Source organism: Chanodichthys erythropterus, chromosome 9 (assembly GCF_024489055.1).
Source record: "Chanodichthys erythropterus isolate Z2021 chromosome 9, ASM2448905v1, whole genome shotgun sequence".
Taxonomy (NCBI): Eukaryota; Metazoa; Chordata; class Actinopteri; order Cypriniformes; family Xenocyprididae; genus Chanodichthys; species Chanodichthys erythropterus.
Window position 1 is genome coordinate 38,549,979 of NC_090229.1, and position 115,656 is coordinate 38,665,634.

The 115,656-nt window shown below is 38.9% G+C and overlaps 2 protein-coding genes across 5 annotated transcripts; both read right to left on the bottom strand.

The window, feature by feature from the left end:
• Positions 1-16,543: 16,543 nt before the first annotated feature.
• Positions 16,544-59,342, bottom strand: bsna (bassoon presynaptic cytomatrix protein a). Its single transcript, XM_067395542.1, has 11 exons — positions 59,182-59,342; positions 45,542-46,040; positions 40,108-41,205; positions 31,798-32,256; positions 24,733-31,428; positions 21,625-23,971; positions 20,388-21,151; positions 19,070-19,072; positions 18,194-18,287; positions 16,836-16,967; positions 16,544-16,584 (listed from the first exon to the last, which is right to left on the bottom strand). Exons 1-11 carry the CDS (start codon positions 59,340-59,342, stop codon positions 16,544-16,546), a joined length of 12,294 nt encoding a protein of 4,097 aa, XP_067251643.1.
• A 10,761-nt stretch (positions 59,343-70,103) lies between these two features.
• On the bottom strand, positions 70,104-106,406 carry LOC137027393 (DDB1- and CUL4-associated factor 1). 4 transcript variants are annotated; one of them, XM_067395547.1, is made up of 26 exons: positions 106,235-106,406; positions 105,493-105,619; positions 101,975-102,051; positions 101,811-101,884; positions 100,343-100,456; positions 100,127-100,264; positions 97,881-98,396; positions 97,242-97,343; positions 95,628-95,786; positions 95,376-95,555; positions 92,393-92,602; positions 91,259-91,428; positions 91,067-91,135; positions 90,196-90,320; positions 87,169-88,237; positions 85,125-85,343; positions 82,620-82,818; positions 79,860-79,942; positions 79,690-79,774; positions 79,270-79,503; positions 77,863-77,956; positions 74,884-74,988; positions 74,611-74,684; positions 74,290-74,382; positions 73,487-73,778; positions 70,104-71,221 (listed from the first exon to the last, which is right to left on the bottom strand). In XM_067395547.1, the coding sequence occupies exons 2-26, from the start codon at positions 105,612-105,614 to the stop codon at positions 71,166-71,168; spliced, it is 4,659 nt and encodes a 1,552-aa protein (XP_067251648.1). In that variant the 5' UTR covers positions 105,615-105,619; positions 106,235-106,406; the 3' UTR covers positions 70,104-71,165. The 4 variants fall into 4 exon arrangements, with proteins under 4 accessions (XP_067251648.1, XP_067251646.1, XP_067251650.1 ...); XM_067395545.1 differs by having other exon boundaries at positions 70,106-71,224; positions 106,235-106,405; XM_067395549.1 differs by lacking the exon at positions 91,067-91,135 and having other exon boundaries at positions 70,106-71,221; positions 106,235-106,405.
• Between the last annotated feature and the right edge of the window lie 9,250 nt (positions 106,407-115,656).

Genomic DNA, 115,656 nt, shown 5'->3' on the forward strand with positions numbered 1-115,656 from the left:
TTTAGAATTATAAAATTATATAGGTATTACGGTGAGTACAATAAAAAGCTGTTAAAACTGTTTATTTAACACATTTAAAGGGTTAGTTCACCCAAAAATTAAAATTCTGTCATTAATCACCCTCATGTCGTTCCACACCCGTAAGACCTTCGTTCATCTTCAGAACACAAATTAAGATATTTTTGATGAAATCCGATGGCTCAGTGAGTCCTGCATTGCCAGCAATGACATTTCTTCTCTCAAGATCCATTAATGTACTAAAAACGTATTTAAATTTTAAAACATATTGTGAGCACAGTGGTTCAATATTAATATTATAAAGCCACGTAAATATTTTTGGTGCACCAAAAAAATAAAATAACGACTTTTCAACCATATCTAGTGATGGGCGATTTCAAAACACTGCTTCAGAGCGTTACGAATCTTTTGTTTCTAATCAATGATTCGGATCTCTTATCAAACTGCTGAAATCAAGTGACTTCAGTGCTTCAATTCACTGATTCGATTTGTAAAGCTCCGAAGCTTCAAAATATTCTTGTGGCTTTATAATATTAATATTGAACCACTGTACTCACATGAACTGATTTAGGGTGCTTTCACACCTGCCACATTTAGTTCGGTTGAATCGTACCAGAGTTCGTTTGCCCCTTTGGTGCGGTTCGCTTGGGCAGGTGTGAAAGCAGCAATCGCACTCGGGTGCGCACCAAAAGCGGACCAAACAAGCGTACCGAGACCTGCTTGAAGAGGTGGTCTCGGTACGCTTTCAAACGAACTCTGGAGCGGTTCGCTTGAGATGTGAAAGCAATCGACCCAGTTAACGGACCAACGAACCAAATTATATCATTTCATAACGGAAAATATGATATAAAAATCAGTAATGTCTGATTCTGTGAGTGAGCACATTATTTACAATATCTGAAAGCCAACGATCGCCTCTGGTGTGAAATTACACTTCTCCGTGCAAGAATGCTGTCCCGACGAAGTCTCAATTCCCGCTCTGCTTCATTATAAAATTCAAATGGTCTCTCTCGACAGACACACGGACAACAGGTCGCCTACTAGACAGCGCTGGGAAATCCAGAGACGGATAGAGAGAGAAAGAGCGCGGGTTTGAATTTGCCGCAGCAAATATGAATTAACTGCGGGAGAGACGGCTACATTTATAAAGTGTTTGTGTGTGTCTGGACAGTTACAAATACAGCCACAATAAACTCATGGAGCGAACTTGTCAATCATTATTTTGATGGATGACGCAGAGAAAATTCTGACCAATAAGAGGACAGTTTTACTCCCATGTGACTTACCTTAACGCATTTTGGTACGCTTTGAAATTTTGCCATGTGAAAGCGAACCGAACCAAGAAAAAAAGCAACATTGTAACAAATTTAGTCCCTGTTTCGGAACAAAACAAGCGATCCATAGGTGTGAAAACACCCTTAAATATGTTTTTAGTACATTAATGGATCTTGAGAGAAGAAATGTCATTGCTGGCTATGCAGGCTTCACTGAGCCATCAGATTTCATCAAAAATATCTTAATTTGTGTTCTGAAGATAGAACAGCATGAGGGACAGTAATTAATGACATTATTTCATTTTTGGGTGAACTAACCCTTTAAGATCTTATGAAATAGCAAGGTCTTTTGTTAATTATTTTTTATTTGTATGTATATATATATATATATAGTTATATAACTTTGTATTATGAACTGAAGTCAGATCATACATTATTAATGCCTTTCTGTTGTCCTGCATCTGTTCAGTTTTCCGCGTATTGTGTAGTTTATAGTAACACTGCAAATTTAAACTGCGCCTCACCTCAGCGTATGTTGTCAGTCAGAAGCTGTTCTCTGTAGTCCTTGACCTGTAACTCAGATTCCCTATAAACAAATCAGCAAAAGGCATTTTCTGACATTTAAATGGATATCTGATCAGTGTTGGGGAAAGTTACTTTTAAATGTAATGCAGTATAATATTGTGTTACTCCATAAAAAGTATCTTACTGCATTACTTAGTTACTTTTTATGAGAAGTAATGAGTTATGTTACTTTTGCATTACTTTCTCACCTGACCTGGGTTTCTTGTTTTTGTTAATAACAGCAACAATAAAAAATGTAAAGGCCCTTTCACACCATAAGTGAAATGAATAAGCCTCAGGCTGAAGGAAATGCAAATTCACGTCTGTACAGTAGAGGAGCAAACAAACCTTTCAGTTGTGCTGCCATTCTGGATTAAAGAAGAACTGGATGCAGGAGAAGAAATTTAACACTCCTGTTTCACATTTTGGGAATAACCACACAACACCTCTGCGGCACTTGCATTACTTATGTGAAAAAGTAACTCAGATATATATAATGCAATACTTTAGTAGTTACTTGATAAAAGTAATCTGATTACGTAACTCAAGTTACTTGTAATGCATTATCCCAACACTGTATGTGATACATATCTCACTAAATGTTAAAACGCTTTGGTTATGTTGTGTTGTGTTGACAAATTATTACTTTGTAAAAGTTTGGATGGATTTTCCCAACTACCCGCATGCAAAAACTACTCGGTTCTTCACAAATCGCATAAATTACATGCATTTCGGCTTCAAAAACTTAATTATCAAATGTGAAAATGCATATATTTGTCTTTTGGAAGTTGCATTTGAAATCCAAATTGCTCAACAGTCCGACGCGTGTTGTGCTGTGAATACAGACAAAAATTTGCATATTATAGTGCCACCTTGAGGCATATTTAAAATAAAAAAATAAAAAATAAGGTACACAACCTCAAAGTCACTTTCTGTGCATCTTCCAAATTTCATGAAAATCAACCCTTCATTTCTTAAGATTGTAGATGTCGAAATGTGCCACACCCCAAAATTTAATTGGCTAATGTTTAAAAATATTGGGAATTTGGGACCCAGAGGTAATATCTGGTTCTGAGCAGCTTGGAAAAGTGGAGATAATGAACCAAATCACCAAATCTAAAAGAACAGACGTCAACACAGCATGCAAAAGAGTGTTTCTGAAGTTAAAGCGCCTGCTAAATCTGGCATGCTTCCTCTGAATGTCCTCTTGTCCTGCATGAATGTGTTGAATGTTTTCATTAATATGATTCTGGTCCAACAGAGGGAATGTTATGCTAGATTAGTTTAACCAGTGTTGTGTAATATAAGAATACAATTACCCTGCCTCACTGTTTGACGTATTTAGCTATTATGTATTACGTATAATGCTTTATTGTTTTGTTTATTTCCTGGAAAGGACAATGATGAAACTGTGACGTGTATTTTATTGAATTTGCGGTCAAATGGGATGAAACCGTTCTACATGTCACTCTTCAGGTGACTTATGCTCAAAGTAGAGAAGAAAGCATGTATTAGAGCAACATTATACATGTTATGAAGGATGTGAATGAGAAGTGAGCACATTTGGGAAGGTCACTGATTTATCTGAAGAACGTCTCCAGCACCAGAACTTGATTGAAAAACTTTTTGATATTTGTACTTTGACTTGTATATAGAGTATGTGTAGGATATTTCTATACTAGAGAAAGTATTGTAATCAATAAATTGACTTATATTTTCATAAAATCTACCTCCCAGGGCATTAATTTATTGCGTTGAGCAAGAACAGAATAATAAAAAGTCAAGTTACGCACCATAAAAAACCAGTATATGTTCAGGAATTCTTTATCATCAGGCAAAATCTGTTATTTAAATTGAATGTTTAGTTTGATTGAAATGCTACATACTCTTACAGGTGAACTGATGTGCCATGCACAAACTCAACAGATTTATGTTGACTTGACTAAGTTTGTTAGATTTATATTAACTGCTGAATATTTTTGGTTTGTCCCATTGACTCAATTTAATAAAATTCACTGAATTGTTTGAATGATCCAATATATTTAAAACGGACCCATAATGCCCAGTTTCACAAGATGTAATATAAGTCTCTGGTGTCTCCAGAATGTGTCTGTGAAGTTTCAGCTCTTCAGATCATTTATTATAGCTTGTCAAATTTGCCCCTATTTGGTTGTGAGCAAAAACACGCCGTTTTTGTGTGTGTCCCTTTAAATGCAAATGAGCTCCGCTTTCCAGAAGAGGGCGGGGCTTTAACAGCTCAACAACAAAGCTGGAGAATCTCACGCAGCCAAAATGAGGATCGTCACATTGTTCAAACCGGAGTCGACACTGATGGAGAGACTGTCATAGTAGTGAAAAGCACAGTTAAGATTCATGTGTTTTTTAAAATCCTCTTTTATTTTTTCCTGATTGTATCGGAGGGTCATTATTACTTTCATCACACAACATGACGTTACATCAAGCCTACTACAGGTATACACTGAAACAAACACAAAGTTTACAATGGATATATGGATATGCTCTCACAACAGTCAGTGTAACACTTATTTTATTTTTCGACCACCTTCAAACTGTTGTCTGTTGTTCTCTTTTTTTTCTAAAATACATGTTGATTTTAAATTTCCCCATCCACAAATTATATGGAAGCCATTTTCTCTTTTTTAAAGAGTTTTTTACAATCACAACAAGAATAGACCATAGACCAAAAATGTCTCAATACATTTTTTTTTTTACATTTCCAAACAGTCCACATGAGCCGACCACATACACAGTGTGATTTATTTGAATATTTATGTGTTTATTTGGTTTCTGTTTATGTCGTGATGCTCTTTTTTTTTAGACTTAATTTACACAAAACAACAGGTCATTTTACACCTTGCTTTGAATGTTTCGTGTGCAGAAGTATAGTACAATTTACATGTTTTACAGATATATTCATGTGTTTTTAACCGTGAAAATGGTTGCCAGTGCAACTGAGCAGCAAAGGGTCGGGACGGGGCGGGAGGGAAGGCCCATGCACTTCTCAGGCTATTTTAAACACAAATTTAGCTGATTGTTTCCCTTTTTTTCCAGAGTGACCTGTTTATTTCCTGTCATGTGTTTCTTTCTTTGTGCCTCTAATTTACTCCTACAAGAGTAACTGTTTTCTAACCCAGTAAAAAGGATTGCGCGAATGAGCGGATAAATAAATACCACAGGTAATGGCAGGTGATCTGGTTTCCCTGACATACATCACAGTCAAAAGCCCTAATGAATCAAAAACTTAGGGTGTTAGAATGAATGGCTTTCTTGGTATTGTAATTAAGCCCTTATAGCTATGCATATATCTCCCCTTGGTGCATTAAGTCTATATGCTTTCCTGAGGTGAAAAGGATCGAACACACACATGCACAATAATAAATAAAAATCTCTGAGACGCAAGACAGAATGATAGCTAATATAGTTCATATTGCAGGCAGTACAAACAGACTTCCGTTGGGTGTTTCTGTAGGTGCTGTACATATAACTGCTCTTTATACACTCTCTTATGCGCTGCCCATATACATACTAATCCATTTACATAATAGTCATTTGTTTTAATAAAATATGATTTATTAAATTTTTGTATAGTTATTTAAAACTTCTTTTTGAAAAAATAAATATATCCCAATATATCTAAACAAATATAACTTGTGATTTAACTGAACGGCTGTAGTCTGTGTTGTTGGGCTCCTTGACACTGTAAAAATAGTTTTTTCTTTTGTCAAATCAACTTAATGTGGTTCAGATAAGATCATATTTCGAGTTTCTGTTGATCAAACCAATCGCCTTCATTGTATTAATTCAAAAAAATTTAAGGCATCCAGGTAACGCTTTTTTAAGTTAACCCAACAATTCTTTTTTACAGTGTAAACTCAAGAGCCTTTCTGAACTCACAGATATTATGTATGATCACTCAAGATTTCCAACGGTCTGCACATAAAGTACCTTTTAAGATCAGATAACACGTGTTTTGTTTAATATTTCTCAATATAAACCTCCTTATATATTATAATTGTATTTAAGTATTGCACCAATAGGCAGCTAAGCATCATATGTCTTTCATCTAGCGGCAACGACCATCCGTTGATAGTGAGAAATGATTGATGTTCATGTTAATCGCTATGGCTAATTGGTTCCATTTCAGCAATGGGAAGCATGCCACAAATATGGGAAACACAATTTCCATTCAGATTGATTATTTACATTACAGTTTCTCTTATACAAACAAATCAGCCCCCTAATAACATTTGTGAAACTACACTATCTAGTTATTCTTGGATTAGGTGTATTATTTCGTTTCAATACTCTGACAACTTTTTTTTTTTCTCTCAGCTGAGAAAATCATTGCATAGAAGGTCTGAAATTAAAAGTCCTCTGACCAAATGTTTCATTTCTGGTTGTTGATCAGAATTTTTTTCTCTCTTTTTTTTTTTTTTGATCGAATGATAACAAATGTAGATGCATACATACACACATCCAAAATCATTCACACATACCATTAGAACATATAGCAATATCAAGATTTTTTTTTCTTCTTTTTTTTAGAACATGCAATCTCTACTTGCTTAAAAGCTCCAACATTCCACTAAACAGCTCTCTTATTTCTCCCACTAGTGTTTTTCTTAATTATTATTATTATTATTATTATTTAATAAAAAATCTTTTAAAACAAATCATGGCTTTGACACCTAATGTGTTATTGTAAGAGACTGGGCATCACTTTTTTAATGACTCAATAGACAGTGATCCTGAACCATACAGATATATTACAGGTTTACAGACTCTCCTGACCACTACTGTAAAAACATCGAACAATTGTGCTCTTTACTGACTGACCACCATCCACTATTGCTTTTGATCTATTCTTAAACTCATAAAAATAAACTCAACTAAAATATATATATTAAAAAAAAAAAAAATGAAACTGTAAACAAGTAACAATGGATTTAAAACAAAGAAACTTAATGCAATTATTTAAAAAATTCAAAAATATAAATAAACTTTTTCCATATACAAACAATGTGAAAAAAAAAAAAAAATAGAAATTGTGAATAGAAAAATATCTAGTAAGGCGACAATAGAACAACAAAACAAAAAGATAATGCACAATATTCCAACTCTCCAGTACCGTACAATTGTTGTAAAAATACCCCACCTGCAGCCTGAGGACAATTTCTGAACACTTTGGAAAGGATAATGAATAAAAAAGACCTGATCGGCCAGAACCTGACATTGTGATTTCTTACGGGATGATCGGAGTCTTATGTTTGGGCTTGTCCTAGAATTTCTTTCATCCTCTTCTTCTTATTCTCTCTGCTCGAGTAGAAACGCATTGTCGATCTCTCGTTGATATCGTGAACAGTGTAAGGTCTTGGATTACATGCATTCCGAGTCCGCTTTACACTTTTATAGCACATAGCAAGAGAAGGAAGGAAAAAATAGACAAAAACAAACAAACAGGTTTTTTTTCTTCCTCATTCTGGAATGTTGAGTTAAAGGACTTAGCATAGAGATGTGTGTTACAGTTACCATGTTCATGATTTTCCTTTCCTTTTTTTTTTTTTTTTTAGGAAAAACCTATGAAGTTTTTCTAAGTGTTCAAACGTTGCTATTTTTTCCATTCCTGAGAGGGGAGTGAAGAGCATTTCCCATGTGACGAGAGAAACACGGAATCACACTTCTCCGTAAGTAACTCGCTGCGCTTCTCGAGTGAGAACGTGTCTGCTTGTTTCCAGAGATTCACTGTAGGCATTATCAAGTCACACTGATCGACCTGCGTAGTTTACTGATATTGTGCGACTGGAGTCATCGCTCTCCGCTGTCTTCTTGTACTGTGTCCTGTAGGCCAGGAGGAGGAAGCTCTGTGGAGCTGCTCAGAGATGTTCAAATCTTTGGCCGTGCTGTTCGGATGGAACACAGATACAGAATTCCCAAATAATCTAAAGAAGAACAATATGGAGGCATTACAATCCAATAACAGACATTGAAATAGATGTGCCACTATAGCATAAACAAATGGAATTACAAAAATAACTAGAATATACATTTCCTGAAGAAAATGTGAATGGTGCATGCAGTGGCAAAATCGGAACTCGGTTGCTAGGGTGTTTCTAGGCAATTGCCAAGGTGTTCTGGGTGGTTGCTAGGCAGTTGCTAGGGTGTTCTGGGTGGTTGCTAGGCGGTTGCTAGGCAGTTGCTAAGGTACTTGGGGTGGTTGCTAAGGTGTTGCTAGGCGGTTGCTAGGGTGTTCTGGGTGGTTGCTAGGCGGTTGCTATGGTAAACTGGGTGGTTGCTAGGGTGTTGCTAGGCAGTTGCTAAGGTACTTGGGGTGGTTGCTAAGGTGTTGCTAGGCGGTTGCTAGGGTGTTCTTGGTGGTTGCTAGGCGGTCGCTATGGTAAACTGGGTGGTTGCTAGGGTGTTGCTAGGCAGTTGCTAAGGTACTTGGGGTGGTCACTACAGTGTTGCTAGGGTGTTCTGGACGGTTCCTAGGCGGTTGCTATGGTAACCTGGGTGGTTGCTATGGTGTTACTAGGTGGTTGGTAGTTGTCACAGATAGTTACTATGGAGTTTCTATAGAGTTCTTAGCATGTTCTCAGCCCACTTTAGCACTTAGCTAATCAGTATTAGCATGTAGCTATTCACTGCTAGCATGTGTAGCATGTTGGAAGTCCAGTTTGCTAGCATGAATCAAAAGAGCCAATGTCATGTCTCTACTATGTTCTGATGCAGAGATATAGATCTTGCAAAACGGTTGCTAGGGTACTCTTTGGTTGCTAGGGAGTGGCTTGGCAGCCTACTCCAAAGGCTGCTTGCCAGTATGAATGATATAAATCAACCCCATGCCTCTATGATATTCAGATTTGAAGATATCCCTCTATGCTTTGAGTTGCTAGGGTTCTCTAAATGGTTGCTAGGGCATGGCTATGAAGTGTTTAAGGTGATTTGTGATTGGCTGTTTGCTGCCCCGAGTCAGATGAGCCCAACCTCATGTTTCTATGACACTTCTATCCAAAGATAACCCTTTGATCTTTTTCAAAGGAAGTCTATGGAACGTGTTGCTATGGTGCTCTATATGGTTACTATACATTGTAATAACTGGTTGAAATACATTGTAAGTTGCAGCATTGGGACAAATGACTCTTATCTTTTTTCTTTTTTTTTTATTGCCAACAGGTTTCCCCATTCCCCATCAGACTCACATCAGTTTGGAGAAAGCACTACACAGTCACAGTGTTTGTACTCAACATATGGATGACTTACTTATGGCTGAATCTGCAAATTATCTAGGATAATTGGAAAAAAGACACTCGACAACTTTAAATGTTACGTTACAGACAGTTTATAGATGGCTTCTAAGTTCTGAGCATGGACCCAAGGGCCAATCTGCTGTTAAAGGCACAATATGTAAGACTTTTTTGGATTAAAATATCCAAAACCCACTAGAACAATGTTATATATGAAGAGTTTGGTTCCAAAACGCTATAAATCCATTTAGATTAATATGAGCAAAAATGTGTTTTCTTTACCAAGATGAAAACCACTATTTTCTGTTTCAAACTTTCACATAGCATGTAAAATGTGGTTATAAAAACATAAAAATTCAAATCTAGATTTTATTTTTAAAGGTTTATTATAAAAATGGATTATTTTTTTCCCATGCATCGCCTATCAATGACATCATACCAGAATTACCCTCTGTTTCCGGTTTTATTTTGAAGAAACCACGGACACATCAAAGACACATTATGTGTTTTATTAGACAGATGAGCAACTGTTTGGACACATTCACCGACAGAAAACGAATCATTGTTATATAGCTCAACACAGTAAGTCTTAGGGCCCTATAATACACCCGGCGCAATGCGACGCAAGGCGCAGCGCAAGTGTGTTTGCTAGTTTGCGTCCGGCGCCGTTCGCATTTTCCCGTTCAGCGCCACGTTCTCAAATTAGTAAATGCATTTGCGCCAGTTAGTGCGCCTGAAAATAGACTGCCCCATAGACCAACTCAAACCTGGTCTAAAGTCTAAAGTCAATTACGCAATATTTTTTACAGTGCGCGTTGACTTTGCTTATTACACACAGGGATGCTCATCACACAAACATGCCAAATATTAAAAACAAAAGGATTACAGTGTAAAAGAATATTATTGTGTAGGCTGCATAAATATAAAAATGTAATGATGAATAGTCATTGCGTGTATTAGAATTAGGCTAACTATTTTCAATTCAGCCTATTACTTCTTATAATGATGAACGAAATTGGCTAATTAATTGAACAATCGTGCCAATACACACACATATATATTAACTGACTCATCGCGCGGAGCTATTTGAAAGCCTGCATCCAACGCATCCAACGACTGAAAGATTGACTGGCCACTTAATTTCAGCAAAACATCACTCGTTGAACTCCTCAGTTGAATCGGTGTGTTTAATAAGTCAGTGTATTTTATAATGTTACGTATAATATATATATATATATAAAACTTCGCGCACGAGCAGGTCGTTTTTTTCACTTGAAATGTGTTCAGCTTTTTCGACACGCCCTGAGTGCACCTGCGCCGTGCGCTTTACACTTTGCGTTTAGATCTTAAAAATAGGGCCCTTATTGTTTAAACCTTGTTTTCTTGATTTACCACGAGTACCATGTTTTACCTTGACTAATATCGATCTATCTTACTGCAGTGTGCAACATTGCGGCCGCAGATCAAACGCACAGAGTAATGTTATAACATCATTTTCAACACACTCAAATATATCTAATATGATAAACAGAGCTGCGTTACCCCACACACTTTTGACCGGCGACTGCGGCATAATAAAAGTCAGATTTCTGCCCGAGTCTCGATTCTTTTCCACCGGCTGTAGACGTGAAGACAACATCTCCCATGATTCTGTGAAATCAAGGCGTAATAAAGCTACGCCTTTGTTTTGAATAAGCGACCTCTAGTGGTGAAAATTTACATATTGTGCCTTTAGTCTATAGTTTATGTAAAGCATAAATGGCCATTCAAAAATAGTCTGAAGAAACACAATCTATTCATCATATAAAGTGATCGTGTCTCTTCAGAAAATGTGGACTAAACCGCTCGATTCACTTGTGTTTTGAAGATGAACAAAAGTCTTACAGGTATGGAACGGCATGAGAGTGAGTAATTGATTTATTTATTTATTTTCATTTTTGGGTGAACTAACCCTTTAACACGTCTATGCCCTGAGTGTAGTTTAACATCTACACAACATTGGCTGGCTAAATTTGGTTCTAATTTTCAGATTTCTTCCCCACCAGGGGAAGTAGGAAAGAAAGAACTTCCTCTACTACCTTGGCTCACAAGTGGCTGAGCTGGCAAACACAGTTCTGGGCATCCAGGCCTTATTTGCAATGCCCTCTCTGCCAACCAAATGAAATGTGGATGAGGGAACATGGGCTTGTGTGTCCAGGGAGGAACTGGACACTTCATCTCTAGCGGACTACCCACTTAATCTAAGAGATAATAAAACTGCTCCACGTTGTTGCCAATCTATGTTTCCATCCCCTTTATATTTTAAAGCTACTTACAATTTGGCTTGCAGAGCAAATAGTGTTGTCTCCTTTGAATTATGACCCAGACCTTGAGTTGGTAGAGTCCTGTGATTCCAGTCCTGGTTGGCTTAAAAAAACAAAAACAAAACAAGAACAAATTCTATTCTTTAACTATTAACTATTGCAAGATGGTTTCTACAAAATAGTCTAAAACATTGCAATTTCACCATCTCTAACAAAAATATGACGCCTCAGTGGGAGGTGTTAGCGATATCTTCAAATTAATTGGCATGATTTTTTATGAGCTCCAGACATTCATCACACCAGAGGATCCCGTAGTGTCACCTACTGAAGCAGCATCTCGTTCCCTATTCAGGGAACCAGGTTTACATATCCAACACATTATACCGCACAATCCTAAGATAATATATGACATTTATCATCTACTTATCATAACCTTTTTTTTTCTTACCAGAGCAACCAGATAGCTTCTCTCCCTCTCACTTTCTTGTGTTGTCTTCTCTTTAAATTAAAACGTTATAGGGAAACTTCATAGGTTTTTCCAGTGCAAAATGTCCTCTGTCATTGTAGACACCCTAAAATAACACAGAAACAATTAGAATAATCACTGTGAAGCTAAAAGTATGTCACCTTGCTTATAATGAACCGTTCTCAATCAGTTGCTCTCTCTCTCTGACCCCACTGTAATTGATCATTCTTTTTATACAACAGTTCGTTCAGGTTCTCGAATCTGATTGGCTGCGAGGTCTTTCCAGCCATGTGTCATGAATGGGGCTCCTTCGGCTCGTCCTCCGGACCGCCGGAGGGAGCCATCACCTGAATATTGAACTTCTTTGATTCGTACTACAATTCCCATGGGCCCTCACTCCTGGGACTGATTGCACACACACCTGAACTCAATCACCCTCACGCTATATAACACTCTCACATGCATACATACCTCGCGAAGTCTTGATTTGCAGAGGTGATCATTTCTAAGCGTTTTTCCCTGTGTACTGCCTATTGTTACCGACTGGACTGTTTATCTCTGTTGAACCTTGCCGCCTGCCTTGTACTCTGCCTGTTATCTGGACTCTGATTGTAAAGCCGCCTGTCTCGACCCTTGCCTGTTCTTCGACTCTGTTTGCTCGACCCCTGTCTCGACCATTGCCTGTCCCTGTTTATGCTCTTGCCCAAAGTCCCACCTGTTTGTATACCTTTGTATACCCCATTCTGTCGACCCATCATTACACCATGAGATATTCTACCAGTATCGCCATAGTAATCATTTCCCCGTTTGTATCACTCCACTTTCAGCATTCTCACAGCAAGTGTCATGGCAGACAAGCAAACCCACCATTGTCGGTGAACACAATCCACCGTGCCATTCGCCGTTGCCGGCTAAAACTCTATAGGTCAAAAAAGAAGCCATATCTAAACATGATCCAGAAGTGCAGGCGTTTTCTCTGAGCCAAGGCTCATTTAAAATGGACTGTGGCAAAGTGAAAAACTGTTCTGTGGTCAGACGAATCAAAATTTGAAGTTCTTTTTGGAAAATTGGGACGCCATGTCATCCGGACTAAAGAGGACAAGTTCAACCCAAGTTGTTATCAGCGCTCAGTTCAGAAGCCTGCATCTCTGATGGTATGGGGTTGCATAAGTGCGTGTGGCATGGGCAGCTTACACATCTGGAAAGGCACCATCAATGCTGAAAGGTATATCCAAGTTCTAGAACAACATATGCTCCCATCCAGACGTCGTCTCTTTCAGGGAAGACCTTGCATTTTCCAACATGACAATGCCAGACCACATACTGCATCAATTACAACATCATGGCTGCGTAGAAGAAGGATCCGGGTACTGAAATGGCCAGCCTGCAGTCCAGATCTTTCACCCATAGAAAACATTTGGTGCATCATAAAGAGGAGATGCGACAAAGAAGACCTAAGACAGTTGAGCAACTAGAAGCCTGTATTAGACAAGAATGGGACAACATTCCTATTCCTAAACTTGAGCAACTTGGAGATGTGTTGATGCCATGAAATTTAAAAACTACTTATGTTTCCCTTAAAATTATACATTTTCTCAGTTTAAACATTTGATATGTCATCTATGTTGTATTCTGAATAAAATATTGAAATTTGAAACTTCCACATCATTGCATTCTGTTTTATTCACAATTTGAACAGGGTCCCAACTTTTTTGGAATCGGGTTTGTATTGTTTGTTCCAGAGCTAATAGCTATATTATGTTTCATAACTTTATATTTACATTGAATTTAAATCCTGTACTAACTAGAGCGCTGCTTTTGTACGTTTGACTAAACTGTTTGCTTGTGATTATTTTCTATTGTACAAACTTCTTATACTGTTATAATGGCTATTGTTGTTCATTTGAATATTAATGTTCAATAAATAATATTTTATATAAATAACATGGCGTATTGATTGAGAAAGTTTTCATTAGTGATTGTGATTTCGACTTCAGCGAAAGTTGCATTAATATGCCAGTAGATGACAGCAATGAATGAGTCATTCTCAAAGTCTTTTATATTGAAAGGAAAGTTGTAAACCAGGATGTTGTTTTTACTTTAAACAAGATCTTACAAGACACAAATGCATCGACTAGTGCTGTCATAGGAAATCCCCTTAAATGTAGTATAAAGACAAAGATATTGCTTTCCAGCAGACATTCACATTGATTTTGACTGTCAAATCTCAAGTTGACAGTTTAACAGTTGAGCCCAAGCCTCCGTTACTAATTCTAAAACTTCAGAACTAGTTATAAAGGAACGTTCAGTCACTTCATTGAAGCTTATTGTATTATGTTGTATTTGTATTAAGTATTATGAGAGAGAGATTGACTTAAAGCGAGCATATTACCTGCATCTGATATTCTTCATGTCAATCTTAATCAATTTGAATGACTCACTCATAAAAATCTTTGCCACCATCTAATGGCTTATTTATGTAACTTTCACTGAAGTTGAAATCAATCACTAACTGACCCATTCTTAATACCAAATACAGTATGTTACTTTTATAAAATAGTATTTATTGAACATTAATATTTAAATGAAAAACAATAGCCATTATAACAGAATAAGAAGTTTGTACAATAGGAAATAAACACAAGCAAACAGTTCAGTCAAACGTACAAAAGCACAGGACGCATAGTATAGGATTTAAGTCCAGTTTATGTAAATATAAAGTTATGAAACTTAATATAGCCCTTAAGCCAAATCTGTTAGCTCTGGAACAAGTAATAGATTAAAGGATTAGTCCACTTTTAAACAAACTTTTCCTGATAATTTACTCACCCCCATGTCATCCAAGATGTTCATGTCTTTCTTTCGTCTGTCAAAAAGGAGGAGGAAAACATTCCAGGATTTTTCTCCATATAGTGAATTTCAATGGCTACCAACAGGCTGAAGGTCCAAATTGCAGTTTCAGTGAATGAATGTCCTATGCCTTCCCTATTCTACTTATGGAAAAAAAACGAAACTGGCGCAGCGTTCGTTACGTAAGTAGAATAGGGAAGGCGTAGAACATTCAGCGTAAGCGTTTTGAAGAATGTGGAAATGGGAAGTACGTTCAAGGCGATATTTTGTGTTTATAAAGCATAAACGGTTGTATTTTTTAGAAAATGACCGATCGTTTCTCTAGCTCTTGTGCGGTCTTCTGGGTCTTTTGAGACCCCAAACGACGTTTGCTCAAATAAAAAAAAAATTCCCTTTGTCCAAATGGCATGAGACTTTGTAGAGTGGTTAACACTTTTAAGATCTACAAATAAAAAAAAATGGAATGATATCTTGTTTTTATGTTAGTGTAAAAAAAAAAAAAGTTACGCTTGTGGTCTTTGGGGTCTCTGGGGACCCCAGGCAACAAAATGTAATTTTGTAACAATATAATATATTTTTTAAAAACCAATGTAATTTTACTCTGTTTATTAATATTTTTACTCAACATTTGTGCAGTTTTTGGAGGATTTGTGATATCTTTTAAATTTATATAAATAAATTAAAAATATTTTTTAAAATAGGTTTTATGCATAAACTGCTTTTTATGTAAAATTCACTTTATAAAAGGCCCAGATTTCTAACATGTGGATAACATGGATCATTTTATATGGTTTAGTGTAAGATTTTTGCCCAACTCCAGAGACCCTGAGGACCACGAGTGTAGCCCCCAAACGAAGACCGCACAAGGGCTAGATAAGACCCTTATTCCTTGTCTGGTATCGTTTAAAGCTCTTTGAAGCTGAAACTGAAACTAATTTTGACCTTCAACCGTCTGGAGTCCATTGAAGTCCACTATAAGGAGAATAATCCTGGAATGTTTTCATTTCTTTTCGACTGAAGAAAGTAAGACATGAACATCTTGGATGACATAGGGATGAGTAAATTACCAGGAAAAGTTTATTTAAAAGTGAACTAATACTTTAATAAGACCAAAGATTGCCTGTTTGATATACCCAAAATGAATTATACCTCATGTTTAACCACTATCTACATAAGAGCCAGCGGCAAATTCCCGAAGGACTGGCCGAGATGAAGCTGTTCTCTGCGGGTACACGAGTGCTGAACAGCCTGGAGCTCACATTCAAATAGTCACTATGTTTACATATAAATAGCATATCTGAGGTCTACACAACTACATTCTTGCCTAAAAACTATTAAAACTACATTCCGTGACAAAATAACGCAGGTTTCTGTAAAAATATGGTGGGTTTGCTCGTCCGCCATGACACTCACTGTGAGAATGCTGACAGCAGAGTGATACAAAGTGTGAAACGGTTACTGTGGCGATACTGGTAGAATATTACATGGCTGGAAAGACCTCTCGGCCAATCAGATTTGAGAACCAGAACAAACTGTTGTATAAAGAGCGATATCGCACGGCTACTTGTGTGATATTGCTCATTTAATTTGTTATAGTTAATAGTTCTTAATAAGGCTACATTCAGTAAATATTGTTGATTATAAGCAACTATCTCATTAGTTAATCTTGTTTCCATATTAGTTAGTAGAAGTGTTAATGTAAATTACTAATTTGTCCTGCATAGTTACCTATTAATGATGGACCATTATTCTGTGTGACCTCTAAAGAGAAAAGCAGTTGCACCCACCTTTAAATGTACTTCCTCACCACAAGGAGGTGAACTTCTTGCCAAATCCAGAGATGGCTGTGCCAGTCACAGAAAAAAATTAAAGTAAAATAGAACATGAAAATAAAAGGAGAAAACCAATAGATTAATATAGATTATAAAAAAATATTGTGTATGTACATATGATTACATGCCTTTTTGCAAATGAAAAATAATTCAGAAAAAACATTGGTTAATAAGACTCCTTGACTAACCCATGTGTTACTTAAACTATGCCTTTAATAATAACTGACTAAAAGTACTAGTTACATCTTGGAAACTCTGCTCACCTTCTCCTAGTTTGCCAGCCTGTTCTGCAGCTCCTCCAGGCAAAATTTTAGACAGCATGCTATCTCCATCTACACCCGTCTGACCTGCGGCTGCACTGCCAATTCCTCCAGGCCTCGGAGGAGCCTTGGAGCCTAGAGAATTATGGGAACATTGTCAACAGACTCATATATCCCACTTCATTTAGGTATGGATATGGATGGAAAATCTTGGTAGTAATCCAAGATAATTTAATGATCAGTCAGTAACCACTCATTAATCATCAAGAGCACATTTATTACACTTTATATTATGAAGAAGTGGTTGAGTAGACATCACTTGAATTATTGCCTTGTTCATTGTGTAACTGTCATGAAGTACCACTCACAAAGATGTCACTGCCAAAATTAAAAATTTCAATTGGTCAATGTTGCAAATTCACCAAACTTGCACTCAACTTGAAATTCTCTGCCACCGGAAGTCCATTAGGAGAAATTCCTTATCACAAGGATTCTCATTGGCATGACATGTCAAATTTTTCCCGTAAAAAGAATGACATTTTTGCACAACTTGCTGTCTCTTTATTTTTGCCACTTTTGCAGTGTTTCCTTTCATGCATGCATGCTTTTTACTGCTCTTACTAAATATCAAGTGTTTTCAAATATGATTACATATCATTATAGGGCATTTTCTTCAAAGTATACACTGTCATTACATGGCTGTATTGCCAATATTTACAGATCAAAATCCGGATTACTAAATATACACTCATTCTTCACTAATTTATTTGGTGTAACGTGTTTTCCCCCACAAAAGCCGATGGTATTTCAGTGGTATAGGTACAATGTTATTTTTGGCCAGGCTTGCATGTAAGAAATTCTCCTGCTGCATGAATAAGCATACATAAATCCTGTAGCAGATCTAGACAGGTGGCGCTGGGGGAGGTGGAGGGTTTCAGAGGAAACTCTGGACCTGCTTACATCAAAAACTATTCAAAGGTTGAGCAAGTAAGCTTCAGAATCAGCAGAGGACAATCAGCTTGTGCCGTGTAGTAAATTATGTGTTTGCTAACAGATTGCATGTAAAGGACCGATCAGCCTGTGACATCTAGAGTTTCATGACTGAACTAGATATTTACTTCATTGTTACTTATAGGTGTCTTAATCACTGAAGATGTAAAAATCATCATACTTGTATATCTCTAGTATTTAGTGAGAGCACTGAGCAGCACGGCTAACATTACAACAAAAGAAATCCACACTAAATAAATAACAGCACAATACAAATATGACATGCATATGTAATTTGTTAGAATTTCAAAAGCAAAAAAAATGCTGTCCTTCGATTGTGATTGTTGTGAATCTAGGCCGAGCACAATTACCTATCCCGGTAAGTGGAGGTTGAGCTATTTTGGCAGGCTGACTGGGGACTGCTTTAGCTCCAATAGCAGTGACAGGGGTAGGCTCTGGTTTAGTCTATTGGAGACAAGAGATACATGTTTATAAAATACACTTATTCATACAGTATATTTAAACTGTTTGTTACTTATATTTTAAGTTAAAGTTTAGTCCAATTGATATGTAATTATGCTTTATTTTTGAAATAAAAAAAAATACATATTTAATGTGAAATTAAACAAAATCAATATTATGATTTAACCTTCATGATTTAAAATATATGTTAACTGTTTAAAAGAAAACTATAACTCACTCTTTCAATCTATAACTTAAGCAGGCACTAAAGAAAGGGGAGTTTTGTAACAGAACAGAGTATAGAACAGAGATGGTGAATACAGGAAATTTGTTAGGCATTCATTCGAACATATAGACAAAAGATTATGTAACTATGCATATGTAACTAATAGAATGGCATTAGAAGAAAAAGTAGGTTTGCACTTCCTAGAAAAGAAAAAAATGCCAGCACTTGCAAGGCAGCAACATAATAGAATTGGTTTAGTTTTGCATAAAGGAAATGCAGCATTGGAGCCACTTAGACGTTGTTATGCATTGCATTGACCTAAGATTTGAAAAAGTTCTATTTCTTAAGTGAAATTACCATGGATAAACAGATAGGATGGGATTTTAAGTTATGATGTTTCTGTATTACAGGCTCAGAAGAACAAGGCCTATCCAGAATATTTGAGGACTATCAGTGCTGCCTTGCAAGACCTGTAATAAACCAGGTACAGGTAAAACAGATAAAAAGAACAAGGTCCATCTCATCTGGCCACAGTGATCTAACTTCTGTTAGCTTACACTGGCTCTTAAATGAATAGTCCCCCTGGTATCTAAAATCTGCTGTTAATTTACTTTAGTAGAACACTAAACATGAACACATTGTCCTTGGTAATTAATAAATTGCAAGTCAACGGGTGCTGTCATGTTAAGAGTCAAAAAAAGAAGATGCAGGCAACTCAAAATAAATCCCGTTGGCTCCTGACAGTAAATTGAGGTCTTATGAAGCAAAATGATCAGTCTGTGCAAGAAACTGAAAATTATTTACAACATTACTACCTGTAATCCATAGCCTCGGGTCCTTTGTGCATTCAGAAGAGTCTGAAGCTCAAGATTTTTCGTGCATAGCGTATAGACGACAGCAAAATGGTATTTCAGTGCTCTACTCATGACAACAGAGACTCTCTACCTCTGCTATCATACCATGGCACTGATAACATGAGCACCACCACATTTCAACAGCCCTCTGTCTCTCCAAGGCCTGTGGTTAAGGTGCTGCCACTGCTTCCTCCAGCTCTCTCAGTTTTTGATTGGTATATTTGGGTATGAACAAAACCTGTTTTACATCAGAATCATCAACCACCATAATACCAGCTTCTTTTAAACTGCTTTACTTGCTGGTGTTAAACTGCTGGTGAAGACATTTGGTCTGCACACGCGTCCTCCCTTTCTTTTGTAAACAGTAATGGTGTCATTTCATGCGCGATTTTTCCTCTGCGCATGCGTCAGTAGACAATGGAGCATTGAAATGCTATTTTGCTATCGTGCATGCACTATGCGAGATAAAGCTTGAGGCTATGGATTACAGGTAAGAATGTTGTAAATAATGTTCAGTTTCTTGCACAGACTGATGGTTTTGATTCATAAGACTGTATATAGACCATTCATAAGAATATATCATCAGGAGCCACAGGGCTTAATTTTGTGTTGCCTGTTCCGCGTTTTTTACTTTCAGAGTGATGGCATTTGTTGACCTGCACCAAAAAACATGGGTTTACAAAAAAAAAATCATCTTTAGTGTTCTACTGAAGAAAGAAAGTCACCTACATCTTGAATGACCTGAGGATGAGTAAATTAACAGCAATTTTATTTTTGGTGGACTATAGCTTTAATGAACTTTAAAACTCTAAAAAACCTACAATACTTACTAATATGGCTCAGTCTAACCATAGACTTAAAGAACTTTAAAATATTCTGTGGCATATTCCTGCAAGCTTTCATAAATCTAATCCATAATGTTCATTAAGACTAAAGATTATAAACATCACAGGAACATGCTGAGTAGGATACTCCACTTTTAAATTAAATTAAATTACTTTATATCTCAAAATATTTACTTACTGCAGCTGGGGAGGTCTGTGCTACTGAGGTGGGTTGTCGAGCCATTGGACCAGTCTGGCCGGGTTTAGCTTGCAGTTGTTGGGCTTGTACTAACTGTGGTTGCGCTGTACCTGTGGCAGATATCTGTGACCCCGGCCTGGCAGCTGGTGTCTGTGCCTGCTGCTGAAGCTGTGTTCGCTGACCTTGCTGCCCATCAACAGGTGGCTGGGAGACAGCTTGCCTGCTTGAACTTGAAGGTCCACCTGGTCCCTTCTGTCCAGGCCCAAGGGATCCTTGCTGCCTGGATGAGGAGGGGTGGTCCTGTTGCTTCCTGCTGGAGGACCCTTGGTGGTGGGAGGACTGTTTTCCAGAGCGGGAGTTATGGTGGTGGCCTGAGGTGTCACGGGAATAATCTGAGGAGTGGTAGCCCTGAGAACGAGAGTCCCCCCTCCTCCCTGAAGATGACAAGGAGCGGGAGTCATGCCGCATGGATGGATCCTTTGAGGAACGTGATGATCGAGAGGAACGAGGCTCATCTGAGTGGCGTGAGGAGTGCCTACCAGAACTTCCACTGCCATGATGGCGGTGCTCTCTCGAGGAAATATGGCGGGTTTGACCATAATCATCTTGTGCCCAAATATCTTCTGGTGGCTCATCATAATCATGGTATGTGTGCTTGACATGGCCTCGCCTCCCAGAATGACCACTGCTGCCATAGTGACGGGAACCACGAACATCACGGGGCTTCTCAAACCAGTCTGTCTCCTCTTGACCAAGATGGTATGCTTTGGAAACCAAAAGCAGATCACAATCAATCTCGATGTCTGATGGTGAAAGAGGATTGCACACTGAGGCCATGCAAAAGAAAAAGAAGAACAAAAATAGCCAGGCTTAAATGAAAAGCATGCAATATATTTAAAATCAACACACAACATAAAAACAATATAAGAAATAAGAGATTTTTTTTTTCATTAAAAGGTTTGGAAGTCAAAACCATTCAATATCACACACAAATGAAGCACACTGGAAAAGAACAAGAGTGGGCAAAAACAAAGAGACCACACAACAACTCATGCAGTTTTTGGAACTGAGCACAACACAGAGAGTCAGTTTTATTGAAAGCTGCATGTTGCCTGAAGACAAAACATGGGCATGCACTTGATTTTCACTTCTTTACTTCAGCTATTCACTGTCTTTCTCTGGGTGGGTGGGGGATGTTTAAAGTGGGCAGTAACGCTGGCATTCAGCTCCCAATTACCTTCGCTGTCAGAAACAGCACAATGCATATCGTCAATTATATACATATCATCTGGTTTGTAGACATGGGTCCGGGGCAGGTCTCGAATATGGTCCTGCACATCGGGTAGAGAGTGACTTGAACCATATGAATTTGATGGATAGCTGAAAGCCCTCCCAACACCCATGAGCTTTGTCATGAGGTGGGAGTTCTCCTTTTCTGAATATTGAGACTGCAAAGTGGGGCGCACACTGTGGCCATAGTTGCTGTGGTATGACCGATCTATACGGTCCCGTTCATATGACCTGCTTCTGTAGCTCCTCTCACAGGGAGAGATTTTGTCCATGCCATAGCCAGTTGAACGGGACCTGCCATTGCCATAGAGACGTTCATCATTATAGTAGCCCCGTTGTGGACTGTAAGTACTCCGTAGACCATAGATGCCATCCTGAAGTTTATGGTAATGGGAACCTGAGCCATAACCACTGGTTGCAGAGGTGCTCATGGTGTAGGAGGCCAGATCTGCCTCCACATCATGAGCTTCCTCAATTGGGGAAAACTTGGATATCTTCTGCTCAATGCCTTGTTTGCGATGTTTGCTCCTCTTGGAGGACATGACGGCTGAAGGGCACAGGTTCTTTGAGGAGTGCCTTTGCGCTGCCCATGTAGGTGTTGAGTGACTGCAGTCATCATAGTAATATGATGATCCCCCACCCATGCTACTGCTTCCCACTACCCGGCCATGCGTATTTGCCCCTTGTGCTTGGTAGTTGCAGGTGCTCTTACCCCTGCCATGATGCTGGTCGTACAGATCTGCATCACGTTCATCCTCTGGTCTGCCAAAAGAGCTCCCCCCTCGAGTGTGAAGTCCGTCACTCCCATATCGTCCATGACCCTCAGTGCGATGTGAGTCTGAACTAGTGCCCATGCCTTCTTTGGTGAGTTCACATATGTCATCGATCATGACATAGTTCCTAGGGACATTCTGATCTAGGTTGGAGGATCCATATAGGCCTTCACTGGAGTACATAGAGGGGCTGTCCATTGAATGCACATGGTCAGATAGTGTTGTCTGCCCATATGTATTGGTAGGAATGGTATTATATTGCCCATAGGAACTGGCTGTAGTTACCGTATATCCATAAGTATTTGCAATAGTTGTTGTGTACGGCCCATAACTACTGGATGAAACTGTTGTGTATGGCCCATAACCAGAGGCTGCGGAGGTTGTTAAAGACCCACCATATGTATTTGAAACAGAAGAGGAGTAGGGACCATAAGTGCTTGCCATAGTTGTGCTGTATTGGCCATAAGATGAACCCAAACCAGGCTGGCTGTAACTGATATCTTGGGCAGTGGTTGCTACTACAACTGTAGGATTACTTATAACCTCATAATTAGTGGGCATCTTGTGTTCAAGGTCAGCAAGTGATGTCTGTCTTGGCTTTTGGTGAAAAGTGAGAGTGTCTGTCTGTGGCTGATAATTGCTTGCTTGACTGACCGGATAGGGGGGTGCCTGGCTTGGGTATGGTGTACTGTGGGTTGGATAAGGGACTGGACCAGTAGGTGGTAGGGTAGGCTGAAACCCTGGTTGACTTGGCTGTGCTGGAGGTGCCATTGAAGTGTCTGTTGGATATGGAGGCTGGCTCGGTGGGAAGAGTTGGGAGGGAAATGTCCCTTGGACCTGATAAGATAGGGTTGGATAAGTCTGCAAGGGGGTGGGTTGGGGGAGAGCTTGAGCTTGGGAGACTGACGGATAGGGAGGTTGGTTGAAACCTGTGCTCTGTGGGGTAGGTGCCGGTGGGTGACTTTGGGGGTACTGGTACGACATGAAAGATGATGTGGGGGGAAACTGGGCAGCAGTGTTCAGCTCACAAGTAAATTGGCTGAGTGGTGCCGTGCTAGGTCTGGTCATTAGCCCATTGCTCTCAAAGGATGAGGCCGCAGCTGTCAGGCGAAGATTGTTGAGCTCAGAATCCGACATATAGTCTCGCGAATCACCCATGCAGCGCAGGTATGTTAGCTCCCTCCTGTCTCTCTCCTTAGCCAAAGTTTCTTTTCGCTGTGTGATGCCCAACTCCAGGTATCTAAGTTTGGCGTCAATTTCCTTTTCCTCCTCCTCCAACTCAGCCTGCTGCTTACGTAGTTTTGTAGATTCCTGTTCAACAGCCTTCAGCTCATGGGTCAAGTCCTTAAGTAGACTGGCCTTTGCAGCTAAACGAGAACTCCCTTTCAGAGATGGCAGAGAGGGCACAAGTATGTGGGATAGGTTAGGTGTGACCATAGGCAGTTGTGTCTCATCTGGTGGAGGGCTTGGCAAGGTCCTCTTCACCTTCCTTAGGAGGGAGCTCTGCTGCAAGGCTGCCAGCTGCAGAGACACAGGGTCCGGGAAGAGTGAAATAGCCAGGACCATGAAATACAGAGTACAACACAATGTTATATATTAGAGTACTACACATAACTACTAGCATAGCTCAAACTACTGGTTTAATGTGATATAAAACTGTAAGAGTGCACATTCCTGCCCACTTTATAAAGATTCTTATTGTAATCAATATTGATTCTGACCAAACACATTATCATGCCTTTTTGGCCTTATATACAACAATACATTGTATTGCTGCTGTAATAATTAGAGTTTCTCTTACGTCTGTGGCACAAGCAGGCAAAAAAGGTCCCAGAAACTGATTGAAAGGTAATTTACTCCACTCAAGAATGCAAAAAAGTGAATGTGAAAACATATTTTGAATTTACTTTCTGAATACTGCACATACTGTACTGTAAGCGGAAAACTAAAAAAACAACAACACCATAACAAACAACAACAAACTACATTGAATCAATATGACACCAGCAAAAAAAAAAAATCCAGGGGATATCCAAGGTATATGCAAACTGGCCATTTTTTTAGCATCTCATTCTTGCAGACATATATAATTAGTATCATACTGCAACCTCATGGCAAAGACCACTTCAATAATTACATTTTCTGTATATATATAAATATATAATATAGAAAACAGCAGAAACAAGACCACCTGTGTTATACTAATTTTTCACAAGTTCATTTTGTCTTTTATACAAAGCAAGTGCAAGTTTACAATCAAAGAGATACTAAATTACCCATACCTGACTCTGAAGGGCTTGCTGCTGATAAAGTGAAATCCTAGCCTTGGTATTTTCATCTGTAGTTGGACTGAGAGGCTTAGGGTCTGACATAGATCTCTGAATATTCTTCATTGGGCGGGGAAGGGCCTGATGTCTCTGTGATGGCTCGGCAATACAGGACTTCTGCTGCGGGGTGACATGTGCTTTATTCAGCCTCTCACTAGAAGAGAATGATGTTTCTATGATGCGTTGTGGTGAAGAAAGAGGAGAAACAGGGGAATACAGCACCTGTGGAGATTTAGGTTGTTGCCGGATCAAGCTGGACAGAGACTCATTATGCAGGTGATGCTGCTGGTAACCAAACTCCAAAGGATCTGGCCTCCGTCTCCCAAACTTCACAGCGCTCTGCTGACCTGGGGAGAGTGGATCAGCTGAACCAACTAACTGGATACTGGTGGGGCTGACAGTGGTAGCAATGCTTATCTGTGGAATAACTATGCTTTGAGACTGAGTCTCAGGGTCAGTTTGGCAAGCTAAGCTTTGACCCTTCTGTGTTCTCTCAGGACCAGAAATATAGTGGACAATTTCAACCTTGCTGGGGTCTGGGATGGTGACATGTATGCTTGGGGATACTCTAACTAGCTGCTCAGTCTCTGTTTGGCTAGAACAGTCTCGAATGGTCTGGGTGGCAATGCTGGAGGATGCTGTCTTAGCAGTTGAAGAGGTAAATGGAGGTGCTTCGGACTTGTGGTCTACACCAGATTCAGCAGAATGTCTTGAGTAACGGGAACGTCTGCGTCTAACTGGCTGTTCCCACTCTGCCTTGTCTTCGTCATCATCTGTCTGAACACTGCAGTCCACACTGCGCCTAGTCCGTCGTCTTCTTGATACCATATACCTCTCTTCTCCATCTTCATCATCTGTTTGCACACTGCAGTCTACAAGCCTTTGGGGCAAAGGGAACATTGTCACTTCTCCCTCATTTCCATCGTGCAGTCGAGGCATGGATCTTTGTTTACGCATGGACCAGACTTCTGTCTGATCTTCACTATTTCTCAAGCATATTTCTGATGTAGAACTCGGTAGGGATCTTAAGAAAACCTGAACATCATTATACAACATATCTGAGGCTGATTCCTGTGGCTGAATAATTCTGCCACCTTGATCACTGAGGATTTGAGTATTTGAACTGGCTGCAGCCACAGCTGTTGCAGTCTTCTGTCTCTTTTGTTCCTCAAGCTGCTGCTGTAACTGTTGTTGCAAAGATTGTATCTGGTCAAGCTGCTGTTTTTGTTGAGCTAGTTGCTCTCTCTGCAGGACCAACTGGCTTTCTCTCTCAGCTTGCTGCTGCTGCAAAACTTGTTGCTTTATATTCTGCAATTCCTGAATCTCTCGCTGTACTAGCATCTGCTCTTTTTCTCTGTGTCTTTGCAACTCTGCACGCTCCCGCTCAAGCTCTTCCTGGAGCCTTAGCTGTCGCAATTTTTCCAGTTCCACTCTCTCTCTCTCAATTTGCAAAAGCTGTTCCTGCTGTTGATGCAGTCTTTCCTCTGTTTCTTTTTCTTGAGTTGGAGCAAGACTTCTGATAGCAGTAGCAGGAGTTCTGCCCCCTTGAGATGATGGGGGTGGTTGTGTTTTGGGAGCAATAGGATGACCCTTCACTGGAGAATAGGATTGAGCAGATGATTTAGATTGTGGTTGTTGGTGTTGTATAGGAGGCTGGGCAGTGGCCTTGGCCTGAAGGTGGTGCTGAGATAGATTCATTGGTTGCAGCTGGATCTCAGGTTGGCTCATTGCCAAGGCCACTGGTGTTGAAATAGGTGCCGATGTGATAGGACCAGCAGGTACAGAAGAGGACTGACTTGGTTGTGTAACAGTTCCAGCTACTGTAAAGCTTACTGGAGAATTGCCAAGGTACAATGGGGTATCTTGGACTGTCGTGATAGCTAGAGACTCAGGTACTATTGTAGATGTTGTAACAGGGAGAGGATTAGGTGTAGGACATTGGAAAGGTGACTGCCCAGTCCTTGGAACTAGTGGCAATCTAGTTAGGCTTGCCAGAGGTACTGGTGTCATATTTGGTGTAGGATAAGGTCTGTATACCCCTCTTAATAAAGGACGTAGCACTGAAGCTGGCTGGGTTGTAATTGGAACTGTGGATGCAATTGGTGTGTTTATAGTTGAATAGATCATGCCATCAGCTGATCTAATAGCTGATGGATACATAGCTCGAAGACTGGCTTGTCTTGCATTTATGAGATCAGTTAGAGCTTGACTATGGGAAAGAGGCTTTCCATCTTGGCTGTACTTGAAACCAAATCTGGGACTTTGGTGCAGATTAATTCTACTAGGTGGACCACTGCTTCTTTCGGTGCCCAGCTGTAATATGTCAGGGTTACTACTATATCTGTCTATGGAGTTAAGAGCTGCACACATGCGACTTATCTCCCTGGCAGTTGTGGCACTGTACTGGGCAAGATTAGACTCTGCAAAATCACCTGAGTAATATCCATAATCTGGGCCAATATTGGTCAGGGAGCTGTACCTTCTAATTGGTAGATCTGCAACATCACCTTGACGAAGATCTGTGTAGGAGCCATATTGAAGCCCCATTCCTAGGTACCCTCCGTCATAGCCATCCTTTACTGTATCTGTGAATAATTCTCCAGAGGCATGAAAATGGGAATCAAGCTTTGCTGAATATGATGACAACCCTGCCTCTGCAAGGTTAGTTTCAGACATGGATGGTTGAAGGCGTCCAGGGAGGGGCAATGTATATGATTTAATTGTGTAATCTTGGTATGTCTGTCCATCTTGCCGTAAATCAGTTTGCTGATAGAGCTGTGGTAAAGTGGAAGGTGTTCTTGATGATAGCTTAGAAGTATCATCTGTGACTGGTTTTTGAGAGAATGGACCACCCACACAGCTGCCACCAAAGGGCAGGTTATAAACCATGTCACAGCATGTCACTTGATTTTCTGATTTTATTTGTCCAGTTAAATTCATTGCATCCTGGCCTTCCTCTGATTTGATGAGTTGTGTGATAGTAGCTCCTTGTGCAGCACCATCTATCTGGACCATCATCATATGAGGCTTGACATTTGTTAGATTCATGATTCCTGTCTCTGCTTGCTTTCCCCTTAACTCAAGTGGACCTCCAACACTATAAACCTCAGATGTCATAGCCGGTGAGATGACATTAACCTCTGTGGCAGTGCTTGTCTGAGTGACAAGCACATCCTTTTTGATTAGAGGTAGTTGGCTAGATAAGTTCAACTTAGCAAAAGAGGCAGCTTGTTGTTGTTGAAGCTGATGATGTTGCTGAAGCTGCTGCTCAAGAAGTTGTTGTTGCTGTTGAAGCTTCTGCTGCTGTTTAAGTAACTGCTGTTGCTGGATACTCAGGTCTTCCAGCTTTGCATCAATCTTTGGTATAGATGGATCAATTGGTGGTGGCTTGTTTGGTGCCAGGCAAACTACTGTTCCCATATCTTTGCCCAAATCAACTCTGTTTTCAAGAGGATCACAATACAGCACAGGGTGCTTAGGCTGGGACATGAACATAGATGCAGCAACAGTAACACTGATAGTTGTAGCTGTTGGTGTTACTAAATGCAGCTGCTCCTGTGTATTCAGGTTCATTATTAAGGGCTGAATAGTTGTGGATTGACGAATGGGGCTTCCTTCTACAGACCCAGAATATTTTCGAGATTCTGTGGCTAAGGAAGTCAAATCCATTCCTTGGTCAGTCATGATAAATGGTGTTGGCTTTATGCCAGTTCGTAGATCTACTACACTTCCACTCTGTAACCTTTGTCCTTGCTCAATTCTTGAAGTACCAGGAACTGTGGAAATGCGACAAAGGGAAATGTTTTCCATTGACATTGATCCACGTGTGTACATGCTAGCAGTGGTGACCATGCTAGTTCCAACACTAACTTTTTCAGCTCTATAGTTCTTGTAGAAACCATGCTGTGGTGATAGTGATGGTGGGGTATCAGGAGGGCTGACAGGAGGTGAGTATGCATCAAATGTTGATTGGCGACTAAACCTTGTCGGTGAAGACAAAGGAGATGTAGCTGTGTTCACGGTAACTGGCTTTGGTGGGCTAGTGGGCTCAAGCTCTTCTGTCCTAACCATAAAATAGGTATCTTGAGAGGACTGCTGTCTAAAAAGGCATGGTGAAACAACCCCATGTGAAGTCTGAGTGCCCTGTGCCATAAATGGAGAGGTGTGACAAGCATTCCCAGATGAAGCTAACATTGAAGGGATAACTGTCTGAGTAGAAAGCTCAGCTGTTCTCCTAGCGAGAGATCGTGTTGGACTATGAAGAGGAGATGAAGTGGGAGAAACCGGTGGACTCCTTTCATGGTAAGTATAACACCTAACTGAACTTGGGCCAGATTCATTTATAGTTTCTGAGGATGTTGAATTATCCCTCATTTGGACTCCTTTGCTGATTGGTATTTTCCTTGCAGCACTTTCTCTTTGGTTGTAAGCCTGAGTGATTGCAGCTATTTTGTGGGACACATTTGAAACACTAGCAGTGGTTGTGGTAGTCTGCCGACCATATACATTGGGCTGTGTGGTTGACACTGTTTGACTGGCACTTGTTTGAGAGACAGTGACTGTTTCCCTGGCATACACTCCATAAGCAGCAATAGTTGTGGCAGCAACTGCTGGTGTAATACCATTTTTACCAGTTTGATTTCTAAGTCTGTCTTTGGGCCCATCTTTTGAGAAATGCTGAGTTACTCTAACATCAGGTATCCGCCCTCCTGTCCCAGTTTCAGAAAATGATACTGGTGCTGAGAGCTGGGTGGGGCTTGTGCCAGGAGTCAGTAAAGCATTGCTTTGTTCCAGCAACTTAGCAAAGGCTGAGCCTGTATCTAGTAACTGCTTTTCTGAGTAGGACACATCCATCTCTACTTGGTCATCAAGCTGCTTTGAAATGTTTTGTGAGGTCTGGCGGATCTCTTCATAGATATCAACCGTCTCCTCATTCTGATAGTGAATATCATCTTGATCAGTATAATCATATTCATCCTCAATATCTTGTCTGTTTCTAATGTCTGACTCTTGATAGGTGTTTGTGCTGTACTGTTGCAAAATCAGACCTGAGCCCGATTGCTGCTGTGTCTGCTGCTTTTGTAGTTTCTGCAACATCTCTGCTTTCCTCATCATTTCTTCATATACTTCTTCTGCACTTTTTAATTGTTTGCCACTAGAGGAAGTGGTTACAGCAGCTGTAGATGATGTAGTTTGTGGTTTTTCAGTAGGAGAATAAAGTGACATAAAAGTTGGTAGGTTGTACTCACTACCAGATTTGTACAGCTTTGATGAAATGTCAAAGCCCTCGCCATCTGAGTCAGCTGAAGGAGAGTATTCGGAGCAGGAGGACCGGTGTAGTTCCTCCATCTCGGCTGCCTGTCTTAGCTCCTCTGTTGGAGAAGCATCCTCAATGGGGGATAGATTGCTGGGGGGAGTCTTGGATCGTTCTCTGCGTCTTTGTGCTCTTAGCTCTTCTTTGTCACGTTTTGTTTTCCGGACAGTGCTTCGTATTCTCTGTTGCTCCACTTCTCTCATCTTTTCCTGCTCCCTTAGGAGTTCTTCTTCTTCCCTCAATTCGTCTTCTTCTGAAGAATCCTCAATTGTGGGTAAAAGAGGGCCATGGGAGCGATGCCTGGCCTTTCTCTGCTGCTTCGCCTCCTCCAGACGCTGCCTGCGACTAGGACTACTGTCACTGTCATCTTCCATAGAGGATATGGAAGTAGGGGATATCCCCGAGGTGTAGCTAGAGGTGGTTGGTGGGAGGGTGGAGGAATATTCCCCTCTTGACCTTTCTTCTGGAGAACCAGTGAGGCTTTCCATCTCCAGCTCAGGCTCTCTGTCAAGACTCAGGTCATTGTCATTGTTTAATTCTATGTCTCGACTATAACTGCTGGTGTTGTTTAATTCTATGGTCTTGAATCTGCGTAACCCTCCTTGCGAGGCCATGAGGTCCTCTTCAGCTGATCCTTTGTATATATCACTTGTTGTTTTACTCTCCTCCTCAAAGCTACTGGAGTGATAAGTGAGACGGCGCTTTTCTTTTCCTGAGTCACTGATGTGCTTTTGTGTCTTTTTTAGCTTTTTGTAGCCATAGCCTTCATCCTCATCATCGTCCTCTTCTTCCATTTCCTCTTCTTCATCCTCCTCCTCATTCTCCTCATCTGCACTCATCTCCATAATTTGCCTCCTCATAAACTCCTCATCAGTAATCTCTTCAGATTCGACATTTCTTTTTTTATGGCCACTGCTCTCTGCTACAGCAGGAATTGCTCTAAACTCTCCCTCAGTTGGATCTTCCTCCTCTTCCATAATGCCTTCAAGGTCCTCATCTGAGTCATATTCCTCTGGACTGATTGATATTGAGCGAGATTTCCTGATGTCACCATGTTGCTGCTTTCCTCGCTTTTTGTCCTGTGCTCTTTCTCCTTCAGATGAAAATTTAGACTCTAGAAGGGGTCGCATGGAGCTCTCCAGCTTATTCAGCTCAGATGGACTTGGTGGTGTGTGGTGCCCAGTCAGACCTCTCTCATTCATCTTCAGCTCTTCCTCCTGGATAAGTCCAGTAATTTCACTATGTGAACTGGAGATCCCATCAGAGGAATAGCCAGTATCACTCAAGCTCTGTGGGCTCCTTGATAAATCATGATTGCTGTTTGTCTTGCTGTTTTCCTGGGAGACCAAAAAACACATAAATACAAAAGATACACTTAGACATACAAATGCTAGTGCACAACATAAATTCAGTCTACTCCTTCTTTATGAGTGATACTCTATCAATCAGTACACTGAGCCCTCTCTTTATAAATCTAAAAATCTTCTTTTATGAGCATTGTTTATTGAAAATCTAACAATACTATGCAACAAGCAATGAAAAGTTCACTTTGCAATTTCATTTTGGCCTCTTTTTGGAAGTAATTTTAAGGTTAAAAATATTGAAGATTAATGATTTAACAAAAACATTTCTTGCACCTCTTATATATTAAAAATAAAAAAATAATTTCAAAATTATGGATACATTACTATGACCCAATGGCTTACCTCATAGTGTCTGGTAATACTTTGTAGTTCTTTCTTTTCATCTTTAGTAGGTGTTTGAATTGACTCTGTTGTTCCTCTCTTCTGAGTTGGTTTATTGTCCCTATCATCAAGGTCAGGCCCCTTATCTAGTTTGGGTGCAATTTCCTTCCTCACTTCTTCACAAGTAAATGCAGTAGTGGTAGACACAGGAGGTTTTGTAGCTGTAGTAGGCTGTGCAGATGATTTTAGATCACTTGCTGGTCTAGCTAAGGGAGAAGAGAAACCACTCTGTTGAGAAACTGGAGCTTTCTGTTTTGGTGACATTGCCTGAAGTCCTTGCTGCTGCTTGCTGGAAAGTTGCTGATGCCGAGGTGAACCCGCTGGTTGACGGCTGGGAGATGAAGGTAGAACTGGAAGAGGGTCAAGTCCACCAGACATCAGTCTCTGAGTCTGACAGTTCAGACAGAGCCATTCTTTCTTCTGCAAAACAACAGGGAAGTTTAAGTTCAATACAGAGAATCACAAATTGATCTTAGAATGTACTTTATTTTGAAATAGGTACACAAAGTAACAAATATAAAAAAGTAATAAAAAACAAAGAGCAATGTTGCTAACAACATATTGAGTGAATTAATTAGTGAGTAAATTATTGAGTGACTATTTAAAAAAACAAAAAAAATTTGCTGCTTTAAAGTCACGATGACAGAGGTAGCAACAGAACTTTACTTTCATATTGTGACATACATTCAAGTGTAATGGATTATCAAAAAAGAAAAACATGTAGAGTGGGGACTTTGTCTCTATCGGCTGTTGATTTGATTTTGAGATGTGTGTCTCACTAAAAAAGTGAACTAAATGATTGAGAAGCTTTCTCACTCCTCATTCTTCGCCTCCTCACGCCTCCTGCAGTAAGGTAATTGAAATGCCCTTCGAGATGGCTAAATTTGATCGGTTTCCGGGTCATGGGCTGGAGGATGGAGGAGCGAGGAAATGAGGAAGCATCAATTTGAGTATTGAGAAGCACCCCTGTAGTTTTCAAATAAGCCTGAAAGACTTGATGAGCTGGTTTAGGAGTGTTTAATTAGGATTGAAGCTAAACTCTGCAGGGCCGTGGCCCTCCAGGAATTGAGTTTGACACCCCGGTCTATTGTTTTGTGGTGCAAATGCCCCATTCAGTCCCAGTCTCCCCTGCAAACATTCACACCTCTCCAGCCGGGATATGGCTCTAATTATTATTCTTTTGTCTTTATTATATTTACAGATGCCTTTCCATTCACACTGTTTTAATCCCTCATTTCTTTGAGCAGACTTCTCACTTCACATTTTTTGACTTTGTATCAAAACCTTCTTAAAAAAGAAACATTCCAATGATCTTTACTTTTCAAAATTAGTCATTACACATAATCATTCCTGGTAACAGGTGCATAAGGGTTAGCTAGCACATTACCTTAGCACAGCATAAAAACATGACAATTTATGAGTTTGAAACCATGATTTTGCACCAAACTCAAATATTTGAAATAACCTACTGCGATCCAATATGGCTTCTTATCACAAAATGAGGCAGAAAATATATTATTTTAGTATTCTGGGTAACACTTTAGAATGCTGATCCGTCATAATGAATAACTACACAGAAACAAATGAGTAACACAATATTAACATTCTTATTATTAACTATTAACTAATATGAAACCCTAATTAACAAATTAGTACACTCTGGTTAAAAACAACCATTGCTGAAACAACCCAGCTTGTTGGGTTTCATACATTAACCCATTAGCTGGATTGTTCTTTGAAATATTGCTGGGTCAATCAACCTGATATTGAAGTTTTTTCATTTTAAATAAAAATCTCTCTCTCTCTCTCTCTCTCTCTCTCTCTCTCTCTCTATATATATATATATATATATATATATATATATATATATATATATATATATATATATATATATATATATATATATATATATACACGTTTTAGGATTTGCCAAGAGCAGCCTCTGGGAATCTGTGAGAAGAGAACTGGTATCAGTAGGCTGTTGCAAAGTTGGCAAAGTTGCATCAGAAACAGGTTTACCTTATGCCATCTCATCTGTCAGACATTTATATTTCAACCCGCCAAACGCATAGCACTACCACCGTTCGCTCTGAGTGTATATCCGTGTATGCTGTTTTTTGTAGAAGGCTAGTGTTCCAAGCATATGTTAGCTGTACATGTACGTGAGACTACAGATGTTTTCATATTTGTACAGTAATAATATGATAGGAATAGAATGTAATATAAATCTTAATTTCATTTAGGAAGATTCCCCTCAGGAAGTTTAATCTCAGAGAAGAACACAAAATAACTTTTGACAAATTATATCAAGTAAAATATCCAGTTTTAGCCGGTTTGGCATAGAATATCCGATATTGGGCTACATTGACCCAGCGCTGTGAGGGGATTCATCATTTGTATTGACAGTAAAAATGACTAAAGATGAAAACTACCCAGCACCCAGCACCTAGGTAAAAATATTATATGGCACAGTATTCTAAAATGAAAAGCATAGTAACCCACTAGTAATGATTTAAGTGTTACCAAATGTGACAGTAGGAATTATTGTCCAAAACCTTACAAAAACCTCAAAAGCTTACAATGACTTAATTTATTACTAAAGAGTTATCATGCTGTTCACTTTCGAATTCTGAGCCACACAATTAGTAATTCATTAAGTCATTAGTAAGTCATTACTAGTGGGTTACCATGATCTTCACTTTAGAATTAATTATACATTATTTGCATTAATTATGAGCTTGTATAGTAGTTCTTAGTCCTCTGGTAGGTATGAAAAAAATAGTAGTTATTGATTAGCTACTAGTGAACTATGCTAGTACTGTGCTTTTACTTACTACTTCAGAGTTTCTTGTTAGTTAATATGTTAATATTGCGCTACTCATTTGGCTGAACTGTAAAAGAGCCGGTTCTTATTGCTGAGCTGAGCCGAATCATCTGGCTCACTATAAAGAGCAGGAATTCCCATCACTACAGTGTTAGAATGACAGGTTAGTCACAAGGATTAGAGACAGAAACTGAGAATCCCAGATGGCATCACTTTTCTAGCATTTTTCTGTTTGTCCAGATGAATTATTGTTATTGTCCTTAGTAAATATTGCTTCTTGTTGTAATCCGTGTCACCACAACAATTTTAAACATACTCTGAAGATTAGGGAAACCAGCACTGCACAAACCTGAGCCGTACCAAAATTGGCAGGAATGCCGCTGGCACAGTGAAATCAGCTGGTATGTGACCTTTCTCACGCCCCAAACACACACACACACACACACACAGGGTGACGGTTGTAGCTTATGTGGGTGAACACATCCTTCATTAGGTCAGATTTTTGTTACCTTCTCACAGCAATAGCCTGTCTAGTTCACCAAATACAAATCCGATTCCAAAAAGGTTGGGACACTGTACAAATTGTGAATAAAAAAGGAATGCAATAATTTACAAATCTCATAAACTTTTATTTTATTCACAATAGAATATAGATAACATATCAAATGTTGAAAGTGAAACATTTTGAAATGTCATGCCAAATATTGGCTCATTTTGGATTTCACGAGAGCTACACATTCCAAAAAAGTTGGGACAGGTAGCAATAAGAGGCCGGAAAAGTTAAATGTACATATAAGGAACATTTGGAGGACCGATTTGGAACTTATTAGGTCAATTGGCAACATGATTGGGTATAAAAAGAGCCTCTCAGAGTGGCAGTGTCTCTCAGAAGTCAAGATGGGCAGAGGATCACCAATTCCCCCAATGCTGCGGTGAAATAGTGGAGCAATATCAGAAAGGAGTTTCTCAGAGAAAAACTGCAAAGAGTTTGAAGTTATCATCATCTACAGTGCATAATATCATCCAAAGATTCAGAGAATCTGGAACAATCTCTGTGCGTAAGGGTCAAGGCCGGAAAACCATACTGGATGCCCGTGATCTTCAGGCCCTTAGACGGCACTGCATCACATACAGGAATGCTACTGTAATGGAAATCACAACATGGGCTCGGGAATACTTCCACAAAACATTGTCGGTGAACACAATCCACTGTCCCATTCGCCGTTGCCGGCTAAAACTCTATAGGTCAAAAAAGAAGCCATATCTAAACATGATCCAGAAGCGCAGGCGTTTTATCTGGGCCAAGACTCATTTAAAATGGACTGTGGCAAAGTGGAAAACTGTTCTGTGGTCAGACGAATCAAATATTTGAGGTTCTTTTTGGAAAACTAGAACTCCATGTCATCCGGACTAAAGAGGACAAGTTCAACCCAAGTTGTTATCAGCGCTCAGTTCAGAAGCCTGCATCTCTGATGGTATGGGGTTGCATGAGTGCGTGTGGCATGGGCAGCTTACACATCTGGAAAGGCACCATCAATGCTGAAAGGTATATCCAAGTTCTAGAACAACATATGCTCCCATCCAGACGTCGTCTCTTTCAGGAAGACCTTGCATTTTCCAACATGACAATGCCAGACCACATACTGCATCAATTACAACATCACGGCTGTGTAGAAGAAGGATCCGGGTACTGAAATGGCCAGCCTGCAGTCCAGATCTTTCACCCATAGAAAACATTTGGTGCATCATAAAGAGGAGATGCGACAAAGAAGACCTAAGACAGTTGAGCAACTAGAAGCCTGTATTAGACAAGAATGGGACAACATTCCTATTCCTAAACTTGAGCAACTTGTCTCCTCAGTCCCCAGACGTTTGCAGACTGTTATAAAAAGAAGAGGGGATGCCCCACAGTGGTAAACATGGCCTTGTCCCAACTTTTTGGAGATGTGTTGATGCCATGAAATTTACTTATTTTTCCCTTAAAATGATATTTGATATGTCATCTATGTTGTATTCTGAATAAAATATTGAAATTTTAAACTTCCACGTCATTGCATTATGTTTTTATTCACAATTTGTGCAGTGTCCCAACTTTTTTGGAATCGGGTTTGCAAAATTAGGGTGCCCACTTTGACTTTCCCTCAGATTTTGTGCTTATAATGAGGGAAATTCCTCCAAACAGTTTATCAGTTCAAATCAGTAATTCGAAACACAATTTCACAAACGTCACGTGTAATACACTTTAAAAAATCTTGGGTTATTTTTTCTACCCAAGTTATAACCAATATATATATACATATACACATTAAACTCAAAAACTATACTACACTCCAAATACTTTACTCCAAATTTGAGGTTGATATCTCAAAAAATGAACTTTCAGTAAGATTTTGTTTGGGAGCAGTACCAAATTTTCACCATTAGATGCCAGCAAAACTCCACTGGTGCACACAGTGGTTGGATTTGTGATTTGCAGTTTTTCTCTCTCAAATATTACACACAAACACACGCACACACACTTTTTTTTTTTTAAATACACACATACAAACCACACTCTGACATCCATACCGATACAACCACATAATTATAGCTGCATAATTTATCCAATAGGCTCTATAATATGTAGAAGCAGAAAACAGGAATAAAGCAGGAATAAAGTATTTTCTTTATAGGTCAAAACTGAGAAAATGGCACCATCTGGTAAATAATAGTAAAAAATTATAATTTTGAAGCCTTGCCAGCAGAATAAAAGTCAAAGGCTGCATCATTTTATAGTTAAATGGCCCTGGGATTACAAATTGTAGTTTTATGGGTTTCAAAGGGGACATTTCTGTCCAAATGGTCCTGAGATGAACTATTTTGTATACCAGGTGTAAAATAGATTTATTAAAGAAAATGGGGGTGAAATAGTAAAATTCCAATAAAAATACATACTTGTGCCAAAATTTATGCAGTTGGCATTAACACAGGCAAAAAGATCGAAAAACAAAACTGAAAAAAAAAAGAAAAAAAAGGGTAAAGACGGGTAAACCTGCTGCTGTCTGACATTAATCTTCAACACAGACTCAGTGGAAAAACATACCTGTTGCAACATATTTGCAAAGTGCAAAAAACTCCCAATTCATACAAATCACTGCAGATTCCAACAGAAATGAACACTAGAGGCAATAAAACAGCAAGCACTTTTAATCCTTTTCATACAAAATTATGATTACAGGAGCAAATTGTGGGCTTATTTTTATGCGGCGCCATGCACAATATTATATTATGACCTCAAAACACTTTTTACCATAGTGCATGATTTGTAAACGAATACATTTTGGAGTTTGCATCACATAACCAACTGCATATCTTTGGCTTTTCTGCTGCTACAAGCTAAAATGATATGGTTGCTTCAGCAATTGCGTTTTTATGTCACATTTACTTTTGTTAACACGATTAGGTTTAGGGTTTAGTGTAGGTGTACATTATTTTAAAACACGATAGAGCATTAACGTTTTTGCGCAAATGTACGAATGTTCTTACGAATGTAAGAAAACACTGCCAGATTCATGCTTATCTGTTTTGGATAAAACTGAACACGCTTTTAGCACCACTCACTGGACATTACACTTTGAAATTGTCGCAAAACATGCACGACACAGCGTAATATAATTTTGCAGCAATTTTGCCACAGGTACATTTTTCTAAAGGGTTGTTCATCTTAATTAAAGGTGCTGTAAGTATTATTTGAACAATGCTGTTGGACATTGTTGACATTTGAAATCAGTCCAAATGAACACAGCCCTCTCTTCATTGCTCCACCTCCAAAACTCACACTCCAGTCCTAACCATCCTGCTCCGAGTCGATCTCGAACCCCGGCCTGATCGCCGCTTGCATGCGAAGCAAATGCATTACCAATGACGCTAAACACCACATTCTCTAGTAGTCGTCAGTGTGCAGTAGTTTAACAGCAAAACTCTTCCTACCTGGCCTCTGTTACACATGCAGTGCTAGTGGATGTCTGTTTATCACAGCTGACGTGCAACAAAATGCTACAGACCATCAATGACACTCAAGCCCAGTGTTACTCACATGAGTAGCGGGATCAAAGCAGCCTCCGCGTCTGTTTTCAGGCCTTCCCGCTTAGCTCTCTCCAGCGCTGGAAAGCTTTTCTAATATAAACGCGGGCCTTAAAGCGCTTGCCCCAGTCTCAAACCTTCATTCCAGTGATATTCTTTTGAGCTCTTTTGTATTGTGTCCCATTTCTCGTTCTGCAGTTTTTTTTCTTATTTTCAAATCTCCCTCTTGCTCGTACTCTCTCCTCAACCGTCATACGCCCCCTAATGCTGATTGGTTAGACGTTTGTTGTTGGTATCGGCCTGACTAACTTCTGTACTGAGTACACCTTTAAAGAACAAAAGACAATGAGAAGATCACTCTCTGCTCTCGACTGAGTAACTTTAATTGTAAGGATTAATTAATCTGTATTTAATGTTTACAATGAAGACTATCTAGTGTTATTTTACATTTGATTACTTTATTCAACTTCTATAGTATTCATGTACCTGAATACTACTGTTACATTTACCTGAAAAGCTTAAAGCTTAAATCAAACTTGCCTGTACTGTAAGCCTTGACTAAGTCATTTCAGAACTACAAAACCAACATTTGAGATGCTGCGATGTGATTGGTCCACTGGTTAGTCCAGCTATCCAATCACAACATCTGCTGAGCCAAAGTCACATCAGTTTATTGTTGCATATCAAAGGATTTATTTAGTAAATGAGTTTCCATTGTTATGCGCATGTCTTCTTATCAGATAAAAATGTTTTCTCCTCAATCAAGCACATATGTTTTTATGCACATTTTATAAATTTATGCACATCTTGGCATTTCCATCTAGCATTTGTTTATTCAATATCCCAAAATGCACATACAGATAGGTGGATGGAAACATAGCTATTGACGTGACGTGTAAATGAGTGATCAAAAATCAATCATGCAAATCAGTGGTAAGGATATTTTCACACACACTGTTGGGACTGACACCCATATCATTTCGTTGCTCATATGGACAGATGATTAACAGACACAAACTGTTTATAGCTGGGCTCTTTCGCATCATTACACTAGAATATGACACATGCATTATCAGTGCCAGCTTATAAACCTGCAGCGCTTTGGAAAGTACTTCAATATTGTTAACAATGGCCATGCAGAAGAAAACAAGTCTGGGCCTCTCCCCGTGAACTCTCCACACATCACAATTCCCACCGCACACATTACTGCCAGGAGAAAAATGAAAACTGCTTTCTTTCATTTATATCAAAAAAATGTAATGGTATGTATGGTGATTTTCTGAAAGGGATACTGTTGGCACTCAATGTGGAAAAAAGAAGGATTTAAGAAATAAGAAGTAATGAGAGAGAAGAAATTACATTAGAAGATGTGTGTAGCTCCTTACCTCCACCAGATGTGGTGTTGGATTGAAACCACAAAGATTGCACACCTCTGTATGACACTGGGTGCACGACCTGTAGTTTGGTGGTTCTGTTGTTCCGACATTGAACGCAGTCTTGCATAGCGGGCAGGTGACGTCTGGTTTCTGGCTGACTGGCGCTGGAGCTGGAGGAGTTGGCTGTTTTAGTGGTGATTGTTGTGGTGTTGTTTGATGTGGTGTCGGCGGCTGCTGTTGTTTCGGCCCTTTCTGATGTTGCACTGGTGACTGCTGTTGCAGAGGCTGCTTCTGCAGAGGGGCTCCAGGACCTTTCGGGAATGCTACTCCTCCTGGGCCTGTTTTGGTGGTGCCAGGTGGCCCTGCTGTAGATTTAGCACTAGCTCCAGCAGTAGCATCACTAAAGATCACCTTTGTGCCCTGGGCACTCTGGTTACGGGCAGGTGAGGGCTGTTGTGAGGATCCAGGAAGAGGATCAACAGAAATAAGGGTGCTTGCCTGGTTTAGGAGAGACGCCCCAAAACCAAACAACTTAGTTAGACCATCTTGAGGTGCCTCATGAGAGGGTGGGTGATGGGCTGGGGAGTTTCCGGCACTCCGGGTCTTATCGGGTTGACCTCCAAGCCGCACTGGAGAGCCACGCCCCAGATCGGACTGGGATTGTGCCTTTGCTAAGCCAGGTAAAGGCACTGCCCCTGGATGAGGAATCCGAGACACTTTTTCTGGACTTTTTGGTCCAAAAACCTCCCCTCGCTGCCTTTGGGTATCCTTGAACCCTGACTGGGAACCTGAATGTGGTTGCTCTTTTTGTGTCTGGAGACCTGTTTGTGGCCCACTGTGAAGTCCAGTCTGGTTAGGTCCGGCAGGACCAGTCTGTCTCTGGGTCCCAGAGAAAGCTTGAGTCTGAGGCTGGATTTTCGTCTGTGTCTGTGTTTGGGATTGTATCTGCGGTGTGGGCTGAGCGGAGGGCTGGGTCTTGGGTATGGGGTCAGCCTTAGGTTGATGAGAGGGAGAATGTATCTGCTGCTGACTCTTGGAGCGTGGTGTGGTCATGTTTATTCCCAAAGCCCGCTGCATCTGGCAGTTTAAACAGAGCCACTCCTTGACCTGTTGAAGACACACATATTAGTGTATTGCTCAGAGAAAGATATAGACTCCGTTCAAACATTTGGGATCACTTTTTTCCTCAAATTACTATAGTTGACCAAAGCCATATTAAAGTCACAATGAAATCAAAATGGGCAATTCTTGTTTTTTTTATGGAATATTGCAGTGTTTATTAGGGGCCAAACACCGAAGGGGAACCGCTTGTGGGAAAGTTATGAAATTTGGCACACAGATTGAAGACAGTCTGAACATTAACCACAGTGATTTTGGAGTCCCTGTCTCAATCCCTCTAGCGCCACCAGCTGTCCAAATTTGCACTCCCATTTATGCTGATAACTTTTGAACCGCAAGGGCTAGAAACAATTTTGCCATAATCAGATGAACCTCCTGTCCACCATTTTGTTTTTCTTTAAAAACCTTTTCGAACCCCTCCTGGACTGTTTGTCAGGTTTTTTTTACCAAATTCAAGTCAGATCATCTTACCATACCAGCAAAAAAAGTTATTGATTTCGTATCGACCGATGAAACCGTTTTCATATACCACATACTGCATACTGCTTATTGTTGCAGTTAGTCTGATGCCAGCATGGCATGATTTATTATGCCTTCTTTGTGCTTGGCCCCTTAATTGCTGCTTGCAGCTATATTTATAAATGTTAATATAATTGTTTTATAGTTATGTGTCTCATAATCTTGAATTAGAACAACGTCCCTCCCTCTTTTAGTGACTTCTCTTCTCTGATGATGAGGGCGGGGCAACCTGTCACTCACATGAGATCCACCAATAGCAAATCACAACCATCCAATCAATTCCCCATGGACAAAATCAAGCCCCGCCCTACATTTGTTCTTGTTCCAGAAGCAGTTTCACTCATATATACATCATAATAGGGAAGAAAAGAAGAGCACAACTTCTGTTCCATCCCAAATTTAAATGCCTAAGAATTGAAAAAGACATGTTTTATATAGCTCTTTATAATTCAAACATGCTGAAAGATATGCTGCATTCTTCAAAACCTTCTCACTGTGCAGACCTTTTGCATTATAGCAGTGAATATTCAGGTGATGTTTCATCTCATTTCTGCAGCACTTCCCATAGGTGTGGTTGACTTGCAGGGCACTTCTCACTGACTATGATCAAAAAGCTCAACCCCTCAAACTTAGATTGATCTGTCTATAGCAGTCTTTTCTAATCACTTACCACCTAATATTTAAATTCTACCCTGTCCATATTTGTCAGTGTTAGTGGTGGATCAAGTATGCTAAGCTTGTATTTAAGTTATTTTTTTACTGCATTTGAGAATCAAAAGTATAGTAAATGCAGTGATTTATGATGACTACAGTTTATTGTTTTGTTGCTATTTGATACATTCCTGCAAATGTATAAAAATGGGTTATAGAGCATTAAGATTTATACAAAATGCTTAATTAAGTAACTAAAAAATAAAAGCAAAAATAAGAAACTAGTTTTATTTTTTTTTTTTACTCATTTAAAATTCTTAATTATAAATAATATGTAAGGATTTTTCAGTTAAATTTGATGGAATTTTACTATTAATTGAAATGTGTAAATCTAAAAAAAAAAAATAATAAATAAAAAACAAGCTTAATATTTTATCTGTCATTTTATCTGTCACCACAACACTTCTCAAAGACGAATAGCCATATTCCTGGTCAATTCAAATTAATATTGAAGGCCATACTGTAAGTGAAACAAAAAACAAAACAAAAAACAACTGTTTGAGACTTTGAAATCATTTACTTGCAGAGGTGGGTAGTAACGAAGTACATTTACTTCGTTACATGTACTTGAGTAGTTTTTTGGAAAATTTGTACTTTTTAGAGTAGATTAAAATGTGGGTACTTTTACTTTGTATTTGTTCAGTTCCTGCACGCGCTGAATCGTCTGAAGCGGTTTATCACTCGGAGCGTTGGAAGAAGTGGCAGTGGACCTAGAGTCAATTAAAAGCAAATCTGCAAATGCATCCAATTGTTTGCCAGCGATGACGACCTTTATTAGTTGAGCTGCGTATGCTGTCTGAACAATTCCACAGGTAGGCCTATCGATTTCATGTGATTTTACTTCATGATACAGCCAATAGCCGACATTTTACAACCAAACAGATTATTTTACGTCACTATAACAAAAGTATGTAGTATTTCTTTACCGTTTTTATGGGCATATATCTTAATTTATACATTAATTTATGCATATACTATTACGCAATGGCGGCGCCAGCGACCTGTTCGTCTTGAAAATGAACGCTTTGCGTTGACACAGTTAAGCAGTTTACACGCGCCTGCTGAAATATACATTTGATTACATTTTGGAGAACAGACCGAAGAAGATCCGTCAATGTGTATTTGATCATTGTTTGTGTCAAGTTCAGATATGAGCGCGAGCACATGTAAAGAGTTTTTTCTCTCTTCTTTAAAATGTAACGTTAGCTGTATACGTTATTAATATAGTAACGATACATTCGGGTTACAGATGCTAGAAATAATGCTTGTCTCTTCTATGTTTGTTTGTTGCAAAGATATCTAATTATGATAATAAATTAAATATCTACATAATAAAATAACATGCTAGTGTGTGTGTGTGTGTGTGTATAATAAAAGTAACTAGTAACGAGCTACTTGAGTAAGATTTTTATTGGATACTTTTTTACTCTTACTCAAGTAACTATTAGGATTATTACTTGCACTTTTACTTTGAGTAAATATTTCTATAAGTACTTGTACTTTTACTTGAGTACAGTTTTTGGATACTCTACCCACCTCTGTTTACTTGAATGGTTGGACTTGATCAGATGTGTTACTCTAGTTGAAGAGCTTCAAACTACACTATAAGTGTCAATCATTTGACAGGATTGGGTGAGTTGTGTGTGGAGTTGCATGAGCCGGTGTATTTATCAAATAACTATTTGACAGAGGTGTAAAGAGTACTTGAAAACCATACTTGAGTAAAAGTACAGATACCTTACAGCGAAAATGACTCCATTGCAAGTTACAAGTCACCAATTCCAAAAAAAAAAAAAACAATGTCTTAAAGTAAGTATCTGATTTTAACAGTACTTAAGTATTTGTGGGCTCAAAGATGCAGTCCTCAAAACCTGAGAGACATGCCAGTTAAAATAAGAAACAATTGATTTGTAAGAAAGATGAAAAATGATGTTCCTTTTTTAAATCAAAATAAAACTGAACACCTCAATATTGCAATAAATCAAGGTCGACACAACAGCCTCTTAAACGTCTACAAACTCTCAAGTCTCAGTTTAGCTCAAGTGCACAAAATGCCATAATTAAACCAATATCCTTCAAAAGGATCTTTTCAGTATAGCAGATAAATAAAATAAATGTTAAGTAAAATCAAATAGTCAAAAGTCTTGACCTCATCTCACAAATCAAACCCCTGCAATTCACAGCTACCTGCTAATGCACTCACATTCATGTAAAGTAGCTTTGCTGACAAGTTTGGGTGAGTAAAGGCAAAACGCACAAGATATATTACCTTCAATGCCCTTAGATGGCAATATTGCTTCTTTATAGCAGAGATAAACTGCTGCAGAAAAAGTTAGGTGCCATGAAAAATGTAATGTGTGATTGCATTACTCATCACAAATGTAGTGGAGTAAAAAGTACATTTACTTGTTCAAAAATGTAGTAGAGAGTAAAAGTTGCTAATATATTTGATACTCCGTACAACTACAAAGTAGCTAAAAAGATACTTAAGTACAGTAACTAATTACATTTACTCAAATGCTTTACACCACTGCTGTTTGACATAAAATAAGCATGGGACAGAAGATTGTTAAATGTGGTAGCAGAGACTTCTCTGTGGTAGCAGAGAGATATTTATGGATAATCCATAAATATTATTGCAAAGATGGATGGATGGATGGTCTTAGTATCAGTTTCTCTCCTTGCTCTTCTATCATCTTTTCTCATTCCATCAAACATTTCACCCCAAGGCTGTTACATCTGATTTTCATTCAAAAACTTTTAATGCATCTTCCCCTCACAAAAGCACAGACAGCTACAAATATAGATTAAAATATACACCCTTGTAAATGTATGTTTTCAAGTACTACTGACTGTGTATTCTTCCACTACACCTTGAGAATACAACATTTGGTTCCACCTGCATCACTGAATGACAGTTAACCAAACTGAACTAAAATATGACCATTCCAGTAAGGCTTGAATGAAAAACAGAATTAAGGAGGATACCACAGAAGACACACATGCATTAGAAGATAATCCTCACAAGCTAAAGCAAAATCAATAAGCATAAAACCATTATGTAGCAGGAATCTAATGTATTCAGAAGTCTTACCCCTATCAGGTGTGGGTTGGGGTTGAAGCCGCACTGGTTGCACGCTGTAGTGTGACACTGTGTACACTTGTTGAAGTTTGGCGATCCATCAACATTTGTCAACTCTGTGGTATTGCAGACCGGACAGAGCCTACTGCTAGGCATTGGTGCTATCTGGGGTACGGAGTATGGTGAAGACGGAGCACTAGATCTATCAGGAGACACTGACGGTGAGCGGCCTGTTCGCCCGCCGCTGCTGCTGAAGTCGACCTGGAGGCTGCGTCTGGAGGCGTGTTGTCCAGGGCTTTGGTTGGGTCCCATGCCCCCTGACGAAGCTTGAATTTGAGACTGATGTGTAGGAGTGGTCTGGGAATGTCTGGGTCCACCAAGGATTTCCTTTTTGTAAGGGGTTCCACTTGCTTGCATGCCACCCATGCCAAAGTCACCACCTGAACCTCGATCGCCAGCGGTTCCATAGCCTAGTTTTGGGCTTGATGGTGGGCCTCCCCCTCCGGCCAGCCTAAATGAAGCAGAGCAGAGAATGAGAACATCTGATTATTCTTGTGCACAACCTTTAGCTTTTTAACAAGCCTGCTCTTAACATATAAGCCATTTAAGTAGCCTGATATTATGGCTTATCGTTTCAGAGGGGCAAGGTATTAAAAAGCTCAGCTCAGATATTAATTTATATTACACTTATATTGAATCATTTAACATACACTTTTATCAAAGCCACCAAACATATAGTGGACAACACAAGCAATTGACCAACAATAGGCCTATTCACAGTACCACATCAACAAGTTTCAGGAGGTTATCAAACAGGGGCTAGAGAGGAAGAAAAGAAAAGCATAAAAGTATAATAGTTTGCTTCTAAAGTGTCTTTGCTTTTGGTTTTAGTTTAGTTGTGTGCCTGCAGAAGAGGTTTGATTCAGTCCTTTCTTGATGGTGCTGGTCTCAACAGATCAGGGGAGGTTGTTCTGAAAGACATTTATTATGAGGCTGTGGACTGGGACCAATGCTGTGATGTTGACCCTTTTTTTGTTCACTACGCTGGAAGGCCGGCCAACTGAGCACTGAATGAACAGAAGAATGTTTTAGACTGGATAAAATCATATGATGCATGAGTAACGGAAGCAAGAGCTGGTTATGTATACCTCACTCCCCTGGCCTAATGAGGTGCGCTGGTGACTGATGCTAGCCACTGCGATCTTGTTAGCATGCCCACCTCCCATGCAGGAGACCCAGTTCGAGTCCCGCTCAGAGCGGATTGAGTAGGATAGATTATATTTGGTGCCATGAGCCGGATGGCAGTGAGATTTAGGGGGGGAGTGTAAGAGCTATGCATTTAAACCTCAATCCCTTTGCCTCAAGAGGCGTGCAGCTGCGGTCTATAGCGTCCTTTTTAGCGCCCGCCTCCCAAGCCGGAGATGCCAATTCGAGTCCCGCTCAGAGTGGGTTGAGTAGGACCAGTTACATTTGGTGCAGTGACCCGGATGGGAGTGAGGTTTAGGGTGTTGAGTATAACAGACATAGGCAAGTAAGAGCTGTGTATTTAAACCTCACTCCCCTGGCATCAAGAGGTGCACTAGCGACTGACACTAGTGATTGCGATCTTTAGTGTACTTGTTAGCACGTCCACTTCCCACGCTGGAGACGCTGGTTCAAGTCCAGCTTGGAGTGGGTTGAGTAGGACCAGTTACATTTGTTGTCGTGACCGAATTGGAATGAGGTTTAGGAGGGTGAGTGTAATGAAAGCAAGCTAGTAAGTGCTGTGCATGTAAACCTCACTCCCCTGGCCTCAAGAGGCATGCTAGCAACTGATGCTTGCAGCTGCAGTCATTAGCGTCCTTGTTAGTGCGCTCACCTCCCAAGCCGGAGATGCTGGTTCGAGTCCCGCTTGGAGCGGTTTGAGAAGGACTGGTTACATTTGATGCTGTGACTCAGATGCTGGATGTGTAAACCTCACTCCCCTGGCTGGATTTTGGCTCCTGATTACTCATTGAAATCAATTAGTTGGGTTTCTAATCGAAAGTTCTAGATGAGTTCTAGTTCTAGATGAGTTCAATTTATAAGAAAATACCTTACATTGGTCAAGATTCAAGCATACTGCAAATGGAGATTACCCAGTACAACAGCTGCACTAACAGGCTTTCCATTTGAGCTGCACTATTGTTCCTAAGCACAGGCATGCAAGGTTTTTACACATCCATTTCATTTCCCTTGAGAAAGTGCGGGTGTGGCTTACTCATGCCACACTAAAGGAGACCAGTAATAGATCTGTTTAATAATATTGCTGACCTCAGGATGATTTTGAAGAGTTATTGAAGAGTACTTGTAGCCAATATACTTGATCATTTAATTTAATTTGCCATTAAGACAGATTCCAAGAGAGTTAGTATTTGTAGGTAAGAAAGCTCTGATTGGCTTGTGACTGGTCTACAGCAAAGACAGACATTTCAGTTGGTTGAGTGAACAGGTGTGATGACAGATTGATATGTCAAGACATTTATTAATTGTAAGAAATGTTTCAGAATGCAAATGAACTTGACTGAGATTTTCTTAAATTAGAGGGGGTTGTTGTTGACTGGTGTTATCTTGAAGCAGGATGGAACTGGAAGCATTGACTATGGAGTTGAAGAATGATGTCTCCGTTTTGTGTGTAAAGAACAGTCAGGTACTATAGAAGGGTGTGTTGCACACTCTTCAAGCCTCTTCATTTTTCCTATTACCAATTTGCAGTCTGTCCTTTTTGCTCCATTACTTGGGAGAGTGCAGACAGCCGGCCAACTTCATTACCTTCAGACCAGATGCAGCAGCTTCTGGAGACATGTTAAAGTCAAGAGAACATGCACTGAAGTGAAAGGGTGGGAAAACAAGGGATAACCAGGAAAAGTGGTCGGACACCTTATGGGGTGGTTTTCTGAAATTGGTTCTGTTTCTTGTGAAGGCAAAATTCAGCCTTCCCACTTGAGTTATGACACACTTGATGTGGACTTCACTTATGCATGTTCATTTTTTCCCACTTTACTGTAGTAAACGCTACACTATGGCAAATGGAAATACTGGTTTACTTCAGCCATATATGTTTGAACCAGAAAATGTTTCAGAAGAAGTGGTAGAGAAAATTAATCAGGCTCGTCTACAAGTCCATGTGTCAGAATGGTAATGTGTTTTATGTAACATAATTACGGTAATTAATATGATTAGCCTTTGGCTTGACTACATTATCAAATGGCTAATAATGTGTTGCAAACCATGTTCCCCTTCGTCATCTCAGTCTGCCTTCTAAAAATCAGTATATATAAAACTAGTCCTGTTTTATTTTACTATTTGTGTTTACCATATCTTATGCCTCGAGATTATTATTTAAAGACACACTGAGATCAATTTACAGCAGAGCAGCAACTGAGCGCATATGATTGACGTGCAGTGAAGATGGAGTGAGAGATGAGAGAGAGATGACTAGGAATCTCAACTAGGAATCTCTCTCTACAGAGAATAAACTACAAACAAATCAATGCGTTCAGATTTTGATACTGTACAGTCCAAACCTGTGAAACTTTCATTGCCAAAACATCAGATATGCTGAAACGCCACACTTTAGTGTCGTTATTATGAAAGCCAGTGTGCATGTGTGTCTGACTGCTTCAGGAATATTACATTATGAAGGTAAAGGTCTGAAATCATTCACAGGTTGACTCCCTTATCTTAGCCTGACTGAATCTTAAGAATGAATCTTGAATCTCAATAAGGCTGCTGCTGTAGCTCAGCTGCCCTCAGTGATTACTAGTGCTGAAAATAGATAGCAGGTGTGACAGGAAACTGATCTATGGAATGAAGAGTTAATGCACACTGATTAGCTCATGAAGACTGTTCGAAGTCCCCCCCTCATTCACTATTCCCTACATTACTCCACTAATATAGTTTACTTGAAGGAGTGAATGAAAACGAGTGAGTGAATTTGGACACTTTTGCATAGTTTCAGCTTGCTGTTTAATAATAATTTTAAACTTAACAAACTGGAGCTCAGTTGAACTCTGTCTGTAATCAAAAATGGAATTTAGGATATTACGCTGTAATGTTTGTTCACGTTATTTCACAGTGCATTAACTAATGTTTTTAAATATGTAGGGAGACCAGAAAGAGCTAAAGACTAGAGAGCTACAGGTTCCACCTCAGTTGTGTTTTGACCATCGAAGGCCACTGCTCGCTATTGCATCAATTCATGTTAACATTCATCTTCCTCTCCTAATTACTTTCCCGATCTAATTGTGTGATTGAAAACAACCACAAGAGTGCATCATTGAGTCATCCTTATCAGCTTCCAAGTAAGGCACATAATAACAGATATAAGATCCTTAATCAATACTTCTAACCTTATACACAAATTACATTTGACTCTGTGATTGGCTGCTTTCCATACATGTGAGCAGAGAAAGCACCCATAGGGCTTCCCACAGGACGAGTTCTTGAATTTAATCTGGCTTTAATCTTTCTAGTGTTTGGTCATGTGGAGCTGTTTTTCAGCATCTTGCGGCATGAGCTGCATATGTGAAGTTCCTAAACGTAATTTAGGGAGGAGCGAGCCCATCTAATCTTCCAATCAACAGCCAGAGTATATAAGCAGCTGCTTACCTCTCTTCAGTCTCAGCTGTTTCAGCATCCCTCCACCTCCCCAAACTCCACCTTCATTTCAGGTACCTTGCCCTATGTAATCACATCCTATGTTTATTCACTGGGGGGTGTATCAGAGCTCGAGTTGAAGATGCTTCATCGAGCCCCTCCTCAGTGGACAGCAAGCCAAATTAGCTAACCTAATACCCTAAAGATTATATGGGCAAACAAACTCGTTAAATAGTATAATATTTCAAAACATGCTATTTCAAAATGGGTGAAGTAATAAAAAATAATGTTTTAATTAATTGTAGGGTGAACGAGAGATAAATCGTTAATGTGTTAATTGTAATAAAGACATGGAACTCTCATTTCAAGGTAAAACGCAACGAATGTGCATCACTCTTTTACTTTCGGTTTCAACAACAACATACACCGATCAGGCGTAACATTATGAGCACTGACAGGTGAAGTGAATGTTATCTCTTCATCACGGCACCTGTTAGTGGGTGGATATATTAGGCTACAAGTGAACATTTTGTCCTCAAAGTTGATGTGTTAGAAGCAGGAGAAATGGGCAAACGTAAGGATTTGAGCGAGTTTGATAAGGAACAAATTGTGATGCTAGACGACTGGATCAGAGCATCTCCAAAACTGCAGCTCTTGTGGGGTGTTCCCGGTCTGCAGTGGTCAGTATCTATCAAAAGTGCTCCAAGGAAGGAACAGTGGTGAACCGGAGACAGGGTCATGGGTGGCTAAGGCTCAGTGATGCATGTGGGGAGCGAAGACTGGACCATGTGGTCCTATCCAACAGACGAGCTACTGTAGCTCAAATTGCTCAAGAAGTTAATGCTGGTTCTGATAGAAAGGTGTCAGAATACACAGTGCATCAGTTTGTTGCGTATGGAGCAGCATATCTGCAGACCAGTCAGAGTGTCCATGCTGACCCCTGTCCACCGCCGAAAGAGCCAACAGTGAGCATCAGAACTGGACCATGGAGCAATGGAAGAAGGTGGCCTGGTCTGATGAATCACGTTTACATCACGTGGATGGCCGGGTACGTGTGCGTCTCTTACCTGGGGAACACATGGCACCAGGATGCACTATGGGAAGAAGGCGAGCCGCCGGAGACAGTGTGATGCTTTGGGCAATGTTCTGCTGGGAAACCTTGGGTCCTGCCATCCATGTGGACGTTACTTTGACATGTACCACCTATCTAAGCATTGTTCAGACCATGTACAGCTTTTCATGGAAACGGTATTCCCTGGTGTCTGTGCCTCTTTCAGCAGGATAATGCTCCTGCCACAAAGCAAAAATGTTTTCAGGAATGGTTTGAGGAGCACCACAACGAGTTTGAGGTGTTGACTTGTCCTCCAAATTCCCCAGATCTTAATCCAACCGAGCATCTGTGGGATGTGCTGAACAAACAAGTCCGATCCATGGAGGCTCCACCTCACAACTTACAACTTACAGGACTTCTGCTGCTAACATCTTGGTGTCAGATACCACAGCACACCTTCAGGAGTCTAGAGGAGTCCATGCCTCGACGGGTCAGTGCTGTTTTGGCAGCAAAAGGGGACCAACACAATATTAGGAAGGAAGGAAAACATGCCTATTTAGAGCACCTCCTAGTGGTCATTAAGGAAAAAACCTACATGAGATATTGTTTAATAACTTAATAGCTTTTACTAAAAATGTACACAATCTTAACAGAATTACAAACAAAAGGAAAGAAAAATACCATATGGGAGCGTAGTGAAGTAGTTAACCAGGACCAATCAAGAGCCGCTTTTCCACTATCGGGCCAAACCATCTTTGTTGCTTAACTGTTCCGTTCCGTGCTGATCCGGACAAGTGACCAATCCTAAGAGGCGACATCACTACACTTATTCTACCAGCACAGTCCTTTGTCAGACATTGTTTCATGTGGATAGCTGTTCTCCAGACTCCCTGTGCTCCTGGTTGTTGTTTTGTTTGGATTACTAATAAATAGTGATGGGAACATTCGAAACACTGCTTCATGAACCTCTATTAATATTTTGTTTTGAATCAGTAGTTCAGAGCACGTATCAAACTGCAAAAGTCACGTGATTTCAGTAAACAAGGCTTTGTTACGTCATAACCTTACGTTTTGAAATGTTTAGGAATTTCAGTGGTTCACCAGGAATAACAGTAGTTAATAGTCTTTTATTGATCTGGACCATGCCGTGCTCCTCGCATTACAGAACGACTGACCAAGGAACAATGAAACACAAGGTCTATTTATACACAGGCAAACAAGACACACCTGGAAACTATCAGGGAATTAATTGACATAAAAACTATAGAGGGTATGCAAGTGACGTCACCATCGACCGTTACGACTGCAGTCACGCCCACTGAGTGGCACAAGACTGAACTGCAGCATTGATTTTCAGCATGAATGTTGCGAAAAACACACAAAACACATCCAAAATTAGAAAGAGCTTTGTGATTGTCTGTACAAATAGCTTTGACACAAAACCTGAGGTATATATTTACAGATTGCCGAAAGCTACAGAAAAAAAGAAGCAAATGGATCACTGCAATTCACAGAAACAGCGGGACTCCAGTAGAGAAACATGGATTTGCAGTTATCATTTATCGTGTCAAATTGTTGGATTTTGGGGTAAAATCATACCGTATATATTGTATTGTTATAAATTGTGTTGACAAATCATCAATTAAATATTTACCATCTTAAATTCTGCAAAATTGGGTGTTTTTAAATAAACACTGACAAAAACTATACTATAAAACTATATATGTGTTAGGGCTGGACAATATGACGATATAACATTGATATACAGTGCCCTCCACAATTATTGGCACCCTTAGCAAATATGACCAAAGGTGGATGTGAAAATAAATCTGCATTGTTTATCCTTTTGATCTTTCATTCAAAAAATTCACACTTTCATTGAAGGAAAACAGTTGAAAGTGGGGGGAAAGTCACATTATGAAATAAATGTTTTTCTCCAATACATGTTGGCCACAATTATTGGCACCCCTAGAAATTTTTATGAGTAAAATATCTCCGAAGTATATTCCCATTCATATTTACATTTTTTAGCACACCAGGGTGATCATGAAATTGTCCAGCCATGATTCCCTGCTCCATAGGAGAATAAACATGAGGAAACACAAAGGCCAAATTCCCTTAATCATTCATCACAATGAGTAAAACCAAAGAATATAGTTCTGATGTGCGGCAAAAGATTGTTGAGCTTCACAAAATAGAAAGTGGCTGTAAGAAAATACCTAAAACATTGAAAATTCACATTTCCACCATCAGGGCAATAATTAAGAAGTTCCAATCAACCAAACATGTTACAAATCTGCCTGGAAGAGGACGAGTGTCTGAATCATCCTAATGTGAAGTGAGGAGGAGAGTTTGAGTGGACAAAGACTCTCCAAGGATCACAGCTGGAGAATTGCAGAGATTAGTTGAGTCTTGAGTCTCAGAAAGCCTAAAAAAATGATCAAACAGCACCTATATCCCCACAAGAAGTTCGGGAGGGTTTCAAGAAAAATCCTCTGCTCTCATCCAGAAACAATCTCCAGCATATTCAGTTATCAGACAAGACTGGAACTTCAAACGGGACCGGCTTCTATGGTCAGATGAAACTAAAAAAAGAGCTTTTTGGCAGCAAACCCACCAGATGGGTTTGGTGCACACATGGACAAAAAGTACCCCATGCCCACGATTAAATATGCTGCTGGATCTTTAATGTTGTGGGCTTATTTTTCTGCTGGAGGTCCTGGACATCTTGTTCAGATACATGGTATCATGGATTCTATCAAATACCTGAACCTTTGATATATAAATATTCTGACCTGAACCCTAAAGAAAATGAGTGGAGTGAACTGAAGAGAAGAAGCACCAGCATGGAGCTGGAATCTGAAGGATCTGGAGAGATTCTGCATGAAGGAATGGTCTCTGATCTCTTGTCAGGTGTTCTCCAAACTCATCAGGCATTATAGGTGAAGACTCAGAGCTGTTATCTTGGCAAAAGGAGATTGCAATAATTGGATGCCAATAATTGTGGCCAAGATTTATTTCATAATGAGGTTTTTCCACCCATTTTCAATTGTTTTACTTAAATGAAAGGTTGGGATTTTTTACATTTTTTGAATGAAAGATCAAAAGGGTAAACAATGCACCTTTGCTCATCTTTACCAAGGGTGCCAATATTAGTGGAGGACACTGTATAAATGGAAATATGGGAATAATTGAGGAGATTTACACAGAACACCAGTGTTGGGAAAAGTTACTTTTAAAAGTAATGTGTTACAATATTGCATTATTCACTAAAAAAGTAACTAATTGCTTTACTTAGTTACTTTTCCGGAGAGTAAAGCGTTACTTTTTCATTACTTTCTCTCACCTGGGCTGGGCTTGCTTGTTTGTTTACAGATTTATTTTCACAGCTGCTTTTGCTCATAATTACTAAGGGTGCCAATAATTGTGGACGGCACTGTAAGTGATTACTCGGATTTAAACCTACCTATATTGTAGTTATATAAAATATTCACAGGCAAATTTGCTTTATGTATTTCCCCGCCGTTGAAATCAGGCACATATGAATGTCATTAAACACGACTCCTGGCTGCATGTCAATATCCATGGATTAGGTTTCTTTGACAAGTTGTAAGGAACACTTTCGAGCCCAACCTTTAGTGTAATCGTTTGTTTTACTCCGTTTTCACAGTTTCCCCATTTAAATCCAGTCACGCAGCAGGTTCTTTAGCCACTCAGTCCAGCTGAGGGAGCGCGCTTTCGGCGGGAAAGTGGCGTTGATGCATACCCTCTATAAAATGACTACAAAACTGGCACAGGAAACGGGAACGCAACCTTCAACATAAAAGTCCCAACACAGCACAGGGAAGACTCAAAAGTAATATTCCCATAATGTTTGCAAAATGTAATGTTCACATAACCAACCAAAACATTTAAAAAAACTGGACATTTTGAATGTTCAGAGAACATAGCTTAATGGGAACATTATAGCAAAAATTTTTTAGAACATATTTTTGTTAGCTGGGTTAACGCCATCCAAGCCAGTGGTTTACCTCAGTTTCACTCCGACAGACAGTGTTTGTTCTGCTGCAGGTGGGCTGGAATGCTGTCATAGAGTATGTTTCAAAACCATTGGTAAAAACAGACTCCGGGTAAGGGCAGCTCAACAGTCTTTGCTCTTGTTGAGACAGCGATATGTTGGTAGAAGTTTCTTCAGATTAGTGTCACTGAATTCAGTTAATGGCAAAATCCCAGGGGATGTTTGTTGAGAAGCAGGCTGACAGCTTCAGAGGGACGGAAAACATATGATCCTAGTCAGTAAATTTCCTTAGTAGGGAGTGAGGTTGAAACGTTGTTGCTGAATATCCCACATGCAGAAGTTTTTGTTCACATCAACAGACCCTTTGGCTGGTGTAATGAATTTCTGTCTGTGCCGTAAGTAGACAGTCTAGCTCAGCGGCTCAGTATCTGTTATTGTGCAGCCACATTTCAGTTAGAATTAAAATGTTGTCCAACAAACATACAATACATACATTGACTGAAGTGCAGTTTACTTCTTCTTTAGCTTGTGTACTACTGTTACTCTTGAAACTTTAATGCTCTTCAGATAAATTGCTTGTGATGTTCCTGATTTGTAAGTTGCTTTGGATAAAAGCGTCTGCTAAACGACTTAATGTCTGATGGGTCCAGCCATTATCCTTTCACAAACACCAGCCCATTTATTGCTCTTCGGCTTCCTCTCACACAGCTTGAGCTGCCATCTCTGTCAGATGCACTTGGTGAGGTTTCAGCCTCTCGTATTTCTAGAAACCTATTGTTTTGTAGCTTCTCAACCAGCAATTGTTGGGGTGACCCAAATCTCATGGATGTTGCAGAGTGCTGCAAACCTGAACGATGGGTGTTGAACCTTAACTTTAAACAGAGTTTATAGGTAGGCTTACACAGGGAAAAAAACAATAATGCCCACACAAAGTGGAGCCTGCTGTGCTGAACCCTTACTGTAGTCTATACAATATAACACTGCTCCAAGGCTCCCTCCCAACCATTCTTTTACAATTTGAGCCTGATGAATCTTTGTCATCCTGGAATATGGCCATGATACGTCTTCCTACATGGTTGTTTTAGAAGTGAAAAGCTAAACACTCCATCAATTAGCATTAGAAGAACTGTTGCCAAACATATAACATGTTAGAAACTGCACTGCAATAATGATCCATTAATAGACTTTCAGCATTTTCCTATTTAAATCCAAAGCATGTCTATTCTTCATTGTACACATTTAATTTGCATTAATCCTTATTAAAGTTACAAAAGTTATTACATCAAGAGTAGTGAGCGATGTTTTTGTCTTTTGTTGTTTGATTAACATTAAAACACAGACAGCAGCGCAGCAGGTTTATTAGGCTGCTGTCACTTTAAGAGCTGCACAGATCCAATATTTTGTTACACAAGCATTTTATTTCTCTGCTGTTTATGTTCATTTAAGACAAAACCAACTATGTTTTACAAGGATACTCACCAAGGGCATTTTAATATATTTTTGTGTGAAAGAGAGCTCAAAATCAAAAATATGTATTCAAACTTCAAAGACTAAATCAACTGTATTTACTCTCCTTTCCACTTTTACTATGCGACCCAAGTTTGAATTCTCCTTTTCCGGATCCCATCCTTCTCCCTATTCCCATTGTATATAAGTAAAGAAAAAGAGAGTCTAATGTTATTTAAACCATCACAACTCTCAAAATAGTTTTAGCATGTTATTGAATATGCACTGCTGATGTATATGTTCTTGGCGGACTAGGTCTGCTACGCCACTGCTGCTGTTGATTATTGCTGAAAATATGCTGATAGACACACAGACATGCTGCTGTGAACATGTAAGATCTGCTGCTGCTGCATAAATAGACAGACATAAATAAATCCTGTAGCAGATCTAGGCAGGTGGAGCTGGGGAGGTGGAGGGGTTCAGAGGAATTGTGATAGGGCTGCAGGACTAGAATACAGCGAACACTGAATGTTGAGCAAGCAATCTCATTGGCTGCAGGATCAGCAGAGGCCAATCAGATTGTACAATGCGGTAATGATGTGATCGCTTGTCTCAAATGACACACTATCCATTATGTACTCAACCATCTTGTGTATGAATCTTATAAAATTATTTCATCATCCAGCATCGTAGTCCGATAGCCCCTCCCCTTCCGCTACATAAGGAAAGCTGTGACTCTTGAGTGCATGAAGTGTCCAACATTGCACACTTGCACGTTTTTTAGTTAATTAATTGCATCATCCGAGTATTTAAAGTCCACTTTTTCTTTTTGGATTTTTCAGTGTGAACACACCACAAAACAGTATAGAATAGTACACAAACTGGAACTATTTTACAGATCAACAAACCTATGCCAATGCCTGTCCGTCATTTTGATATTCATTGACAGCGCTGTGTCCAAACTCTCTAATGGTCCACTTAAGGAGTGAGCGAAATCGGACGCTGAGCGTTCTGGAAGGGTTGCCACTTTTGCATAGCTTTCGATTAATAAAATACAAATGCACTATATGCATTCTCTGGTGGTTGAGTGAACATCAGTTGTACATTTGCGGTGCATTATGGGATTGCACTCAATAATGTCTACCATGGTTTTGGACACCGCTACAAAATGGCTGTTCCATCAAATCATGCACTATATATGGGGCGATACTTTTCTGAAAACCTCCTAGAGTGGATCTTCAGCAAATCTGGCTCAGATCCTCATCAGACCACTCTGGCTATAATATATCATGTTCATCACATTTTCAGGCAGTGCGTTAACAGATTTGATGGCAAAACACCAACAAGGATCTGATGCTGTATTTCTGGTGTGTGTTGACATGGAACTTCACATGTGTAATCATCCCATGGATGTGGTGACAGCATATTGTCATTATAAATAAATGGCTTATAACACAGTTAAAGCTTTGCCTAATGCAATTATATGTGCTTGTTCTTGTGCTTTAACTTTCATAATTATTTGCAAAATGTTACATTACAATTCCGCATAAGTGACAGCCTTTGAACTGAGTTTCTGGAGCCATATTACAAAAGCCCAATGGCGACAAAACTGGAGCATCCAGAATGAGTCAAGCAGGCGCGGTGTTGGTGCGTTTTTTTAAAGGGAAAAGCAACACTTCACACCATCGTCGACAGAATAAAAACACAGATGCGTTGTGTAGTGAGTGAGGGCTATACCTGAAACACAAATAGAGCTCATCCTATTATTAGCATCTTACGCCAGAGATCAGATATAGACTCGGGTGTAAATATGAGTCACTGCTGAAGAGCGGATGAATGAGCTGCTGTGCGTGTATTGCAGTGCTATCAATTCTTCATGTTAAAGCACTTACAGTTGTAGCTACTCTCACCCTCCATCACATCGCCTATACTATACCGACAGCCATTTGCAGGAAGGAAGAAACCCTCGCGGTGCGTGATAACTGAATGAGGATTCTCAGAGAAACAGACTCTTGAATACATGCACAGCAGTTATCTCTTTATTCATCGAAAAGAATGATGCGTATCCATCTACAGCATACGTGCAAAATATCAAAAGAGACACTGATTGATAATTTCTCGATCAACCAACATCAAATATGACGGTGTGTTTGTCATTTTTTTGTGAATGCAGCGCGCGCCCGAGAAAATATTCAAACGCGTGACAGTAAATACATGTGAGAACGATTCTCATTCACACGATCATATCGCCTCTCTCTCCTTTTGGTTTCTCAGTTTGTCATCTTGAGGCTCAGGTGTGTCGATCTCTCTGATCTGACGACGTCAGCACATTGGGAGCCCTGTTTTTAATGCTGTTCTGGTGTTCGTGAACAGAGATCGTAGCCTAGAAACAAGCATCACAACAGCAGCAGCAGCAGCAGCATCCTCAATCTCACTGCTTCTCGCTGTCAGCCCGTATATCATATTCGAGGAGGAAAACAAACGCAAGCATGCATGCTTGTGGAATAACCCTGTTCTTACCTATGCATCCCCGCCCTGGGTTCGAGGGATGCTCCGGCTCCAGCCCCGGCCGCTGCGCCATTTACGGGCTTCATGTGCTGTCCAGAGCCCAGCGGTGCTGAAACCGACATCCCCACCATAGTGGCCCCTTCACCGCCCTCCAGGCTCGCCTCGTTACCCATGGTTGGATCTAGCGAGCAGGCCGATTGTGTTTTCTATTTATAATAAACTCAGGAAACGCAATTATATAAAAAGATCCTCTCAGCACCGATCTTCCTCCGCCATCATCTCTCTCTCCTGCGCATTCAGTGCGCTCGAGCTCGGGTGGGAGGGGACACACATTCAGCGACTACAGTACGCGCGCATGCACGCCTCAAATGTATATACAGCATATAATTATTTATATATGCGCAACATTTAGGCTGCTTCCAGCTCTCGCTCTTGAGATAAAAATCATAAAGAGAGATTCTATCTCATATTGTGTTAATAATAGTGAAAATAATAATGCATTTTATTTGTAATGCACCTTTCTCGTACTCAAAGCGTTACATAATAGAAAATAAAAAACAATACAAAGTATATCAAAAATCACATTACACGTTAAAAACTTTACTTAAATGATAAGTCTTAAAGGGTTAGTTCACCCAAAAATGAAATTCTGTCATTAATTATTCATCCCCGTAAGACCTTCGTTCATCTTCAGAACACAAATTAAGATAATTTTGATGAAATCGTCCATAGACAGCAATATAATCAACACTTTCGAGGTCCAGAAAGGTACTAAAGACATCGTTAAAACAGTCATGTGACTGCAGTGGATCAACCTTAATGTTATGAAGAGACGAGAATACTTTTTGTGCGCAAAAACAAAACAAAAATAACTTTATTCAACAATATCTTCCCAGTCATTATCCTTAAGAAGGGGTGTGGGAAAAGTATTCTCATATTCTCAAAAAGTATTCTCGTCGCTTAATCACATTAAGGTTGAACCACTGCAGTCACATGACTGTTTTAACGATGTCTTTAGTACCTTTCTGGACCTTGAAAGTGTTGATTATAAAGATTGAGATTCGCTCGGATTTCATCAAAAATATCTTAATTTGTGTTCTGAAGATGAACAAAGGTCTTACGGGTGTGGAACGACATGACGGTGAGTAATTAATGACAGAAAATTCAGTTTTGGGTGAACTAACCCTTTAAAACAATTGAAAGAAGGAGCATTCCTAATAGAAGCAGGTAATGAATTCTGCAAATTAGGAGCAATGTAAGAAAAAGCATTAAGATGTTTAAGTTGAAACACGTGCAGCTGCGTTTTGTATATATTGCAACCTCTTGATAGAATTTGCCACTAGACCTTCAAAAGTGAGTTACAATAGTCAAGCTTCTCTGCATCAGGTCTAGAGAGAAAGGGTCTGATACGGGTGATGTCCCGAAGTTGAAAAAAAAACGTTTGTAATATTTTTGAGTATTGCAGCTTCAAAAGCATCAAAAATCACACCCAAATTCTACACCTGGACACAAGGGGATGTTTGGCTATTCTTCACAGTAGGTTGGAATTAGTTGCCAATTTATAAAACTTAGAACAATTTAGTTTAAAGGTGCCCTAGATTCAAAAATTGAATTTACCTCGGCATTGTTGAATAACAAGAGTTCAGTACATGGAAATGACATACAGTGAGTTTCGAACTCCATTGTTTCCTCCTTCTTATATAAATCTCATTTGTTTAAAAGACCTCCGGAAAACATGCGGATCTCAACATAACACCGAATGTTACGTAACAGTCGGGATCATTAATATGCACGCCCCCAATATTTGCATATGTCAGCCCATGTTCAAGGCATTACACAAGGGCAGCCAGTATTAACGTCTGGATCTGTGCACAGCTGAATCATCAGACTAGGTAAGCAAGCAAGAACAATAGTGAAAAATGGCAGATGGAGCAATAATAACTGACATGATCCATGATATCATGATATTTTTAGTGATATTTGTGAATTGTCTTTCTAAATGTTTTGTTAGCATGTTGCTAATGTACTGTTAAATGTGGTTAAAGTTACCATCGTTTCTTACTGTATTCACAGAGACAAGAGCCGTCGCTATTTTCATTATTAAACACTTGCAGTCTGTATAATTCATAAACACAACTTCATTCTTTATAAATCTCTCCAACAGTGTGTAATGTTAGCTTTAGCCACGGAGCACTATCAAACTCGTTCAGAATCAAATATAAACATCCAAATAAATACTATACTCACATAATTCGAAGCATGCATGACGAACATCTTGTAAAGATCCATTTGAGGGTTATATTAGCTGTGTGAACTTTGTAAATGCGCTGTAATATAGTCAAGAGCTTGTGTGGCAGGGAGCACGCCATTTAAAGGGGCGGCGCTGCCAAAATCAGTGTATAGTTAATAGGCAGTTAAAAAATTAATTTAAAAAAAATTATGGGGTATTTTGAGCTGAAACTTCACAGACACATTTGGGGACACCTTAGACTTATATTACATCTTGTGAAAAAAGCATTCTTGGGCACCTTTAAAAGAAATTTATGTTTCATCCACGTCTTTATTTCCAGCAAACAAGCAGAGAGAGTTGAAGAGATAGTGCGAATATAAATCTGTCGTCTGCATAACAATGATAGCCCAGGCCATACTTCTGGAGGCCAAGAGGCAGCTTATAGATCCTAAACAGAACAGGACCCAACACCGAGCCCTGAGGGACACCCTGTCCCAATGCCACAGTCTGAGATCTGTTAGTACCAGGTAAACAATCTGGGAACGTTCTGAGTGGTAAGATTTAAACCAGTTCAATGCAGTAACAGAAAGCTCAGTCCACCTATGTAGTCTGGTGTGACATGTTCTGTCGAATGCAGCATTAAGATCTAACAAAACCAAAATGTCACAAGCCCCTGAATCCGCTATAATGTCATGTCCAGACCTAAACTCAGATTGAAAAGGTTCTTGTAATCTGTTTGAAAAAAATATTTTGCAGCCACAGCCACACGCTCAAGAACTTTCGCCAAGAATGATAGATTTGAGATATGCTTATAATTGGACATATCAGCAATATCACTCCCTGGCGTTTTAAGAACTGGCTTAAAGGGATAGTTCACCAAAAAATGAAACTTTTGTACCTATAGTGGTTCTAAACCTGTATGAGTTTCTTTCTTCTGTTGAACAGAAAAGAAGATATGTTGGTAAGTTGGTATGTTGTAGTCATTGACTTCTGTAGTAGGAAAGAAATACTATGGAAGTCAATGGGTGTCATCAACTGTCTGAAAAAAAATCTTCTTTTGTTTTTTGGGTGAACTATCCCTTTAACTTCTGCCATTTTAAGAGTGGAAGGGACAATCCCTGCATCACGTGAAGTGTTAACAACAGCAGTAATATGAAGGACAATATAGCTGCTAATCACTTCTTTAAAACAGTATGGAAGGGGATTGAGTATACAAGTAGTGGAATTCATTGTCAAAACTAATTTTGAAATAAAATCAGAATTGACAACAGCAAAACTGGTCGTGTTCTGCTTGAAAACTAGAGCAGAAAATCTCACATCTCCTATTAAGCTTCACGTGGGCTGCACTGGCACTGGCAATCCATCCAGAAACCTTTTAGTCTTCAGCACAGTCATTGTGGTCTTGTGAATTCTTGAGGATATACCAGTAATGCATATTCCGTATAAAGAATCAGCTTACAAAACCTGCACGCCAGTTTCCCTGTGAAGAGAATGAATCCCAGGACGCTGTTGACTGGCACTGCTGCTCGAGCGCACTAACTCATTATGTTCTCCATGCAACACACTTTAGGGAGCCAGTGCAGCACACTGAAAGATTAGAGATTATAGTTCATATAGTTTAAATTAATTCAGGTTTTCTAGTAATAAACAAGTGTTTAATTCATAAAATGAAATGAAATAAAATTTAAAATTAATTTAAACAAACTTCATTAAATCTAAATCTATAAAATGGTCCAATGACGGAACCCTTTAAGGCTCTATATGTACAGAGTAGAGTCTTTTCCACTAAGTGTGCAGATTGTCAGTGTTTACCTTTAACTGGCGTCTAGAGGACATCACATTCAAACATAGGGTACGTTTACACGACAGCGATGTACTAAAAACTGAAGTTTTTCCTTTGCGGTTTTCGCGTACTGATGAAAATGTTGATCACATGGATCCACGAAAACGACAAAAAATGCTGTATTCTGCTCTCAGGCCAGTAGATGGCGATGTCACTTTGTGAAGAAACACTACGACTGAAGACGTAATATGCATGACATCACCATTTTCACAAATTCGCATGTTTGTAGTTTACACAGAAACGATAAAGGAATCGTTTTCAAAAACTTGCAGTTTATGTTTTCAGGCCCTAAAACGCTGTCATGTAAATGAACAGCCAAAACACATAAAAAAAGTTTCCATTTTTAGATGAAATGTGTAAACGGCCCCTCAGATGACAAAAAAAAAAAAAGTTATACATCAGGTAAACACTGAAAAATGTTTGTTAGTATAGCTAGTAAGAGGTTTAACTCAGGAATATTTTTGACTGGTGTCTTGTGTACGTTATCTCTGATTGACTTTGTAAAACAAGTTTAATTTTTTATTAATTTTGCAGATGTTTTATCTGAAGTGGCTCACAAATGAGGAATACAACAAGTGATTCATCTTAAAGAGGCAATAAACACAAGAAGTGCTAGAAATACAAACTTTTTTAACATTGTTCAGAATAGAACGAGCTAAAACAGTGAATCCATGAATGGCACCAAGAAATCAAAACTGTCAATTCTTGACTCAATTCTTGTTGCTTTTATTTTTATGGAATATTGCCATGTTTATTATGAATAATTTATCGGTGCACATCATTATTGTGTTAAATTCATGTTCCTCATGATCTTGAATCAGAATATCTTCCTCTTGCAGCATCTCTTCTCTTCTCTGATGATGAGGGCGGGGCAACCTGTCACTCACATGAGATCCACCAATAGCAAACCACAACCATCCAATCAATTCCCCACAGACAAAATCAAGCCCCGCCCTACATTTGTTCTTGTTCCTGAAGCGTTTCATGCGGATATACAACACAATAGGGAAAAAAGGCCAGCACAACTTCACTTTCATGCTGACTTTAAATTTATAAAGCTCCCATTTGAGCATCAGATACAGATTAAAAAAAGGAAGAACGCTGTAAGTTGGACATACAGGCTACAACAATCATATTCACTAGACGGCCAAACATGCGGTTACATGCTTTTCTTCAAGTGATAGGTGAGTAAATCTATATTTGTATTGTCTTGTATATGCATGCATAATGTCACGTTCTTAAGCAAAACTCAGTCAATCAAAAATTGCCTTTTAGCGTCACATGCTTGAAACCCCAAGGTAATAAAGAGACATACACACACAACAAGACCGTAGATAAAACATATGACAAAATGTACAATTTGTAAATGTGCACTGGCTAAAGAGAAGATGCTTATAATGGTGCTTACATATGAATCACTGGCATTTCTAGGTCAGCTTTGCTCACAGAATCAGGTCACGGTTAAGGAAGAATGCATTTCCTGAAACGGGTTTAATAGCTAGACTGTGGTGCTTGAAAGAACTCCTCTGTCAAAGCACACATTACAGATTTATGAGGCGGCTCCTACACTTAGAGAAGATTTCCTTTATTTGGTGTTTTAATCTCAGCGCCAAGCTCAACTTCATCTACTCAAATACTGAAAACTCGGCTTTCACTTCAACATGAGAGCCGTTATGATTACATATTCACAAGATGTATTCCTTTCCAGAAGCATCTCACACAATTGTGTTCCCAAACACCAGCATCCGGAAGAATTGATGTACTAAATGTACAAATGTTTACTAATTCTTATTTAATCCAAAACTGAATTTATGCTACTAATCGATTGATTCTGTTGCATTTATGATAAATTAAATTATGTTTTCAGTTGCATTTATTTGTAAATATTACATACTAATACATACGTATAAATGGAGCAACATCAAACACGTTCCTACTTCATATGTAAGTCAATACGGGGCCTCATGACTGAATGCAGGTCAAAGTCAAGGCTGTTTTAGTGTGGTACTGTTACAATAAATGGAATAAGTGGGTCAAAATCTAAGATGGTAAAGAGTAAGATGCTTTCAACAAAGGGCTTTGACATGTTTGATGGAGTAGGGGGTGGTGCGGGGCCGTCCTGAACACGCCTGAAGGGCCCCTGGCCTCAGCATGTGAGATTATGTAATGCAGCTCTACTTCTGTTTCCTGGTTTCACGAGGGCATCGTTCAGCGGAGCCAATGAGACGCACAAACGCAGATCACATACACCCACAGACACGCTGGATGCAAACAGAGCTGAGCAGAGAAGTCCATCCGGCTCGTGAGGGTTCAGTGCAGCTGGACAAACGGAGGAAAAGGGAGGAGGAAAACGGACATCTTTATCCAGCAGTCTGCCATGCTATTACTAAATGAGTCCTTAAGAGGTATGTGACCCAAACAAATCCTCAATCAAACTGACTTTCACAATATATATCATTTTTGTAGAAACAACGATCCCATTTAAACATCGTGGTAAAAAAAGAGAGAGAAATTAATGCTTTTATTCACCATGGATGCATTAAATTGATCAAAAGTGACAGTGAAGACATTTATTATGATACAAAGATTTCTATTTAATACTGTAATAAATAAATGTATGCTGTTCAATGAACTTTCTATTTATCAAAGAATGCTGAAAAAAAGTGTCAGTGAAATGTTCAACATTGATAATAATCATAAATGTTTGTTGAGCAGCAAATCATCATATCAGAATGATTTCTGAAGGATCATGTGACACTGAAGACTGGAGTAATGATGCTGAAAATTCAGCTTTGATCACAGGAATAAATTACACGTTACTATATAAACAGCTGCTTTACATTGGAATAATATTGCGCAATGTTACCATTTTTACTGTATTTTTGATTAAATAACTTCAGCCTTGGTGAGCAGAAGAGACTTAGTTTAAGAATTAGTTTTGGCAGGTACATTTGTATTGTGATTAGTTACACAGCCCAGGATGGACCAAATGCTGTTGAAAGTATTAATGCATAATAAAAAATGGCTCAGCCAGTGGCCACCTATAGATAATTTCAGGTTTCTATCCATATTTAACTCATTCAGGTAATCAGATTCATTTTTGTCAATGCCATCGTTAGTATTTTCCTGTGACGCCATTTTTCAGAGCATATTGTTTTGTCATTTCATAGAGTAACCCATTTGTTTCTCATTCAGGTACCAGTTTTTGGAATTAAACAAGCAGTTTTTCATGTACAGATGTCTTCAGAAGAAAAGTCTCAAAATTGAAATCAGGCCCAATGGAGGATCCATCTTTTGATGACAGTGAACTAACCTGCATTTTTCTCAGTTATTGCAAATACCCAACAGTTTAAAGACACTTAATCAAACTGTCGAGTCACATTTATTTATATAGCCATTTATAGATACAGATTGAAAGGGGTTTACAGTAATAAACAGAAATAACAGCATCAATGTTGCAAATTTATGAGACAATAAATTCAGCTTAAATTCCAGCTAAAAAGCAGCTCTACCGAAGACTGAATTTTAATTGTCTTTCAAGCCCCCAAATTGTGTGGCTTTCTTTATTATTTCTGTTGTTCAAGAAATGGTTGAAACCTAATGAAACTGTAAAATAATTATTATTAATCAACAGAGCTCTTACTGTATAATTAAAGTGGTTGTTACTATGCTGTTAGCTTGAATGTTATTTTATTGTAATCAGAGGCTGATATCTTAGTATGAAGTTGCATGACTGTTTTGCGTTTTGCGACTTGATGGATCCACCATTAAAGGTGCCGTAGAACGTCTTTTTAAAAGATGTAATATAAGTCTAAGGTGTCCCCTGAATGTGTCTGTGAAGTTTCAGCTCAAAATACCCCATACATTTTTTTTTTATTAATTTTTTTAACTGTCTATTTTGGGGCATCATTAAATATGCGCCGATTCAGGCTGCGGCCCCTTTAAATCTCGTGCTCCCCGCCCACGGAGCTCTCGACTGCCTTAAACAGCATAAAAAAAAGTTCACACAGCTAATATAACCCTCAAAATGGATCTTTACAAAGTGTTCGTCATGCAGCATGTCTAATCACGTAAGTATGGTATTTATTTGGATGTTTACATTTGATTCAGAATCAAATGCTCTTCCTGTGAGGCACACTAAACAGGTCGCTGGTCCTCAGGGCCCTTTCAGGGAAATTGAGGAGCCTTTTTTCCCAGTGTGCATGGTGTCCGAGCTCAGCTGCAACTCAATTACGGTTGTTGAGTTGGACATCCTCACAGCCTTCCACTGAGGGAGAGGTAGGGAATACAGTCGTCCATGCCAACACTTTCAGCCTCTGCGGAGGCGATGGATAGGCGGATGGCTTGGTTACAACCAGGGATAAATCCACTCCTGGAAGCGTTTTGCTGCCTCAACCAGCAACAGTCAACATTTCAACCCTTGTAAGGACTTATCTCTTCAAGGCCTCATAATTGTTCACAGAGGCAGATGAAACAGTAATAGGGGATGATAATGTGGTCCCACTCTTATTCACACCCCTCACACTCAGCAACCACCTCAAAGGCTAGGAGGAATGCATCTACATCATTGAGAATCAGTGAGCGTAGTCAGTATCTGAGGGCTGAGGTCCTGAAATGGGTAATGCACAAGCTCTTGTTCCGTCTGCTCCTGGCTGGAGGTGACCCTCTCTTGGTCCGCAGTCAGCTGTTCCATGAAGTGCTGCTGCCGCAGAGCCAGCTCATGACAGATGGATGGATGGATTTATCAATGGATGCATGGATGGACAGAAGCATGGATGGATGGATGTATGCATGCATGGATCTTGCAAGGCACATGGTGTTGGTCCAAAGTAGTCTTAACCAGCTTATGGGGTATAGAAGCGTAGGCATTGGTGAGGTCAAGCCAAAGCACAACGAGGTCTCCCTTACCTTTGCAGAGCAGTGGAGACAGGTGGAGGGTGTCTGGATACTCAGGGAAGAGAACTCAATCAAGCTGGAGCAGTTCAGATCCATCTCTCTTCTCAGTGTGGAGGGCAAGATTTTCCCCTGTGTTCTATCTAGAAGAATGACAGACTTCCTCTTGATGAACACCTACATTGCTTCCTCAGTACATAAAGGAGGAATCCCTGGTATAGCGGGGTGTCTGGAACACACAAGAGTCTGATAAGGAAGGCATGCAAAGGGAAAGGAAACCTCACCAATGCCTACCTTGGACCAACACAGTGTGCCTTGCAAGATCAAGAGCCTAATCCTGAACTACTAAGTGGACCTAGGCTTGGATCCACCACAGAGGATACATCAGGTTGGCATCGGCTTGAGAAGTGGTTTTTAACTGGGTGTACCACCTCAGTTATTCTCTTTGCCCTTGCCATGAATATGGTGGTTAAAGCAGCCAAAAGTTAGTGCAGAGGTCCTCTGTCCAAGACACCCATCAGAGCCTTTATGAATGACCTCACGATCACAACATCATCAGTGCCTGGAAGTAGGTGGATTCTTTAAAGGCTGGGAAAAGACTTTGAACACCTCTTCCAATCTTAATGATACACAGACAGACAGATCTATAACACTGGATCAAAAACAGCATACTTTTTCAGTGATAGTGATGGGTATATATAGACACAGATATATACCCATAAAGTATTCACACATAGCTTCATATTCATATTCAATTTAGTGCAGTTAAAAAGATACTCTCTTATGGTAAAGACAAGCAGTTTGAAAATGAAAATATGCACCTTTAATTAATTCAAAACAACAATCACTAAACTTTTGGCTTCTTGCTCCAAATGCCACTTAAAAGCACTTGTATGTAGAAAACAGAATAGAGGCAATAGTTTGGAAACACAAATAGTTTTCCATACTTTTTCTTTTCCAGAATTTTCAATAATGCTTAGGAACTCTGTTTGGCTAATACTTTTATACCCTTCTCCTAGGGATGGGTGATATGACCAAAATCATCATGATAACGATATATATAATGATATACAGTACTGTACAAAAGTCTTAGGCACGTTAACTTCTATTTACTAAATCAAATCAATATTTGGGGTGACCACCTTTGCATTTAAAACAGCTTTTGTCCTTTGTACGCTTGCATAGATTTTCAGTCTTGGAAACGTTCTGGATTTAGTCTGACTCCATTTTTTCTGTTTCTTCATGTAATCCCAGATGGACCCGATGATGGTTGAGCAGCTACACAGTCAGGTAGTAAATAAAACAACATCTGTATTGCAAATCCCTCTGTTGCAGTTGTTTGTTTTTGCCGTATGCCTACCAGTGCAATGTCACTGCCATAGAAACCAATGCAGATATTCCAGAAAACGAAAGAGCGACATGGAGACACAAATCGGATCTGAACAGTTGTGATACACAATGTGGACATCAATAATTTTAGATCAGATTCCAGCTGGATAGACAAATAAACAGATCTGGACAGAGTGTGAATGTATCCCAAGAATATGCCAAGAAAATTCTGATTTTAATTCAGGGTTAAGACTTAAACGTTGACCAGAGAATTATAACTAGTTTTCAGCAAGAGTTTGAAACTGGTTTATAGTAACATGCCCCATTATGAAAGTGTGTGTGCACTTGCAAATAGGTCATTTTGGGTAAATTTATTTGATACATGAATTTAGCTGCTTTCAATATTACATTAAAGTTGAAAAAAGTTCTATGATTTTATTCACTTTTAACATGGATGTGTAGTTTTTTGGATGGATGTCAGTAACACTGGATCAGAAGCTTGTATTCATTGAAAGTCAGCATGAACATTATATTTGTCCTTTATAAAATGTAATTTCATGGAAAACTGAGCGGCCCAGCGGGATCTTGAGCAGCCTCTGAAGTCAATACGTCTGCAGAACAAGTGTGTGTACATTGATAGAAAATGGCTTTCAAAGTTTAGGATGCTCTGCATCAATTGTTTCCATATTAGAAAAACTGTTTGGTTAAGCTGCTTCAAACATGCAAGTTTAGAAGTCTTTACTTTCATACAGATGGTGAAGTGAGTTTGACCACACTCAGGAAAATAATTAAAAACCAAACAATTTACTCTGGTTTATTGTAATAACATGTATAGTAAAAATATTTTTAATACATTCTGTACACAATGTTGCCTTAAGAGGTTTACTTTTGGAAAGGCATGAACAAAAACATTAACCCAGAAAGTAAATGAAGGCTGTACACAGATGCTTAAAAATGTTTAACTTCATGTGAAATGCGATTTAAGAAGCAAACAAGTGCATCAATGGCTGAAACTGTTCACTTCCTCTTACAGAGACAGAAACACTGCTGCAGATTTCAGCACAGGGCCTTATAGTCCTTTATATGAATTTAGATCAACGGAAATTATTGCTCAGTCAACATGGTGCAACGTCTCAATCCAATCAGTCAGCTGACAAAAGGGGCCCTAAAAGCACCGCCTTGTAAAATGAAACAAAACTACCCTTCAAAGAGCAAAAAAAGCATGAACTAAACGTCTAAGCAACTAGATTTTCAGCTGTTTAGATTAATCAAACTAAAGAGATCACCTGAGGAGTGGTGGGCAGGTCAAAGGTCAATGGACATACATAAATGCACATGCAAACTGTGCATCCAGTGGATCAGATCTACCCAGAACTCCACTAGACTGGTCAACCAACACACCAAAACACACGCAAACGTATGGACATAAGACAGACGCACATGTGCGCAAAGTGTTGAAAGGACACCAGTTCTCTTTAAAGATGATCAGACATTCAAAGAGGGAAACTTGACCAAACATCCGACAAATGCGGTTTGTTTTATACGAGCTGTCCATAGGGGCGGCGGGCGTACAGACCATCCACACCACAACCTCATCAGCCCTGCGCTAAACAGCGGCTGCGATCCGCTTGACAACTTCCTGTCAAATCTTCTCTGAGGTTCAAGACGGGTTGAGCACGTCCACTGCCGTTTCCTGCAAAATCACTCGTTCAGGGCAAGGATGATGTCGTCTTCCAGGTCCGAGTTATCAGAGCTGTCTGCTGCAGGAATAAGAGAACAACATTTCAGGGAACAACTGAAGGAAAGCGAGTCAAAGTAACAAAACAAAAGGAGGAATCGCAACATGCATGAAATATGGAGAGGAAGGAAGTCATAAGCAGCACTTCAGACTGCTTTGGCATAAATGTGTGCTATTCATTAATTGCAAACGACTCCTTATAAGCTAATGTTGATGAATTATGACAATGTTTACTACACAATGTTTATATGGTAGTATGTTTAAGATGGTTGTAAGAAAGCATATTTTATCTCCTTATTTTAGACTGCAGACATTTCAGAATAAGAGTCACGGTGTATTTCGGGATGGTTTATAATTATTTTTTTTCCCTGATCATTATTGTTATTTTGTTTACACAAACTATTTAATTTAATTTATATTTAATTCATAGTAAACTGTTGTATCTTCTGTCACAGGAAGGAAAGACTAAGAACATTATTTGACACATTATTCAACATATTTTACAAGTATAAGGTTATTATATTTAAACCTAAAACCATTAAAAAAAATCTTCATTACTTGAAATAAACATTAACTGAAATAAATATCTAGTTTCCAAGCTTCAGCTTAACCTGATGTACTATAATAACTAAAACAGAAATAATAATAAAAAAATCTATGCAGACATTTAAAAGCAAAACCTAAAAGACAAACACACCAAAAATCACAAACTTAACTAAAATTACAATGAAAGCAGAAAAACTAAAAATCAAATCTAATCAATTTTAAATAAAAACTATATAATATAGTGTGTCAATCCCTGAAAAGCACTGAATTTTGCTCTTTTGTGTCTTTTTGCTCTTGAACGCTCAAAAACCGTCCGCTTTGGGAAGTAAAATACAGTTGTTTGTCTTAAGTGAACAAACAGTTTAGAGAGTATATCAGTGTACTGGAACTGTGTATTGTTAGAGAAATGCTTAATGCATTACAATTTATCTAAATTAGATTTTAGTCGACTAAATCTACTGTAGATTTAGTCGACTAAAATCTTATATTTAGTCGACTAAAACTAGACTAAAAAACAATTTCCGATGACTAAAATATGACAAACTAAATGGCATTTTAGTCAAATGACTATGACTAAAACTAAATTTGCTTTCAAAATTAAAACTGGTAACAAATATACTGTACATTTATTTGTTTGATGACTTGATTCTGACAATAAGGCAATTTTGACATTTTGTTCCTCTATCGTGAAATATAAGCTTGCGACTGCGAGAAAAAAAAAGTCAGAATTGTAAAAAGTCATGTAAAACAGACTGTTTACATAAATACTCCACAAAATTGACATTGACACAGTTGTGTGTATTCAACCATTCAAGTGCAATAAGACGTGAAAGAGAACTGAATTTGCGATCACATTGTGAGACGCGGCTTAGTAAACGCTTCAGCTGTGTGTCAGTCAGCGCCACATCGAATTCTTTTTTTGCGTTTTATTGCGCTTAACTCTTTTTAACACTCCATTGTCTCATTCATGCGTTTCATCACTCTAAAGTGTCAATAGTGCTGTGCTACACATATATTTACATACCATGATGCACACGATTTAGCAAAATCTCTAAAGATTGACATTTAACATCTAATTAATAAATTTTTCTGTTCATCCGATGAGTGTGGGAAGTGGGACTTTTATTTTGAAGGCATCACAGAATCTCTTAGTCCATCCTGTTTTATAATAAAAAGGCAAGTGCTATAATCCTGTATAAAATACCATCAGCATGCTGTAAATATACAGTTATGTCAGATTCTGTCATTAATTAAGATATTTTTGATGAAATCTTTCAGTCCATGTTAAACCACTGGAGTCACATGGATTACTTTAATTATGTCTTTCTTGTCGTTCTTGAATGTGTAAACTGCTTTGCACCCAATGGATGGACTGAAAGCTCTTGGATTTCATCAAAAATATCTTAATTTGTGTTCTGAAGATGAACGGGTGTGGAACGGCATGAGGGTGAGTAATAAATGACAGAAATTTCATTTCTGGCTGAACAAACCCTGTAAAGGACAAGCCTCAGAAGGCAACTTTGAATTCTACATATTCAACGGTTCAGTATTCAAACTGGTCGACATGTCATTTTTTGTCATATTCACCGTGTACTATATGTATAATTTGTGTTGCTCATAAATGTGATTTCCAGTGTTCAGATTACTGTGTTTTAAAGGTCACAACAAGCTAAACTCCATATTAGTGCATACATAATAATAATTAAATGTGGATGAATATGCATGTGGTCACACTCACTGTTGTCCAGCACGAGCTCCACATCTCGCTCATTGTCATCGGAATCATCGTCATCATCGTCGTCGTCGTCATCGTCGTCATCATCATCGTCGTCATCATCATCATCTGCCTCTTCATCCAGAAGACGAGCCACCTCCTCATCATCAGACGGAGAGAAATCCTGCTCGCCATCTTCCTCCTCTTCCTCTCCATTATTCTCGTTCTCCAGCTCGGCCAGCAGCGGGTCTGTGTCAATGTCATCGATGTCATCATCGGAGTCATCATCATCCTCTTCATCCTGATCGTCCTCCTCCTGAATGAAACAAAAGACTCCGCTGTCTTATGATCAAGTTTGATGTAAAATGATAAGCTCTTATTTCTGCACACTCTAAATGTAAAATGAAATCCTGTCAAACTCTGTTTCCAGATCTGCAAAATGAGTAACAGCTGAAGTGTTTATTTTTAACAAGGTCTCCATCTCAGTTGATCGTAGCCATTCAAGAGGTACATTTCGAGAGTTGTCATGATAGAATAAATAAATATCATTTGACTTTATGCCAAAAGTATTGCATGCATCTTTTCAAGAAATTAACAATTTAATTCCATACAAAAACTATTGATGAAACCGGCGGATCAAAGGATGTGCAGTTTATTTTTCTGGTCTACTGCATGTAAATCCTCAAATATACATACACATGACTCATTTACATATCTATTAAATATATCATATGTCCTAAACCTTTTCGACATTTCTGTGGATAAAATGCATAAAAGCAAATCAAAAACAGCTGAATTTTCAAATATGTGGTTTGCATCAGTCTCACCTGATCTTCCTCATCCTCTTCCTCCTCAGCGAGTCTCTGGCGCCCGACTTCATACAGCCGACACACAGTGTCCATATTTATGGAGTCCTGATTCTGTTGCACACATTCACACATAACAAGAGTTTGTGTCGAACAAGATAAATACATGCAGTTGACATTTCATTGTTCGAATTTAGCTTAGCAGAATTCAGTTCTGAGAAGATCATTTTGTTCACAGTCAAACAGAGCAAGAAAAATCTCGATTTTAAAAGCACAGAGACACAGAGTTGATGTAACTACAAAACCATACAAAAAAAAAATATGAAAAAATGCGCAACATACCTCAATGACGGCCAGATAGCAGTCTTTAGTGTCTGTGCACAGGTCAAAAATGTTCCTCTTTACATCAATGGTGGCTGAGAAAGAAAAAAAAAATTTGAGTTTTCCATCATGAAAAATTACTCATTCAATACAATTATTAGCATTTTTTCATCAGATTAAAAACCTCATTATAGAATGGACAGCATGTGACACGCTGCTAATTATCCAACAGTTCTGATTTGCCTCTCATTTGCAAATGCAAAAAGCTAGTAAACATTTTGTGAATGAAGATACCAATGGGTTTATAGTCTGTGGCATCAAAGGTCCTGAAGGACGATCCGAATGGACTCTTCATCTGCTGCTCCATCATGTCATCCTCATCGTCGGCCTGCAACATGGCTACAACACAAACCAGAACATCAGTAAAACTCCATATCCAATACTGGAACAGACACACTGTACTCATCCAGAACAAATGAGAACGCAATTTACACACAATATCTGCAGAATAAACACAGACTGAACTGTGAAGAGAAGGGCATTCAGAGACAGATCGTGAGCACTAAACACTGGGCAGGATTTTGGACAACAGTCACTGCATTGCTGCCCCGATGTGGGCTTTATGTAAGAGCGGTGCGACAGAGGCATGAAAGCACCCAAAGGACTCTCAGAATGTGAGAAACAAGATTCTCTGGTCTGATGAAAGGAAGACTGAACCGTTTGGCCTCAATTTCATGTCTGGAGGAAACCAGGCATCTGCTCAATACCATCCCAACGGTGATGCATGTGGGGTGTTTTTCAGACTGGAGGACTGGTCAGGGAAGAGGACAAAGCTGAACACTTCAAACACCCTTAACCCTCTGGAGTCTGAGGCTGATTTGGGGCTTGGAGAAGTTTTGACATGCCCTGACATTTGTGCTTTTTTCAGTTGTTCATAAACATATAAATGACAAAAGTGCCATTATACTGTATTCAGCACAAACTAGGCTACAATAATATGTGAGGAACATGTATGTACATGTTTGTGTTTTTGAAGGAATAATGTTTATGCGTGGTTATTGAAAAAAAAACAAAAAACTTAAGTCACTGAAATAAGGCCAAAAAAAAAAAAAAAAAAAAAAAATTAAATCTGTGTTCACAAGACTTTTGGGTATTGGAGGTTGTAGACTAGAGTTTTTGCTTCAAAATTATGTAAACATTATGCTGCCTATTCCTTCATATAAAACAATATATTGATTTAGTTTTTGTAAGACACTTTTTGTCAAAAAAAAAAAACAGTATGCGTGGAGGCGTGAATCATCATGAATAATGGGCCATTACACCTGAGAAGACAAAAGAATCACATAATAATGACCTGAAATGACTTGCATATTAATGAGGCCTTTCAGTCAGGTAGGCTGTGAAAAAACCCTCTGTAATCATGTCTCAGCTCATCATAAACAGCAATACTGTGAAATATTATTACAATTTAAAATAATGGTATTCTATTATATTCTTTAAAATATAATGTATTTCTGTGATGCAAAGTGTCTGAACAATTATGTTACCTCTATGGCATTTCATATAGGCTTTCAGCTTACAAGCATGCACATTTGGAGAAATATTGATGGATTCTTATATATTTATGTCAATTTTCTATACCGAGAAGTAATATTTATTGTCATCACTATGAGTGCTGGATACTGTGTTTTTAATTCATACTTGCAGCCGGAGGGCGCTATGTACACCTTTAGTCCACAATTCATATAAAGAAGAAAAGGAACTAGGAACTAACGGCATGTCTTCTAGAGATCGCTAACCATGGCTTTAACATCCAGATAAACACTTTTCAAGACAATAAATACACGATTGAGACAATGCATACATGTATTGCCTCTGAATTTGCGTCAGAATAGCGCTGGCTCCGTGGGCGTGGCCGCATTAGCGGATAATGAGCTGAATCTCGGATTTCTGACATGGCTCTCTTTTCATACAGATTACATAAACACAGAATGTTTGTTTTCGATTTGACTTGCACGATTTAAAACCTGACATTTCAACATTTCTTTAGACATAAGTGTAATTTTTTTTGTCATTAGTATTCATAAGTTACAGTTCATTTTCTGAGAACTATCAGATTGCACTTCGTTCAGAGGGTGAGGAGAGATCACACATCATGTTAGTTTTCTTTATTTTACAAAAAGCACAACATTGTGTTTTTACTCTGAGTGTACACAAATAAAAGAAGACATTTTATAGTTTCAATTGATATATTACTTGTGTCTCTATGACAAGAAATGACGGACTATTTTAAGCCTGTTTTGCTGCAATGTGAAAAAAAATCCTGCAAAACGCGCCGGCGCGTTTTCGGACCTCAGGGAGTTAATACAACCCGATCCAGAGCACTCGGGACCTCAGACTGGACTGAAAGATCACCTTCCAACAGGACAATGAGCTCAAAGTTGACCTATTACAGTCTTGGGCATGTCAAAGATTAGTAACAACATTTGATGCATTGTTAGTTTGTGCAGCATCAGATTTAAATTTTTTCTCCCTCATTTACTGTTCGTGGCTGTTTTTGCCCCATTGACTACCATTATAACAACATTTTTTGATTGCAAAGCCATGACACCATATAATCATGCATTCTGATTGTTGATGGTTTTCCCTGTTGGGAAGAGGTAAAATTTGTCATTTTTACTGTTGATCACCAGATGGCACCATTAACCCTTTAGATAGGCCTGTACAAAAAAAAGCTTAGTTTTTGGCTTTTATATGCAGTTATATGGAGTATAACAGCATATTATATTGTGTGTTTGGAGACCTTTTTCAAGCTCAAACTGCAACATTACACACTGAAGAAAGATGAACATGGAGAAAAGCAGAATAGGTGCTCTTTAAACACACAGCCAAGACAACGCAACCCTGACTTATTGACGACTAAGAGCCCGGATCAGTCAGAGGCCAGACTTAAACCTAATCAAATATCTCTGATTAAACTGGAAAACATCCACCGACAGTCCCAACTGAGAGGATCTGCAGAGGAGAATGGCAGAAAATCCCCAAATCCAGGATTGCAAAAGAAGCCTATAAAATACTTGAGGCTGTAACTGCTGAAGCCAAATGTGCTTTCTTGCTTTCAACTCTTTTTTTTTTTTTTTTTTTTTAATAAATTTGCAAAGTCATCAAAAATCTTTGCAATATGGGGTGTGAGGTGTCGACTGATGAGAAATAAATCATTTCAGCATATGACTGCACATTAAAAGAGAAAAAGGGAAGGGATCGGTCTCTCACCTCCATAAATGACGGTTCCATTGTTGTTGAAAACAATCCTGCACTGATCCAGCGCTGGTACAGTGTGAAGAAGATGAAACGTCCTCAAATCCCACTGGAGCTCGAGTTAAAGCAAACAGCTTCAGAAACAGTGCAGCAAGAAGAGGTTCACTATTCAATCATCTCCACGTATCCCGGGAACTCCTTTCCCCAAATTGATAGCCCTACATTAATGGGCACTGGGTCACACTTTATATTCAGTGTTTTTAACTACGGTGTACTTGAATCAAAAACAAAACTAATAGTTAGGAGGTACAATACACTTATTGTGTTGATGTTGTATTGTAAAACACTGACTTCTGCTGTTGAGGTAGGTTTAGGGTGGGTTAACAATGTAATTATAGAGGTAATTACTGATATTAATTATAGCTTTAACTACACACAGCTATTTCACAACTACAATGTATAAACATGTAAACAGCAAGAGTTAAATCAACTCTGCTTGGAGTACATATGGTCCCTCTCTAAACAGTGTTAAAGTAACACTACTGAAGCAGAGTTAAAGGCTGCGTTTACACTCGGCATTAACATGCGACCTGTATCTGGATGTTGTCCACGTACGCATTGAAAAGATGATATTTTTTCTTCACCATACAAGATTAATATTGGGAAAATTAAAATTGGTAGATTAAGTTCTCTATTTGTGATCGATTGTATACTTGTGGAATTAATCACAAAAATTCTGTGCTATGAAGCGTCTGCCTTTCAAACGCGCCTAATTGAAATATTGTGCGGGAAACAGAAATCCGATCAGTTATCCAGATACAGAGGCCACTTAATGTGAACAAACATAAACGCACCGTGTCCTAACTGGCTAATGATCTGACCTGCTTGATCGGATCACGTTGATCACATATTAATGCCAAGTGTAAACGCAGCCAAAGTTAATGAGATAATTAAGTGATTAATGACTGCGCATTAGTGATGAACACCTGCTGTTAACAAGCAGAATCACAAAAAAAGAGAAACACAAAAGCTACAACTGACTAACTCTGTTTCAGTGTTACTTTAACACTATTTAGAGAGGGACCATATGTGTATGTACACATTTAAGTGCATTATATTAAATCATTCATTTAAATCTTAGTACACAGTAGTTAGACACCTAATATAAAGTGGCATACTAACATTAGTTAACGCATTAGTTAAACTCTGAGCAATGTATTTTTACAGCATATATTAATCTTTCTTAATACAGTTGTTCAGTGTTTGCTCACAGTGCATTAACTAATGGTGACATATCCAACATTAGACTTTAAAACCGTATTGTAAAGTGTTAGTGAAACCTCATTAACAAAAACAGAAGAATCCGAAAACTGCATCATAATGAAACACATGACCAGCGGCTCACTGAGCAGAAAAGCATACAATCTCTGTGTTGATGATGACCTCTAAACCATTGGGATGGAAAACGCCACTGATGTTCATGTTGAACTTGTCAAACTTATGGATGGCCTGAGCCGTGCGGACGTCCCACATGACGCCGTCGTTCAGGACAAGGTCATCCGTGGGGTTAAACGTGGCACAGTTGCGCTTGTAGTTGTTGGCCAGGTCGGGGTTATTGAGGGTCAGGATTTTCTGTCCTGTCTGAATGTCATATATCTGCAGAAATACAAAGATAATTTGATCATATATTATATACAGTTGCAGTCATAAGTTTTCATAGACCCTGCAGAACCTGCATGCAAGAGAGATGTTTCTCTGAAGTCTCATGAATGCAAAAAACAACAGAAACTCAATACTGAGTGAATGAAAGACACAAAGGTGATGGTTAGAAAGGCGACTTGCATGTGCGATGTGTTCTTTTGTTCCTATGACTCTGTCCTGAGAGAGTTTGCTGAACTCCACATAATGATCATCCAGGAATGAATGCCTAGAAACAGAGTTCATCAATTAAAAACAGAAGATTAAAACCAGTTAGTTATATTAGTTAACTGCTTATGTGCATGCAGACTCACTTCATGATGAACACAGACTTCATTCCCCACAGTGCTGATAAAGGATAGCTCCACGACGCTGACGTCAACAAAAGAGAGCCGTCCTGACACACAGACAAATACATCAGCATCTACCATGAACGCATTTAGAGCATTACAACTGTGTACTTTGATGATAGAGGCTGAGGTGGGTCAGAGCAGGCATCATTTAGTCTGGCTTTTATGCTGCATCACATCTTTACAAAGAGGAAAACGCCACAATCAGATGTTTCAATTGCCAAAACAATCTTTGTATCAGGCTCTGCCTTATTTTTACCATAAAAAACATTATTCACTACAATTATATGATTACTATAAAAGCATTCAGATGGAATATTTGGCAGAATCTATCATAACAGGGTACTTTTTGAAATGTTGCATGTTGTTATAAAGGCCCCGATATACTTAAAGAACAAATCAAAGAATGGTTTGACGTAATTTCCAATGAAATCAGATGGTAACACTTTACTTGAAGGGGTTTGCATAAGACTGACATGACACCTTCATAATCATGACATGACACGTCATGAATATGAAGGAGGTTTTATGAATGTTTATGACAACTGTCATTAAGTGTCATTCGCTCAATTATGTCAATTTTAATGCAAAGATGACATTGTTTGAGATGTCCGAGTTATGACAACTTGACATAAACCAATACATCATAACCTGTCAGTGTCTTTGTCATGACAACTTGACATCATTTAGCTTAGTGTTTTAACATTACATTAAACTGTCATGTGGTTGGTTTTGACATTGGCTGTCATGAGGCCATTATAATAGTGTAATGAATATGTATCTTGAGCTCAAGTACAGTGGTACAAATTGAACTTGTCATTAAAATGTCATTAAATGACAATACTCTGACAAATAATTTTATAACAGCATCATGACTATTTTTCATTTCATGTTTTTTTGTTTTCGTCTTTTGTTTTTTAAGTTTCCTCCAACAGAAGGTCAGATAATAGACAATTTCAAATTTCGTAAAAAAGATGACACCGTTATAAAATAATGGTAACACTTTATTTTAGGGTCTTTTAACTAGTTGCTTATTACTATTAGCATTCATATGGCTAAAATATTGGCTATTTATTACTACTTATAAAGCACATATTAATGCCTTATTCTGCATGATCTTATTCTACATTCTTAATCCTACCCAATACCTAAACCTAACAATTAACTATAATAAGCAGTAAATTAAGAGTTTATTGAGGGAAGAGTCATAGTTAATCGTTTATATATGTGTTCCCTATACTGAAGTGTTACCAAAATAATGTAATGTAATGTTAACCCATAAAGCTAAGTAGTTTTTTTAAGTTTGATAATTAATCTGCTATGTCATGTTTATGACAGGTTATGATGTTTTGCTAATGTCATGTTGTCATAACAAAAAGACACTGACAGGTTATGATGTATTGGTTTATGTCAAGTTGTCGTAACAAAGACATCTCAAACAATGTCATCTTTGCATTAAAATTGACATAATTGAGCGAATGACACTTAATGACAGTTGTCATAAACATTCATAAAACCTCCTTCACATTCATGACACGTTTCATGTCAAGATTATGAAGGTGTCATTTCAGTCTTATGCACACCCCTTCAAGTAAAGTGTTACCAATCAGGTCATCTGAGGCTCTGCCTTCTTTGAGGTGTGAATCTTCTCCGGTTCATTTCTTCTGTTCAGTCGGTCGAGGTCAGATGCGAGTGAAAACATGAACACACTTTATCGATGAAACTGAAGCTGTGATTCTAATTTAAATCGACACTGACACTGTTTTTCATGTTTAATACTGTAAAGCTGCTGCTTTAAAAGCAATCTACTGTATAAAGTGCTGTAGAAATAAACGTGACGTGGCGCTTTGATCAGATGCTTTCTGAACTGCTGTTTTCTCATTTTTGTTGTGTTTATTTTGTTACCGAGAGGAAAGCCGCAGCACTTATTTACATTATATTCATCTAAACGTCACTCTCAGCAGCATGGGCTGCATCCGGATGTTCACTAACAGTGTATCAATTAGGGCTGCTCGATTTATCGCAATTTCAATTGCACGCGATTTGGCAAAAGCTGTGATTACTTTATGCGCAGCTTGTCAGAGCTGTACGGCTCTGTGATCAGGAGTAAATGTTTCTTTATCTGAAAACCAGAGGGCGCTCTTGCGCAGAAACTGCAAATATGCCCTGCTGCTGAAGTAGAACACGCATCATTCCAGGAAATCCCATACTATAGCTGAACAAACAGAAGATTGAAACGCTTTGATTACTTAAACATGACTAATAAACACACGACTGCCTTATTCTGTGTAAGAAGCCACATCATCTCACAGAAGGACGCTCAACTGTCATTATGAAGTGAGTTTGGAGTAAAAACAGGTTATTAAATTTTGTCTTTTGTTGGACAAGATGTTAATAAATGCTTCTCATGTCTGGAAAGATGTTTTGACACGTGTTGTTTTTTCAAACACATTATAAGCGATTCAAACTCGCAGTGCTTTCAGATGGATTAGCATTTGGAGCCATACTTCATTGATAAGCTGCACATAAAAATGTAATCACACTAAGTCAAATCGTTTAAGTGCGATTTCAATGTTTTTTCTAATCGTGCAGCCCTAATATCAATGCAAAGGTATTTCCAACTTATTTTTAACCCTAGGCGAAGAATGAAGAACTTTGCTGTGAGTATATCGGGGCCTTCAGGGCTGAAGGATCATGTGCGTGTGTGTGTGTGTGTTTGTTTACTCTGGAGGGCTCGAGGTGTGTGATGGCCGAGCTGTGGCAGCTGTAGCTGGCCTCTTCCTGTCCACTGAACACATTGTAGAGTTTGAGCTGCCCGGTACACGTGCCCAACATCAGGAAACGCTCTCGTGCTGAGAACGCACAGCACATGAAGCCACTCTCATCCTCCTCAGCCTCCCTGAACACAGAGATTGGCCGAAACCTGAACACAATCACAAACAGCATTTGATTAGCCAGCTGAAAGTCGAGAGGACAAAAGAAGAAAAAGAACTTTAGTTACCAGGGCTGGGCTAAAAATAAACATTTCTCAATTTTGATCAACCGATATTGATTCAAGGTCGTTCTTTCAGTCAGGGCTGTTTTCAGTTGATGTGTGAACAAAACTTCACTAAACATTATTTGTAGCTCCTGCCATCCAGTAATCACAATAATCTTTGATATGATCAGTCTGACATTGATTGATGGATCACATGAGACATGATTCATTTCAGTAAGATGTTCTGAATCTTCTGATGTTCATTCATGTTTATTTGCTGCTGTAACTAGTAGTAAAGAGGAAGAGATGATCGCTTCAACTACAGTGATCTGTCGCCACATTAAAGAGACACAAAAACAGTTATTGATGGAATTCCAGAATAAAATTGACAGAATTTGCTTCATATCAACTGTGATTACTGGATGGCAGGAGCTAAAAATAATGTTTAGTGAAGTTTTGTTCATGAATCAACTGAAAACAGCACTGACTGAAAGATGGAAAATCTATATTTTGATTCCAGCCCTAGTACATGTGAAAAGAACATGACCAAAATTCAATCAAATTTGAAAGATGATATCGGTAACACTTTATGATAAGCATAGTGTAATGAAGTACATACAAAATCATTTGCAAACTATTATAGTTAATAGTTTATTAACTGTAGTTAATACACTATATACAAATAGTGAGCTCTTCATTCATTTTTACTGTAATTAACAAGTTATTATTGTTTAACAAGCTCATATATAAAGAGTTAATGCTTTGTTCATAGTAAAAATTTCTTACTTTTGATTAGGTCACAGAAAATGGGAAAATTATATTAATTAAGTGCTTTAAACCAACCTTTATCAGACATTAATTGCACTCATATTCAGTGTTCCTTAATGTTTACAAATACATTAAGCATGCACACACAGGGTTTCCATGTTTTATAGGGACTTTCCATAGAAATAATGAGTTTTGTATTGTACAAACTGAATATTCTTTCCCCTAAACTACACCTAATCCTTACTGATGCATTTTAATAATGTGATCTTATGAGTATTTGTATGTAATTCATATTGACAGCATTATTTTATTTGTTTATTTTTAAGTGGTTGTGTTTAGTTTTTCAGGATATGCTTAATGTACGTGTAATACAATTAATGTCTAATAAAGGTTGCTTTAAAGCACTTAAAGGGTTAGTTCACCCAAAAATAATGTCATTTATTACTCTCCCTCATGTCGTTTCACACCCATAAGACCTTCGTTCATCTTCAGAACACAAATTAAGATATTTTTGATGAAATCCGATGCCTCAGTGAGGCCTGAGCAATGACATTTCCTCTCTCAAGATCCATTAATGTACTAAAAACATATTTAAATCAGTTCATGTGAGTACAGTGGTTCAATATTAATATTATAAAGCGAAGAGAATATTTTTGGAGCGCCAAAAAAACAAAATAACGACTTATTTAGTGATGGCCGATTTCAAAACACTGCTTCAGGAAGCTTCGGAGCGTTATGAATCTTTTGTGTCGAATCAGCTGTTCGGAGCGCCAAAGTCACGTGATTTCAGCAGTTTGACACGCGATCCGAATCATGATTCGACACAAAAGATTCATAACCCTCCGAAGCTTCCTGAAGCAGCGTTTTGAAATCGGACATCACTAAAGTCGTTTTGGTGCACCAAAAATATTCTTGCCGCTTTATAATATTAATATTGAACCACTGTACTCACATGAACTGATTTAAATATGTTTTTAGTACATTAATGCATCTTGAGAGAGGAAATGTCATTGCTGGCTATGAAGGCCTCACTAAGCCATCGGATTTCATCAAAAATATCTTAATTTGTGTTCTGAAGGTCTTACGGGTGTGGAACGACATAAGGGCAATTAATAAATGACATTATTTTCATTTTTGGGTGAACTAACCCTTTAAATGTCATTTTCCCATTTTCTGTGACCTAATCTAAAGTGATAACTATTTACAGTTAATAACGTTAAGGCATTATGTAACTCTTTACATGTGAGCCAATTAAACACAAACACTTTGTTACAGTGACAATGAATGAACTCACTACTCATATATAGTCTATTAATGTATTGACTACAGTTTATAAACTATTAGTTAACTATAATAATTTGCAAATGATTTCTAAATACTTTTAATAATTGTTACCAACATATCCTGTGTATGCAGCTGCTTTGATGTCAAGTTTTCCACTGATCCAGGCATCAGTGTGATTTCAGAAATCTGTGAAACTGCACCTGCTGAAGATGAGATGCCTGTCAAAGCAGCCTCCATCAACGCCACCGTATTTGGGGTAGACCACCCTGCGCGTGTGTCGAGGGGTGAAATTGGTGGGCGCCTGCCGTCTCTGTTTGGGCTCCGGGCACTGATGCGGAGTGAAGAGGCTGAAGGGAGGACACGTCGTCACCGGGTTCTTGCAGCGCGCGTGCTGCTCTCGTAAATACTCCGTTATGATACTGGAAACAAGACGACATGATCAAATTATTCATCTTAATCATTTCTGGCCCACAATCAACACCAAACAGAATTGACTGACAAACATAATTGTATCAAATATTTCACCAGTCAGAAGGAAACCTAGGATATGAAAGTATACCATTTCTAAGTGTGGCATTTATTTCGGCAAAGGAATCAGATTAGAATCATATTCTATTAGGGTCAGATTCATTTTCTGTTCCTCTGAGGTCCAGGGTTTTTTGTGCCATAAAGCAGTCATATTTTAGTTTTCACTCATTTTTGGTACTTTTGTTTTTTTTTTTACTGCTGTGCCGATAAGAATAAAACAATCCTATGGTCCTAAAGCAAGCAGAAAATAGTTCAACAGATTCAGACAGATTCATAAAACAATCTGCACTTTAATGTGCCACTCGAACCATTAAAGACCAAAATGATTGTGGTTAACTTGTCATGTTTTAAATGTGGAGTTTCTTCAGAAGGACATGCAAAACAGCAAGTGCTACAAACCGCATTTGGTTTGACAGACCTTACATTATTTTATATATTAAATGGGCTTACATGGGTAGGACTATCAGAAAATTTAATTTGGTGGTTCACTGCTTATTTAAAGGGAAGAACCCGATGTGTACAGGTGGAAGGTTTTCAGTCAGATCCTATGGAGGTTGTTAAGGGAGTCCCTCAAGGGTCTGTGTTGGGGCCGCTTTTATTCAGTATATACATAAACTGTCTTGACTTTAATATTGATAATGCAAGTTTTCATTTTGATTGATTGATACTATTATTTATTGCCCAGCTCCCTCTAAGCAGCAATCTGTAGCTTTTTTAACAATCTGCTTTTTATATTATCCAAAATAGGTTTGCATGTTATTCTCAATTTCTCCACAAAATTTCATCACTCTTTGGATTTCTCAAGAGAGTCCGATTACATCCGTTTCAGAGTACAAATACCTTGGTATTATTATCGATAACGCGTTACATTTTAGTTCACATTAATTATTTGAGGCAAAACCCCAAGAAAAAGCTTGGATTTTACTTGAGGAAGAAGTATCTGCTTCCTTTTATGTTTTTTTGATTATGGGGATGCAGTGTTCCAGCCTGCTCCCTCTTTCCTTCTCGCCTCTTTGGATGCTTTGAATCATGGTCCTCTGATATTTATATCTGATTGTAAATTTTTAACACCATTGTGAACCACATAAAGGAGTTACTTGGCCTTCGTTAAATATTTGAAGAAAAATGCACTGATATTTATTGATATATAAAGCCATATTGGGTTATCTGCTCTCTCATCTTTGTCGTTTTGTTCAACGGAAATTGCCTGGCAATTACTCCTTACGCACTGCTTGCCCCTTTTCAGACATGAGCTTGGTAAAACTTCCTTCAAATACACCGCCACCTGTAGATGAAGCTACAAAACTTGGTCTCTTATAGTCATTTTAAAATTTTGTACATGAATTATGAGCTTCCAGAACTTCTGATTGATGCGGTGTGTGACTTCCTTTCCACAAATTAAACAGAATAAAACAGTATTTTTTTCTTAGTCGTATTAGGTGCAAGCAATAAGTGCAACCATGATCAAAGTACTCTCAATATTCAAAGTGCAAACAGAGACCAAATCTAAGAGGTGGTTACAACTTCACAGCCCAGCCTAAGATAGGTTTGATATTGGGAGACCGGCTATTGCACGTAGCCTAATTTGTGCACATCGCGTTTTACTTTCGCTTTCTAATTCACGATCGCATAATCATGATCACCTAATAGTTTCTGATGTTAGAAGAGCTCCACAAATTTTACTGTCATGTTAGGTATATAAACAGTCTAGCACACCTGTCTAGAGTAGGTGGAGAGGGCAGATGCCTGTCCAGCTGCTTCTTCATGGCTGGACTCTGGCTGAAAGCACCATGATCTGATTTCTGCCTCAAGACTTTTGGCTTCTTCCCTCCTGCAGAAGCACACGGTGACGGCCGCTCCCGCGAGAACAAGATACGTCCGATGAGAGGAGAGCCGTTGCTGTGGTGAGAAACTGCAGGAGGAGGTGGGGGCGGGGCTTGTGAGGTGGAGGGGCGGGGCTGAGGGTGATGAGGAAGCGCATGGGGGGTGTGGCCACCCAGACGGGCCGCGACTCCGTTAGTGAGCCGAGGAGTCCGTGGGATGCCGGCGGCGGGAGAAGGAGGCGTCGCGACAGAAACGGGAGTGAACGGTGGCACGCTAGCGTGTGCCAGAGCGTGCAGCCCCATGGGCAGCTCGGCTTCTTTTGTCAAAGCTGTCGCCGTGTCCGAAAGACCTTTAGACAATAGATGATTCCGAATAAGCAGTAGAAGTTCCTTCTCTGGAAACGAAATGCGCGACTGCGCCACAACATTAGCCCTCTGCAGCCGCGCCAGCGACACATCTGTGCCGATTAACAAAGGCTTTCCAGACACTCGCTCTATGAGTTCTGCTGCAAACTTGCAGAAGCGCACATGCTCGCTGCGCTTGTCCTGAAGCACGGGCTCTTTCATGAGCTGCTGGATCTGTCCGCTGCTGAACAGCGGAAGCTTGCTGATGATTTGCCGCACTGCGGCGCTGCGTGCCAATCCAACCAATGCTTTGCAGGCTAGAGCGCGGATCTGATCGGCATCGGTGATGGGCATCTTGATGGTCAGCAGGGACAGCAGGACTTTTATACCATTGTTGGACTGAACCACGTTCCACATCTTGGCTAGGACGCTCTCGCTGGCGCGATGGCTCTGCGGCAGACGGCGGCGTGGCGTGCCCGAGATGAACTTGCCGATGCTGGAGACGCGTTTGTCTGGAGCGCAGACGCAGTTTATGATCACCTGCAGGGCCGACTTCTGGATTTCGGCGTCATTTACAAATACTTCACCCTCTGCGACGACCAGCACGATGCTCATACCTGCAGAGCACAAAGAGTTTTAAAATCAAATTTAATACTTGCATAAATTAAATCAATACTGTATTTCCATATAGAACAAATCCATACAAACTCACTTTATCATGCACTTCGGATTCTGTTAAAGTCACCATGAAATCAAAAATATGCAAATTCTTGTTTTTTTTATGGAATACTGAATAAGTGTTTATTATAAATGATTTATCAGTGCACATTATTATTGTTTTAAATTCATGTTCCTCGTAATCTTGAATCAGAATCAGGCGGGGCAACCTGTCACTCACGTGAGATCCACCAATAGCAAACCACAACCATCCAATCAATTCCCCATGGACAAAATCAAGCCCCGCCCTACATTTGTTCTTGTTCGAGAAGCCATTTAACAATCGCAACTTTTATTTCATGCCAACTTTAAACATGCTGCAACACAAAACTTGTAGTTCCCCAGTTTTAAGTACTCAAATCATGAGTTATTCAATATACACATTTGTATTGAAATTGGTTTATATACCAATATATGTAGACAGGGTAAATAAGAGGTCGAACAATATTGAATTTTGCTGATACAATAATAAAGTTTAAAGAAAGGCAATAAACAAATTATTGTGCTGATAACAATAACATTAAGACCATACTTTAACATTCAATATAGAAATCTTTCCTTTTGACAGTTGACAAAAAAAAAAAACATGCACGTGTAACACTATATTGGATCCGAGCAACTTTTAAAGTGACAGCAGCCTAATATTAATGCTGCCATCTCTATAATAACATTAATCAAACAAAAAAAAAAAGAAAATAAACTCTCTGATCTTGACTGAATAACATTTGTAACTATATTTGTAATGTATATTTTATTTACAAAGTGCAGTGTTGTTTTACATTTGAATACCTGAAAATCTTAAAGGGTTAGTTCACCCAAAAATTACTCACCCTCATGTCGTTCCACACCCGTAAGACCTTCGTTCATCTTCAGAATACAAATCAAGATATTTTTGATGAAATCCGATGGCTCAGTGAGGCCTCCATAGCCAGCAATGACATTTCCTCTCTCAAGATGCATTAATGTACTAAAAACATATTTAAATCAGTTCATGTGAGTACAGTGGTTCAATATTAATATTATAAAGCCACGAGAATATTTTTGGTGCGGCAAAAAAAAAAAAAAAAAACGACTTATTTAGTGATGTCTGATTTCAAAACACTGCTTCAGGAAGCTTCGGAGCGTTATGAATCTTTTGTGTCGAATGATGATTCAGATCGCGTGTCAAACCCGCCAAACTGCTGAAATCACGTGACTTTGGCGCCCCGAACAGCAGATTCGATTCGCTGATTCATTTGTGCTCCGAAGCTTCCTGAAGCAGTGTTTTGAAATCGGCCATCATTAAATAAGTCGTTATTTTGTTTTTTTTGGCGCACCAAAAATATTCTTGTGGCTTTATAATATTAACATTGAACCACTGTACTCACATTAACTGATTTAAATATGTTTTTAGTACATTAATGGATCTTGAGAGAGGAAGTGTCATTGCTCAGGCCTCACTGAGCCATCGGATTTCATCAAAAATATCTTAATTTGTGTTCTGAAGATGAACGAAGGTCTTACGGGTGTGGAACGACATGAGGGAGAGTAATTAATGACAGAATTTTCATTTTTGGGTGAACTAACCCTTTAAAACACTTTATTTCAATGGCATCTTTGTTCAGTTGTGTTTATTTGTGCACCTGCTAATTGGTTTATTTGTTCTTTTTTAATTATGTTTACTTGTCTTTAATAATGCTTGAAAATTACATTAGATCTTGGCTAGTTGTTTTTGCTATGGTATTTTTAAACCAGTCAAACGTTCCTTGATTTGGAATCGGAAAATTCAAATGATACCCTATCCAAATGTTTCCCAAAAGATTTAAGCCAACTACGCTCTCTGTTGATAACGACCATAGCTGCTTTTGGCAGTTCTCACCGACAGTGGAGATGCTCGAGCCGCTCTCATCCAGCACAGCGACGTTCTCCGACAACAGCAGCTGGGTTTTGGGAATGACCGTCAGAATGCTCAAGATGTCCAAAGCGTACCTCACGGTATCGGCCCTGAAACACACAGGGACCAGAAAAAAGGTGCACTTAGTCGTTTGTCCCCATTAATACAAAACGTTTTACACAACAGTGAAACAGTTCTTTTGAAAAATGGATGAAATCCTGCACATCATGAGAGTCACATGAGAGTATAGGGGTGGGTGGGTGATATGCTGAAATTTCACAGTTTTTTTGCACTGAAAAAAGTGCTGTAGAAATAAATGTGACTTGACTTGATTATATTGGAGAATATTGTTTTTAGAGTACAAGGTGATCAAATCAAGCCAAGCCTAAAAAGTGCTTTCAAAATAAGAGTCCTGCTTCCGAATAACAGAAAAGCAAACTTAAAAATTACAATGTTTTTGTATAGTATTTACTTTTTGTTTAACAGCTGTCTGATAATTTATTTATTTATTTATTTATTTATTTATTTATTTATTTATTTATTTATTTATTTATATATATATATTTTTTTTATATACAAAGAACTGATGCACAGAGACTAATGAGGATGGAAAAAAAAAGCCAAACAAACAAAAAACAGCTGCCAAATATCGGTCAAACACTAGCAAAAAGAGATAAAAGGTGCACAGTGATACATTTCATAATCAATATATACATATTTTCCACCCCTACATCAGTCCGACATGTTGAGTCACATAACCGGCTGAACTCGACTCATTTTATTGTCACTGACACTTTTGCTCATGGAATAAGTTTACAAGTGTGTATTTCAACTATGGCATCTACAACCCCAAAACCTTTGCTTTTTGGATGATGCTCCATTCACACCGATTGATAGTCCAAGATGACCGCCATCAGAATGTTTACTGCGATACATCAAACAAAATAACTGTTTGCACCTTCAATAACACGTACACAAAAACCTCACACAAAAAGAAACTTTGCCAGACTCCATTTACTGGTTCCCACACCGCCCTGCGGTTCCTCACCTGCCGTAGTACGTCCTCCAGTCACAGGCGATAGAAATGAGCTGCAAAAGGAGCTGAACACAGGACAGCTTGTGGAAGACCTCTGCAGGCTCCCAGTACAAACGCGCCGGCGCAAACTCGATCAGGAACTCCACCATCTCTACCACCTGCTCATGGGTGTAGGAGCAAGCCTACAAACATTTGAACAGGAAAAAACATTTCAAAACCATCTGAAACCAGATGCGTTTCATTTTCAGCTTACAAAGCAGAAGTTCAACTTCACACAAACTGTCAAGATTTCCAAGTTTAACTTCTTTCCAAAATTCTATTCATTAAAAAGTAATGCAAGACATTACTGTGCGTACCAAACCACATTTGGAATAATTAAGATTTTTATAATGTTGTTGAAATCTCTTCTGCTCACCAAAGCTGGATTTATTTGATCAAAAATACAGAAAAAATGTGAAATATTTAAACAATGTAAATCAGCTGTTTTCTATGTGAATATATAGTAAAGTGTAATTTATTTCTGTGATCAAAGCTGAATTTTCAGCATCATTACTCCAGTCTTCAGTGTCACATGATCCTTCAGAAATCATTCTGATATGATTTGCTGCTCAAGAAACATTTATGATTATGTTGAAAACAGCTTTTATTAAATCAGGGATGCATTTAATTGATCAAAAATGACAGTAAAGACATGTTATAAATAATTTCAAATTAATGTTGTTATTTTCAACTTTTTATTTAAAGAATCATGAAAAATAAAATGCATCACAGAATCTGAAGCAGCACAACTGTTTTCAACATTCAGAATGATTTCTGAAGGATCATGTGACACTGAAGACTGGAGTAATGATGCTGAAAATTCAGTTTTGATCACAGGAATGAATCACACTTTACTGTATATTCACATTTGCAATAATATTGCCTAATATCACTGCATTTTTGATCAAATAAATGTCTTTGTGAGCAGAAGTGACTTTTCAAACAAACAAAATTGTAATTATTCAAAACTTTGACCAGTAGTGTACATTTCAGACACCAAACGGTACCCAAGAGCTCGAGGTTTTAAGTCTAGTGCAGACACAGCAGGACAGTGACATCACTGAAGTACTAGTCACATGGCAGTGGTAGTGAGATGAACAGATGTACCTTGTAATAAGGCTGTGGGTGTATCAGCGCTCCTCCCTCCGTCCGCTGCAGCGACTGTTTGACCTGCTCGACTTTACTGCTCAGGTGAGCCTCGAAGTACCTGCGCAGCGCCATGCAGGTGTGTTTCGCTGTCTGTCTGCTGGAGAAGATCTCGTCGTCGCTCAACAGAGCGCCCTGGTCCTCCGGGTTCAAAATCTCCAAAGTGCTAATCTACAAAACCACAACAGACTTGAGGCGAACACTGCTTAATATAAGCATACCAATCCTTCAATGAATAATAATAGAATTTAGAGCTTTATTATACAGTTATAATAAATTTCTGCTATCATGTTTTAAACCCCTGAGCCTTTATTGTGGCAAAAAAAAAAAAAAAAACTGTTCGCAATAGTTTAAATAAGGTCTATATTATACATGACAATCCACTTTCATTGTTTGCTGGAAGCAAAAAAATAATAAAACAAGGTTTGAATGACATGTGACTGATGAATGAATGTTTAAAAGTACATTTTCACCAGCCTGAGGTGCTCTGCTGGTTTTAGCTAATCTTCCAGCCTGACCAATCTGGTTAACTAGTTTCCCAGCTGACAAAAGCCCAAAACCCTTCTAAAACCATCAAACTAGACTAGCCTGACCAGCACAAAGCAGCTTGATGGCCAGCTAATGAATCCAGACTGGCTTTTTTGTTTTTCATTTATGCATTTGGCAGACGCTTTTATCCAAAGCGACTTACATTGCATTAAACTGGATACTGCAGTATCCAAGTGTGTGCAATCCCTGGGATCGAACACATGACCTTGGGATTGCTAGTGCCATGCTCTAGCTAGTTTTTGTTTATCTACTTGTTGGAGGACTCTCCTCCCCTCATATCATTATTATCAATGAGCACCAGCAGCCCTTTATACAGGCTGACTTTCATCTCTTACACACACCCGTTTCTCCACCCAAAAATTCAATTCTGTCATGAACTCACCCTGACACAGTCCCAAACATGACTTTGTTTCTATGGCGGAAAAGATATTTTGAAGAACGATGCGAATCAAATAACATTTCAAGCCCATTAAATTGAGAAATATCGTATGTTCTACAGAAAAAAAGTCATATTGGTTGGTTTCGATTGGTTGGTTTTACTTCAACCACCATTTTTAAAAGTCTTTTGCGGTGTGTGCAGTAAGAGCTGTTTGCTATTCGAATCAACAATCGATGGACGACCGATGGACCGGTGATGAGGTTCAGGCTTTATTAAGCTTATATGCGGAGGACGAAATCCAGCGGGAACTATGAAGTCACATGCAGTCCTACCTCACCAGACTTAATCTTCATGGTACTTTAGACCGCGACGGAAATGCAGACACTAACAGTTCTGGGGGGAAAAAAGTTCCTGGGACAAACTGTTCCGGATAATTTCAGTGAAAACGAGGCTATACAAAGTATGGCAATGATAATCTTGGGTACTGATTATGTGCTTTATTTAAGGTTAAAAGAGTTTAGAGTAAGATTAAATATATCAAGCTGTACTGAAAGTGGATAATTCACCTCAGATCTTGAAAAAAAATTAAAGCAAGCAAGAATGTTCAAACTGTGATCAATCAAGTGTATTCTGTGACCGATATTGTTTCAGTCACTCAGTGTGTATTTTTAATAATAGTAAAATGGTGTTATACTTATGAATTTGATTATGTGCTTATTCATATGGTCGTGAGTGCAGTGCGCTTGCAGACGGTCCGCCCACAGGTTCTTCTGTGATTTTAGATTGACATACAAACTGCTTGTCGCTGTAATCGTTTCTATCGCATCACTTCCAGTTAGGACTAGGGTTGCAAAGGGGCGGAAAGTTTCCGGTAAATTTTCCACGTGAACTTAACCTGGGGAATTTTGGAAATATTCAGGAATTTATGGGAATTAATTGGAAATTTTATGAAATTTATATACATTTATAATATTTATATAAAATGTATCATATAAAAACAAATATAAACATTTTATTTGTGCATAACATTAAATTATTTATTTTTTGCATTAAATTAATTCTAATTTAGTAAACGTCAAATAAATATATTTATTGCAATTGTTATGTGTTATTTATTTCAGTGTCACATGATCCTTCAGAAATCATTCTAAAATGCTGATTTGACACTCAGTTATTATCAATGTTGGAAACAGTTGTGCTGCTTAATGTTTTGGAACCTGTGATGCTTTTTTCAGGATTCATTGATGAAAAAAAAAAAAGTTAAAGACAATTTATTAAAAATAGACATCTTTTCTAACAATATCACTTTAATATCACACATCAATTTCATACATCCTTTCTGAATAAAAGTATTAATTGCTTTCAAAAAAAGAAAAACAAATTACTGACCCCAAAATTTTGAACGGTAGTGTATATTGTTACATAAGAGTTCCAGTTTAAATAAGTGCGGTTCTTTAAATTTTTAATCATCTAAAATCCTGAAAAAAAAAAGGTAGGTTATATAAAAAATATAAAAATATTAAGCAACATTGTTTCCAACATTGATAACAGAGTATCAAATCAGCATATTAGAATGATTTCTGAAGGATCATGTGACACTGAAGACTGGAGTAATGATGCTGGAAATTCAGCTTTGATCACAGGAATAAATTATATTTTAATGTAAATTAAAATAGAAAACCATTATTTTAAATTGTAGTTATGTAACCAAAATTGCATTAAATCTGGTTGTTTTAACCAAAATTATGCTGCAAGATGTTTTTTTTTTTTTTTTTTTTCAACTATATTTAAGTACCCTGTTATAGGCTAACCTGCAATTTTGCAAATTTCCTGTTTATTCCCATTAATTCCTGTTAATTCCCATGGAAAGTTTCCAGCCAGATTTTGCAACCCTAGTTAGGACACAGTGTTAATGATCATAAATGTTCATTTTTGGGTGGAGTATCCCTTTTTTCATCTTTCAGATTCAAGCCTCTGTGAAGTGCGATCCCTACGCAAACGCAAAGAAGTGCATACCAGGTTGACGAGCCGCCGCAGGCCGTCTTGCTTGTCGAAAAGGTCGAGCACAGCTCTGAAGGAGAAGCAGATGGAGAAGAACATGGTGGCGTGGCAGCAGCCGGAGGCGTGTGAACACTCCAGCAGCCACAGCGTGTAGCTCACCACCTCCGACAGCAGCGAGTGCGGCAGCATACACACCTGAGACAGGCAGAGGGATCAGAGGAGGACAACTAGACCAGATAAAAGACTGTGATCATGACACCATCATACCCGCTCCATGGCGTCCTGGTTGTATGCGAGGTAATAGAGGCACAGAGAGACGCCAGTGGCAGCCATGGAGGGCCGTGGGATCTCCAGTAACTTCGGCACTCCTCCATGCGCAACAAACTCGGCCGCAAACTTTTTATGGAGGAGAAGAGATGCAAGATACTAAAAGACAGAGAGAGGAAGGAGTATGAGTAAACATGTGACTGATACCCAAGAACAAAATTATGCAGATGAGCTCAAATCATTTAAATCATCAAATGTACACTAGCCAAAAGTTGAGTCTGACAAAACTACTCTTTATTATGAATATCACATTTTATAACTAAGTTTGTTGTCATGACCGGACCAAAAGCTATTTTTATGGGTGAGAACATGACAGTTTAAAATATAAGGACAATAAACAAACTCTTAATTTGTAAATCTCAAATGTTTTTCTGCTGCTCTAGCTTTGTAAACAAATCACAGACACATTTTGTGTTTGTCCTGAAAACTAAATCTCAACAAATCTCAAGATCAAAAGGTTTTCATGATCATGAGTAGACGTGCCGATACTCAGTAATGCAATATATCACGAAAACGAATATTGTTATCGTGGGCACTTCAAAATACCGTAAATAATAATTTATTACCAAATATAATTTTTTTTATAATTCATTTAAGAATACTTTCCCCATCAACCGTATAACATGCACAACACCGCTGTATTCTGCGTCAAAGGGACACGCGCTCAGATGTAAACAAACCCAAGGAGAAGCACATGGCGGAACGAGTGAAGGAGACGCGCTGAATGAAAGTGCACGTTCACTCTCTGACAGCAGAGGGCGCTGATGGAACAGCTGAAATGCAGCGGTTACCCCGGAAACTCTGTAAACAAAGCAGCTGCTCTAGTGAAGTTTTTAAAATGCTTCAAACAGCCATTGATTTTTTTTAACATCTCAGTGTTGTTCATCACAACACCAAATACTTCAGACGTAATAGGCTATTTATTTTCAAACTTAAAGATTTTATATTTTAATCTGGACTACAACATGCCCTAATGATTACGAAATAATCAGAACATTTCTATTGTTCAGTAAAACTTACGGCTTCATTAGTTAACATGTTAATTCATTATTACCAAAAATACTAATAAAGCATTAACTATTAATGTTAATTTCTTAGTTACTGTTTAATAACATTACTAAAATCAACAGAACTTAATGGACCTGAGATAAAACTAACAATGATCAGTTGTGTTTCTTAACTAACATGAACAAAAAAAAAATAATACTTTCTGTAACAAATGTAGCTGTTGCTCAATCTTAGTTAATGCATTAAATAGAGTAAAGTGTTACCTTACTTTACATTGCATACAAAAAAATTACTTTATATTTATTGTATTTAAACTTTCAGAGTTCTTTTTGTTATTACAAATAGTTCTTAAACCTGTTACACTATGAGAACACTTTTTTCACAACTTATTTCAATATCGTGATAATACCGTATACCCTGATAAAAGCTTCAGCAATTAATTGCAACATGAAAATTTGATACCGTCACATGACCAATCATGAGAAACATTCAGTCCAATCGTGTCCAAGCTTTTGACCTGTCGAGTATATGATGCATGTCAGATACCTTCAGAGCTTCAAACGTGAGCTGGACGTCGTTCGTCTGTTTCAGGTCCATGTAATGCATCAGCAGCTCACGAGCGCCAAGCTGCATGAAAACAGCTAACAACTGCACACACAAACACAGCAATACAGTTAGGGGCGAAATATGCCTTCAAAAACAGAAACGAAAGTGTGTCGTTTTGTAGGATGAAACATGTTATCAGAATTATCGTAAACTAGTTAACAAATTGCACACGAATGCCCTTTGACATTTTTGGTGCGTGCAATTGTCCTGTTTTGTTGTTGCTGGTATGCTGGAGCATGAGTTCTTGAAGCTCCACCCTCTTCTGGAAAGGGGGCGGGGAGCAACAGATCATTTGCATTTAAGGGGACACACACAAAAACTGTTTTTGCTCACACCCAAATAGGGGCAAATTTGACAAGCTACAATAAATGATCTGTGGGGTATTTTGAGCTGAAACTGAACACACATTCTGGAGACACCAGAGACTGATATTACATCTTGTGAAAATATGGTCTCCTTTAAAACAACACTATTCGTTCAGGTACACACGCGTACCAAACGAAAAGACCGGATACTTTCAGTATGAATACATGTCCCATTAAACCCCTAGTCTGTAGCAGTGAAGCGGCGGGACGTTACCTCCTGGTACTCTCCCAGCGGGGTGAGATACTGCAGGATAAGGCGCTGCTCTATGCCCGGAGTGAGCGGGAACAGGTGGTAGTTATTTCCAATCACCCACGGGCTCATCTCAGACCAGCTGCTGTTGGACAGCTCGCTGAAGCTCCGCTCCGGCTCTGGCATCGAGAAGTTCAGCTTCTGTTTCACTTTGCCACCATTCTCTCTCTTCCTCCAGTTCCTCATGCCTTCCACCGGGCCGTCTGTTTCATCCAGCTCTAACGGGACAGCCGCGGCGGGCTTCATCAAGCCTTTCATTCCCGTGTTGTATCTGCCCACGTTCCTCACAGCAGAGACAGGCTGCGGCTCAGCGTCCGAGTCGTGCTTCTCCGCGTGAGCATTGGGAGTGAATTCTCCATCCACGGTCTCCTCGTCCAGCGGCAGCAGCGGAGCCAGACTCTTGCTCGGACGCTTGCTGTCCCTCCTGCTCTCTGCCTCCTTATCCTGGAGCTCCCTCAGTCTCTGCAGCATTAAAGGAACCTGTGACACAAACATGCATTTTTAACAACACCAAGTCAAAATGGACAGTATTGCAGTGTTTATCATAAATGATAATTGTTTTTAATTAATTCAGAAAAACTTTCCCTCCCTCTTGCAGTGAAATCTCTTCTCTGATGATGAGGGCGGGGCAACCTGTCACTCACATGAGACCCACCAATAGCAAACCACAACCATCCAATCAATTCCCCACTGACAAAATCAAGCCCCGCCCTACATCTGTTCTTGTTCCAGAAGTGTTTCAATCGGGTATACGACACAAAGAAAAGAACAGGGCAAATGACATTTCTTGCCGACTTTAACCTTCCCTTCGTTTATATAGTCACAAAATAGCATCAAAACTACAAATGTCAAAAAATTCTTAATATATTTTATCCGATTCAATACAACAATGAGTGTCATTTAAATTTTCTTTTAGCATTTTCACTCTTATACTAAAGCCCAAAGTATACTTTTTTTATACAGTCAAACACGTAGCCTTTCATGTGATGCTGCATGTGATAGTGCGCACGAATGCATCCAGTCAACACACTCTGTAATGTTTCATCTTTGTCCAATGTTTGCGCTATTTTTCTCCAGAAGTTATGAGTGATAAAAACGTCTTTGTACTCTTTTAAACTAAAGTTGCGGCTCTCTCAAAACCCCCTCACACAAGCGCTTGTCAATGTAGGCGTCTGTTGTTGCAGTTCTACTGTGAAATAACGGCCCGGAGCAGTGCTGCCACCTTGTGGAACAAAATATTCTGGTGACAAAATTAGCATCACACACACTGTAAACAGACCCATGTATGTGTAACAACCAAAGCATACTTTGGGATTAAGTCTAACAAGAAGTGAAGCTCACATAATCATAGATTTCGCCTTTCTTGAGAAGTTACCAAAAAAATGCTTATACACCCAATCGCTTAAAACATCAATACGTATGTTAAGTTAATTTTTTGATTCCATTTCAATATATACAATATGGTAAATACTTCTCTACAAATAGAATCAGGTGTGCTATTGTCAATTGTGACGGTTACGATGATGTGAAATGAAAATGTTGTGTCTTCTTGCCAGTTATTTTTGGCTTCTGAATAAAAGTATTTTGTAAGAAATCTTTATGATTACGTATGCGAGTTTCTCCTCCTGATGGTCATGGTTATAATTTGAGCTTACACAACAAAGTATTTTTCATTTACAAACTTCAAACTTCTTTTAGAACACACATGAGCTTCTTTTTGGTCCACCGGCTGAATGAAAAAGCACTGGACAGGAACAGCAGAAATATAGCGGTTACCCTGGTAAACCACAAACCTTTTTAGAAATGTGACAAGTTTGCAGGCATGACAAACATCATTAGATAAACACTGTCATAATTCATCAACAGCAGATCTATAAGCAATGGTTTGTCATAAATTTGAAGTATTCACTGATTGTGAACTACTCTGAAACCACAAGCCTATAGGATGAGCATTAACGGCATGATTTACTCTGAAACATGCAGTGCTTACAATTAAATCAGTCTAATAATCACATTAAGCCATATCACCATTTCTGTTTTTCTTTTCTTAAATTTAAACCCTCTTGAAATGACAATTACGACTTTTATTATACCCTCTAAGACTTTTTATGGCCTTAAATTTGATCCACAGGGACCCTGACCTAATGTATGTGTGTCATGGTGTGATTCATCACAGCATTTAAACGTGGTGAAACAAGTACTGGACTCACTAGCACAGAGTTTTCCTCGCGATAGTTGGCAGCGATGTCCTGGTTCTCCATGGCTCCTGCCAGCAGGCCTGTAGCGTAGATTCTGAGCGGCTGCTCGGCCTCCTGAGCCCATTTAAACAACCGCTCCACAATCCCCTCCTGTCACGGACACAAACACACACTTACAATCTGCACGCAGACGTGAGGCTGCAGAAGCAGTAGTCAGGCTCACAGTACCTTCTCTTGAAAGACCACAGCAGTCTCGAGGCCGGGCATGATGTTCAACAGCAGTCTGCAGGCCGCAGTGTTCAGCGCCACCTCGCGGCTGCTCATCACGTACGTGTTCACGAGCTAGAAAAGCACAACACAAACTGATCAGAAACCAAACAGAGCTGCTTGGCTTATTTATAGGGTTTAAAGATATACTACATCATGATATATCTGTAGTGCAGCACGGTACGATGATATAAAGTGTCAATCGAATATTGTTTATATCATGGCGAGTAAATGTCTGTGCAGCTTTCAGTCAGCAGGACTGCTTCGTTGATGAATGACAAAATCTGCAGAGCTTCAGAATGAAATGTGGACTTCTGTTTCAAATCATTCTTCCTTTTTCAAATTTAGACTAGATGGTCTTTGAACTTTTGCTTTACAACCCTTTGGGCTGTTCGTCATTAGATGGTTTATTTATGTCATGTACATCTTTTTTTACTGTTAATGTTGTCTGTGCGTACAAAATTCAGTACTAAAAGTGTGTGAGAGGCCAAATGTATTTTAAAAATTATTTTTGAGACAAATCGAACTCATAGATATAGAAAAAAAAACACAATCAAATAAAATCTGCATATTTTCATGTGTAAAACCACAGTGCACTTCTGGGTCAAAACTGACCCAAAACGTGAAAGGTGTAACTTCTCTCAAAAAAATAATCAACAGTATTAAAAAACGTAATTTAAATAAATTATTAAATATATTAATTATAAAAAATTTCTTAAGCAATCAATCTACAAAATAAAAGATAATATAAAATTCTTCCAGGAGAGACCTATATGTTTTCTGAATACTTAAATAAAAAAAATGGACATTATATTAAAATGTTTTATAATGATACTAAAGTGATTCAGTAAAGTGCAGTGAGTGATTTGTCTTTTTCTCTTTTATTTTCTCTTTTCTGTCTCTGTCTTTTATTCTTTGATTATCATTTATGACACAGACGGCAGCAGGAATATTAGGCTGCTGTCACTTTAAGATTGAATGCACACACCTAATATATTGACAAGAAATATATAAATTTCTTTCCAGACTTGCTAAAATGGATTTTGACAATTTCATGGCTTATTGCACTTTTAATAACCAATGTCAAGCACATCCTGATCTTTATTTCCTCATTCGTCCATGTTTCTTTAATCACACCAACATGTGGATGAATTTGAAGCAGTCCTGCCCACTGAAAGCTATATGCACACAGCGATATCAACTATTAACTAACTTTATACTGTCACCACACCCAGTTAATAGACATGCCTCACTGCATTAGATAAACAAGCATGTGCATCATAGCTGTATTTTAGGTAAAGTATGTAATCAGTGATTTAATTTTGAAACTTAATTTTAATAAAAATATTTAATTAAAACAATGTCAAATGTGTTAGCAGGGACATGCACAAGCATTATGCTGTGCCTGTGATTATGCATCTAATCTTACCGCATTCATAAAATCATCGTTCTTGAACAAGATCTTCAACAGGTGTCCCAGCATGCACTCTGGATCTGCCCGCCCTTTAGAGCAAAACAAGAAGTCATCAATATTATATTTTCTCTAACCAGGAGACAATACAGAAGGACAATAATGATGAAGGGCAGGATCACCTGGATGGCGGTCATCAAACGGGTCAGGATCAGCTTTATGATACTCCTCCGTCTCCCGTTCAACCAGCTCCGAAATCCTTCAGAGATTGAAACAAGTATCAACAAATCGCTGATATGACCACATTAATACTCAAGTGGCATTTATGAATGAATTCACTTTTTGTTCTTAACTGATTAGTAGTAACTGCACACTGAAAAATATATTAAACAGAAGTTCATGGCATAAATATGTAAATGCATTTTAACAAATGATCCGTTTAACTTGACATTTCCAAGCAAACGCTACCAAGAAAAAGTCTTGGTATCTTTCCCAGCACAGTATCTCTGTGTGAACATGACATTTCTGGTTAAATATTAATGTGTTGGAAAAAAGCCTTAAAATTTAAAGTGCAATAAATTTAATGAAAACTCCAAGAGACAGAAAAAGCTAAAAGTCTCTTCAAAAACATCATTGTATCTTATAAAACATCAGTTTTCAGAGTATAAACATTCGTTTCTGGAATACAGAGAAAACGTTTTTTCTGCTTATTACAACTTATTTCTCCTCTTATTTGCTGCAGGGACAGTTAGTGATCAGCTGTTATGTTGTGTAATGATTTCTGTGAAGCCTTGACTGTACTGAAACTGAACATTTAAAAATGATTATGTTCATATTTAAACAATTTTAATAAATAATTTGATTATTTCAATAATATAATTAAAAAAAAATTGAGAAACCAAAAGAATATGAAAAATGACTTCATTTAGCAAATCCACGTTTCCTTCAGTTCAATTCATGTGTAATTATGCCTGATAAAATGTACTGTAGGCGCTTCTGTTACTTCCACTGTTCGCTGTATTGCTCTATCATATTTCATCTACCGTGCACACGTAGAGCCGCTCCGGTGCAGTCGGGCCAGTGGTTCGAATTTTTACTTGCCCCGCCAAAATTTCCACTTGCCCAACAACAAAAAATGAATAAAGTAAAAGGAAAGAAAATGGGCCTATAAAAGAAGCCTAGTTATTGTTTTCAATGTTTTTGATACATGTAACCTTAAAAAATAAGGTGACACCAAAAGCTACTAGATTAACTCACTTAAACTTTAAATATTGTTAGACAAATAAACAGTAAGCAATAAAATAGGAACAAATGATCAAATTACAAGTAATAGCACAAATAAATACAACAGAATAAACGAATGAAACAAACGCTGCTTTTAAAGTTTTTCATGTAGGTTTAAACAGGAGATTTTCAGGTACAGAAATTGTAATCTAATGTATAACTATAGATTAAACTAAGTTAATCACTCGAGAGCAGTTACAGATGCATAATGTTTTTAATTTTGAAAATATAAAATGTTAAATACTGTTATTTGAAATTTTTTTTTTTTTTAAATGACACTTCAAATGTGAAATTAAACCCACCAGTGGGTGGCAGCGAATCACTGTTAATGAGCGAATCATTGAGATTCAACCGATTCATTTAAGCGTCTGATTCATTCAGGAAGTGTTGCTCAGAGACACAAAACAATTCTGGACTTTGGAACTATTTTCATTGGCAAAAAAGGCAATTTGGTGTCTAAAATGTAAGTCACTTGATATCAAGTTATTGTTCATTAAACTGTACACTGAATAAAATCAATATCACATTTGTAATCATGCTGATATTTGGAGAAAAACTGTGCTCTTTGTATAATATTGGTCAACTATATTAAATTATATAAATATGAAATATATACAGGGGCATTTTTGCCCCTTATCTTAAATTCTGATGCATTCTAAAGGCATTTTAATAGACTAAATCACGCAGTGATTACGTCACGTAGTGCATGCGTGCACTCAATGAGTGTGTTTGTAAAGTGAGGGACATACTCAATTTCAGACCGTTAAATCAACAATTACGATATAATAGACAATATATATATCGCACACCCTACAGCACTGGCCCAATCGGACAAGTGACCGTTCCATCTACCGTCCCGAGCGTCGTTCACACTGGCCCCGGGTCATCCCTACTGTCGAGCCCTGAATATGTCATGTTGGTGAGCAAAGATGAGTTTTAAGGGAGAATATTATTGACAACAGGGGACTTTGAATGAATGTGAACAGTTGAGGGAAAAACACACGTGTAACAGTATATTGGATCCGTGCATTCAGTCTTAAAGTGACAGCAGCCTAATAAAACCACTGCCGTTTGTCATTAACGTTAATCGAAGAACAAAAGAAAAAGAAAATCACTCACTGATCTTGACTGAATAACTTCAATAAGGATTAATATATATTTTATTAATAATAATTTGATTACATTTGATTTATTTACCTGAACTTATATTTATTTTGTGAATTCTACACATATATCGAATTGAAATTTGATTCAAAAATCGAGAATTGATTTTTAATTGAATCGTGACCTCAAGAATCAATTGAATCGAATTTTGAGGTACCAAAAGATTCACAGCCCTAGTGAACAGGCCTCGCAATTGGGTGAGGTTTTTTTCACTCAAAAATGACAATTCTCACCCTCATGCGATTCCAAACCTGTACGAACTTCTTTCTTCTGTTGAACACAAAAGATAGATATTCTGAAGATGTCGGTAAGCAGACAGTTGACAGCACCATTGACTATATTTCCTTTAGAATGCATCAGAATTCAAGATAAGGGGCAAAAATGACCCTGTATACATTTCATATCATTTAATACAGTTAACCAATATTACACAGCACCATTTTTCTCCAAATATCAGCAATTACAAATGTGATTTGATAAAAAATGAATAAAGTAACAAACAAATGGGCCTAGTTATTGTTTTCGTTGTTTTTGATACATGTAACCTTACTAAATAAGGTTATGACATCAAAAGCTACTAGATTAACTCACTTAAATTTTAAATATCGTTAGACAAATAAACAGTAAGTAATAAAATGGTAATAAATAGTCAAATTACGAGTGCTAGCACAAATAAATACAACAGAACAAAAATAAATATGAAACAAACGGTGCTTATTCAAGTTTTTCATGTAGGTTTAAACAGGAGATTTTCAGGTACAGAAATTGTAATATCTATAATTGTATAACTACTATAGCTATATATAACTATATAACTATAAATTAAACTTTATTAATCAGTCAAGAGCAGTTACAGATGCATAAATAATGTTTTGAAATGTTGAAAATATAAAATACTGTTATTTGAAGTTATTTTAAAATGAAAACATACTTTAAATGTGAAATTAAACCCACCAGTAGGTGGCAGTGAATCATTGAGATTCAACCGGATTCACTTTATTAATTTTTTGCTGTGGGGCAAGTAAAAATTTGAACCACTGGCCCGACCGCGCCAGTAGAAAAAATCCTTAGCGTTGAGCCCTGATATGGAAGTCAACGGGTGCCGTCAACTGTCTGGTTACCAACGTTCTTCAAAACATCTTTTGTTTTCAGCAGAAGAAGTTCATACAGGTTTGGAAGGGTGAGTGAATGATGACAGAACTGTCATTTTAGGGTGAACTGTCCCTTTAAGTGAAGCTGCAGCATTTCTCACTTGGTCAGTATGTTAAGCAGTTCACTGGATCCCGCCTGCTGCTCTCTCTCCCACTGCTCCAGCAGAGCGCTCAGCTCCGCTTTAGAGTCCACACCGCCACCGTCTTCGCCGGCAGACGCCATCAGCCCTGTCACACACACACACACACACACACACACACACACACACACACACACACACACACACACACACACACACACACACATCAATACTGAGATCCTCAGATCCACCTCTACAGCTCCCAGAACATTAAATGTATGTGCACAACTGACATAAAAAGGACAAAATCAACAGTGAGGCCAAATATGCCATCCTGAATGTACCATAACTTCTGAGAGAATTATAATGACTAATGAAGAGTTTCTCAGTCTGGGCTGCCACTGATATCACTGTGATGAAGCTGAATAAATCAATGGATGAATATATTAATAATTTACTTATGACGTGGTTTAGTGTCTGAAGTTAAACATCAAGAGTTTCTCAGTCAGGGTTAACAGGAATCCAGCAGAAACACCTGCTATGAGCTGAAATCCTCTGCACAATATATTACCCTTTCATTTGGTGCAGAAACACGCTAATATAGTGTATAAATATATAAAGCTTGTGTTTACATGCATGTCCTACACTCACATTTAATGAAACACACACTGAACTGACATGTTTACTGAACACAACATTCATGTAAACAGTGTTTATGATGTCAAGTGCGATAAAGTGTGTGATTTGACGCGCGAGGACTCACCTTTATCGCGCGCGAACACACCTGCGCAAACTCACTAACAGCTCAGGATCACCACACGAGCGGAACAGACGCGTCGCGGACTGTTATAAACACATGAATAATGTCGCTTCAGAGCTCATGTCACTCGTGTCTGTCTTTAGCAATGTGCTGCAACTTTATGATGGCGATCGGTAAACGCGTCATAACCCAGCGACGACAGGAAGACGTCAATGACGTCAGACGCACGTTTGACACTCCGGAAAAGCTCAAAGTTGCTTTCTTGATTAAAAAACAAACAAATTAATAATAAACATCTGAAGCAATTACTACGTAATATAGTTATATAATATACACACCCCCTAGGCGTAAATTTTACTGGAACGATTTTGTTTGACGATTTTTCACTGTAAAAGAACATGAAAAATACTGCATTTCAAACAAAATAAAAGTATGTTTTAAGACACTGCATAATATATATATCCAGCTAGCTCCCAAATCGCTATTTTTTGTTAGGAACTTGGTAAAGTAAAGGGCATGTGATAGATTGAGTAATATTATTCCTAACAGTTCTGCGGCGAGCCACTAGGAGGAGCTACTGTGTTATACAAGTTGAAGGGCAGCTCACCTTTGAGTTGTCCGTTGAAATAAACTTACTAAATAAACTCACCCATTTGAGGCCTGTCAGTTGAGCAAACTTGAAAGAAAATATCAGACCAAATCAATGGAAGTGAAACAATTTAATTATTCATTTAAAGGAACTGTTTCACAGCTTAGACTAACTAAGATTAAAGATTAGGCCTTTTAGTAGCTTTTATAAACGTTCACTAGAAAGAAAAAAACATAACTGGTGTACATCTTGAGACGAAACAACGGCACTGGCATATTTTAATGATATCAGTGCACGTTACTGTTAGTAAAAACAGCTCAAACATGCATTTTAGTCCAGTTTAAAGGTGCAGTGTATTTTAGCGGCATCTAGCGGTGAGGTTGCGAACTGTAACTAACGGCGCACATCCCTCGCACCAGTTTTCCCGCAGAATTGGGCTTCACTTTCCGCGTCCGCGAAACTTTCAAAGTATACTACACGATGCGCACAGATGACCGCGTTCGACACATGCGCAGTACAGTTTTATTCAATGCTCGTGTCATCAACGGGACATTCTGGGCATGATCGAAGAAGAAAAGTAGTACACCCTTTCCCATATTTTTATTTATAAAATATAAATAAATATTTCCATAAATTTGCCGCCCTAAACACGTCTTTGTACTCTATTAAACATGAATTGTACAAATGTGGGTACTTTCTAATCTCTTAATCGCACAAACGCTCGTCAAGTTCGCCGTCCATTGTCATCTTTTTCCTCTTTTTTTTCAAGCGTGTTGTTTTTAAACCGGTCTTTTTACACACTTTGACGGCTGAACACTGTGCTCAACACTGTGCGTATTGCCATCTAGTGGACTCTTCTATACTGCTTGCGCATGCGCTGTTGCACGCGGACTGAAATTTGGGCTGAACGCGGACAGGATGTGCGGCAGGCCGCAAGATGAAAATTACGTCATGCGGACGGCGCACGAACGCGGATGGCCGAAGTATTCCCGGGACTTTACACTGTTGCCGCGAGTTGAATCGACCCAAAATAACGTGATATTTAGTCCCTGGAATGCAAGACCTATGGCTCATTCTAAGGTAATAAAAACATGGTTCATTATGTAAGCTCTTTATGTACCAATGAAAACATTGTGTATATCATATTGCATTTCTGTTAATAGATTCTCCCATATTTTACACATTGCACCTTTAAGCCTTGTCTGTGAAACCGGGGGGAACAGTTTAGAACACACGTATATACATACACGTGTTTTCTTTTAATCTCTTTTATATGGTGAATTAAGGGTGATTGGGACATAAGGTCAAATGGGACAGTATAACTATACAGAGATTATTTTCTATGTAAATATAAAAACTCTTTTGCTGAGCCCTAGCAGTGTGACATCATATAAAACAAGCATTTCCTTCATTGCCCACCAGTCACTTTTACCTGATTTGTGCTTAATGTAAGACAGAGATATTAAAAGACCAAATTCACCTTATTGATGATGCATACAATGTACAGGCTAGCAGATGAACCCTAAATTCAACCTTAAATTTCTTGTACGCGTTTTTCTGAAGAAAACCATAAAGAAAACGCTTATCTATTTAACACGTTGCATTTAAATTCTAGGTTCATCTGCTCACCTGTATATAGTATGCATCATTAATATGCTGTATACTGAATTTAATCTTTTAAATCACCGTTTTAGATCACATTAAGGCACTTTTGTGTTTTTCACATTAGAACGTCCTGCTGTTTTTAGTGAAATACTGCAGCAGGTGCAGTATATGGATCACATGTGCACAAAACTTGCATTTTGTTCACATATTTTTGTTTTTCTTCTTTTGAGATTCTACTCATGTGACTGAAAACTATGAATAACAATTAAATGAAATCAGTATCATCAAAATCCACTTACACTGCAATTACAATTGCCTAAATAATGTTATGAGATTGAGGCTCTAAATAACATTTTGAATATACAAATAAGGATGTCTCTAGGCTTTAGCCCCCCTAAAAATTTGTGATTAACCCCGTAATCTGTAATTCATGATAATTTCTGTCCCCTTTAAACCTCATATGAAACCAGTGTCATGACAAATCTGGTCTCCCCAAACTGTCAGTTAATGATAATCCTAAGTATATACAAATTATATTAATTTAAAAAACGCATAGCTTACTATATAATGCGTAAGAAAACAAATTAGTGCATAATAAAACCAACTGAATTAACTGTTAATTAATAAATAGCCCAATAATGGCTAATAATAGCCTATTAAGTGAATAATTGAACATTATTCATTTTATTTTATTTTTTTATAACTTACATATTTGGAAATTTAGCACATAATTACATTAAAGATGATTGAGAATACATGTAGGGTAAGTGCAAATGTGTGTATAAACTAAGCTATCAGGTTAATCGCTTATCTGTATGCTATGCTAGTATATGCTAACTAATACAGACATAAATGGTCATTATAACATAGTTGAAACAGTATTTATCATAACATGATTTTAATCAGGCATCAATCTTCCTCAGTCCAGCGTGTTCTTCTTCAGTCCGCAGCGTCAGAGAAGACAAGGTGTGTGCATTTACTTATAGATTGTCATAACATCTGTGTATTTATGACAGATCTACAGTTTACATAACATGATGCGGGACCAATACAAGACGGTACACTGCAGTACACTGAAAGTTATTAATGTATTCACCCCATCACCCTAGTTTTTTTCTACCATGTGACAGAAAACCTCCACTAAAGCATGGCACATCTCCATGAATGAAAATGAGAAATGTAGATCTTCAATAAAGTCAATTATACTGCACAAATGTATAGCACAAATTAGTTTTTAAAATATTGCATGTTGAAAAAAAGTGAACAAATAAAAATAATAATAATTTTTTACCCCTGAGGTGTTTGCATATTTACTAAATAATGACCCAGCAGATGATATTCACATACATTTATTAGCATTACAGTAAAGGCATTTGTGCTTTTTGATGCAAATTTGAATAATAGATTCATGTGCTGTTAATTTTTTAATAAATAGAAAACAAACAAAGAAAAAAGGAATGATTTAATATAGGACAGATTAAACATACTGCCAATCTAGACAGTTAGGGTACTACAAGGTTTGTCTGTGTTCTTAATGAATATTAATGAATATTAGCTGGTTTTATAAAACTTTTGGCACTCTAGCGGTTAATAAACAGAACTGCATGCATCTTGCGGAAGAACATTGTAGTCGGAGCTACTTCTCTCTGTTCGTGTCTATGATGAGTCACGCAGGTACTGTGCTACTCCACAGCGGTGCCGACCTGATCCAGTCTAAAATAGTCCAAATATAAACACTTACTATAGGTGTACCATAGTGATTCAGTATAAGACAAAAATAAGGTTTGGAAAATCGAATCATGTTGTACATGCTCATTATATATTTTTTGTAAATTTTGACCACAAAAACGTTTCGGACGGCAATTTTAAAAAGATTCGAAATGAAGTCAATGTTCAGGGATTGACCTGATAATGTAGAAAAAGGGTATTCAATAAAAGTTCCAAGAGGTCCGATCTCTATACTTCTTTCCCAGTGGAGGTCCGGACAATACTTTTTTGGAATAGTTGTATTCCCATCTGGGCAGCAGTAGTACTTTGTAAAAGAAAAGAAGAAAAAAAAAAAATCCTAAAAAGTCAAAATAGTCATCAAAGATGAGGATATTAGGTCACAAGAGCCAAAGAAGTGGCGTCTGAGAATTTATATATATATATATATATATATATATATATATATATATATAATATATATATATTATAAAGGCTATTATTATTTTTACATTTAGATACTTATACATTTAGCTCCCTATCGTTACGATTCACTCATATTGCATCGCTGGACGCATTGGGAAAACTCCTTTTTCTCCGATTACTGAAACCTTATAAAATCATGCAGTGAAACTGCACAAGCCAATTGCCTTGCGTCAGAGATGAATGAACAAATGGCTGCGCAGCAGAGCTGCACAAACCTATTCCCCTCTTCTGATGTGAGCGGCCTGGTCTCGTTTGGGGGATCTGAAGATGATCTCCCTGATAATAGCATGTCATTGGTGCATCCCTTACTCGGCCCGCCTATGCTTTTCAACCTCCACCGCCCTCACCATGATTGATGTTGCAGAGGAAAAGGTATGTGAGACTGCATCCTTTGGATGGTCAGGCGGGCTCTGGCCTTCACACCATGGCGGTCCTACAGGTCTTTCAGCCTAAACTCCTCCATTCCATGGATGAGTCCACTCCCGACCCATGCCATGGCCAGCTTAGTGGTGTTGGAACAGCTAAACCTAATGAAGATTAAGGATGCAGACAAAACTGCTTTCCTCGACTCCCCAGTTTCTCCCATCGGCCTCTCTGGCCCCATAGTGGATGGTTTTGCTGAGCACTTCACCGCTGCACAGAAGTCGTCGCAGGCAATGTGCCACTTCCTCCCCAAGCGCTTCAGTTCTACAGCTACTTCATATCGTCAGAGGATAATAATGTGTTCTTTCGAATGTGTACTTTCAATGTGTTTGTTGCAAGCAAAGGGCCCGTTCATGTTCATGCTTCCGTGCAACTGACCGCTGTTATACCAAACAAAATAAGAAACAAAAAGAGAGCAAATTTTCTCTTCCAGTTTCCACCAGCGTCAGTCCCCTGTCACAGCATAGCAGCCTAACCTGGTACCTGGGCCAAGGCTTGGGAAGCCATCTCTGGAGTGTCAAGTTGGGTTTTGAACAATCAAATGAGGTTACTCACTGCAGTTCACTTGCAGACCCCTTGTAACTTCAGGGGCATGGTCTCCACTTCAGTAAGGAGCAGCGTAGCTCACGTCCTCTGCACCAAAGAGATGAATTTGTTATCAAAAGGGGCTGTAGAGACTGTTCCGCCGGCTCACAGCAAGTCAGGCTTTTACAGCCGCAACTTTCTTGTTCCAAAGAAGGATGGCAGCCTCAGGCCTATCCTCTTTCTCAGACATCTGGATCAACATGGCCAATAGCTCACTGTCTTCCAGCCAACAGATCTCGTTTCTGGGAGCAGTCCTTGATTCAGCCCAGATGCGGGCCATGATTAATCAAGCTTGCTGCATCTTTCAGGGTCTGTGTATCATTCCCTTTAGAATGTTTCAGAGGATGCTGGGCCTCATGGCCTTTGCATCATCAGTACTTCAAACTGGGCCTGCTATAGATGCAGCCCCTACAGTACTGGCTGAAACCCCAAGTTCCAGCCCACGCTTGGCATCACGGATGCCTCCGTATCAGACAACGCCTGCACCATGGCCTTGGCCCCTTGGAGGGACCCTCGTTGGTTCCGATCTGGCATGGCCCTGGTTACACATCAACTGCCTGGAAATGCCGACAGTCTTTCTAGCCCTCAGAACCTTCATGCCAGACTTAAGAGGGCACCTCGTCTAAGTCCGCTCAGACAACATGGCAGTAGTGTCCTACATAATCCAACAAAGTAGGTTCAGATCGAGGCCTCTGTACAAGCAAGCCAGACGCCGCCTCTTATGAGCCGCCTCAACCTGAGCTTGCTGGGAGCAGTGCACATGCTAGGAAGACTGAACCAGGGGCAGACACTCAGTGGATGCTCCATCTCCAGATGGTTCACTTGATCTGTTCGACCTCTCTGCTATGGAAAACAACTATCATTGCCCAATATATTTCTTGAAGGACAAGGATGCACTGGCCCACGAATGGCCCAGCCGTCCCCTATATGACTTCCCTCCAATCGCGCTGCTCCCTCAGGTCATCAGGCAGATCAGGGAAGACAGACGAGCAGTCCTTCTGGTGGCCCCCTTGGCAAAACCAGTCATGGTTCCCAGAATTGACGCAGCTCTCAGCAGCCCCATGGCCAATTCCCTTGAGGAATGACCTCCTTTCCCAAGCGAAAGGAATGATCTGGCACCCCCAACCAGAGCTGTGGGCCCTTCACCTCTGGCCCCTCGACAGGAGCCTATTGACCTCTCCAAGAGAGTCCTAAACACTATTTCTGGTACTGTCTTTCCTTCAGGAGCTGTTGGACAAGGGTCGCACTCCTTCCAGGAGCATTTCACGTTCCTGTGGCCAGCCAGTCTGTAGTTAGGAACAACCTAGTTATTCACTTTCTGAGGGGTTCCAGAAGGCTAAACTCACCTTGGCCCCTCCAATTTTCTACTTGGGACCTGTCTCCGGTCCTCAAAGGACCTCCCTTCAAGCCGCTCCAGTCAGCCGAGTTACGTCCCCTTTTGCTAAAGCCCGCCCTCCTGCTAGCTCTAGCATTGGTGATTGGAGAGTGGGTGACCTGCAAACATTCTCTGTGAGTGCTTCTAGCCTAGAGTTTGGGCCTAACAACTGCAAAGTCATCCTCAAGCCAAGACATGGCTATGTACCTAAGGTGCTCTCTACTCTGTTCAGAGCACAGGTGATTACTCTCTCTGCTCTTTCCCCCTTTGATAGGGAGCAGGAGTCACATTTACTCTGCCCTGTTTGGGCCCTAACAGTATATATTGAGCACTCTGCCCAGTCCAGCCAGTCAGAGCAGCTCTTCGTATGCTTCGGAGGCAGCACCAAAGGGCATCCGGTGATAAAGCAAAGACTATCTTATGCTTCGATGGGCCTGCAGAAACAACGTGCATGGAGTGTAAAGAAGCGCATTTGGCTCTAGATAAAAATATTAGAGGATTTCACATCAAAATGTATTTATAAAGCACCTTAAAAAACAGTGTACCAAAGTCCTGTACAATTTAAAGGAATTAGATAAAACACAATAAAATACAGAGAAAAAGATCAAATAATGTAAATGCATGTAATCCAAACCAATAATCCTTACAAAGTACCAAAGGCTTCATCAAACATATACGTCTTAAGATGGGTTTTAAACATTCTACAGAGGTAGACAATCTGATAGAAGTGACAGTGACAGTGAAGACTGGCTTACACCCAGGTACAAAGCATTGCTGTAATTAAGACATGAAGAAATGAAAGCATGAGTTACTTTCTCCAGATTACTGAAAGATATAAATTTGAGTTTAGCATTATTTCGCATTTGATATAAACTATTCTTCACAACTGAACTGATTTGTCTGCAAACTTTAAACTTTAATTTCCCAAATTCTTAACATAAGTGTGCATATTGGATGACAAAGGACCTAGGCTCATTGCTATATATATATATTTTGCACAGCTACTAGGCCCAAATATAATAATTTCTGTCTTTTTCTCATTTAACTGAATCATCCAGCATTTTATGTCTTTTAGACATTCAAAGAGTGATTTACTGCATATATTACTTCCAGACTTTATAGGCAAATTTCATCAGCATAAAAGGGATACGAAATACAATATTTTTTATAAATAGAACCAAGAGGAAGACTATATAATGAAAATAATACTAGTCCCAGAATGGAGCCTTGAGGGACCCCGACAGGTAATAGAAGCTATTGATAGATAGTTTCCCTTTTAACAGAAAAGGTTCTGTTTTGAAGATTCTGATATAGTGCTAAAAGATCATTATTATAAATGGCCCTGAACCACTCTGTTTTGATGCATTGCTTTAACTAGAAACAGTAAAATGGTGATAAAGTTGTCATTGTCTCGCGGAACCAAGCCAAGAGGATGCCTGGTGTAGAACCTACTGTATTATTCATGCCTATCCTAGTAAACAAACAATATATTATATATACAGTATCTCACAGAAGTGAGTACACCCCTCACATTTTTGTAAATATTTTATTATATCTTTTCATGTGACAACACTGAAGAAATTACACTTTGCTATAATGTAAAGTAGTGAGTGTACAGCTTGTATAACGGTGTAAATTTGCTTTCCCCTCAAAATAACTCACACAGCCATTAATGTCTTAACCGCTGGCCACAAAAGTGAGTACACCCCTAAGTAAAAAAGTCCAAATTGGGCCCAATTAGCCATTTTCTCTCCCTGGTGTCATGTGACTCGTTAATGTTACAAGGTCTCAGGTGTGAATGGGGAGCGGGTGTGTTAAATTTGGTGTTATTGCTCTCACGCTCTCATACTGGTCACTGGAAGTTCAACATGGCACCTCATGGCAAAGAACCCTCTGAGGATCTGAAAAAAAGAATTGTTGCTCTACATAAAGATGGCGTAGGCTATAAGAAGATTGCCAAGACCCTGAAACTGAGCTGCAGCATGGTGGCCAAGACCATACAGCGGTTTGACAGGACAGGTTCCACTCAGAACAGGCCTCGCCATGGTCGACCAAAGAACTTGAGTGCACATGCTCAGTGTCATATCCAGAGGTTGTGTTCAGGAAATATATGTATGAGTGCTGCCAGCATTGCTGAACAGGTTGAAGGGGTCAGCCTGTCAGTGCTCAGACCATACGCCACACACTGCATCAAATTGGTCTGCATGGCTGTCATCCCAGAAGGAAGCCTCTTCTAAAGATGTTGCACAAGAAAGCCTGCAAACAGTTTGCTGAAGACAAGCAGACTAAGGACATGGATTACTGGAACCACGTCCAGTGGTCTGATGAGACCAAGACAAACTTATTTGGTTCAGATGGTGTCAAGCGTGTGTGGCGGCAACCAGGTGAGGAGTACAAAGACAAGTGTGTCTTGCCCATAGGAGTAATTTGCGGGTGGATGGGTGTAACGTGTCCCCACCACTTTTTGCCAGGGTTTTTTGGCGCTGGGATGTTGTTTTTGAACGCTGAGTGCTCGTTGCAGCTGTTATTAGTGGCGCAAGTGTTCTCTTGGCGCTTCAATCTGTCGAGACTCTCTATTCGTTTCGGTGAAATCACAAAACAAAATGCACATAAACGTGTCCCTGCTCTTGATATACAATCACTGATAAACATTTTTGG

What these genes read in the sequence shown, in the direction of transcription:
- bsna (XM_067395542.1), bottom strand. Translation starts at nt 59,342, where the DNA reads ATGGGTAACGAGGCGAGCCTGGAGGGCGGTGAAGGGGCCACTATGGTG. An exon ending in GTATTACCAGACACTATGAG is followed by an intron (nt 31,429 to 31,797) that starts GTAAGCCATTGG and finishes TTGGTCTCCCAG; the next exon opens with GAAAACAGCAAGACAAACAG. An exon ending in ACCTCCACTTACCGGGATAG is followed by an intron (nt 16,968 to 18,193) that starts GTAATTGTGCTC and finishes ATAATTCTCTAG; the next exon opens with GCTCCAAGGCTCCTCCGAGG.
- LOC137027393 (XM_067395545.1), bottom strand. Translation starts at nt 105,614, where the DNA reads ATGGCGTCTGCCGGCGAAGACGGTGGCGGTGTGGACTCTAAAGCGGAG. An exon ending in AAGTCTGTGTTCATCATGAA is followed by an intron (nt 79,775 to 79,859) that starts GTGAGTCTGCAT and finishes CTCTGTTTCTAG; the next exon opens with GCATTCATTCCTGGATGATC. An exon ending in TGGAACCGTCATTTATGGAG is followed by an intron (nt 74,989 to 77,862) that starts GTGAGAGACCGA and finishes TTTGTGTTGTAG; the next exon opens with CCATGTTGCAGGCCGACGAT.